We start from the raw sequence: 131,505 nt of genomic DNA on the forward strand, positions 1-131,505 counted from the left end.
TGTGGGTGTGTGCGTGCGTGCGTGTGTGTGTGCGTGCGTGTGTATGACGGAGAGGGTGTGGGATGGGGTAGGCCTAGGGTGGGGTGGTGGCGGTGGGGTACTGATAGGCCTTTCTGATCAGTAGGTAATACTGTTCATACTTATTGTAATTGAAATTACATTGTAATTTAAATAACTGACCTTAGGTACACTTCTTATATATAACACGCAAGGAGAGACTGCTTATTGCAATAAAACACAGACAGGTGTGTTCACACAGACATGAACCGGTAGGTCATACTCATGATCATAGCTGCACAAATTTCATTATTTATACTTTCAAAAAAGATGTTACAATGTATACTACCCATCAAAAGTTTAGACTCACTTAAAACACTCACTATATGTTATGTATACTCTCCCAAAAAAAGAAACGCATCATAAAAATAGCAATTTCATGTAGCAATGAATTAAAACGTGATTCATTTTACAAAAGGTGTTTACAAAAGTCCTATGGTGTTTATGTTTTGAAACATCACAACAAAACGCACCATCCGTAAAATACCCGTATTTAACAGCATGATTTTCAATTTCGGCGTGTAGTGTCACAGAATACACAATTTCCATGCAATGCACGTGAAAGTTGGGGATCAGATAGTCTCAATGATGGGTATAAAACGTTGATCGCTGTCTGTCGATTATTCACTGTATTTGGAATATTGTTGACGAACGCAAAAAGCCAACCGTCATATCGCCATTGGTTTGCTTGAAGCTGGCCAGTCTCAACGTGCAGTTACCCGACGCATGAATGTTCACCAAAGCACCATTTCACGGCTCTGGGAGTGATATCGCCGGCAGATCTGGGTAGCAGATGCCCCTCGTAGTGGGCGACCTCGAGCGACCACTGCGGCGCAGGATCGCTACATCCGGGTACATCACCTGCGTCGTGGAACAGCTACGGCGACCAGTACCGCTCGACAAATACCCGGATTGAGGAGGCTTTCTGCACAGACCGTCAGGAACAGGTTGAGAGAGGCTGGTTTACGTGCCAGAAGACCTTATTTTGGCCCTGTGCTTCGACAACAAGATAGTCGACATCGAGTTCAATGGTGCACCAACGTTCAGGACTGGAACCTACCGAATTGGCGTAGAATCTGGTTCAGTGATGAATCACGATTTCTATTGGAAAGACGCGATGGAAGAATGCGAGTGTACATACGTCGACGTAAACGTTTCGCCGACGCTTGCGTTCCCCAGGTGGACAGATTCGGCCGGAACAGTGTTATGATGTGGGGAGCGATCACCTGCCGTAGGAGAAGTGATTTGGTGATGACCCAGGGCAACCTGACAGCTCAACAGTACTGTGACGAAATCCTATGCCCACACCTCCTTCCAATCATTGATCGCCAGAGGGAGTTGTTTCAACAGGACAATGCCAGGCCCCACACAGCACGTCACACTAGAGCCTTCCTCCAGAACCACAACATCAATGTGCTCCCCTGGCCCTCAAGATCACCGGACTTAAACCCGATCGAACATCTGTGGGATGCCCTGGAGAGACGGGTGCGACACCGTAACCCTCAACCCCAGACACTTCAGCAACTCGCACAGGCACTACAGGCAGAGTGGGCTGCGATTAGGCAACACGAGATTCTGAGACTTATTCGTTCGATGCCGAGGCGATGCCGTGCAGTTCTGGATGCCGACGGTGGTCACACGAGGTATTGACTTCAATGCCACCACACGTCTCCATGTGACACTCAAACTGACTTTCCTCGAGTTGGTGCCAAAGGCGGATAAGTCTGCATTCCCAATGTGCAATTTCATTGACAAGTTCATTGACTCACAAAGCCTACAAGATGTTTCAAAATAAACACAGAAATACAGTTGAAATTCCTATATGCGTTTCTTTTTTGGGAGAGTATATATACATATGGTTACATCGAAATGAATTTCTCCACTAATTTGGGGGAGCCAACTGCAAACCTTATGGAGATGAATTGAACGAGGATCATGCATCAAACTGCTGAAAAGAATGTGCAAATATCGTGCATGTGATCTGATGCCTTTTGGTCTAAAGTTTTGTTAAGAATTCGCCAATTTTCACTGAGTTTCATCATTTATTGAACTCATGACAATAATCTTTTCAACGTTACGAATTTGTTTTCCAGTACATCAGTTCATGTGTAAACAGTGCCTTGAAAAAGTATGGAATATTTTACAGTTGACTGAAGTAAGTGGCTACATTTACACTAGTGAGTCTAAACTTTTGATGGGTAGTATATTAATGATGTCAATTACTGTTGTAAATGTGTAAATATGCACATACTTGGTATTAGAGCTGTGTTTCGTAGCCTGAGTGGAGAGACGATATATCCTGATAACAGTTTGATGAGGCAAGACGATATATGATGAGTGAGTGAGTGAGCGAGTTAAAGTTTATAGTCACAGTGGCAGTATTTCAGCCATATCGTGACTTAAAATAGTTATCAATTCATTAAAACCTGTATTACATTCACACACACATTTAAAGAGCTGTTGATCTAATAAAATTTCAGCATTTCATGTTGAAGAAGGTACAGTTAAACATATTCAGCACGCCTCAAAATAAATTTGGAGGAAACTGGAGTTTCTTTCACAAACAATTCAATGTAATTTATGTCAGAATTCAGAATCGCTGAAAAAAAGCGCTCAAGTCTGCTGTCTAAATTGTATCTTATCCTTGTTCTCTTTCTTAACAAAGCTAACACATCATTCATAGTTGTGAATAAATGTCAAACAACTAAACCATATTTCAGTTACTTGAAGACAAGTATTGTACAGTTCACAGAGTTTGAAAAATGTTCACACTCTATCACTTCTACACCAACTCCTTTGTTCATGTAACAGATACAAACAAATTCCTACAAGGTTCAATTTGTTTTTAAATTTCAGAAGAATTTCAAAGAGACTCCCTTCCTATTCCTAATGCAATACTCCTTACAACTTTAAGTAGTATTCAAGTAGTATCGGGATATATCGTCTCTTGTGGCGATACATCGATGTATCACGGACCCTCACGTGATATCCTGATGTATTGCCTATATGTGTTTTGTATTGATGCATTCGTATCGCATAGTTGACTATGCAGACATCGATACTATCGATGAATCGTTACACCACTACTTGGGATGGCCTCTTTTTGATTCGGATGGCCTCTTTTTTGATTCGGAATACAGATGTTGTCCAATACGGACATACGAAGCGTCCTCGTACTTTAACCATAATAGTTCAGGGCGAAAGTGTGTTTTATTACACTATACATGGTGGTAGAGCGAACTGTATTTCTTATCTCTTGTGATTGCAATTAGTTCATAAAGTTAGATAACTAAGCAGTTTCTGTAATTATTGAAAGCTTACTACCTGCCATCATTTATGTTGCTCATGCGTTTTTAATTTTTGCTTTTTGCTGTCTGATTTGTTATACATTATATAATAATGTTAATCATTTTAGCATCCCATTATCACGGAATATAATGTGAACTTATTAATATATCAAAGTACCGAAACGTATTATCTGTATGCTTTACTGTTATTGGGTGAAACTGTTAAATGTACCTCCCTACAAAGTTTCCAGAAAATAATAGAAACTGAAAATTGCTAAATAAATGGAAAACTAAACTGGGTATAGATTGCAAACAGTTATTATTTATATACCTGTTTTAAATTATCAGTGTGCACATCATGTCACAAACATAAAAACTGAAGGATGGGTGTGGAAAGAGTGGGGGAAAACACGTGCAAAGTCTCTGAATCAACTGAGATTATCCTTCAAAAACATCATATGTACCTCCAAAGCAAGTGCAACCAAAGCATTACAAAAACGCCATATTTCCAGACATCATAACATCACCTTTGGCCGGAGTTCACTCAAAGGAAATAATCCTTGTGTTTTACAGTGATGGCTTAATCATAGTCACAATGAATTATAGGCTACTATGTGTTTTCCAATGTGATTGAGTCAGTGAAATACTAATATTTACCAAATTAAATTCTAAAGGAGCCTTTCTTCAAGCAGTGGCTTAACGCCATACATAGCTAGACTTGCTTAAATTATAGATATAGATATTTCACAAACATGGTACAGGACCCTTAGCCTCATTAGCTTATTGCCTCACCACTTACGAATTAAGCGTTGGCAGAAGTAAATGTTACTGAAGATGTTGGTCCGCGCCAGCCATGGGTGTTTGGTATGTTTAGTCTGTAACCCGAACCCTGCAGTGAGTTTTCCTGCAGATTATAACAGACGCTGAACCTGGGAATATCTAGTTATGCTTCATTTAGGGCGTAAGCATTACAGTAAGGGCTGGCCATGGGCGGAAGGGGAAATAATATCGTTCTGTGACTGTGATACAACGGAGACCATATAATAGACTATTGTATGGTCTCTGGGTACAGATTTGGGCAAGATATGGAAAACAAAATATTTGGTCAACAGACCATTGTTTGGGTCTTTTCATTGTAAATATAATTCAAATAGCTTAACCTACATTTCGATATCCTTCGAATGTACATTTGGTTGAAACTGGAAAGTATACATTTATCCCGTGACAAGTACGAATGTTTACTTATGATTCAAAAGTATAACAGCACGAGTATCCATTTTGTCTTGTGTCTTCTACCCGTCCCTACATACGCTCAATCACATGTGTCTCCAGGTCACGGAGCATCAGTGGTATAGGGGCCCGTATTGCAATGATCGTGCGTTTCCATGTGTTATTGACGCGGCATGGACGCCTTGTAACATCACTATTTGATTATGGTTCACAAACACTTGCACATGATATGTTTGGAATCGTGATACGGATTAGCAGATATTTATCATGAAGGTTTTTTATGTAGGTGGCTTGAAATGCGCTTTTACAAAGGCCTATAGGTTCGATCACATTAATATTCATTTTACAGCTTCTATTCTCTTAACATGCTCACGTCAAAACTGATTTAAATTCTAATCGCGGATAAAAGAATAAGACAATAAATAGTATGCCAAATTATCGTTACCATGTCAACCCTGTGATATTTCACCTTATGTAAGAGAGTAATAAATACGAAGCTAGGTATGGCAGTACTACTGCAGATGATAGTGTATGTCGTAAATTTCAATAAGTTGCTGCAGCGCTATTCCCTAATCACTGGGTATCTATGCAATTATATGTGAATAATAATCTGAATACATGTATTGTAGCGTGAAAGCGGCAGATACCTATAGAAGAAAGTGTTTGCCCTACCTGTAACAACCATGTCCCGTGTCTATAAAGGGGATATAATGTGGGAATGAATGACATGTACTTTTATCTGGGGCCTTTTATGATGATATATTGCAATCTTTCACAATAATCTCCCTGGCTATCAGATAGAGGGTACTTTTCAAACATAGCCGGTATTTCTATTATTGTATTTATACAGCAACATTCTTCGAACTTTCTCCATATACGTCTGCCAGATACATGACACAATACCCCTTTCTCTCTTGATCTTCTCAAACGACGGTTGCAAGTACGAAGAATCCTGGTCAAAGTAGAAAAGTCTTAAGACTATTCCCTACAAATCTGTAACATACACATTGTACCGTAAATGGGTAGAGCTTCTGTTCGGGGGAATATCAGAAGGACAACGATACCATTATCTCCAATGTTGTAGAAAGCACTCCACTTACTTAGGAAAACAATAACCCACTGAGTTATTTTATTCTTGTCGGAATCAATATTTTCGGCACCTGTCAGATCTGAACTTGAACATGCGAGGTCTGCGTCTATGTCAGGTTAAAGGTCTGCAAGATGTTTAGCAACACTGGGGCGTAATAGTCATAGGCCTGCTCCAAACAACAAATATAATCTTGTGAGAACGACTTCTCTGACGGGGAAAATTACAGCAATGCAACATCACATTTACTTGTGTGACATTTGCTTTCGGAATCGGGGTTTATGGATCGTCAATTTAAACAGGACAATCAAGACGAATTTCACAAAAGGCACGGATGTCCAACATGCCTATGGTATACTCAGAGAACGCACCCGCCTGTGTTATCCGGTCATAATCGCTACACGATAAAAACTATTTTTCATTTCATGTCTCACAGAATATATAATTTGATATGGGATTGTTTGTTATCGTATACGTTTGTGTTAATGCAACAAATGTGGACAACTTTAAGTTCATGTGTGGCGTTATTACAGCAAAGGCTGAGCGGAAGGAGAAATACCATGGTTCAGGCACTGTGACTATTGCTGAAGGGGTCGTTGTCGGCACAGGTACTACAGATATGTACTCCAGGTACGTTTCTGTATACAGTAATGTACCCTAAACAAGATCTACATACAGAAACGTACCCGGCACCTTACACGGACGATGAGTCCATATTTCGCAACCTAAAATCGAAACCGTATGTAGTAATTCCCGTTCAACTGGTCGTATCTTATAGAACGCAATCAAATGCATCTAATACCACTGTATGACAGTTCCAATCAAGAAAACAACACACTGCGGAATGGAATCGTCCAAGGGTACGTTTCTGTATTCCGATTTTGGCTAGGGTACATTTCTGTATACAGAAACGTACCTTGGGTACACATCTGTACTACCCGTGCCGACAACGACCCCTTCAGCGTGACAATTAAGAAAGGTACATTGCAGTGCAATAATATTCCAATTATGTACTGCTACAAAATATTTTACAGTACTGATGCGCGAGCTGAAGAGACTTAAGAAAATACGAGTTGGTTCGTGTAGTGTATTTGGCCTTGCTCCAAGAGAGATAACGTGGTATTCCGTTGGGACAACTAGGGACACTTGCAAGGACAAAGGGGTAGCTCATCGCCCTTTTGTTCACCACTCACAAGATTTGCCAACACCGCAGACAAAGCGTAACTGATACTGGTAGCAAGAGCGGGTGCAGCTTATTAAGCCACGTTAGCTTGCGTAATACTGCATTCTTAGTCAGGCTCTTTTGATGATAAGAATAATGAGGTCACGTGAACGTTGATTTCAAACGTACTAAAATGTGTGAAAATGAAATTACATGAACCAAGTAATTCATATGATGGAAACAAATGATCATCTTGCTTGAGCACAGGTAACATGAAGCTGTATGAACCGTTCATATACATAACCCTGAAATCCGGTATGATACATATATATCTAAGGTGTGTAAACATTTGCAGATTTGAACATTTACATGTGTTTCCCCACCTAAGTAAAGTTACATGTTTCCAACCTGAGTAAACTTAGAACGAAATCAGAAATTTCACCCACTGAAATTCGAAGGAATGCATCGGAAATACTGTATGATCATGTATTTACTGGGATATCTGTTTTGCAATTCATGTTTGGAAATACCTGACAATCCGGTTATTGCATACGTGAACGAGCTACTTGTGCATACGAAAAGTTATTACCCACGTGGTCAACGTATGGGTAGTTGCATACTAATCTCGTACGTCACACGAGTGTCGTATCGCGTTGACTCGTGACCTTCCTATGGTTTCTGACCTCGCTTTCGCTCGGTCAGATACCATAGGAAGGGCACTCGTTTCGTATAATTCGTATGTAATGAGACCTCGTGTAGTATTCTCTATGTACGATGAGCATATGTTTCAAAGGTATAAATTTGTATGAAATGTATGCCCGAAGTTAGGAAATATCTGGAAACATACGTAAATCCGGTCATGGCATGTATTTCCTACTGTATTTACGTTTATTGCAATGGTTTACTATCCAGCTTTTGGTCCTGTGATACATTTAAATGGACGCTTTACTATTAGCATGTGTGTCCACTCCTTTTAAAGGGAACAGTACCCACTGTGGCTCTTTCATAACGTGTAAATAGGTACATTATGATGACTTAACTTTTACGACTTCGGGGACATTGTGGCATTGCATTCTTTACAAAACCAAAGAACCAAAGAAACTGCGTCAACGTGACATTTTGACCAATTGCCATGTCAGGTAGACTTTTATCAATTCTTGATAGGGTACCGCGCCACAATGGGACATATTTAGCTTGTTCCTAGTGGCGATGAGACCAATAGTAAAATCACAAGTCATTATGACATTTTACATTGTTTCGGGGAGGTCTTATACTTATTCTTTATCCTTGTTTTAATAAACCCGTGCAGATCTTGTTAGAGTTGGTCTTGGTTCAATACAAGAACATTGAAGAACATATACTACCCATCAAAAGTTTAGATTCACTTTAAGCACTCACTATATGTTATGTATATATAAGTGATTACATTGAAGATGAATTTCTCCACTTACTTGGGGGAACCAACACCAAACCTTATGCAGATGAATTGCATGAGGATCATGCATCAAATTACTGAAAAGAATGTGCAGATATCGTGCATGTGAACAGCTGCGTTTTGGTGTAAAGTTTTGTTAAGAATTCGCCAATTTTCACTGAGTTTCATCATTTATTGAACTCATGACAATAATTTTTTCAACGTTATGGATTTGTTTTACAATACATGTGTTCATGTGTAAACAGTACCCTTAAACAGTATGGAATATTTAGCAAAATCTAGTTTTAAACAGTTGATTGAAGTAAGTGGCTACATTTACACTAGTGAGTCTAAACTTTTGAAGGGAAGTATATTACACTTTCATGGGCTGAATGTCTTGTGAATAAAGACTCAGTGAGAACAAGAGACTTACCGTGTCATGTCAGCTGGGTGAGTGACGAATGCAATCGGTAGGCAGGACATGCAAACAAATTCCGCGAACGCCTGATGTCATCACCAGTTTTCAAAGCCCTCCTCGCGTACTTTCACCGCTATTTTGTCTTTACAACCCAGTGGAATGTGTTTCGTTGAATAATCGAGACTGGTTATTCTCTGGAATTAACCATTTACAGTATACGTGTATAATGAACACCCTTCAAACGAACTGACGGATATACAGTTTTCTTGGTCCCACTTGCTGCATTTTAGTCGAAAATACTGCAAATATAACGTGTCTCGTTATAACAGTTACTCTATAGGATATATTTGGGGTAGGAGTGAGTGATTGATGTTAGTGTTACGCCACTTTTAGCAATATTCCAGCAATAACACGGTGTGCTTCACACATTGTACGTATGTGGGGAATCGAACCCGGGTCTATGGCGTGAGGAGCGAACGCTTTAACCACAAGGTTACCCCACCCCCTTTAATTTGGGGTGTGATTATATGCAATCATCCAATTCACTAAGCTTGACAAAGTGGTCTAATTTAGTCACCCCTTACAACAAGCAATAGAAAGCAGCTAATCTAGGCTACATCTGACGTATCACCTACATGAAACTAACCAACACACACAATATTAGAGTGTCACTAAGCTATGCGATATGGTTTTTGTTTTGCTACAAATGTATAGTTCGTGATACATATTTTGACTAAAATATCCAACAAGCAGTCACAAGCGTAACGAGAGAACGCTTTAACCATTAGGCTACCCCACAGCCCACAATTTGGGTAGTAAAGTTGGTTGGTAAGTTCAAGCATGCCGATATATGTACAAAACAACATTAATCGACAGTATCATTTCTATTCAATAAGGTGTGTGCTAATAATAATTTTACAAATATCCCGTGATATCCCCTCAGCCCACCACTGACCCTGCATGTCAAGGTCAACGTTTGTACTAGCGAAACATGCTGTGTGGTACCAGGTTTTCTAGACGTTCAAAGTATACTAGATCGTATTTTTCAAGTAATCATAGAATATCCCGTGAACCTGCCAAAACATAAGATTTGTTCTGATAAGCAAAGACATCAACAGAAAGTTTTCAAATAAGCATGTTCCAAACAGCTTCAAAACTCAAGGATTTCAATTTCACAATTTGTCATGGCGTACTTATCACTCAGCAGCCTATTTCTAGCAGTGCTTCAGAACGTCGACTTTCAAATTAAGATTAGAACTCATATTAATGATAAGAGTGATAACTGTAGAGGTAAAACCCTTGTAGCTGGAGCGTTTATTACGTATTTGTTACGTAATGATTTAGGTGCCGAAAATTCATTTTATTTCAGAAAATGTGTGGAACAGAGAATATACACCTACCGTACCAACGTCAGAACGAGAGACACACACACATAAGGTGCCAGCAAATGTTTTATATTCAGGATGTAAGGACCACTGTGTAAAGACCAGAACGTTGTATAAACATTACGTAAAGGCCAGAACGTTGTATAACCACTACGTAAAGGCCAGAACGTTGTATAACCACTACGTAAAGGCCAGAACGTTTTATGACCACTATGTAAACACCAGCACGTTGTATTACCACTATGTAAACACCAGAAAGTTGTATAACCACTATGTAAAGGCCAGAACGTTGTATAACCACTATGTAAACACCAGCACGTTGTATAACCACTATGTAAACACCAGCACGTTGTATAACCACTATGTAAAGGCCAGAACGTTGTATAACCACTACGTAAACACCAGCACGCTGTATAACCACTATGTAAAGGCCAGAACGTTGTATAACCACTATGTAAAGGCCAGAACGTTGTATAACCACTATGTAAACACCAGCACGTTGTATAACCACTACGTAAACACCAGAACGTTGTATAACCACTACGTAAACACCAGCACGTTGTATAACCACTATGTAAACACCAGAACGTTGTATAACCACTATGTAAACACCAGAACGTTGTATAACCACTATGTAAACACCAGAACGTTTTATTACCACTATGTGAACACCAGCACGTTGTATAACCACTATGTAAACACCAGCACGTTGTATAACCACTACGTAAACACCAACACGTTGTATAACCCATATGTAAACACCAGAACGTTGTATAACCACTATGTAAACACCAGCACGTTGTTTAACCACTATGTAAACACCAGAACGTTGTATAACCACTATGTAAACACCAGAACGTTGTATAACCACTATGTAAACACCAGCACGTTGTATAACCACTACGTAAACACCAGCACGTTGTATAACCACTATGTAAACACCATTACGTTGTATAACCACTACGTAAACACCAGCACGTTTTATAACCACTATGTAAACACCAGCACGTTGTATAACCACTACGTAAACACCAGAACGTTGTATAACCACTATGTAAACACCAGAACGTTGTATAACCACTATGTAAACACCAGCACGTTGTATAACCACTACGTAAACACCAGAACGTTGTATAACCACTACGTAAACACCAGCACGTTGTATAACCACTATGTAAACACCAGAACGTTGTATAACCACTATGTAAACACCAGAACGTTGTATAACCACTATGTAAACACCAGAACGTTTTATTACCACTATGTGAACACCAGCACGTTGTATAACCACTATGTAAACACCAGCACGTTGTATAACCACTACGTAAACACCAACACGTTGTATAACCCATATGTAAACACCAGAACGTTGTATAACCACTATGTAAACACCAGCACGTTGTTTAACCACTATGTAAACACCAGAACGTTGTATAACCACTATGTAAACACCAGAACGTTGTATAACCACTATGTAAACACCAGCACGTTGTATAACCACTACGTAAACACCAGCACGTTGTATAACCACTATGTAAACACCATTACGTTGTATAACCACTACGTAAACACCAGCACGTTTTATAACCACTATGTAAACACCAGCACGTTGTATAACCACTACGTAAACACCAGAACGTTGTATAACCACTATGTAAACACCAGAACGTTGTATAACCACTATGTAAACACCAGAACGTTTTATTACCACTATGTGAACACCAGCACGTTGTATAACCACTATGTAAACACCAGCACGTTGTATAACCACTACGTAAACACCAACACGTTGTATAACCCATATGTAAACACCAGAACGTTGTATAACCACTATGTAAACACCAGAACGTTGTATAACCACTATGTAAACACCAGAACGTTGTATAACCACCACCACCACGTAAACACCACGCACGTTGTATAACCACTATGTAAACACCATTACGTTGTATAACCACTACGTAAACACCAGCACGTTTTATAACCACTATGTAAACACCAGCACGTTGTATAACCACTACGTAAACACCAGAACGTTGTATAACCACTATGTAAACACCAGAACGTTGTATAACCACTACGTAAAGGCCAGCACGTTGTATAACCACTATGTAAACACCAGAACGTTGTATAACCACTATGTAAACACCAGAACGTTGTATAATCACTATGTAAAGGCCAGAACGTTGTATAACCACTATGTAAACACCAGAAAGTTGTATAACCACTATGTAGACACCAGAACGTTGTATAACCACTATGTAAACACCAGCACGTTGTATAACCACTACGTAAAGGCCAGAACGTCGTATAACCCCTATGTAAACACCAGCACGTTGTATAACCACCATGTAAACACCAGCACGTTGTATAACCACTTCCGAAAGGCCAGAACGTTGTATAACCACTATGTAAACACCAGAACGTTTTATTACCACTATGTAAACACCAGCACGTTGTATAACCACTATGTAAACACCAGAACGTTGTATAACCACTACGTAAACACCAGCACGTTGTATAACCACTATGTAAACACCAGAACGTTGTATAACCACTATGTAAAGACCAGAACGTTGTATAACCACTACGTAAACACCAGCACGTTGTATAACCACTACGTAAACACCAGCACGTTGTATAACCACTATGTAAACACCAGCACGTTGTATAACCACTATGTAAACACCAGAACGTTGTATAACCACTATGTAAACACCAGCACGTTGTATAACCACTATGTAAACACCATTACGTTGTATAACCACTACGTAAACACCAGCACGTTGTATAACCACTATGTAAACACCAGCACGTTGTATAACCACTACGTAAACACCAGAACGTTTTATTACCACTATGTGAACACCAGCACGTTGTATAACCACTATGTAAACACCAGCACGTTGTATAACCACTATGTAAACACCAGCAAGTTGTATAACCACTATGTAAACACCAGAACGTTTTATTACCACTATGTAAACACCAGAACGTTGTATAATCACTATGTAAACACCAGCACGTTGTATAATCACTACGTAAACACCAGCACGTTGTATAACCACTATGTAAACACCAGCACGTTGTATAATCACTACGTAAACACCAGCACGTTGTATAACCACTATGTAAGCACCAGCACGTTGTATAATCACTATGTGAACACCAGCACGTTGTATAACCACTATGTATAGGCCAGAACGTTTTATAACCACTACGTATAGGCCAGAACGTTGTATAACCACTATGTAAACACCAGAACGTTGTATAACCACTACGTAAAGGCCAGAACGTTGTATAACCACTACGTAAAGGCCAGAACGTTTTATACTGTTTTAACGGTGTAAAGACACGATTGCTTATAACTACAGAGTAAGAACCAGCAGGTTTACTTACCACTACGAAAATACCGCTACGTAAAATAAAACGCCTCTCATAATCTTCCCTGAAGCCTAGCACACATTTTATTGTGAGGGCATGAGGTTAGGACATGCTTTATATTCAGTACGTAAGGGATATTATAACTAAAATATTACAGTACGTAAATACAGGACGATTTATGACCAGAACGTAAGAGCAAGCACCTGTTTTATACCCCCTCCCCAACTTTGGTGTGAGCGCATGTATAACAGCAATACGTAAGGACCTGGGTGCGCTAAGGTGCGCTTAGCGCTAAGGTGACAGTAACTCCCATACCTTAACATAGGCTTAAGGTAGCCTTAGCGCTAAGGTTGTTTTGTACAACGGCACCCAGGGCCTCCTTTCACAAAGCACTAAGGTGATCGTAAGTCGCTAAGGTAACCTCAGTGCAATCTTAGAGAATGGGAGTTAAGGTTAATCTTAGTAAAGGTTGCTTCATGAAAGGAGCCCCTGAACATTTTATTGCAGTACATTAATTACAGAACGTATTGCCGCAACACGTTCTTATTACCAATTCGTAAGGGCTAGTACTATAATAGTGAGGCCAATTGCCACCCAGAATTTTATTACCAAGTAAATCCATACACATATCAGTTATAAATTAGGTTCTATTCAACACACCGTCATGTATATTTTGGATACGCGTGTGCCCTACTCGTGTATCCAAGGCAAAAGTTATAAAACATGCTAGATTAGTACATTTGAAAGGAGTAAGGATATACCTACCCTGTGTTCCAGTTTGCCTAACGGTACTTTACATACATAGCACTTCTACATACATAGTACACAAAGCATTCTATGTAACGGTAACGCCCTTTGCACGAATGCGATCTATTGTCAGTTCAGAAGGAAATGTTATTCGACGTCTTCAATGCATTCTATGTCCACACAACATTGCTAAATTATAAATAATTGGTCTCAAAGTTGGAAATGTTGAAGTCTAAGCATTCAATCTAACATTAATTGTAGAGTACATTATGCCGACCATGAATTTGAAATTTCAAGCAATTGAAAACCAAACTTACTGGCGCCACTATGTCTAATATGTATTACTATACTTTGGTGTCGGACAACCAAAGTGATAAAACTGTAACCACAAGAGGTATTTGCTTAGAGCAGAGACCATTTTATGACATGACTATGAATGACTGTCTAACTGAGGAACCAGTGCCTACCGCCTGTTTTGTCGGGCCGTTGAACGTGTCATTCACAACAGGTGTTGCTCGAATTCCAGATCTCAAAATGAGGTTATTTTTTAGTAGTACCCGGAGATCAGGTAATGGGGCCATCGCTAAAAAACAAGCAACAGACTAGAAAAAAGCAGGCTGAGGGTTAATTTTAAAGACATTTTATTGACATTGAAAGGTCTAATGGATGAAGCAGAAGCTGTCCAACTTAATACTTATACAATCTGTTATTAACTGGTGATTATTGCATCAGTGAGCTATAAATAGTCGACATTACACCTGCGCGCGCTTGTTTGCACAAAACGCGGACAATTTATGCCCTTCGCTGCTCAAAGGACAGGTCAGGTCCGCACAACAGTGTTCGCTCATTGGAGCTAAACATAACTGAAAGGGGTTTTCAAAATTGGCGGCAGTATTATCGGCTCGCCAGAAGACACCTTACACCAAAGACGCTCAAGCAGGTGTCAATATCGAGATTATCAGTATCAAGAATTTAGACGCGTCAACTTTTACTAACTGCGTTGAAAGTCCACCTAGTGTGACCTCCTATGGAGAATGTAATCAGATCAGAGCAGAAGTGTACTTTATCTTACCTCATACATAAATGTCGTTTTCTGATTGGCTGAGCGTTCTGGTATTATTCTCAATGTACCCCGCTTACAAGCGAGTAACATTTTCTATGTTATCCTCTGGGAATGCCGAACTGTGGGAATTCATTTGGTACTTCGTGCTAGTAATCCTTTACCTCGAATAATTGAGTCACGAATGATGTACGGAAATTATGTTTTGCGACATTCCATTCGTCACCACTCGCCCCTTTCCGTAACCTCCAAGAATCGACATTCGTGACCAACTCGTGTTATTCGGGGACAAGCCAAATAGCGAGGTTACGGAAAGGGGCGAGTGGTGACGAATGGTTTTGCGAATGCAAATCGACGGAAAGGAGATAGCTTTAAATTTGTTTTTCTTGTCTGTCGTTGTCGGTATTAGTTAATTGTCTAACTCTGGTACTCCATATTATGATCCGATACCCGTGCTTCTAACAGTTCAAAATTGACCTTGAGGTGTTCGGTAAGATAAATACGTTGTTCACTGATCCCTCGGTGCCCATGGGTTTATTTCCATCTCGTAACCAGTGAACAACTTATATTGTGTACTGCTGGGTCCGGTCATGCGTCTTCACGTTCATCCCTCTTGTCGTAGAGTCTTGTGAAGAGATATCGCACCTAAGTCGGTGAAATCATAAATGTAAATTGTAATAAAAACTGACGTAAATTGTAATACGCAAATTGTAATAAAAATTGACGTAAATTGTAATAATTTTAGTTGCGGTAAAATGTAATAAATATTTACGTAAATTGTAATAACAGTTTTAATCATTCGTAAATACGCGTGTGTTCGTTTTTCGTTGACATTTCATACATCATATAAACTTGTTAGGGCGATAACTCCAGAAAGAAACGATGGATTTTGTTCAAATTTGGTACCAAGGTGTCGTGGCGAGATTCACCGACACCAGTTGAATTTAGTGACCTTGAGATAACTTGCAAGGTCACAGCAAAAATCTGAAGGTTTTGCCAATGTAAAAAATTGTTAGCGCGATAACTCAAGAAAGAACTGAGAATTTTTGCTTAAAAGTGGTACCCAGGTGCGTTTGAACGATGTGCGGACGCCAGATGAATTGGGCGACCTTCAGATTGATAAATACTTATGGAAAATATAATAACCGTAGTATCAAGGGTGCTCTTAGCTAAATGACGAAAAATGATATTCGTCCTGATATATAATCGATATAAAATCTCCAAATGTCCTCTATCATGTTTTTTGGGCAAATATCTGTTCAGGTTTTAATATGTAAACATATACAGAGGGGGGGGGGGGTGTGTGTGTGTCTAACGGGTATATCTAACACACTGATGCATGTAGAGATGGGGGTGGTGTAGTGTTCTAACGGGTATATCTACGAGGGGCGTCCAAAAAGTAGTCAGACTCACCTAGAATATGATACAGATGCAGCTGTTCTTAGGTTTTATTTTTCTACATATTATCTGTCAACCACAAGCAAATTTGTTTTTGCTATGTTTCAGCCTCACGATCCCAATTTTGTTTCACTATTTATCTTGGTAATCGCACAAAACGCAAAATCTGCAATAAATGCATCACAAACTTCAGGAAACAAAATGTGCAAGTGAGTGAGTTAAAATTTTACGTCACATCGGCAATATTTCAGCCATATCGCGACGACAAAAAAGGTATGTACTAAGAATAAATATATATAGACTATTATATACTTTTTAATAAACTGTCAGCGAAGGACAGTATAACGACAATATTATCACACATTAATAAAAACTAGTTTGAGTTCAGTGTAAAATGCTAAATCATTTCAAAACAACACAATATAAAATCGGGCTATAGATCGCCAGCAACTGAAGGTAGATCACCATACTGGGGACCATGGGGACGTACGTTACTTTTGCTATCTGCATGGCCCCTATCTATATATCTGGATTTGACGAATTTTGGCGTCAACCCCCTCCGAGTGTACAGCCACTAACCATCATAGTGATGTATTCATTCGACCAAATGTATAAAGAACGTATTAATTACAGTACATGATCAATCAGAGTTGAGAGAGAATGGTTGTTGCATGAAGTCACTAGCCGTTGTCGCTCTTTGCTGTTTCCTCTGATGACTTATCCACACGTATTATTATATCAGCTACATATTTAAAAAATGTTCATATAAAGGGAATATATATCTGCTCTCTTTGACCGTAATATGGTATTTTATAACTTTCCAAGGTTCATGTTCAAGCTCGTGCTTTGTTTATGTACAGTAAATTTACAGTTTGCACCATTCTCCTGCAGTTTATACTGTTAATGTCAATCTGAATACTTGTGACCAGCATCCTCATATCTTAGACGTGGACTGTGTGAGACAAGCAGCTGGGGTAAACCTTGCTTGTTGTCAGTAACCTGGACATTTTGTGCCTAGTTCCAAGGCGACAAGATTTTCTGGAGGGTTGAAGATGTCGTACTGATTTTGTGGCTGACATTTCTACTGCTGCTGAGAGATTCCACACGATAGGCCCTGTTATTACTTTGGACAAGGACGGAGTTTGTTGCGTGTCCCACTGGTGGGGCTGGGTCACCTCGACTTTGTTAACTGCTGAACATTAAAGATAAATAGACTGCATTTCTGAACAGATCTATTGTGATGATCCATTACGGTTCAGCTTAATGAGCCACAAAGCATTACACAAGCATTACACAAATTGTATGTCGGATGTTTTCGATTTACATAAACTAGCTCACATGATAAATAACAAAATGTTGAGAGGTTGTCGTTTAATATAAGATAGCCATTGTGTAGGTATGTTTACGATACGTTTCATGTTAACCTAGCCAGTGGTAAGTTCAACCAAATGAACAGTGGTCTTTTCAAAGAAGCCGTCTTCAGACGTCATAAATGACGAGATAAATATATTGCACTTCTAACCGCAACTATTGTGGCGATCCATTACGGTTCAACAACAAAAGCGACACAAACATTACCCAAATGTTATGTCTCTCATGTCTGACGTTTACGATTACATAAACTTGCATATATATTTTTAAGTTAGGATAATATATTTAAAGTAAGTGTTTTCTGTCTATTCGCCGTCCTCGGTGATTAACTAGGAGTGAGTGAATGAGCTATAATTTAAAGCCACAACGGCAGTATTTCAGCCATATAGTGACTAAGAAAGTTGTAAATTTATAAATGAATAAGAAAACAAATTTAGAGAATATATAGTATTCCAAAAGAGAAACGCATAACCCGGAAATCTGTTGCGAAAATGTATTTTCAAACATGTATAACTCGTCCACAAATAGATTTTAAGAAATGACTTTTTACATCAGTTTAGAAGAAGGTAATGTCTTTACAACCAAGTGGATAATTTTACATAACGGAGACGTTGAGCGCGATAGTGACCACGTAACTTGGTCCCGACACCGGGTCTCCTGGCTCTCAGTCCATTCTCATTCAACCTGTTCCGTACAGTTTGACCGGATTTCCTCCGGAGTCCAGCCACCCTGGCTGCTGTGCTCTCACACGTAGCAGTACAATCACTCAAATGTAGTACCCGGCTGTACCGATCTTGGGCTGCAGTGGTGACTCGAGGTCTGCTTGTACGGGGACGGTCATTTGTTATACCTGTTTGGTTGTAACGAGCTGCAAACCGTGATATCATGCTCAGACTAACATTCAGACGCCTGGCAACAGAAAATTGGTAATCTCCAGCGTGCATTCTTTCAATGGCGATGTTTCGTGTCGCAGCTTCAAGACCTAGCGTAGTGATTTGACCTAGAAACTCCTTCAAAACGGATGCCGATTTCCGAAAGTAATCTGTTTTTTATAGCCAGACAGCGCATGCTCTTTGCTCCACAATTTCAACTGGAAGGTGATTTTTGTTGCGTTGTGGCGATGTTTTTTTAATCTTGTAAGAAATCTCATCAAAATCAACATTTTCAGGCAAAGTCGACTCTTCACTTGTGCAATTGTGTAAAATCATGTTATCAACACTTTTTTTTACATAGTTTGACGATTGTTTGAACACAATAGGTAATTAATAGATTATTAAAAATATAAAATGCCTAAAGAATGCATTTCTTTGTTGGGATAGTATACTTACTTGTCTGCAAAGGACAGTAAAACAATTACATTATCACAGATATAAATTTAAAACTAGTAATTAAATGTAAAATATTTTAACTATAAATGACAATACAATATAAAAACAGGCTACCTTGAGATAATTTGCAAGGTCACAGCAAAAATCTGAGGGTTTTGCCAATATAAAGATTGTTAGCGCGATAACCCAAAAAAGAATTGACAAATCTTAGCTAAATGACGAAAATGATATTCGTCCTGATATAATCTGTATCATGTCTTTTCGCAAATATCTGTTGAAGTTTTTATATGGATACATATAAAGTGGGGGTGGGTGTTCTAACGGGTATATCTACGAGGGACGTTCAAAAAGTAGTCAGCCTCACCTAGAATATGATACAAATGCAGCTGTTTTATTATGTTTTATGTTTTATTTTTCTACATCTTATCTGCCAGCCTCAAGCAAATTGGTTTTGCTATGTTGCAGCCTCACGATCCCCATTTTGTGTGACTTTGTATCTTGGCTTGGTACTCCCCCCAAAACGTAAAATCTGCAATAAAATGCATCATAAACTTCAGGAAACAAAATATGCTATGTTTGAGATTGGTAGAAGTCGGCTAGAATCAAACTTAGATATTAAACTGCACAAAAAAGCAATTTGAAACTACAATCGCTTGTTCAAATGGCTCCTCCTTCTGTTTACTGAATGAACTCGAGAAAGAAATGATGGATTTTGTTCAAATTTGGTACCAAGGTTTATTGACGAGATTTACCGACACCTCTTGAATTTAGTGACCTTGAGGTCAGTTTAAAGGTCACAGCGAAGGTGTAACAGTTTTGCACATGCCAAGCTTGGTAGCCGCGAACTCAGGAAAGAATTAATAGATTTTGATCCAATTTTATATAAATGTGTATTGGCGGGATTTCCCCAACACTAATTGACTGGGGAACTTGTGCTCATTTTAAGTTCACAGTGATAATTGTTTTCCACATGTCTAACTTTTTAGTGTGAAAATACAAGACAGAATTAATATATTCTGCTTAAAAGTAGTACCAGGATGTGTTGGGAGTATGATTTAACGCCAGTCGAATTCAGTGACCTTCGGATTATTTTCAAGGTCACAGCGAGTATTCTTGCGATATCTCCAAACCCAAAGGATGGAATTTGTTCGCATTTTGTATCAAGGCATCAGATGACAGTTTCGGTAACGTTTACATAATTTTCAGGGTCAGGCAGAGGGTTATTGCGACATTCAGATATCGACATGTGGCGGGGGTAATAGCTATGTTTGTCACGAACGCTTTTTCATTACTAATTTTCAAATTTGTGTTAGCACATGGTTTCTATAATTTCATGTAAATTCTACCAGCTGTGAAATTATTCGTGACACGTCTTAAAAAAGCCAGAGATTATTTGTGTATGTTTCGAATATTAAAGTTAATTGGTTTTCCTTATGGAGTTATTTTCGATGTTGACGCAAGGACATATTTTACGAGCAATAGCTTTCAATAATTTAATGTTATTTCTTTTATATTTTGAAGTTCTTCATAGCATATCCCAAAGTAACAGGATATTGTTTGTTTACGCTTTGAAATGTACGTTTCTTCTTCATTTTCGAATTATTTTCAATGTTGACGCAATGACATATTTGAAGTTAATTTTATGTTTTGATCATATGTGATTTATTATGATTTATGTTTCGATCATACATTCATATATTACGTTGTCATAGTTTAATCTGGTTCGTATTATTTTCTTCATCATATTGCTACATATTATTGTATTTTTATGAGTTGGAATTTTATGTTACATTTGCTAAGGATATCATGAATCGCTGGCGCCTGGCTATTCCTTGCCACATAGCAGTCAATCTGTCTACTCATTTGTTGTATTTGATTGATGCATTTAAATAAAATGTAGAAATGCTATTGGATTGTATCATTTGCTTCAAGGAATCGATCATATGTGCTCGTTATCAAAGTAAAGTCAAAACTTCTATCTGTAAGGTATACAATGTAAGTTGACACCTTAATTGTTATGGGCAGACTAAAGAAATCATTTATTTAGTTTCACCGCCCAAAATACAACAAAGGAATCAACGGGTGGCATTAACCTCAAACAATGATCATAACAGTGCTTATAACATACGAGGGCAAACATATCGGGGATAATTTGTTTTCATGCGATATGAACCGGGTAAAATATCACTTTGTCATGGTGACATGACATCATGAACGATGTTATGACGTCACGTTGCTTCCAAGAAGCCGCCTTCTAAATACAACGATGACGGGGAGCCTGCCTTTGTTGTAAAGTAGATTATCGCGTAATTTCCTCAATAAAAGACTTCGGTAATAAATAGAAAAGTATATTCGTGACCATATCATGCTATGTTAACGACCTAAATATCGGCATATACCTTCTCTGGTTCCGAAAATACCAAGATTTAGGCAGTTGTGTTGTAAACTCATATTTATCTTATTTAAGACTTGCCGCCATCATTAACATTTGAAACAGATACAAAATATTCATTTAATGTTTGAGCTTTATCTAAATCTGTAAAAACTGAAGGTATCCCAGAATCATCAGTGACAAGAAGGGGAATGGGTCCCGATGAAGTAGTAACAACCTGATTGAGTAGACTGAGGTGATAAATAGTTATCAAAAATAGATTAAAAGTTTCCCTGGGATATTCTTTTCAGATTATTTACTTTATCCCTTTGCTTTTTGTATTTAAATACCTCAGAAGTATTCAGAGATCGAAATGCTTTTTTCCTTAGACGTTCTCTTTTCTTTTAAGTATGTTACGAGGGGCGTTGAAAAAGTAGTAAAACTAACTACATGTATATTCTCGATGTCCAATGTTTGACAAAAGCTTCCATTTTATTTTGAAGGAATCATTAGCAAAGTCATATCCAAAGTTTCATGTGGGTAATGTGGTTAACGAGATATTAGTCATCACAACATTGGGGTATAATGTTTCTTGCAAATTTGCAGAAAATGGAAAACGATCTGCCATTTGGTATCTAGTAATAGTAATAGTCCGCTTATATGGCGCTCACATCCAGGCACATTGCCTGCTCACGGCGCTGCGTACATTACTATCCCCGATCATAGGACACTAATGTAGTTTCCGATACTTTTTCAACTCCCTTGGGAATGTACAGCCATGCTGCTTGTTAAGCGCAATGAACTAAACACTCACATTGCCAGCACATACTCACGGGTACCCATTTTACAGCTGGGTGAACTGAGACAGTGTAGATCTAAAGTATCTTTAAATGTGCCCATCTCGGGACCCGAACCTCGGTGCCTCCTCGAAACCGGGCCTTCAGCGTGATAGGCAGACGCCTTACCACTGCACTATTGCGCTATCTCCTGGATAATGGTTTGCCCTCAGATAATATCAGATAAAATATGTTCAGCATTCCCGTCATCATCAACATTCAAAGATTTGGATTGCTTGATTTATATTTAGACGGGGACTGGTTTTTGTAGGGCACCCTCATTTTAATTTTTCAAAAACATTGTGTCCAGATATACAATATATTGAGAGCTTACACTTGTGTGACTATTCAGTATTTTGTTTGAACCCTTGACATCATGAAAACTTTAAGATGAGTTATATCCTTATGATGACGTCAACTGAAAGGGGGTGGGTAGTGTCTCCAATACAAGCTCTTTCAGTAAACATGAAGGGGGAGTCATTTGAACAAGCGATTGTAGTTTCAAATTGCTGTTTTGTGCAGTTTAATAGCCGATTCTAGCCGACTTCTACCAATCTCAAACATACAAAAATGTTTCTTGCATATTTTGTTTCCTGAAGTTTATGATGCATTTTATTGCAGAAATTACGTTTTTGGGGAGTACCAAGCCAAGATACAAAGTCACACAAAATGGGGATCGTGAGGCTGAAACATAGCAAAACCAATTTGCTTGAGGCTGACAGATAAGATGTAGAAAAATAAAACATAAAAACAGCTGCATTTGTATCATATTCTAGGTGAGGCTGACTACTTTTTGAACGTCCCCGTACATATACCCGTTAGAACACCCATCCACCCCTCCGACTCTACATGTATGTTAGTGTGTTAGATATACCCATTCCACTCTCTTGGAAACTCTACAGTTACGTCTTGGAGTCACTGGCGATGCGTTATCATGGTTTCAATCGTATCTCACAGGACGCAAGCAATCAGTTATCATTGATGGGGTAAGGTCTGAGAGCAGAGAATTAAGGTTTGGAGTGCCACAAGTCTCAGTCCTAGGCCCAATCCTGTTCACTGTATATACCATACCCGTTGGTGATATAGCGCGAGCCCACAATCTTAGTTATCATATCTATGCTGATGACACTCAGCTATATCTCGGATTCAAGCCAAAAACTGAATCTTCTGTACAGAATACCCTGCAGGCAATAACAAATTGCATAGCTGAGATCAAATGTTGGATGAACAGTAATTTTCGGAAACTGAACGATGACAAAACTGAGATTCTCATCATCCCTGGAGTTCAAATTGGAGAAACGTTTGCTCAACCAGAAAGCCATGCTCGAAATCTAGGTGTCATCTTGGACGCAACATTAAGCATGGAAAATCACGTCAGTAACATCTGCAAATCTGCTTATTACCACCTAAGGAACACCGGACACATAGCAGGTACATGGACACACCATCAGTAAAATGCCTAACCCATGCATTTGTGACATCACGTCTGGACTACTGCAACAGTCTACTCTATGGAATACAGAAGCAGTACATGGACAAGTTATGTACAGCGTGTTCAAAACACAGCTGCCATGCTCGTAACACGCACACATATGTATGTGCACATAACACCTTGTTCTTGTGTTTGTTTACAAGCCCATTAAAGGGCTTGCTCCATTCTATCTCCAGGAACTAGTCAACCTCCACAAGCCTGGAAGCTCACTCTGATCAGCTAGTCAGCAAAGCTTAGATATTCCATTTGTCCGAACCACAACATACGGGGACAGATCATTTAGCAGAGCGGGTGCTGTACTCTGGAATTGATTACCTGAAAATGTCAGAAAATCGGAAAATATCAACAGTTTCCGATCTTGTCTCAAAACCATCCTCTTCAGCCGAGCATTCGACTAAGCGCACATGAGCAGGACTCTGGATATGTAGCGCTATACAAATGTCTAATTTGATTTGATTTGATTTGGTTAAAAACCCAACCCCACCCCACCACCACTTTATATGTATACATATCAAATTTATATTTTGTGAACGTCTACAGTTTGCCCTACAACACCAAAACTGGCGATACAGGCAATGGAGAGCTGTTCTGTTCACAGATGAGAGTCGGCACTGCGTATCAACTGCAGATGGCAGAACAAGAATATGGCTACGACGTGGCCAGCGTTGCTCAGACCAATGTGTTATGGAAAGAGACTCATGGGGAAGTGCAAGCATCATGGTGCATTAACATTGCCTTATCAATAAATATAATTGTATTTTGAAATTAAAAATACACCTTCACATACTCATGAAGCCATGTCATCGACCTTAAGGCCATATTCACAATCTGCACGTGCATTTACGTTTCCATTGGCATCATGATACACACTCACTCATGTGCTTTTGTAATGAGAGCAGCACACACATTCGTGACCAACTCGTGTTATACCGGGACAAGCCGAATAGCGAAAGAAGAGTTACGGAAAGGGGTGAGTGGTGACGAATGCAGCGCACACTGATTGTGTAGCTTTCAGGTTTCATAAATCTTCGCTTTTGTATGCTGTAAATAACGTTTTGGCAGGGCCGCTTCTTGCTTATAATCAGCGTCAACGCTCCATAGGCATGCTGTAAACATGAAAGGTGCAAAAAAAGATGCCAGTCATTTTAATCTTCATCGAAACACGCCCCGTGAAGATCCGGGATGGAATTGAATTTCAGTAACCCATGCTTGTCGTAAGAGGCGACTTACGGGATCGGGTGGTAAGGTTCGCTGACATGACTGACACATGTAATTGTTTCCCAGTTGCGTGGATCGATGCGCATGCTGTTGATGACTGGATTGTCTGGTCCAGACTCGATTATTTACAGACCGCCGCCATATAGCTGGAATATTGCTGGGAGGGGCGTACTCATCACGCACTCATCGAAACACCATATTATCTACAGCTGGACCGCAATATTTACTTGTTACAGAGTTATTGATGTTTAAAATAACGTATATATTCGGTTGGTGCATCTGACGGTTGGGGGGTTGCACACTATTGAGAAAAGGAGGGGTGCACACCGAGTTTCAATTGTCATTTAACAAGCATTCGGGGGTTGTAGGTGTAGGTGCGCACCCTGCACACCCCACCTTTGGATCCGCCTATGAACACACGTTGGTATTTTGTATCTGAGTGAGTGAATATGTTATACCCCGCATTTAGTAATATTCTAGCAATATCAGGGCGGGGGACCCCTGAAATAAGTTTCACACATTTTACCCATGTGGAGAATCAAATCCCGGGTTTTCCCCTGATGAGCGAACGCTTTAACCACTTGGCTTTCCCAACCGGCCTCGTGTGAATCTCATCAGGGTAGAGGGTGAACTTATGGTAAGGCCATTGTCCGTCGTCTTTCTGGATATCAACCTTTAACGACGAGTAATCTAACCAAAATAGGCTGAAATGGTGTAAGTTTGTTATGTAAACCAAAGAGAAATTGAAAATATGCAGGTGTTCTCATATATACTGACCAAATAAAATTTGGCATCATGAATATTTTGGGAATATTTTTTTTAATAAAATTACTAAATCAACATTCCCCAAAATACTCACAATCTTCAACTTTTAACTTGGATAACTTTTGTTCAGCTTGTGTTTTTCTTTAATGCCTACACCTTATGATTATGGATTCCAACAGCAAGCCAACCATAAACTTACTGGAAATGATCACCTTGTTTATTGTGATTATAATTCATTAATACTATTACATTACATTACATTATTACATTTACACAAATATACTCGTACCACTGCAAGGAAGGGATAACAGGGCGGCCAGAGTTACTTCCCTTCACTAGGTCAACGGATGGGTGTCCGAGTGGGGTAGTAGCTAATACCCGTCCATCAACAAAGATGGCTACTGTACCCGAGGAGTGTAAACTTTCCTACAACTTCTTGGGAAGGTCTGGCCTGAACGCCGCCAACATGTGTCTCGGCACGGGGACGTTTGGGAATCCTGGGGTGAGTCGTGGAGTCGCACGTGTTTTCCTGTCGGAGCCGATTTGTCATGACATTTGCCCAAAGCTCTCGTGAGGGTCTTGATAGGGGTGACACAAGTCAGTAGTCAATGTAACTTAATTAGAAGGTATAGTATAAATGCCTCGAACCGATTTTGTCGGTCATTTTTGTGGTCAGATTATTTGAAAGGTGTGTGTCTTAAATAGATGGTATTTTGTAAGTGACAACTTACAAGCAGTGTATAATCGACATTCATGTTACCCTTTTACGATTAATATACATCTGAAGAATGACAAGATTACGATAGTTTATTGTAGCTGTTTCTGCTAGTATATCACATAAAGAACCTCTGTACATAGATGTACATAGATCTATAGTCAGGTTAAAGTCAAGACAGGTGAAACTGAAAAGGAAAATTTTATAATGATGTACATTAATTAGCAAACCGTGTGCTATATAAGTCATTAGGGACAGTTCATAATTTATGGCTGGGGGGGGGGGGATTTTTATGGAGAAACATGTACAATGTGAATGACCCCCCCTAAAATTTAAGTACAAAGTAAGTGACCCCACTGCATGTCATGTACAAAGGCAATGACCCCCATTCCCCCTTTCCGTTTTTAAGGCATAATTCTTGAATATTTCTTGAATATTTGCCGACCTAGATACATGTGTAAAAAATTGATGACCACCCTACCTCCCCAGCTTAAAATCTTCAACATCTCTCTCTCTCTCTCTCTCTCTCTCTCTCTCTCTCTCTCTCTCTCTCTCTCTCTCTCTCTCTCTCTCTCTCTCTCTCTCTCTCTCTCTCTCTCTCTCTCTCTCTCTCTCTCTCTCTCTCTCACACACACACACATAACCATAAATTACTGTGTATAATCATTTGTCATGCGCAACATCTCAGCACAGAATCTAGTGATTTTAGATTTAAATAAAACAACATGTGTTGTGCGTGCGTGCGTATGTATATATATGTGTGTACGTGCGTGCGTGCGTGCGTGCGTGCGTGCGTGTGTACATATATAAGAGAGAGGGAGAGAGATAGATAGAGACAGACAGAGAGAGAGTGCATTAGATATAATAAATGCTGAGTCCGGAATCTGCTCCATGGGATAAGCGAGTTATTTTCTGGCGTTAGCCATTTTTAACAATTACGGAAACGAGTTCATCGCTTGCATGTATTTTTATGTAGCTGAGTGAGTATGATTTCTCGCCGCTTTTAGCAATGTTCCAGTAGTTTCACGGGAGGGGACACCAGAAATTATCTTCACAAATTGTACCCATGTGTGGAATCGAACCTGTGTCTTCAGCGTGACGAGCGAACGCTTTAGCTACTAGGCTACGCCACAGCCTCTCATCTGACAAAACCTTCTGTGGGGATGTCTTCATACCTTCATCTCCGAGTCCATGTTTAATTTGATTTAATGAGATATGTTCAGAATATATATAGTTGCCTGACTGTAAACCTTCAAGACTGTGTGTGACCCGTGAAGATATGAGTTAGAATTAATCTTCCGTAACCCATTCTTGTAGTAAGAGGCGACTAACGGGATCGGGTGGTTAGGCTCGCTGACTTGGCTGACTGACACATGTTATCGTATCCCAATTGCGATCGATGCTCATGATGTTAATCACTGGGTTGTCTGGTCCAGGCTAGATTATTATATACCGCTGCCATATAGGTGGAATATTCAAAACTGTGACACATTCAATTTTGTAAACCTAACACAAACCACCACTCACGCACACAATGCTGTTATTCAGGGTAGCAGACCCAGTCAGGCCTCAGAGGAATACTCCCACCAGCTACTTGACCGCTACGTCCAGTGGGGAGGGAACTTCATCGACACTGCGGACGTTTACTCGCAAGGATTGTCAGAGAAGTTCCTCGGATCCTGGTTAACAAAGTATGTTATGCATCTTCATATTACCAATCATATCAGACTCTAGTATAACTTGAAAGGATTATCTGTGCGAGAGTAAAAAATGAATCCAGCTACGTAGAGGCCTTTCTGAGACCGGTAGTATTATTCGTCCATAGGAATGCCTCAACGTAGAGGACCTTTTTTGATCGGTAGTATATAATATTATTCGTCAAAAGGAATGCCTCAACGTAGAGGACCTTCTTGCATCGGTAGTATTATTTGTCCATAGGAAAGTTTCAGCGTAAAGGACCTTCTTGGATCGGTAGTATATAATTATATTTGTCTATACGAATGCCTCAACGTAGAGGACCTTCATAGCTCGGTAGTATATAAAATCATTTGTCCATAGGAATGCCTGCACGTAGAGGACCTTCGTGGGTCGGTAGTATATAATATCATTTGTCCATAGGTTATGCCTCGACATAGAGGACCTTCTTAGATCGTTAGTATATGATATCATTTGTCCACAGGTTATGCCTCCAAGTAGAGGACCTTCTTAGATCGGTAGTTTTATTCGTCCAGAGAAATGCCTCGATGCAGAGGACCTTTATGGATCGGTAGTATATAATATTATTCGTCCATAGGAATGCCTCAACGCAGAGAACCTTAATGGATCGGTAGTATTATTATAGAAATGTCTGAATGCAGAGGACCTTCACTGACCAGTATTACTATTCATCTATAGGCATGCCTCAATGTAGAGGACTTTCATTGACCAGTAGTACTATGCATCTATAGGAATGCCTTAATGTAGAGGACTTTCACTGACCAGTAGTACTATTCATCTATAGGAATGCCTCAATGTAGAGGACTTTCATTGACCAGTTGTACTATTCATCTATAGGAATGCCTCAATGTAGAGGACCTTCATTGACCAGTAGTACTACTCATCTATAGGAATGCCTCAATGTAGAGGACCTTCATTGACCAGTAGTACTACTCATCTATAGGCATGCCTCAATGTAGAGGACTTTCATTGACCAGTAGTACTACTCATCTATAGGCATGCCTCAATGTAGAGGACTTTCATTGACCAGTAGTACTACTCATCTATAGGAATGCCTCAATGTAGAGGACCTTCATTGACCAGTAGTTCTACTCATCTATAGGAATGCCTCAATGTAGAGGACGTTCATTGACCAGTAGTACTACTCATCTATAGGCATGCCTCAATGTAGAGGACTTTCATTGACCAGTAGTACTACTCATCTATAGGAATGCCTCAATGTAGAGGACCTTCATTGACCAGTAGTACTACTCATCTATAGGAATGCCTCAATGTAGAGGACTTTCATTGACCAGTAGTACTACTCATCTATAGGAATGCCTCAATGTAGAGGACCTTCATTGACCAGTAGTACTATTCATCTATAGGAATGCCTCAATGTAGAGGACCTTCATTGACCAGTAGTACTACTCATCTATAGGAATGCCTCAATGTAGAGGACCTTCATTGACCAGTAGTACTACTCATCTATAGGGACCTTCATGCCTCAATGTAATGAGGGACCTTCATTGACCAGTAGTACTACTCATCTATAGGAATGCCTCAACGTAGAGGACCTTCATTGACCAGTAGTACTACTCATCTATAGGAATGCCTCAATGTAGAGGACCTTCATTGACCAGTAGTACTATTCATCAATAGGAATGCCTCAATGTAGAGGACCTTCATTGACCAGTAGTACTACTCATCTATAGGAATGCCTCAATGTAGAGGACCTTCATTGACCAGTTTTACTACTCATCTATAGGAATGGCTCAATGTAGAGGACCTTCATTGACCAGTAGTACTACTCATCTATAGGAATGCCTCAATGTAGAGGACTTTCACTGACCAGTAGTACTACTCATCTATAGGAATGCCTCAATGCAGATGACCTTCACTGACCAGTAGTACTATTCATCTATAGAAATGCGTAGAGGACTTTCGTGGACCTGTTGTATTATGCACAGGTAGGAATGCCTTGATGTACAGGAGCCTCATCGACTAGTAGTTTCGTACACAGGTATAATTGCTGTAATTGCTTCATCGATAATATTTATTGACACTCTGGCCACTGTCGTTGTTTCAGACAATCACGTGACCAGTTTGTTATTGCAACAAAGGTTAGAGGAATCGTGCCAAGTGGGGTTGGTCTCAGTCGTCGCCATATTGTCCAGAATATTCAGAACAGTCTCGAGAGACTCCAGACAAACTATGTGGATCTGTACCAGGTTGGTAATTAATGCAAAGCGTGTCTCTGTACCAGGTCAGTGTAAAATGCCGATCGTGGATCTGTTCCAAGTAAATGTAAAATGCAGAACGTGAATTTATACCTGATGAACGCAAGATTTTTAATGCCACACTCACAAATATTCCTGTATAACTATATACCGTTCTGTAAATAATCGAGTCCAAACAATCCAGTGATTGATATCGTGAGCATTTATGTACACAGTTGGGATACCATGACCCCCTGGCCCCCTGTCCCGTTAGTCGTCTCAAGTTGTGGTTGCTGAGGACCAATTGTAGCAGAGGTGTGGCAACAGTTGCAGATACTCTGATAAAAAGGTTTGTTGCAAAACATGTAATTGTTTCAGATGCATTGTTGGGATGATGGAACTCCCATCGAAGAAACACTCCGTACGTTCCATGACCTTGTTCGGTGTGGGAAGGTGCTCTACGTCGGTGCCAGTAACGTGGTGGGCTGGCAGCTACAGAAGATAGCATGTACCACAGACAAGCTGGGCATCAACCCCTTCATTAGCTTACAGGTAAAAGGGTTCGATTCCCCACATATGTACAATGTGGTGTCTCCCGCTTTGACATTGCTAAAATATTGCTAAACGCGGAGTCACTCACTGACTCACTTGAGACTATTGGCGACTATTTCTACTCTCTTAGGGGCGGTGGGGTAGCCTAGTGGTTAAAGCGTCACGCCGAAGACCCGGGTTCGATTCCCTACATGGGTACTATGTGTGAAGCCCATTTCTGGTTTCCCCCGATGTGATATTGCTGGAAAATTCCTAAAGGCGACGTAAAACCTTTTACTCACTCACTCTACTCTAAACATCACTGACGTCTGGCTAGAATCTGTTGATCTGTTGACGCTGGAACAACACGTGGTCAACCTTTCACTGCAGTGTCCATATCAAGAAAGGCCAGATTTACTTCTCTTTACAAGGTCAAAGGACGGGTGTCCGAGTGGGGTAGTAGCTAATACCCGTCCATCAACAAAGATGGCTACTGTACCCGAGGAGTGTAAACTTTCCTACAACTTCATGGGGAGGTCAGGGTTGAAGGTGGCCGATGTGCATTGAGTGATTGCACTGTCTACTTGCAATGGTTTGGGCTTGCTGGGTGTTAGGTTTTGGTTCGAAAAGTGTTCCTCTGTAGGCTTCGATTAACGAAGCTGTTATTTCTTCAGACGTCTGACAATAACATTATATTTCATGATCCCCTAACTTCTATGTTCACAATGTGCAACTTATGATGTTCCAGCAACAGTACAATCTGGCGTGTCGGGAGTCGGAGTTCGAACCTTTCCAAGTGTGCAAGATGGAGGGACTAGGTGTGCTGCCCTGGGGCCCCCTGAAGGGGTGAGTACCATTTACTAAGGCGTTGTTTGGTGTTGCGCCTACTGCCCCCACTACACACTACACACGCACACACATCACTCCAAAGCCCATCCTCACCCCCACCCCCAATACCAAACCCCAACCCCATCTCGAAACCATACTTCCACGAGTGGTGAACAGGCAAATAGTGCTGCCCTGAATCCAAGCGGAAATTATACTTCCGCTTTTGTAGCATAAATTGTGTTTTAATAGAAATATCTCGTGGCTTCAATTATTTTCTCGTTATTTTAATTATTTTCACGAACTTTCGAATGTACTCTAGTTAGTTTCTTTAAAAAAACAGAAAAAAATAATAGAAGCGACGAGGAAATACCCGAAATATTAACCAAAAACATTTAAGGAAATTTGAAGTAACGAGTAAAAATGTCGAAGTGGTGAATACCTAATCCAAATTTCGAGAAAATAGTTGGAATAGTGAGATAAGAATCAAAGGGACGAGACATTTTACCTAATAAGCATTCTGTGTGATGCAAGTAATCAATTGTGGTTCTAAACGCTAAAGCTATTAAACAAACACTGTTTCTCACGGAAAACGTAATATTGTGCATGTTTATGATAGTAAAATGCCAGCGATTCCTTGATCAGAGGTCTGCTGTCTGGAAAGTACACTCGGGACTCTCCCCCGACTACAGGACGCCATGCCTGGAAGAAAGAAAAGTACCCTGGGTCCTGGGAGTTGATACAGGACAACGAACAGATCTGGGCCATCGTAGATGCAGTGCGGGACATCGCCAACACACATGGTAGTAACAAGGGCCATTCAACGTGGTGGCCACATCATAGGCATAGGGCATTAACGATGAGTTGGTTTAGTACCCAGAAAAGGGCAAAAGTCTTAGAGTAAACGCCTTTGTAATGTTAATTTAGATTTTATAACATATTGTGTCTTCGCTCAGGCAAGTCCATGGCGCAGGTGTCGCTGCGGTGGCTGCTACAGAAGGATGTTGTGCCATCAGTGATCATTGGAGCCACGACCCTGGCTCAGCTGGATGACAACCTTGGAGCTGGTAGTGGATGGACCCTGTCTGCAGAGGAGGTGAGTTTGTAAAAGATGATGACAACCTTGGAGCTGGTAGTGGATGGACTCTGTCTCCAGAGGAGGTGAGTCTGTTAAATATGATGACAACCTTGGAGCTGGTAGGATGGATCTTGTCTCCAGAGGAGGCGAGTCTGTTTAAGATGATGGCAAATGGAGCTGGTAGTGGATGGACCCTTTCTGAGGTGAGTCTGTTAAAGATGATGACAACCTTGGAGCTGGTAGTAGATGGGCCCTTTCTGCAGAGGAGGTGAGTCTGTTAAAGATGATGACAAATGGAGCTGGTAGTGGATGCAGAGGAGGTGAGTCTGTAGAAGATGACCAACGGGCAGCAGGCGGTTGGATCCTCTCCTGAATCTCTTGCAATTAGATGATGGTCAAGTGATGGACGATGCGCTTGTATTTCAGATGGCACGCCTGGACAAAGTGTCTCAACCCAAGATACCCTACCCATATGAGATGGTGTGGCGCCAGAACAACAACAGGTGTAATCTGTTCCAGTCATCATACCTCGTCTCGAACTGGTCAAACTGACCACAACACAATCGCTCATGCATGACGATACTGCATACACTGTTAATTATCAAAACATCAACCACGGCCCATGCATCAAAACACAAAAAACATCAGCGTCACAGAAAAAAAACAGTCTCGCGTATTGGCCAACATAGATTCCGTTAGTCGTAAAAGCCAAAATAGCGGTGGAAACTATATACATGTAACACCAAAAGCGTTGACGATACCAGGTGTTCGCAAAAAGGGAAGTAAGCCCGCCACTTGAACATTTTTGCGTTAAAAAAATACATGTTTGTTTGTATCTAATGCCACGTTCCTGTAAACGAACAAGAAAAACAAACTCGACAGCGCATTTAGTTTTTCTTCTTGAAAATGAAAACGATATGTTAATTTTGAATAAAAGTCTATTATGTACAAGTGCAGAGACAGCACTACCCAATAAATGTTGTTCTGAATAGAACAATAAAAACTTCTATGCCGCTGGTTTTGATATATTTACTTATTCAACCTGTGTATCTTGGTTACATTCGTGCTCTTAAATATCACATCCCCAAAACACAGGGATCCCCATTTTGGCTTCATCTGACGGTAGACGATGCCAGGATGGTTGAGGTGGGTGGTTGACAGTGAAGGTAGACGATGCCAGGATGATTAAGGTAGGTGGTTGACAGTGAAGGTAGACGATGCCAGGATGGTTAAGGTGGGTGGTTGACAGTGAAGGTAGACGATGCCAGGATGGTTAAGGTAGGTGGTTGATGCTGAAGGTAGACGATGCCAGGATGGTTAAAGTAGGTGGTTGACAGTGAAAGTAGACGATGCCAGGATGGTTAAAGTGGGTAGTTGATGCTGAAGGTAGACGATGCCAGGATGATTAAGGTGGGTGGTTGACAGTGAAGGTAGACGATGCCAGGATGGTTAAGGTAGGTGGTTGACACTGAAGGTAGACGATGCCAGGATGGTTAAGGTGGGTGGTTGATGCTGAAGGTAGACGATGCCAGGATGGTTAAGGTGGGTGGTTGATGCTGAAGGTAATCGATGCCAGGATGATTAAGGTAGGTGGTTGACAGTGAAGGTAGACGATGCCAGGATGGTTAAGGTGGGTGGTTGACAGTGAAGGTAGACGATGCCAGGATGGTTAAGGTAGGTGGTTGATGCTGAAGGTAGACGATGCCAGGATGGTTAAGGTAGGTGGTTGACAGTGAAGGTAGACGACGCCAGGGTGGTTAAGGTAGGTGGTTGACAATGAAGGTAGACGATGCCAGGATGGTTAAAGTAGGTGGTTGACAGTGAAAGTAGACGATGCCAGGATGGTTAAGGTGGGTAGTTGATGCTGAAGGTAGACGATGCCAGGATGATTAAGGTGGGTGGTTGACAGTGAAGGTAGACGATGCCAGGATGGTTAAGGTAGGTGGTTGACAGTGAAGGTAGACGATGCCAGGATGGTTAAGGTGGGTGGTTGATGCTGAAGGTAGACGATGCCAGGATGGTTAAGCTAGGTGGTTGACAATGAAGGAAGTCGATGCCAGGATGGTTAAGGTAGGTGGTTGATGCTGAAGGTAGACGATGCCAGGATGGTTAAGGTGGGTGGTTGACAGTGAAGGTAGACGATGCCAGGATGGTTATGGTAGGTGGTTGACAGTGAAGGTAGACGATGCCAGGATGGTTAAGGTGGGTGGTTGATGCTGAAGGTAGACGATGCCAGGATGGTTAAGGTGGGTGGTTGATGCTGAAGGTAGACGATGCCAGGATGGTTAAGGCAGGTGGTTGATGCTGCCAGGATGAGATGGCTCCAATGTGTGGCCTGGTAGAAGGGTCCCCGATCACAGACGGCAATGGTGGATGCTCATGCTCTCAATCACAGGTTTGTCTGGACTATAACTGTTTCTTTACAGGCCATCGTATATTGCTGAAATGTTGCCATCTCTGACATAATTCAGCATTCCAATTTCCAGTAGCACCCCAGCTCTATGGCGTCTGTCAGTAAATTATCGAGTCTGGGCCAGACAATCTAGTGATCAACTGCATGCGCACCGATCATCACACGTGTGATATTCAGTGAATCACCCTTAGTTCGCGAAGTATTGTTTTAGAAATAGAGGAGAAATGTGCTTTTACCCAAATGAAGAATCAAACCGAGTTTTCATCTTGACAAGGGAACACTTTACCCTCTGAACTACCCCATCTCCACAGCCCTTTAGTTTGAACTGAATCATAGTATAGGCCTTGGTGTGTAAATCTGCAACGGTAATTGGATGTTACATTAACATCATTCTTTACTCAAACAACGGATGCCTCGAAATGGTTAAGTTGCGTTTTCGTAATGTACCTGTTTCAGTCCGCCTAAACTCTAACTCAATAAAATTTAAGCATATATTTTTAAACAAAACACAAACACCAGCTATCGAGACCAGTGCCGTTTATTTCAGTGGAACAACTGAAGTTTACAATCAGAAACTCAACACATCATCAGGGCACGGGACTCGTGGGGTGAAATATACAAACATCGTGACACTTCCTTGTATTATACTGAAGTACTATGTGATATACAAGGATGACGTCATGCATTGCAGCCATTTTGTTCTCTCTGGGATTGACTCACATAAGTCATGTGACTGAACAAGCGTACAGCTCAGATATTCTTGCCAAATAGCTTACAATGGTAATTAAGTTCGAGAAATTCACAGGGTAATTGTATCACTGGGTCTTAATTATGTTGTAGTGTTTCACAATATCAAAGGTTTGACTGGTATGTACGATATCGATTTGTTATACGAATAAGAAGAAAGATTAACAGGACCGAGTTGTTATTCAATAGGTACGATTTTAGAATATTAATTTATGACGTTTCGGACACATTTGAATCTATTTCCATGGTCAATTTAATGCGGTCAGTGACAAGCGAGTGCTGGACACGTCATATGCTTTGACCATGCTGAAGAACAGACCTATTAATCACTAACAGGTTACCGTGTGTTTACTGCATACTGGTATGCTATTAATGTGTGTGTTCAATGTTTGTATAGGTCAGCCCGGTTTGTCATACGGTTAAAGGAATGATAGGGGAGAAATAACATAGAAACATCACCTTAAAGTATTAAGATATTAGTATTAAGATATTAGTATTAAGATATAAGTATTAAGATATAAGTATTAAGATATAAGTATTAAGATATAAGTATTAAGATATAAGTATTAAGATATAAGATAGCATATGATAGATTCTGCTGAGTGTGCAGACTTTAAGAACAACTAGCGAAGATGGGCGACATTGTCGACTTCACACACGACGGGTTGAGGTCACTACAGAAACACAGTGGCCAACAGCGAGAGCACCAGTGACGTCATCACAAAGGTCACGTGGTCTGCAGCACCTGAAAAGAGAATGTCCAAATTTGGATTAGATCATCATCTGATATTAAGGACAAGCAAATTACTGTATGTTTCATCAATGTCCGAGTTATGACATAAAATTGAAAGTGAGTGAGTAAGGTTTTACTGCGCTTTGAGCAATATTCCAGCAACATTACGACGGACAATTCGCCACCACTCGCCCCTTTCCGTAACCCGGAATAACACGAGTTGATCACGAATGCACGGCGGACGACACGAGTATCGAACTTGGGTCTTTAGTCGTAACGAGCGAGCGCTTCAACCACTGGACTACCCCACCGCCCCATAAAAATCAAAGATAACACTGACACTGAGCGGACGTGTACTTGGTGCCTGTGCTGGTGACTAGTGCGGCATGGGTTACAGCGGTACATCCGGGCTCTGTGGTGTTTGTGATGAGGGACAGGCAAGTTCTCAGGGTTGTCAGGACACTGTATCACAAAGACGATATTCAGAAATAACAACGAACGATAACATGGAGATTAGAACATTAAAGTTATTTCGATACATTAGACCTTCACTACATGGGTGTCATTTGAGCCACCCCAACCCTTTGCCCCCTCCCCCGCAACAATATTTACCGTTCGAAATCAATGTCGGTCTCTAGGCCCGAAGCCGACTGAAAACCACTCGGAGCCACAGCTTTCGTTTTCTGCAGGTCCTTATGGCAGGCCTTCTGCTGGCCGACAGCATTTTTATCCCCAATAAGTGACATATCCCTGTATGTACATTCTGATTCCGACTTTTCAGAAGACTTGGATATTGACATGGACGTTGATTTGGTGTTAATGAAGACAAGTCAGGGAGTAAAATTTATCTTTTTAACTCAGTTTGTTAGTTGTCACATTTTGTGTTTGCTGGGAATTACTTATATTGTAGCTAAAATATAGAGCCTACACATTCTGATCAGAATCCATAACTTTTTATGGTTCTAGGTCCTTAGGGCCTGCAGCGTTTCAAAGTTCGAATACACAGACAACTTCCGATTGTGTCCAAGCTTGGTCCCTTCGTATTCATATACTTTTCGGTTGAGTTGAACCTCGGATAACTCGAAGTATTTCCGTAGGTCTCTCCAACTTCGAAACAGTGGTGTTTGACTGTAGCAGATTATAAACTTAAAAAGTAGCTTTTAAATTCTACATAGGACATAACGGTTCTTTAAAGTCGTGCTTACTTGCAGTATTTGGTACTGTCGCTGTTGTCGCCCTTGGCAGCGTCAATCTCACACTGGCAAGTACTGGTCGGAGCTGGAGTGGAAAGCAACATAAAAGTATAAATGTGGCATGGTTTTAAGCAGTCCTTCAGCTTTATCGGGCCGGCTTAAGGCAGTCCGTATTTTCCAGCGTTTCTCCCGTCTGCTCTGAATTTTCATACCGAAGTGAAATAATGAAAGTTTTCATAAGTATTCTTATCTCAATTCCCCACCGCTGTGGACATTAATGCCCTAGTATGGAAACATCAGATATTCTTACCCTTGCACACAAATACACAACCTGGTCAGCCTGATTTTTCTTTGTCAGTCTCTACATTTGTAAAGAAAAATGTTTCCGAAGCAACGCGACTGGACTATTATAAATTTTGAAATTTTATGGAATAGTAAAAAATGTTTTTTGTTTATATTTTTTCCACCAGCCTGCTCCCTTGCTAAAGAGTTTTGAGATGAATAACACACTACGGATGTCCCACGGATGGCAAGTCTACATGGCCTGTTTAACATTGTCCAGCGTGTAATAAGTGCTACGTCTGGTTCTGAGAAGGGTCTGAGTAATATGAGTCTTCCTGACCATTCACTATAAGAGGTAAACATTATCCGATTTTTAAGAGAAGACAAACGAAATTGTTGTTAATTAGTTCAATCAATCTTTCTCGGACTATCACGAGAGACCCAGTCCAACTAAGACGAGTGCATGAATGGTGCAGGCAAACCAAGAGCCATATTATGAATTAACCTGGGATTTGAGTGAACTATCTTTGTACGACTGACTGACTGAGTTTGATTTTACGCCGCTATTAGCAATATTCCAGCAACATCACAGCGAAGGACACCAGAAATGGGCTTCACACATTGTACCCATGTGGGGATTCGAACCCGGGTCTTCGGTGTGACGAGCCAACGCTTTAGCCACTAGGCTACCCCACCGCCCCATCTTTGTACGACAACGGGACACAAAACCGTACATATAATTAAGAGTGAGTGAGTTGAGTTTTACGCCACCTTTAGTAATACCCCTGCAATATCACGGCGGGGAACACCAGAAATGGGTTTCACACATTATACCCATGCGGGGGCTCGAACCCGGGTGTTCAGTGTGACGAGCGACCGCTTTAACCACTCGGCTACCCCACCTCCCCACATATAATTAAGAAGCAACTGCGGATCCTGTTGACCCTGAAACCAGATCAAAACCCTCCAGTGTTGTCTGTTTTCCAAACACATGATTGGAATGTCGTCACTTGACTTGTGCGACTGTGATTGTAAGAGGTTTTCTTTCTTTCTTTTTTTTTTTTTTTGTTTAACACCGCACTCAACAATATCACAGCTATATGGTGGCGGTCACCAAATAATCAAATCTGGACCAGACAATCCAGTGATCAACAGCATGAGCATCGATCTAAGCAATTGGGATACGATGACATGTGTCAACCAAGTCAGCGAGCCTGACCGACCGATCCCGTTAGTCACCTCTTACGACAAGCATGGGCTACTGAAGATCAATTCTAACCCTTAATGGCTACCAAGACATGTGGAAATATCTGTGAATGATCTGTGTCTGTGACCGGGAACAGTTGGTGATGATGGCAAGGGTGGAAACTGCAGTTTTATAGTCTGGGAACTTCTTTGCATCATGAAGATGATTCGGTTTCAATGTGGATTAAATTTATTATACCTTCTTAAGACAACGTGACCGCCTCCGTGGTGTAGTGGTTAGAGCGTCCGCCCGGAGAGCGGAAGGTCGCGGGTTCGATCCCCGACCGCGTCATACCAAAAGACGGTAAAATATGGTACTTGTTGGTCCCTTGCTGGCGCTCGGCATTAATGGGCACAACAAGGACTGGTCGGCTCGGAGTCAGTATAATGTGTCTGAGTGGGGTATTCATGCTTAACTGCGGTATGGTATCTCAGTGAGCTAGCACTATAAAACCAGCTTAAGTCTGGGCTAGTACAAGCAGCCGCACATACACATACACACGCATGCACGTCGTCATATGAGCGAAATATTCTCAAGCACGACGTAAAACCCAATTTCACCTCACCTCACCTAATGCAACGTCCATTGTCCTGTTACAGCGACCTCGTTCACTGACACCTGCGGTCGCTGCTTCTTGCACGTGCGTATGCCAATACACCTTCACATCAGAACAAAATGTGGAAGATGAGCGACAAGCATGGGATGTTGAAGACCAATTCTAACCCGGATCTTTACGAGTGAATGCAAGAGGTGATTTACCTGGACACATATCGGCTGAAGCATTGGTCAGAGAGGCGCGTGCTGTCTCGGCTGTCGTGGCGATAGCGCTTTTCGTAGTTGTACCGTCGCAGCCAGTAGGTGTCTTTGCTGAGCTGAGGCAGTTGAGTTCTGCCTTGTACGCCCTGCACGAAATATATCTAGGTGTAAGTACAGTACATAGATACAGATAACGACGTTTATAATGATCACTCTTCTTAAGAAACAACGGATATAACGCCATGGGATGTTGGCTTCATAGTTTACAAGAAATGTATACAACGAACTACAAAGTTGCTGTCAAAATGAGCTCGGATAAACGAAAGCTATGATGCTTCATCCTCACAATGGAACACATGTTTTGTCATAATCATATTGTTATTTCAATAAGAAAGCAGATATGACATAATTCAGTATCTCTTGTGAGCGTATATTTAGGTGTAAAGGTTCTATACAAAGCAGAACTATTTATCAGAATGGTTCGATTCTGACAATTTAACTCATTATGGCGAATCAAATTCTCCTGACCGTTGATGGTACATTGACCTGTCCCAGTGTTCAAATATTAATCACTGGATCGCCCTGTCCAGATGTAATTGTTTACACCAGGCGGAGTCTTGGGCAACAAACAAACACCTAAATGCAAATATAGTTTGAGTAGTGGATGCTACCAGCAACGAAGAACATGCTTATCCATTCCATGGAGTCTGATTTAGCAGACATTCGAATCTCATAAATTTCAGTTGGTTGAATTTTACATACACACCCGACCCACCCTGACAACCCACCCCCACCATTAACCATCAAAAAGAAGCTCACAATATTTTCTTTTCTGTCCCATCAAATCTGCATGCACGTACCATTTACGTGGTACGCTCTAACGAATTTGTTTTTCTAAGATGCTTCGGTGAAAGATCAAAGGCGCCGACAGTACTTTATCAGACGATAAGAAGCACTTTTTGCATTACGTCACAATGTATTGGCATCACTGCGCCACAATAAACTACTCCGTTGCATCCCGTTTCTTGGTTTGCAGTTGCTTCACGCAGCTAACATCACTGGTGGAAACGTTACGTTTATGTTTTCTAACGTTTAAAATTAGGGCTTCAACGAGTCCATTTTTTTGGACTCGAGTACTCGAGGGGTGAGACTCGACTCGGACCCGAGTACTCGAAATTCATACCTTTCAAGCAAACGATAGCGTAACCGACATGACATGTGTTCCAATCACACAAGTGAACACTTACTTCATTCCGACTTCATATCGTCGTGTGACTAACATTTCCTATTGGTCAGAATCCGTATTTGGATGTTTACTTGCCAAATGTTTTGTTTTTTCATCGTACTGGTTGTACTGCCTGCATAGCGCAGTAATATTTTTCTCTTTTCACTATCCAGATCAAGACACTTCCATACATTTGATTTTTTATCGTTCTCCTTATCGTTACCTAATCATTTTAAGAAGTGAAATCTCAAACGATGTATAATAATTACTCTCATCTGCAGACTTGTAACAACTACAGCCATACAGCCACACCGTGTGAGGAGTAAACTATTTAATCTAGGCCTTAATAAAAACATTATCAGATGGGTTAAAGAATTCAGGGTACATAGAACTCAGTATGTCAGTGTCAATGGCTATCAATCTTCTTTGCTCTCAACCTCTACTGGAGATCCACATGGCTGTGTTCCTTCATCCGTTGCTTGTCAATATATGACTTGTTCACTGTGAAATTTGGAGATGATGCCACTGTTACTGGCCTAATTTCTGATTCTGAACATTATTATCGTCAAGGCATTGACAAAACCGTAATGACAGTTTTTTATCAAACCTTTATTCAAAGTGTGTTGACCTACAATTTTCTATGTTGGTATGGGGATCTGTCTCATCGCAACAAAAACAAACTTTTCAAAATTGTTAATACTGCTTGCAAAATTTCTGGAGTGTCTTTCGAGTATACTCCCTTTATCTATGAGCGCCAGATTGTAAAAAATGGAGCTAAAATTAGATTTGATAGTTGATATATTTGATCTCACCATTTTGAACTACTTCCTTCTGGACGCTGCTGACGATTACCTTCCCTCTAAACAAACAGAGCTAGACAGTCTTTCATACCATCAAGTATTCGTGAATGCAACAAATATTTTGAATCACCATCATGTGATTAGAACTAGAATTATTCAGCCTCTTTTCCTATGTGGTTAATTGAATTATATCATGTCAGTTTTATTTATAAATAGCATCTCGATTTGAGCATGTAATTATTGTGTGTATTTTTGTGAACTGTGTATATATTCATTTTGAGACAGTTTGATGTATAAGAATTTCCTACGGGATAATAAAGTTATATCTTATCTTAATATTTGACGTTAACGGCCGCTCATGCTTAGCACATGGCAGACAGTCTTTCAACGTCAAATAATCCGAGTTATCTTCCTTTTCGAGTCCTCGAGTCCATGAAAATAGACTCGAGTCCAGCTAGACCCGATTCGTCCACGGGTACTCGAGTACCCGTGGAAGCCCTATTTAAAATATCTCAATTCGACTCACAAGTTTTCAGCGACACGATAACGTTCGCAATGTTTACATTCCCACAATGCAATCGTGGAATGTGGCTTGACTACTCAGCTTCATCTGGATGAACTGATCTAAACTTACGTTGGTAGTAGAAATGCGACGTTCATATTGCCCCATATGGTTTACGTTCATCACAGATGTAATTAAAATAATTTAGAGAAGATTCTTAATCCGAACGTAAACCGTCATCAAACTGTTTATCATTTGTATTTTCTGGTAACGTTCGGGGAGGAAAGACACATCAATAGAACAGCGCGCCAGTTAGCCCTGTGCGAGGATTATTAATTTAGATCACCGACACCGTTGTGTGTTTTCTGCCTTAGATTAATCGTAATTACCCTCAGAAAGTATTAAATTTGGCATCTTAGAAAAGAAATACTGTTCGCTCTAGTCTATTGGTCTCCTCACATGCAGGTAGCAGCGTCATCGGCTTGAGCAGTCGCCCAGAACGTCTTCTGACAGACACAGGTGTCAGTGGACGCTGTAACAGGAAAATGGACGTGGTCTTAGGAAACTATTCATTCCATACAGAAGCTGAATCATCCCAAGACTGTAAAACTACATATTCCACCCTTGCCATCGCCATCATCAGATATTTTCACATGTCTTGGGAGACATTAAGCGTTAGAAGCAACCCATGCTTGTCGTAAGAGGCGACTAAGGGGATATGGTGGTCAGACTCGCTGACCTGATAAATAAATGTCAACAGAACCCAATTGCGTAGATCGATGCTCATGACGTCAATCACTGGATTGACTAGACCAGACCCGATTATTCACAGGGTGCCATAATAATACTGAAATATTGCTGAGTGCAGCGTTAAACAACAAACAAACAAACATGGCTTGGAACTTACAGCAACTGGCGTTCGTGTAATCTGTTTCGATTGCGGCTGCGTCATCAGTTGGTAGTGGACAACCGGCATCACCTTTAGCTGAGGTCCCGAGACAAGTCAGGTAGGAGCTGAGGACACTAGAACACAAGGTACAACTACTGGTCATTTACTAAGATATGCAATTCGAATATTGCAAAGACCAGCTGTATGACGGCGATATGTAAGTAATCGATTGTGGGCCACAGACTGACCACAGGGGCTTGTAACGCTAAAAACCGCCATCAAGGTGTGTACTAGCGCTAGTACACACTTAGCGCTATATAAAAGGATCCACGTTAGTGCCAGTACATACCTTGATGGCAGTTTTAACGTTACAAGCCTCTGTGAGACTGACATCAAGAGCATCAATCGTAGTAATGGAATTACGATTATCACGATAGTAGCAACATGCACGAACATTGCTGAAGACCAAGTGTTTGTAACCCGGATGTAAAGATCAACCCTTTTTCCGAGCTTGACCCAACCCCATTTAACCGCCTCTATCGACAAGCATAGTCAGATTGTTCCTTTGTGTGTTTATACCGCCTGAATGACTCTGATGTTTTCATAATTTCGAAACCTCATGAGGGTGATCGTTACAACATTGTTTTCTCTGCACGATAGAAGTCGTTGCGGGCGAAGCAGCTTGCAGGTGACCCTAAACATTGTTCCTTCGTCATAAACACCAGCGAGCTACAGTGGGTGAGTGAGTATGGTTTTACGACGCTTTTAGTAATTTTCAAGCAATATAAAAAATTCAGCTGTTTCAAATTGTCAAACTCAGTTTGAATAAAAAACTTAAAATTGTTTCGAAAAACCGGGGCCTGGCTCCGATTTCTCGAAACAAACTTAAGTTTTTACTCAAATTTCAAACTGAATTTGACAATTTGAAACAGCTGAATTTTAAACTCAACTGCATTTTTTAAATAAAAGAGCCCAAACATCTTAAGTAATCTATCCACCAAACTCAAATTGTCCACTGTTTGAGTTTATTATCGATTTTAGTTCATTCTGGGAAATGCATTTTCTCAAATTTGAGTAAAAACTCTAACTTAAGTCAAAACTCCGACTTAAGTTTGTCGAGAAATCGGGACCAGGTCTTCGGCGTGACGAGCAAATGCTTTAACCACTAGGCTACCCCTTCGCCCCAAAGACAGCAACAATAAACAAGACTAAGCAGAGGCTGACAAATCACACCGCTCCCACAAACAGAAAAGAAACAAATCATCTGATTGATACAGCAAGTCATATAAGAATGATCAGTCCAACGTGATGAGAGTAGTCCTGTCGAATTGTCCGCATACAACCTTGGTACTGAGCTACCAAGAGAATACCGATTAATTAGGATGTAATTTGTTGTCATGGATTTTCTTCCTAACTAGCAAAGGGTACAAGATGACTACCTATTCTTTGTTCAAGAAAAGTGTTATAAAAGAATACGTGTTAGTTGCGGCGATAAGGTCAAAAATCCAACTATTACCATGAAAAAGCATAAATAAAATTTCCTCTTTAGCGAAAGGCAGCAGTTGACAACCTGGCCTTTGCGTGAGCAAAGTTTCATAAAAACTACCTATTAGTTATTGACTAAAACTAAAACTGATCCGTGACAGACAAGCTAATTACTATACATGTATATCTCTCCTTGTATCAACACATATACCAACCCGTGAAGATCCGGGTTAGAATTGGTTATCAGTAACCCATGCTTGTCATAAGAGGCGACTAACGGGGTCGGGTGGTCAGGCTCGCTGACGTGGTTTACACTTGTCATCGTATCCCAATTGCGTAGATCGATGCTCATGCTGTTGATCCCTGGATTGTCTGGTCCAGACTCGATTATTTACAGATCGCCGCCATATAGCTGGACTATTGTTGAGTGCGGCGTTAACCAACCAACCAACAAATATACAAGCTCCATGAAATATACACAATATGCGACAACGACTTCACTCACGTGCATTTTACAGTGTTGTCTGAGCTCGCATTAGTCTTGGCTGTGCCATACTCTGTCTTGCAGTCAGTGCAAGTCGTGGACCAGGCCACTGGAAGGAACACTGGAAACAGAGAGAGAACGAATGCGTTTGGTAGAATAAATGACGTGAGCCTGTTCTTCCCAAATATACTGGGCAAAAAAAGAAACACATAGCTAAAAGTAGGATGTTTTTAAGATGAAGGCTTGAAATCAATATAAATGTCATTGCTAACTGTGAATACAGCCCTTACACTAATTCATTGCACACGAACGCAACATTTGGTGAACTGTCGCTAAAATACAGCACCTTGAATTAAAACTGGGAGAAATCGCATGTAGTAAAAGCTGTTAGCATGTTACACGTGTAAATACGGGTACTAAAGCTTCATACCGGTGGGTATAAAAATCTGACAGTCCCGTTGCGAATCACTCTAAGCTGTTCCGTATAAGCGACCTTCAAGATGCCAAGACTGAAAGCAGACTGTAGAAACAGAGCCATTGGACGTCTGGAAGCTGGAGAATGTCAGTCATCAGTAGCCAAGCACTTCGACGTGAGTACCATATCCCGTCTGTGGCAGCGCTACAGACTCCACAACTCTACAAGAGATCGACCGAGAACTGGTCGACCAAAGGTCACAACTCCGGCCCAGGACCGCTTCATCCGGGTGTTGCATCTGCGCAACTACAGTGTGGCATACACAGCTTCGTGGGCTTCGTGGGCGGTGGGGTAGCCTAATGGTTAAAGCGTTGGCTTGTCACGCCGAAGACCCGGGTTCGAATCCCCACATGGGTACAATGTGTGAAGCCCATTTCTGGTGTCCCCCGCCGTGATGTTGCTGGAATATTGCTAAAAGCGGCGTAAAACCAAACTCAGTCAGTCAGTCAGTCGTGGGCTTCGTGGAGTATCAGCGCAAACCATCAGAAATCGCCTACGACAGCATGGGATACGACCAATGCGACCATAGCGCCTGTTCTGCGGCATCATCATCGTCTCCAATGGAGCAGAAACGTTCGACCATGGACCCTAGTGCACTGGAGGAGGATCTGGTTTAGTGATGAGTCGCGGTTCTTGCTGTATCGCCATGAACGTAGGATGCGTGTCTACCGACGGAGAAATGAACGCTACACTCGACACTGTATTCGTGCAGTTGATAGATACGGCGGTGAAAGTGCCATGATGGGGGCAGAAAAATGATACACCATTATGGACCAGATAGGCATCAGACATACGCTCAAACCGTTTTAGACATATTATCAAGAACTTTAATTGGCGCCGTCTAGTGGTGAAGTGGTAAAGGGGGGATAACTAAGGAATGTTGCCAATTCTTGATGTGGATGGGCATGTTGAGGGACGCTCGGCGCCCTGGGCCTCGCTTAGCACTGCTACTTTTATAGACAGACAGACAGACAGACAGATTTATTTTCAGTATACAAGGCCATGGCCCACATTACAGAATATTTTTACATTTTGGTTTGATGCTGGTAAAACCAGTAATGGTCATACATTATTGCCTCTGAAAGCTGTGAAAACATTTGTGTAATATACCCTACTAAGGAAAAAGTAGCAACACTTATCAAAACATCATCCTTAGATGACAAGTCTAACGAGACTATCTTTACACGGGTTACCAATATATAGGTAAGGGGAAAACATTCTATCTGATGCATTTTTTTAAACATTGACAATTTAAATGGTATTCATCTTCAACTACTGGTATAGCAATATAGCAGTATTATGCCTCCCTGTTACAGTTGGAGGTTGGAAGCTATTATATCTGGACTGGCTTAAAACATGTTTATAATACTGTAGAATATATCTTTCAATTTACACAAGTGTCATAAAGTGACAGTATGTTGTAATTTGCTTTATAAAGTGTCTGACATATTTGCATAGTGTATAGGCATAACATATCTAAGAAATAACATATAGATCTTAATGTGTAGAATATTGACTGAGATTTATGCATTTCTAATTTTGCCTCTGAAAGCTATGAAAACATTTTAGCACAATGTACAGGCATAATATACCCTTCTAAAGAAAAAAGTAGCAACACTTATCAAAACATCATCCTTAGATGACACAAGCCTAACAAGACTATCTTACACAGGTTACCAATATATAGGTAAGGTGGAAAACATTCTATCTTATGCATTTTTTAAACATTGACAGTTTAAATGGTATTCCTCTTCAACTACTGGTATAGCAATATAAACAGAGTCTATTACAGTACAGTGTATTATGCCTCCCTGTTACAGCATGAGGTTGGAAGCTATTATATCTGGACTAGCTTAAAACATGTTTATAATACTGTAGAATACTATCATAAGCCAATGCTGATCATGAGGAATGGGAGCTACAATCATCTTAGCACTAAGATCGATGTGTTGGTTTAGCATATAGCGTTGCATCGTACCTAACGACTTAAATACTGTTTTGCTATTTTTTTGCTGAAGAGTGGACAAGGTGAGTCAGCGATTACATTGTTGAAATATTGCTGAAGAGTGGACAAGGTGAGTCAGCAGTTACATTGTTGAAATATTGCTGAAGAGCGGACAAGGTGAGTCAGCAGTTACATTGTTGAAATATTGCTGAAGAGTGGACAAGGTGAGTCAGCAGTTACATTGTTGACATATTGCTGAAGAGCGGACAAGGTGAGTCAGCGGTTACATTGTTGAAATATTTCTGAAGAGCGGACAAGGTGAGTCAGCAGTTACATTGTTGACATATTGCTGAAGAGCGGACAAGGTGAGTCAGCGGTTACATTGTTGAAAAATAGCTGAAGAGTGGACAAGGTGAGTCAGCGGTTACATTGTTGAAATATTGCTGAAGAGCGGACAAGGTGAGTCAGCGATTACATTGTTGAAATATTGCTGAAGAGTGGACAAGGTGAGTCAGCAGTTACATTGTTGAAATATTTCTGAAGAGTGGACAAGGTGAGTCAGCAGTTACATTGTTGAAATATTGCTGAAGAGTGGACAAGGTGAGTCAGCAGTTACATTGTTGAAATATTGCTGAAGAGCGGACAAGGTGAGTCAGCAGTTACATTGTTGAAATATTGCTGAAGAGTGGACAAGGTGAGTCAGCAGTTACATTGTTGACATATTGCTGAAGAGAGGACAAGGTGAGTCAGCGGTTACATTGTTGAAATATTGCTGAAGAGCGGACAAGGTGAGTCAGCGCTACATTGTTGAAATATTGCTGAAGAGTGGACAAGGTGAGTCAGCGGTTACATTGTTGAAATATTGCTGAAGAGCGGACAAGTTGAGTCAGCAGTTACATTGTTGACATATTGCTGAAGAGTGGACAAGGTGAGTCAGCGGTTACATTGTTGAAATATTGCTGAAGAGTGGGCAAGGTGAGTCAGCGGTTACATTGTTGAAATATTGCTGAAGAGTGGACAAGGTTACATTGTTACATTTACGAAAAACCTATAAAACATAACTTCTTCTGAAGCGAAACTTATAAACCAGTTGAATAGAAAGAACAATAACAGCCTCTGGAACAGGTCCGGATCCACAAAGCGATTGTAGCATTACCAGATATCGTAAATTAATCACAAGATTAAGTGAATGAGTTTAGTTTTACGGCGCTTTCAGGACTATTCCAGAAATATCACGGCGGGGAAGACCAGAATGCGCTTCACACATTGTACCCATGTGGGGTCTTCGGCGTGACGAGCAACCGCTGTAATCACTAGGCTACCCCACCGTCCCCACAGGATTACGAATGTCGTAGTACTACGAACGCTTTGTGGATCCGGCCCCACGACGTTTACACAGTGTTGGTTATCTAATGGCTTATATTCGAATCAGCTAGTGATATCGCAACTTGGACTATTCATATAGACATTTTCATCGTGTTTATTGTTTCAGAGGTGAAATTGTCGCCGCGTTTCGTTCACGAAATACCAAGTACAACAATGGATAATAAAGTTATGTATAGGCTTGGTATTTCAACCATTATAGACACTCACATAAAGTCATTCATATAGAAGGCCTGGTGTTTTAACATTCTCATACACCATAAGATTGTGACTGTGGTTCGATAGAAGCAGTACAAATGGACGTAATATCCGTGTACCTGTATTTTAGGAGAGTTTGAGCCGATGTCGGCCTATTAAGAAAAATTAGCATTTAAATACGAATTTATCAGAATAGGCTTGGTATTTCAACCGTTATAGAACCTTATAAAGTCATTGATATAGAAAGTCTAGTTTGGTAACTGATGTGGGCGTATAAAGAAGAATCAGCACTTAAATACGAATTTATCAGAATAGGCTTGGTATTTCAACCGTTATAGACCCTTATAGGCATTGATATAGAAGGCCTAATTTGGTAACATTCTCACACACCACAAGATTGACTGGTAAGCAGGGTAAGTATAGTGGATTGTTGTTTTTCGTTCGTTTGTTGGTTTCTTGGTTCTTTGTGGAAGGGTCACAAAAGCCTAGTTTCGTATTTACAATAACATTCTCACACTCCATAAGAGTGTAACTTTTATGATCGAACCCGCGGGATCGAACCCGCGACCTTCCGCTCTCCGGGCGGACGCTCTAACCACTACACCACGTAGACGGTCGATGAATAACTGAAGCATGGGGGACTGCATTTTATAGCGGGCCACTTATGATAAATATCTGAAGCATAGTTTTAAAGAAATCGATTTCAGTTTTCAAGACAGTTGGTTGCTATGTTAGCATATTCATTCCAGCATGAGAACACAATAATGCGGACTTCCTGTGATCCAGGGGTTTGTGAGCAGGGCAAACATCATTTAATGTTACTTGAAATATTGTTGTTTATTGAATTAACAAATCATTGTGTCACAAAGACGAACCAAGGCAATACACGTAGCGTAGATAATGAGCGTGTGATAATGTTTTAAAGGTATTTCAGTCTCATCCTGGCGTCGTAGATCAATACCGAATAAATAGAACGCGGCAATACAGGTCTTAGACGTATAGATATGTGAAGATCCGGGTGGATCTTCAGTAACCCCTGTTTGTCATAAGAGACGACTAACGGGATCGGGTGGTCAGGCTTGCTAACTTGGTTGACACATGTCATCGTATCCCAATTGCGTAGATCGATGCTCATGCTGATGGTCACTGGATTGTCTGGTCCAGACTCGATTATTTACAACCCGCTGGAATATTGCCGAGTGCGGCGTACTAAACTTATTCACCCACTCACTCACTCACTAACGTAGATGTATAGCAGTTTAGTGAAACAAAGTAGACACATGACTTCGGGATGCGAATCCAAGTTCAAATGTCTCTCTGGCTTGCGATGAAATGAGTATCTATATCACCTCTATCTCGCCACTCTTACGATACAACCGCGTCGCTATCACGTGACACGGGACGTTTGTAATCACAAGTAGTGTATGCATATGGTAAACGCAACCATTAAAGTTATTATACTTCAAATCTATTAATCTTCCGTTTTTGCTAAGAACAATAGCATTGGTGACTTACATCCCAGTCATACATATACCATCTGCCTTGCTTAATTGGATCGTTGATACATAGCCCAATCCACAAAGCTGGTATCGGAAATTCCCATTCACGGATGATTCAGCAATTTATTATCCAGCTGTGTATCGTCTCACAAGACGTTAGGGACGGTGGGTTATCTCCCAATTGACAGACACCCATTTGACAGACAGCCAGTTGACAGACACTAAACTAGAAGGTTAATTAGGGTAATACCTACGAGTACAATGGAACAGTCCGCTGTCTAGTGAGTAGAGCAGGGTGAGCCTGAAACAGGTTCGCTACTGACAAGTTTGATTGTGAGTAAATAGAACTTTGTTGTGATTAAATGATAAATGATTTCTCTCCTCAAATTTTAGTTTACTATCAATTACTATCGAATTTAAAAACAGGTTTGTCACTGAGATGTTTGATTGTGTTTATTGATAGAAAAGCCCCCTCCCAATAATAGCATATGTACAAACAGAAGTTACGTTTTGTTGGAGAGATATAGATATGAACATTTTTGAAAACATTCTGATTTGCAGTAAATGAGACACCTGCATTGCCATGTAAGATACGAATAATACCAATCAGTGTTCTAATTTTAACGATACTTTCTAAAGATTGTAACAGTTTATGTCTTTGAGTAGTATACAATGGTCATTCAAGGAAGTAATGGCCACATTGTCATGATGCGTCATATTTTGAATATTTATTCTAAATAAATCGTAATTAAGTGCACTCGTCATATATCTTAACATTGTGTGCAAAACATATAACTTCTTTATTCCATATGAATAATATTTAGGTTCACATTTGACTTTATTTGATTTATATGATAGAACAGTGTCGCAATTCCTAATAGCTAAGCTAATGTTTTCAATATGATGATGCCGACTCCCGTTAGACTAGAAGGTTAAACAGGAATGTTTATGAAAACAAACTGTTTTTTATATTGCAGCAATGAAAATTCAAATTAGTGTCTTTTCGTCCATCTTTCAAAATAAATAATATAGCTTCAGTTTGTTCCTGTGTTTTTATTTAGACTATTCCATTATAATGTGTAGGTAACAGGTAGTAGATAATCTGTTCACTGAACCGTAAATGTTGTTGTTTTAAGGTGTCTGCGAACTGGCTGTCTGCGTAATGGGGTAGCCTCGTGGTTAAAGCCAGCGTTCGAAATACCTGCCTGCCCAACCGCCCGGGACGGGTTATTTTCAACACGGACTGCCAGATGCTCAAATTCACCTGCCCGACGGTCGGGTTAAAATTTAGAATTTGAGACATGTATATGAAGATATATATCATATTTCAGGATAATAAATCGTTATTAATTCACTCGTAAAAGTAAATGATGAATTCCAATTGGATGATAAGCTTAATTGGATGTGAAACCTAATTTATTTGAGGGCAGGTAAGATTGGTCAGGGCTGGCAAGTTTTACATGTAACCAGCCCTGTGGTCGGCTGAATTGTTTGGGAGTTTCATACCCTGTTAAAGCGTTCGCTCATCACACCGAAGACCCGGGATCGATTCCCCACATGGGTACAGTGTATGACGCCAATTACTGGTGTCCCCCGCCGTGATATTGCGAGAGTATAGCTGAAATAGGCGTAATCACTCACAAGACCTTACTTCAGAATGGATGAGACATAACACATTACATTTCATTGTAGTGAGTGAGTGAGGGCTTTTTTACGCCGCACTCAACAATATTCCAGCTATATGTCTGTAAATAATCGAGTCTGGACCAGAGAATCCAGCATGAGCATCGATCCGATGTTTGCCCGGAAAGGATGTCTCTCATTAAACATTGAATGTAGAGACAGTTAATGTTTTCTAATATGGATTAGGATGGATAGCTTGAGGTTATGTTTTACTTGCTGTTTAACACCGCACTCCTCAATATCATAGCTATAAGGACTGCTGTCTTTAATAATCGACTCTGAACCTGACAATCCAGTGATCAACATCATGATCTTCGATCTACGCAACTGGGATACGATGACATGTGTCAACCAAGTCAGCGAGCCTGTCCACCCGATCCCGTAAGTCGCCTCTTACGACAAGCATGGGTTACTGAAGATCAATTTAACCCGGATCTTCACGGGTCTCATTTCACTGTAGCCTGTTACACGCTGCCGTGTCTTTCCAAATAATAATCCTTACGAAAGAGCAATAGAGAGTGTGCGCACGCGCACAAACGCACATATGCACAGTCGAAAAACTGTGCTCATCTCAACGTTAAAAATAACAGCATTTAATCAACAATATTGGTGACAACAGTTCAAAGCTGGTTGAAAGTAAAACCCTGTGAATTTTATTTAGACAAATGTAAATTGTGAAATGAGAATTTGTAAAATATGATCGATTGATAAAATTGTTATTAAAAATAATCGGCAGCAATAAACTGCAAATAATCTGTAAATTGTCAGAACGGTTTTATTATTCATGCAGATCTATTTAAAACAATTATAGTTTACAATTTTAAGAAAGAAAGAGCTATTTTTCTCAAGTTCGTGATTATATAAATATTCTGAATAGGTTCCAACTGAACTCACCCAGGAGAGACGCTACGATCAGCTTCAGCATCATTGATCATTCAAACGGAAAACACTGATGCAGAATGTTATGCAGGAACTGCACCTCGGAATAGCATGCACGCCTTTAAATAACACCCGTTACCATGACGCAGCCACGTCACGTCACGTGGTCTGGCATCATTACGTTATTACCTGTTAACAATTGGACATTATATCAGGAATCGATGTGATGAATATTTCAACGTTGGAGGACCAATACCTTTCAGCTGTCCGGGTGCAACTGTATGGCACATGTTACGTCATCTTACGAAACCTGTTTAAACCTGCCTTTTCCTGCAACCATGCATGCAAGCAACAGAAACGTTTTATGTCGAAATCCATAGTTGTACAATTGGTGCGAAGGTGATCAATGCAAACATATGCTTGAAACGTTGACATAGTCACGTAGTCGTTCCTCGCGTATTCAATTCGATATTTTGTGGTTCACTTTAGGTAATACAAAATCAGGAGTACAATGCACGGGTCCTATCGTCATCAACAAAAGCTTCATTTCGATGTTATTTCGTGGTGTTAGAGAGAGATATGGTGCATATTTCTTTTGTCAAAGTGAGTGAGTAGATCGTTGGTCACGTGCCTAGGGGTTCCTGTCCCTGAAGACATTAAGGCTGCTGTCACATGGTTTGCCAACTGCTGGTTACGACGTAAGAGAACACTTATTCATTTTATCTCAACTTGTGAAGATCCGTGTTAGAATTGGTCTTCAGCAACCCAGCAACAGACAAACTATTAATTTCTAGGATGCCTGTCATCAAAATTTCAGTGGATGAGGATAGGTCGTGAGTCCAGCGAGTCTGACCACCCGATCCCGTTAGTCGCCTTGTTACGACGTAAATTGTAATAAAAACGTAATTGTAATACTTGCAGCAAATTGTAATAAACTTGACGTAAATTGTAATAAAAACGTAAATTGTAATAAAAATTGACGTAAATTGTAATACGCAAATTGTAATAAAAATTGACGTAAATTGTAATAATTTTCGTTGCGGTAAAATGTAATAAATGTTTACGTAAATTGTAATAACAGTTTTAATCACTCGTAAATACGCGGGTGTTTGTCTTTCGTTGCATTTCATACATCAAATAAGCTTGTTAGGGCGATAACTCAAGAAAGAAATGATGGATTTTGTTCAAATTTGGTACCAAGGTATATAAATTGCGAGATTCACCGACACAAGTAAAATGGAGTGACCTTGAGATGATTTTGCCAATATAAAGATTGTTAGAGCGATAACCCAAGAATGAATTGACAAATATTAGCTAAATGACGAAAATGATATTCGTCCTGATATATAATGGATATAAACTGTCCTCTGTATCATGTCTTTTCGCAAATATCTTTTGAGGTTTTGATATGTATACATATAAAGTGTGTGGGGGGATGGGGGTCTAACGGGTATATCTAACACACTTGCATGCATGTAGAGTCGGAGAGGTGGGTGGGTGTTCTAACGGGTATAACTACGAGGGACGTTCAAATAGTAGTCAGCCTCACCTAGAATATGATACAAATGCAGCTGTTTTTATGTTTTATTTTTCTACATCTTATCTGTCGGCCTCAAGCAAATTGGTTTTGCTATGTTGCAGCCTCACGATCCCCATTTTGTGAGACTTTGTATCTTGGCTTGGTACTCCAAAAAAACGTAAAATCTGCAATAAAATGCATCACAAACTTCAGGAAACAAAATATGTTATGTTTGAGATTGGTAGAAGTCGGCTAGAATCAAACTTAGATATTAAACTGCACAAAAAAGCAATTTCAAAACTACAATCGCTTGTTCAAATGACTCCCCATTCTGTTTACTGAAAGAACTCGAGAAAGAAATGATGGATTTTGTTCAAATTTGGTACCAAGGTTTATTGACTGGAGATTGGAGATTTACCGACACCACTTGAATTTAGTGACCTTGAGGTCATTTTAAAGGTCACAGCGAAGGTGTAACAGTTTTGCACATGCCAAGCTTAGTAGCCGCGAATTCAGGAAAGTATCAATAGATTTTGATCCAATTTTATATCAAGGTGTATTGGCGGGAATTCCCCAACACCAATTGATTGGGAAGCTTGTGCTCATTTTAAGTTCACAGTGAAAAGTGTTTTGCACATGTCTAACTTTTTAGTGCGAAAATACAAGACAGAAATAATATGTTTTGCTTAAAGGTAGTACCAAGATGCGTTGGGAGTATCGTCTAACGCCAGTCGAATTCAGTGACCTTCGAAAAAATTTCAAGGTCACAGCGAGTATTCTTGCGAAATCTCCAAACCTAATGGATGGAATTTGTTCGCATTTTGTATCAAGGCATCAGATGACAGTTTCGGTAACGTTTTACATAATTTTCAGGGTCAGACAGGGGATAATTGCGACATTCAGATATCGACATGTGGCGGGGGTAATAGCTATGTTTGTGACAAACGCTTTGTCATTACTAATTTTCAAATTCTTGTTAGCATATGGTTTCTATAATTTTATGTTAATTCTACCAGCTGTGAAATTATTCGTGACACGTCTTAAAAAAGCCAGAGATTATTTGTGTATGTTTCGAAAATTAAAGTTAATTGTTTTTTATTATGGAGTTATTTTCAGACAGACAGACAGAAGTTTATTCGTAATATCGGCCTCATGGCCTATAATACAGTCACAAACTTTGGCAGTTTCGTGAAACAGTGGTCATAATTAGTATTGGGATCTTACTTTAAAAACATAATGTAAAAATAGTGCTGTGCAGTATATAACTTGGGGGTTTTTGGATTGCAAAATTGACTGCAGAGTGAGTGGGCCTTTGTAGACATTTTGTAATTGTTTGAAGTAACTGTCTCAGTACCGCTGATATTTGACACATCGGAAGAATACGTGATTCTCAGTTATTTTCGATGTTGACGCAAGGACGTATTTTACGAGCAATAGCTTTCAATAATTTAATGTTATTTCTTTTATATTTTGAAGTTCTTCATAGCATATCCCAAAATAACAGGATATTGTTTGTTTACGCTTTGAAATGTACGTTTCTTCTTCATTTTCGAATTATTTTCAATGTTGACGCAAGGATATATTTGAAGTCAATTTTATGTTTTGATCATATGTGATTTATTATGATTTATGTTTCGATAATACATTCATATATTGCGTTGTCATAGTTTAACCTGGTTCGTATTATTTTCTTCATCATATTACTACATATTATTGTATTTTTATGAGAGGGAATTTTAAGTTCCATTTGCTAAGGATATCATAAATCGCTGGCGCCTGGTTATTTCTTGCCACATAGCAGTCAGTCTGTCTACTCATTTCTTGTATTTGATTGATGCTTTAAAATAAAATGTAGAAATGATACTGAATTGCATCATTTGCTTCAAGGAATCGATCAGATGTGCTCGTTATCAAGGTAAAGTCAAAACTTCTTTCTGTACGGTATACAGTGGAAGTTGACACCTTAATTGTTATGGGTAGACTAAAGAAATCATTTATTTAGTTTCACCGCTCAAAATACAACAAAGAATTCAACGGGTGGCATTAACCTCAAAGAATGATAATAACAATGCTTATAACATACGAGGACAAACATATCGGGAATAATTTGTTTTCATGCGATATGCACCGGGTAAAATATCACTTTGTCATGGTGACATGACATCATGAACAATGTTATGACGTCACGCTGCTTCTAAGAAGCCGCCTTCTAAATACAACGATGACGGGGAGCCTGCCGTTGTTGGGAAGTAGATTATCGCTTAATTTCCGCAATTAAAGACTTCGGTAAGAAATAGAAAATTATATTCGTGACCATAATATGCTAGGTTAACGACCTAAATATCGGCATATCGCTTCTCTGGTTCCGAAAATACCAAGATTAAGGCACTTGTGTTGTAAACTGATATTTATCTTCTATAAAGTTGGCTATATTCGAACCATGAGAAATGTCGTCAAATAATGGCTGATGACAGTTACCAACGTCCCAATAGTGTCCATATATTTTATAAATCTATAACAATAAAGCACAACCTCACTACTTTTTTTGATAAATGACAAAGGATTAATCAACCATATTAAAAGGTTTTCAGGCTTGAAGGACGAAGCTCATTAAAATCTAACATCGGCCAACATTATTGCGATATTTTGTAAATTTCCAGGTAAATCATTGATATATTCAAGGAACACAAATTAACCAAGGGCAGATCCTTGAGGAACCCCTGCAGTAACATTTAGTTTTTCATAATGTTCCATTAACAGAGACACACTGTCGTCTATCAGGGCCCGGTTGTTCAAAACTCGGTTATCTTTTAACCAGCCGTTAAGTACATTTAACCGACTGTTACCTAATAACAGAGGGTTATCTTGTTGTTCAAAACTCTGTTAACTTTTAACAGGCTGTTAACGTGACGTTAAGTTAACACACCTAAGGACCGCCTCTAACTTTTTAACAGTGTGGTTAACTCGCAAATGGACTTCGATATTGGAAATTATTCTGACTGAAGAGTTACATACGAAACTGTATCTATGCACATCATAGGAACTAAAATACATGTTGTACAAGTACATGATGCCTACGTTTCATCTTTTAACACTTGTGGAAAGGTTTATATATGCTTTACTACACTAAATGTGTGAATTTCTTCTGTAAATATTATTCAACAAACACTTACAAAGAATATAACACGTACACCCAATACCCACGTATGATATGATATTGAACAAGGCTTCATGTAGATAATTAAATTAGTTTCATGAAAAAATATCCAAACGATTACATTATGATACTGAAAGTGTAATCGGCGGGATATGGTGATTGTGTATACCCTTATTCTACCGACCGTCACCTCAGAGAAATTGCCAAATACACTCCCATTTTAAGAAAGAGAAGAAGCCAGAAATGCCGATTATTACCGTTGTCGTTCTGCGTGATTTTGCGTCAGTCATGGCGTCACGCAGCACAGAAACTTGACAGTTTCGTGTAAACACATCACATTCCTGTATTGTATCTATTTTTAATTTCCTATTTCTTGCTACTATGCTCTTTCCATGCAAATGGGTGTCTGAAAATTTGAGAAAATGCTACACAGTGTAAAGTCTGAAATTTTCTTTGTTTACATTTCAAACAGGTGTTGTCTTTCGAGCACAGCAGTCGTTTCCACCCCCAATATCTTTCGTTTCACTTTATCTAGACACTTGGTATTGGTGCCAAAAAGACCAGTTGTAATTAGATGCTAAAATGTATGAGGAATTCAGTAGGGCTGGGACGAGTAGGAAACAATGGAATCGAGTACCCGCATGTACGTACCCGAATCGGAATCGAGTACCCGGAAATGTAAGAAATACATTCGGGTCAACTTTCTGAATATTCAATCACGATTTGACAGAGATTATTGCAGAAAACTTAAACAGTTGGTAATAAGACATTAAAACTGACCTCAAGCTATTTAATTTACGTCTGTTTAACCAACATAGAGAGTAACACCATTACTTACATTCCTCGTTATAACAACGAACGTTTTGTTCCTGCTGCTACTGTAACTTAACTACTCACTGCTCATGCACAGATAAATTACAGTCATTAACACTATGCTCCATTTATCGGACAATACCAATGATGTAAAAACCCGAGAATTTTCGGGTTAGAATATGGATCTTCAGTAACCCATGCTTGTCGTAAGAGGCGACTAACGGGATCGGGTGGTCAGACTCGCTGACTTGGTTGACATATGTCATCGGTTCCCAATTGCGCACATCGATGCTCATGTTGTTGATCACCGGATTGTCTGGTCCAGACTCGATTATTTACAGACCGCCGCCATATAGCTGGAATATTGCTGAGTGCGGCGTAAAACTAAACTCACTCACTCACTCACTCAATGATGTAAATGTGTGTTACGTCAAAAATGAAAAAGACAAGCTATTGTCTGCCCTTGTCATTACAGAGCTCTCTCCCTTTCCGGATACTCGATTCCTAGAAATAGGAATCGATTCCAGCTGTACCCGACCCGGATTCGAGTAACCGAGTACCCGTCCCAGCCTTAGAATGCAGTGATTCATTTGTCGTCGCTGAATATGAAATACAAGTGATGTAATTGGCGTTTCAATACCGGCCTTCGCGAAACGTGATTTTGTAAACACTATCCAATAGGGAGCAAAGTGCACTTGGGGCGTTCGTGTGAGTGTATTTATGAAAACATCTGAACACGATTCCAGGTTTATCGGCAACGTTTCAGAATTATTAGTGATTTTATTAAAAAGTGATATCATTGTTAATTAATATGCTATTTTTGAAAGTCTATACTCCAAGTAATTATCCGATTTTGTTTTGATATGTCCGTCTGGCATCCCTTCCCATAGACGGATTTTAATTATAGTTTTACTAATCATTTCAGCAATAGGCCTAATTTCTTTTTCATTCTTCGAATGTTTTAATTGAAGCAAATCATCTTTTAAAAATGATGTATTAATTGATGAAAACTTAGTAAGCATAAACATTGCTCTCGCAACTGATGTGTAGGAAAATAAACATAACAATATTATGTGTCTATTTCTGTTGTGAGTGATATGCAGGCCTACTTCGTAATCACTTTGATTAAATGTTATATTTGAATATCGAAACCTTTTTGTCACAGCGAACACAACACTATCTCTTGTCATATTACACGATAATATTTGGAATTTTTAACTTATTTTATAACAATATCTGAATGCTAATGTTATACACTGATAGGTTCATGTACTATGGCAGAATAGTATTTCTCTGCCGAATCGTAGCAGCGTTCTATAGTACACTTATGAAATATAATACATGTTTTCCGTCCTTGAAGACATTGAAAAGAACTATCTATGCATTAAATGGAGGTTCACCTGATTAATGAGTATCGAGGAAATTATGTTTATCTACTACAGCGTTCTGTAATACACTTATGAAATATGATATATGTTTTCCGACCGTGAAGTCATTAACAAAAATTATGTATTTTCTGCAGTCACTTGTGAATTGAACTAAATGAAGGTTCATCTGATTAATGAGTATCGAGGAAATTATGTTCATCTATAAATTAGACGCAGCTTCATGTTTTTCAAGACATCTTTCCGGAATATGCGTCTGTGAAGGCGTTCAGATAATGACGATATTGCACAGTACTATTCATGAGATTCTTGTCAAAAGTAAGGTCGGATAATAGATCGATTTTATTCAGCAGTGTTGGCCCTGGGGCCTATAGTACGATTACAGTTTGGTTACTTGCACGTGGTGCTAGTAACATATTACGTTTCTATTGGTATTGAATGCATATTTCAGATAAAAGCTATGGTATTAATTACACAACATCTATATTGTTTGATGTTAAAAGATTTGGCAATGTGTGTTCATACATTACAATTTTTGACAGACTTGGCAAATAAATAATAAATGATATTGATAGCATCTCCACGACTTGGCCATACAGTCATGACAATTTAAGGAGTGAAAAGTGAGCGATAGGTCTTGTGGGAATTCAAAGATTCATTACAGGCCTGTTCTATTATTGCAAAACTGGTTTTGGTTTTTTAAACTGGTTTCTCCTGTTATAAACGAGTGTCTAGTTTCGGATACATGGTTTCAAAGCGAAACTAGTGTCTAGTTTTATAAACGAGTGGATGGTTTCACCATCCGGTTTCAAAATGGATACCAAAAACAATATCTCAGCTACTGTATATGTGGAACGAATTGGATGACAGCATATGTTTTTTCATTTTATCAGTGAATTAACACGTAATTAAGAGATGAGATGCTTTTGGAGGTAAATAATTGCGTATATGTAATTATACTGTTACAAGTAATTATATATATACAAGTTACATAAAATAGCAATGTTCAATAGACGGGGGTTTTAAATAATAATTTCCTATTTTCTCAATTGATTTTTATCATTATTTCGGTTCCAAAAACTGCTGCTCTATTTTGCCACCAAGATCAACTGAACTTGGCGCTCGGAGATGGTTTCGAAGTTTCAGAACCCAGTTTTAGGTTTCGACATAATCGAGGGCATGGTTTTCCCGAAACCAAAACCGGTTTAGCATAATCGAATAGGCCCTAAGACTGTAGCCGTCTAAGCTTAACTCTGTGTGTAACATTTATACATTTTCTATCCACGGACAACATGCTTCTAATATTAATATTATTTTCATGGATTTATCATATTTTATCTATAGCTGTGCTATAGTTTTTCATTAAAATGTCTTTTCTGTGGCTGGAATTGAAGTAAGTCCCACACAGAGCTGGGATCATATGTCTTTGAAATATAAATTATGCAAACGGCTGGAAGCTTGTGTTCCAATACAAAACGTTCGTAACGCTACGACATTCGCATGCCTATGATAAACTATAGAGTTGGCCTCAACCATTGACTGGATTACATTCTCTTCGTCAGCAGAGAACTTTCGACTTCTCTTTTTCCTTGGGGTGCAGGCGACAGTATGCGTTTCCATTATTGGTAAACCAGAAGTAAACAGAAAACGGAACTTTTGGATATATGGAAGCTAACCAGTGACGTTAACCACACTGTTAAACTTTGACGGCGACGTTAGCTAACGGCATGACTAACCATGTTTTGAACAACGCATATTTAACGTTCGGTTACCTAACGGCCGGTTAAGGATTTAACCGGCCGTTAGGAGTTAACCGGCGGTTAAGATAACCGAGTATTGAACAACCGGGCCCAGATAGATAGTTAGTTAACCAACTAAGTACGTTTCCACGAACACCATCATTTTCTAATTTGTGCAATAAACCTTTATGCCCTGCCCTGTAAAAGCTTTTGAAATATCACAAAACAGCATACAGTAAAGGTGGTGATTATCTAGGACTGAGCATATATTATTATCATAGTTCTAAAATACGTCATATTTTCCTCAATCTTATATAAATAATTGTGACTTTATAAAATAGGACTAAACAGCACATTTTGTATATTTTATTCAATAAAGAGAATACTAAACGCTGTCTCAGTTAGTGTTGATCTTCGTTATCCAAGATGTAAGATAATTAACATTATGTGTTAAGCTTTAAGACTACATGCATGGTCCGTCCTACGTCCAACGAGGCTGGCGGTGAGAGGACGTGAAATTTGAAAGCTCTGACCCCGTGGTGAATATCGATAGTTAACTAAGTTAATTACGCTCTGATCGCCTTTAAATCTTCATATATTGCATCTGTATGAATTGTAAATACTATCTGTACACAAAAAGTGAAGTTTGAACGTTCTGATCACTTACTATGATGGCACTCACAACAGACGAGGATTTCGTCTCATCTGTAATGGCGTCTCAAGTCCAAGCTTCCAGTGTGGACATGGAGACTGGTGATAGTGGCCGCAAACGACGCCTTCAACAACATGAAGACGGCAACATGGGCATTGCGAATAAGAAAAGCAAAGGTGAGAGCAATGTGATCATTGATGAAGCCAAATCTGAACTTTATCTTGATGGTGATGCACGACTCAGTGACGTAGTAAAAGCAATGAATCTTCTTACAACAACGCTAACCTCACGTATGGATAGTTTTGAGGATTGTATGCTGAAGAAGATAGAACGTTCTTTTGATAGGAAACTAAATGAGATCAGAGAAAACATGGCTGTGAGAGTGAAAGAGGCTAGGTTCATGATAGAATCGACCGTATAGAGCAGACGACGTGTGACACAGACGACAGTGTACGTCAAGAGCTCAGTGACATACGGAAGAAGATTGATGACACCCCAGAAAACTCTATCAAACTGAATATCGTGCTGAAAAACATTCCTGAAACAGAAAATGAAAATGTCAGCAATAAGGTGAACTCTGTTATCAAGGATGGGTTGAAAATAAGAAACATTACAGTCAACAGAGCTGTGAGAAAGGTGTCAACAAATCCACGCTACCCTGGTGTTGTTGTCGCTACACTCAAATCAACGGCAGACAAGATTCAAATCCTGAAAGCAAAAGTTATGCTCAAGGATACAAGAAACTTTAGAGACATATTCATATCTTCTGATAAAACGAAACAACAGAGAATATATGAATCTAATCTGAGATCCATCGCTGCAGCGGTAGGCGAGGATAGACTCACAGTGAGAGGTACCCGTCTGGAGGTATCAAGGTCGCGTGATGACAACACACACCGTGGCGACAGAGAGAGAGCACGGAGCTACGATGTAGGTGAGCATGACATTGACAACTCCGAGCGGTCCGACACAGCACGTGCAGATGGTGAGTGGCAGACTCAGAGAAAGTATGTCAGGAGTGATCGACAACAGCACGGGGGGCGGGGACGGCGAGTATATGGTAACCAGTCTGAACAGGAATCTTCGTCTGCCTGGGGTAGACCCGGGGGTAGGAGATAGGCCCACTGCGGGTTTTGGAATGTCGCCGGCTGGTCTTGTGATGTACATAGCAGTAACTATGCATTACGACGTGATCTTTTAGCCGCGCGTGGCTTGGACACAGTTGGGATAGCTGAAACACACTTGCGTAACGATGAAGAATTGATTTTAGAAGGTTATGAATGGTTCGGCCATAACAGAAGATTACTTCACAAACGTGCTAAAAATGGTTCTGGTGGGGTTGGTTTTTTCATCAAAACATCTTTTATGTGTCATTTTAAAGATATCTGTACAGTCGATATTACAACAGAAGGTATTATGTGGTTACGCTTAACAGATAATTGTAATGCCAAGTTTTACTTGGCTGTGTGTTACCTCCCCCCAGATAACTCGACGAGAAACATTTGTGCTTCTGACTTCCTAGACACTTTGCTGTCGCAAATCTTGGAATACCAGTCACGAGGTACTATCCTGTATATATGTGGTGACCTGAACAGTAGAGTCTCAGACCTGAGTGACTATATAGAGGGTGTGGATGTGATCCCTGAAAGGCAGGTCATAGACTATGTGAATAACTCTCATGGCAGAAGACTTATTGACTTCCTTATTGACTGTAACTTTTGCATTCTAAATGGAAGGAATACATCAGTCAACGACTATACATATGTATCCACGAGAGGCGCTTCTGTCGTAGATTACTGCCTGATCCCGTATGAGACTTTGTGTGACTTTAGTTGTTTCCAGGTCCTCAGACCCACAGCTCTTGTAGGGGATACTGGGGCTGAGAACATTGACTCCGACTTACTGAGTAAGCTTGATCACTCACTACTACAGTGGATGATGTCAGTTGACAATGTGAACATAGACTCTCAGCTTTTAGAGAACCGCCAAGAGTCGGTATGTGTGACACACTTTGACACATCGAATGTGCCAACAACTTTTTTAGAATCAGTTGAATGTAAAAATGAATTAAATGCTATTATTTCACAGCTTGAGGGACCGGCTGGTGACCTTGACCAGTGCGCAGAGAGATTGACGAACCTGGTGCAGAGAGAGATGCGCACTAAGTTAATATCTCGCACCTATGTTGTCTTTGGTGGTAAAAGTAATAAAAAGCGTCGCGTAAGAAAGCCTTGGTGGAATGATGGTTTACGTGTGTTGTGGAATGATATGTGTGAGGCAGAGAGAAAGTGGTGTAAGTGTAGAAGTCGGGGGAACGAGAGAGAGTATCTAAAGCACTGTTTTGTGAGAAAGCGTAAGCTGTTTGACAAAGGGGTGCAAGCTGCAAAACGTGCGTACGTACGAGAGGAAAGTAAACGTTTGGATGAGATGTGTGATAATAATGACAGAGAGTTTTGGAAGAAGATTGGTAAGGTTGGTGTTGGTGGTGAAAGGAGAAAGCAGATCCCCATGAAAGTGTACATGGAAGTGTGTCTGAAAATTGTGCAAATGTTTTAAATAAATGGCGGAATGACTACTGTGAATTGCTGAATGGGAATACTGGTGTGCAGAAATGTGCCCCGAGGTGTGAAAATGATGAATCTCACGAGAGGCATGTCTTGTTTGACGCTAAGATTACTCTGTTTGAGGTTACGGCAGCAGTGGATAGAAGCCACAACAACAAGGCGCCTGGTGTTGATGGTATCCCTAGTGAGTGCCTTAAGTCACAAAGTGTTATCAATGCATTACATCATATTTTCAATGTGTGTTTTAATACAGGGAAAATTCCTGCTACCTGGGCTACAGGCATCATTAATCCAATACCCAAGTGTTCAACTTTAGATCCTATGGATCCTATGTCATATCGGGGTTTGACCCTTACCAACTCTATGTACAAACTGTATTGTAATGTTCTGAATAGTCGTTTACAGTCCTGGGCTGACTCTACTGGCGTTTTGAGTGATATGCAAAACGGATTTCGGAAGAAGAGAGCCACTACTGATCATATTCACAGTGTTTGTTCGTTTATTGAAAATAGAAAATGTAATAAAAAGGATACTTTTGCTGCTTTTATTGATTTTAAGAAAGCGTATGACTGTATTTATAGAAGAGTGTTGTGGGAGAAAGTAAGTGATATTGGCGTGAAAGGGAAAATGTTTTTAGCTCTTCAATCAATATATGATAAGGTAAAATGTAGTGTCCGTATTAATGGTATGTTAACATCGTGGTTTAATGTTAATCAAGGCTTAAAGCAAGGCTGTCTACTTTCTCCAATACTGTTTAATTTTTTCATTAATGACTTGCTTAACACACTGGAAGAGAGTGGTATTGGTATTTCTGTTAATGGTACTACTATTGCCGCCTTGGCCTATGCTGATGATCTTATCCTGCTTGCAGAATCATCAGAGGACTTAAATAATATGTTGTACATTTTAAACAAGTGGTGTGTGGATAATGGTATATGCATTAATAATGATAAATCTAAGATTGTACATTTTAGACATATTAGTGCACAAAGAACAAGTGCGGTTTTTACTGTTGGTAACTCCGTTTTAGAAATTGTTAATAGTTATAGCTGTTTAGGCCTACTGCTCACAGAACATCTTGACTATAATGCTATGGCTAAAGCAGCAGCAAAGTCTGCTAACAGAGCTTTAGGCCTTCTTAGTTGTAAATATAAGGCACTTGGAGGAATGGAATCCACAACTTATACAAAGTTATATGATACGATGGTGTGGTCAGTTTTAAGTTATGGGGCATCTATATGGGGACATCGAGAGGTATCCGCAGTAAATGCTGTCCACCATCGTGCTTTGAGATTTTTTTGGGGGGTGGGTAAATATGCTCCTAACGTTGCAGTGAATGGAGACATGGGATGGATACCTCCAATTGTTAGACAATGGATATGTATTGTTAGACAATACTGTCGTTTTAGAAAAATGTCTTTTAGAACAAATAAGTATGTATTTATATGGTCGGAGAGTTGTGCGAGTGGATGTGTGAGAAATTGGAATTTCCGAGTAAAAGCAAGGTTAAATGAATGGGGCCTTAGTGTGGAAGCTGATGTTAATGTTAAACGGGTATGCGAGAAGGTGCGAGATATTTGTATGCAGAAGTATGTGAATGATTGGTATGATTTATTACACAAGCCAAGCGGTAGAACGGGAGGTAATAAATTACGAACGTATCGAATGTTTAAGGATGTGTATGGCTGTGAAAGTTATGTGAGTATGAGTATGCCCCGTTCTTACCGCTCTGCCTTCTCCAAATTCAGATCAGGTACTGCTCCTCTGCATTTGGAAACCGGCAGATATACAAATGTGAATGTGAATGAGAGGGTGTGTTTTCAGTGCAGTGAGAGTGTTGAGGATGAAAGACACGTTCTGTTGTATTGCCCTATGTATGATGATTTGCGTGAAAGTTTATATGAAAATGTCTGTTTTAGCTATCCCAACTTCTTAGATCTTTGTGATGATGATAAGTTAGTTTTACTTTTTAAACACCATGTATATTTCAGTGCCAAAACCTGCTTTTATATCTTGCAAAGAAGAAAACATATTTTATACGGATAGATTTTACACTGTATGTACCTATATAATTATTTATTATTTAGTATTTATAATGTTTTTAATACATTAGTCTCTCATAACCCTTAAAGGGTGGCTCACTTATATGCTATATTTTATAAATATATTTATATATGTATTTTATGTGAGGTGAGACTGAAATAAAATATCTGTCTGTCTGTCTGTCTGTCTGTCTGTCTGTCTGTCTATAATCTGTCAGTATCGATATACGCTCGTTTTCATTCTTGATAAGCTTCATGTACTAATTGTTAAGACGACATGTCCGGAGAGAGAAGTAAACATTACTCTATGATAACACGCTCTCCGAGAAAACTGTTAGATAATTTTGGTCATTTCTGCACTCTCAAGTCTTTCAAAGCTACGAGGTAATCTTAAGATTTAGATAGTCAGCAGTGTAGATTAGCAGCATTTGTAAGTATTGTTTAAAGAAGTGACCACTGAACGCGCGACCATATCACAAACTCTGAGAGCATCAGTGGTATATATAACGGCCTTTATTCGGGGTATTTCACTCATGAAATGCACCGAATAAAGACTGGCCACTAATCGATGCTTCTCTTGGTTATTTGAAGGTAAGCCATGTTCAGTTCATTCATTGTATGTTCTTAAATTATGTTCATATTTTCTCTGTTTTCTATTATGTTCCATATTGTTAGTTTATGCCAATATCATCATTTAAACTATGCAGTATTGAATAAGTACAACAAGGAATGTCTGTATCATAGTTGTGTCAGACCATGTAGAACCAATCTAACAATCTTACATCAAAATAGTTTACAGTATAATGTAGTAACGTTAAGACATAATATAGGTTCAGTAAATCACAATTACATATGATCGGGCTCGTGGAAGCAAAGCAATTCTTGCGCATGTGTTGTATATTTGATTGCGTGTTTGCAATGAAAGTGAATGTCAGTGAATGTATATCTAAATGATTATTATATGTGTTTAACTCAAATGTTCAATGCTACCTTTCATCAACCAATGTTTAAACAATGTACATAATATGTGAGGTTACAATACGGTACACGCAAAACTACTGAGCACACATAAACCTTGTTGTTTCATTCTGTTGCTCTTATATTGCTACGTTCTCAGTACTGTAAAGCTTTAAGTATGTATATGTGTACTTATTCAATAACATGCCGTTCGGCATATGATCTTTAGTAATTCGCGACAGTCTAGATATTCAGATGTGGTCATATGATTCAACTAGCAGACTGAACATTTATATTATTTGTGTATTCTTATTATTCTGCTTAGGTTGTATTCTGTTGGGATGTAGCAAACTATATAAAGCCTATCATTTACGACTTCCATAGAAGAATATTTTAGCAATTGATAGCACATGTACTAAGTGTCTTACTGAACAGTTACCTCATCATTCTCTACGCATATTTCTCAGCTGCGCTACATCATGTGTATTATGTTTCCAATATAATATGAGGTGTCCTCACTTCCGTGTAATCTTGGCAATTGTTTATTGTAAGTTATATTGTCAGTAAGGTTTATCTAATTATTAATTCACATGATTTTCATATTATGTATTAATTGTCCAAGTTTGAAATAATGCTGATGTTTTATATAATCACTCATGAAATGCACCGAATAAAGACTGGCCACTAATCGATGCTTCTCTTGGTTATTTGAAGGTGTTGCGGTCCCAAGCTCATTCCCCGACAACAAATTCTAGGTATTATAATTATCCTAGACCAAATATAAACCCTAAAAAGGTTACTATAAGGTCAAGGTTATTATATTATGATAAATGTCTATGTTGAGATGTAGTAGAATGACTAGCAGTAAAACCTGACTGGAATTTACTTAAAACGTTATGTTCATGGAAATGGTCATGCACATGCTTTACCATTATTCTTTCAAGGATTTTCCAAGGGATAGGTATTAAACTAATAGGTCTGTAATTAGTTGGGAGGGATGCATTTCCTTCTTTCAAAATAAGAGTAACATTACCCGTTTTCCACAATGTAGGAAATACAGTACTAGTCACTCAGTACTATATTATACAACAAACAACGAGGTTCAGCTATAGATGTACAAATTCGTTTTAACACTCTCATGTTAATGCCATCAGGTCCACTAGATTTGTTTGCTGGTAAGGTCTTATCAGATACCTCCTTTTTTGTTGTCGCATACTTTTGCGTTATTGAAACAAATGTGGACAACTTAAAGCTGATGTATGGCATTATTACAGCAAAGGCTGAGCGGAAGGAGAAATAACATGGTTCCGGCACTGTGAGACTATTAAGGAAGGTCACATGCAGCGCAATAATATTCCAATTATGTACTGCCAAAAAATATTTTACAGTAGTGAGCTGAATAGACTTAAGAATTACGAGTTGGTACGTGTGGCATATTTGGCTGTGCTCTAAGAGAGACATCCTCGATCATCTCCAGGGTATACGTTACGATAACTGTCCACTATACCCTGGATGCATCCACGGCTTAGGGCGATGATTTTATTACCTCCCTTGGCTGGCTCCTCATTCTCACAGTAGCCAATCAGCTAAGCCGCCGTTACAACCGAGCTTGTCAGTGTCAACAAGGATAGCGGTCGCAGTCGCGAAGGTTTGTTCGCAGTGCCACTCAGATTTTTGGGGAAATAATAAAGACAAATTGACAGATCTGAAACCTTAAAAAATATATGACAGAACTCCTTCTACTTCTTTCAGAGTACCTCTGCATCAATTGTGTTGCCAAGTTTTAACGGTTAGATAATTTAAGAAGCGAAAGTGAGTTGTGATTGGTACGCTCAACTTCCCAGCGTAGGCACCTGATTGGATAAAAAGCCAGCCAATTGAGGTAATAAAATCATCGCCCTAAGCCGTGGATGCATCCAGGGCATAGTGGAGAGTGATCGTAACGTATACCCTGGAGATTATCGAGGATGTAAGAAAGATAAAGTGCTATTCTATTGGGACAGCTAGGGACACTTGAGAGGACAAAGAGTCACCTCATCGCCCTTTGTTCACCACTGAACCTTTTAATCCCTCGAAACAAGCACCTCACAAGATCTGCCAACACCGCAGACAAGACGTAACTGATACTGGTAGCAAGAGCGAGTGCAGCTTAATAAGGCCTGTTAGCTTGCGTAATACTGCTATCTTTGTCAGGCTCTTTTGGTGATAAGAATAATGAGTTCACGTGGACGTGCAGCACTTTGAATACTCGTATGATATACTCCAGTAGAAAATTCATATAACTATATATATATATATATAACTATATATATATATATATATCTGCGGATATATATATATATATACATATATATATGTCTGCGGATCTAAGTCGACCATATCAGATTAATGTCTATTAATATATCGCTCATCTCCTACGTATATACGAGATACAATGTATTAAGTACTACGTAGGGGATAATTTGTCCTACGTAGGAGAAAATATGCCTTACGTAGGAGATATTAAGTCCTACGTAGGAGATAGTGAGACCAAACATTTTTTTCAGCGTGGCCCTACTACGCTTCCGTAGTACTAAACCCTAACTTGAAACTCTACATATTACTGTAAGAGACAGTTATCATGAACATAGAACCGTTCATAGAGAACCGTTCTCTGTCAATTTTGTACAAGAGGTGGTGCGTGGTAAACGTATGAAGTAATATCCGTTACATGTTCAACACGAATGGCGTTATGAATTAGCTTCACAATATCATCTGCGACTGAATATCTTCGATATTCACTGCGAGATCAAAGGTAACAAGAGTTTTTAAAACTCCCAGCGTTGTTGAGTGAGTGACTCAACATGGATTTATGCATAAACACCATACAGGGCATTGATTAGATTCATGTTTCCAAAGGAAAGACCAGCACGAACAAACACAGGCGTTCACTACACGCTCTCGCTTTATGACATATACGACGACAGATGGTTGTTGTCACAACATGTACTCAGTGAGTTTTCAATAGCAAAAAACAGTCAGTAGTTTACAAACTAAATTAAAAAAGCAAGGTTTCTTTTTATCCACTATTATGTATCATTTAGCATGTGTTAAGTTGTAGAAACGCTACACTTCAAAGAGTAAATAAGCACAAGAACTTCTATTTGTTTTCCGTTGTCAGATCACATAATGCCAATGTCATCGCTGGGCGTGGGACGGAAAGTGACTGAAAGCAAATCAGCTCGGAAAACTTTCTGCGTTTCAAAGACAGCTATTTAACATTAATGGCTGGTGTAAATCACATAATGCCAATGTCATCGCTGGGCGTGGGACAGGAAGTGACTGAAAAGCAAATCAGCTCGGAATAGAAGCTGTGTTTCAAAGACAGGTATTTAACATGAAAGACTAGTGTAAATTTTCCAGTAATGACTTTTAAATAACGATCGAAATGGGTTGACCAATATGAATAATCTCTCCATATATGCCTATGAGTATGAAGTCAAGTACATGTAATGCCTTGCAAATGGTATTATTGATAATTATAACATGGCAAACGTTCAGCCATTATTTGGGCGGTGGGGGTAGCCAAGTGGCTAAAGCGTTCACTCGTCACGCCGAAGACCCGGGTTCGATTCCCCAAATGGTTACTATGTGTGAAGCCCATTTTAGGTGTCCCCCGCCGTGATATTGCCGGAATATTGCTAAAAGCGGGTAAAACTAAAGTTGACACGATTTATCATCAATGAAGATCTTACCGGACCCGAGCAGCGCAAGCTCGAAGGGCCCGCCAACTGGTCTTGTATAAGAAAGTTGAGGCGTCATGGATGACCAGCGGGGTCATGCATCCTCATTAAGATGGGGGACGGGCCTGCGAGAAAGGTGGCCAACAGCACTTCGATGAAGTGTGCGAGTCTACTAAACTCAAGGTGGTGATTAATCTGAGTCAAGACAAATGAATACTATTACAGTCATGAGATAACTTGTTTGAAATACCCATAATGCCCTTGCACGATCTCATGAACAGTTACTGTCGATAGTCATCATGACTCCATGCTTTACATATGTTAACATCAGTATAACTGTGCATAAAACTGTGTTGTTTACAGTAACATTGCGCTTTTGCAGAGATTCACATGTGATGTAAATGAACAATTTATATGATTTAGATGAATATGACAATATGCGCTCATGAAGTTGTCAATGCCCCATTCACGTCGTCAGTCAGTGACACTCACCGCCAGATGTTAACGGTGAACGCGCTGCGAATGTTGTGAAGCACGTGCACGTGAGTGTGTGGGATGCACGAGCAGTGTATCCGTGCTCTACATGCTATGTAACGGTTCTGTCTACTACAGACAGACAACACGTACTTATAATAGATAGTCTATACAAGTAAACTGTGAGCTTCCTCCGATGATAACGAGTCCCAGTGTACCAACTTGATTTTTATGAATACTATGATTTTGCTTGCTTGATTCCTCATTTCATTAAAATGCACATACGAATACACATTTGTTTGCATCTCTAACCAGGTGTTATCTTGAATACGAGTGGACGTTGCTATTCATAGCATTGACTACATGCATAATACGTTGTGTAGTATATGTGCAACATATACAGTATTGCAGTATACATATTACAGTAAGGGCTGGACAAAAGGGCAAATGATATCGGTCTGTGACTGTGATACAGACTGGGACAAGGTATGGACAACCAACAATTTGGACAACAGACCATTGTTTGGGTCTTTTAATTGTAAATATGATTCAAATAGCTTAACCTAGATTTCGATATCCTTCGAATGTACATTTGGTTGAAACTGGAAAATATACATTTACCCCGAGACAAGAACGAATGTTTACATATAATTCAAAAGTATGACAGCACGAGTATCCATTTTGTCTTTTGTCTTCTACCGGTCCCTACTAGACGAACAACTGGTCTCTGAAATGAACATATTTTACAGAAAAAAAGTTCATAGTAAAAAAGAGAAATATAATAAAAAGGAGCCCTGAGACATTCTCCTGAATCTGTGGAAATCTAAACTTGCCACATTTTCTAGACTTGCGTGGACTTGGATATATGTGGTTAAGGGTCTGTATGACAAACTACGTCCCTACATACGCTCAATCACAAGTGTCTCCAGGTCACGGAGAATCATTGCTGTAGGGGCTCGTATTGCAATTCTCGTGCGTTTGCATGTGTTGTTGACGCGGCATGGACGCCTTGTAACGTCACTATTTGATTATGATTCACAAAAACATGCTCATGATATGGTCGGAATCATGCCACGGATTAGCAGATATTTATCATGAAAACAAGTTTTTATGTAAGTGGCTTGAAACTTGCTTTTACAAAGGCCAATAGATTCGATCACAATACTTTTCATTTTACAACTTCTTTTCTCTTAACATGCTGACCTCAAAACTGATTTAAATTCTAATCGCTGATTAAAGAGTAAGACAATAAATAGTATGCCAAATTATCGTTACCATGAAACTGTTGGATAAAATGTCTAATCTACCAGATATATACTTGCTTTGTGGGGGTGATTTTAATGCTCGGACAGCTACGCTTCCCGACTTTGTTGATGATGACATAATATATCATACGGAAAGTAAAGATCATTCCATGTGGGATTTCATATTGGATCATTTTAACCTGGAACGGTTCTCCTGTGACAAAGTCGTCAACCATTTCGGTAGATGCCTCTTAGATTTATGTAGCATTTTAAATATACATATTGTGAATCGCAGATGTGGTAAAGATTTTAAATTAGGGGATTTTACATTTATAGGTTCAAATGGCACAAGCGTCATAGACTATGTCTTAGCTTCTGCACATTTATTTGACAAAGTGCTAGATTTTGCTATACCTACTAAAGCAGAGTCCTCTCACCTCCCGTTAACCTTAGATTTACGTGCGCATCACCCACCAGTACAGCCAAAGACTATGAGTGGTAAATATAAATCTGATCATGAAGCATACAAATTTGTTTGGAATAGCAAGATGTTGTCGCAATTCAGAAATAATCTACTATCGGATGATATACAAGACTTATTTGATAAATCTGTTGGTGTAGCATTCACTGATATAAGTCAATGTGTAGATTATGTCGTAGAAGCATTGTGTCTAGAAAAGACGGATACGCCCCTTTTCAGACAAAACATAATACGAATATCTGGTATGATGAAGAATGTAATCAATTAAAAAAAGAACGGTGTAAATTTCTTAACTCCTTCCGAAAAGATAAAACCTTGCAATCCCTGGAGAGATATCACAAAGCTAGAAACAGATATAATACAACCTGCAAGGAAAAGAGAAAGGCATTTATGGAACAGAAAAGAAAAAACCTAGAAAATAATATAAATGATGCCAAAAAATTCTGGTATGAACTTAAAACACTAAATCCTAAGAAAAGCCAAAATAATAACATTGAAATCGACGAATGGTTCAATTACTTTCAGTCATTATTCTCTCCCTGTGATAACAACCCAGATCCAAATAGACAAGACTATGTGAACGATACTGAGTCTACTCATATTACAGGTGTAGCCCCCGACATATTGGATGCCCCAATAAGTAGAGATGAAATACTTAACAGTATACAACATCTAAAGTGTAATAAGTCACCAGGATTAGACAACATCCTCCCGGAATTTTTCAAATATTCATCTGATCTTTTACTTCCATATCTTGAGCTTATTTTCAATATTATCCTCGACATTGGGAACTTTCCTGAATCTTGGTCAGTTGGCATTCTTGTTCCAGTCTATAAACAGGGTGACCCTAATGATACCAATAACTACCGTGGAATAACTGTACTTAGTATATTTGGCAAGTTATTTACTTACATTATCAACAAAAGATTAGTTAAATGGACTGACGTCATGGATCAGATATACGAGGGTCAAGCGGGCTTTAGGGTGGGATATACAACAACAGATAATATCTTTATACTGTATAGCCTAATACAAAGATACCTCAGCTCAAAAGGTGGAAAGTTCTACGCACTATTCGTTGATTTTGCAAAGGCTTTCGATTCTGTGCAGCGGGATAAACTATGGAGACTTCTACAATCGCACGGTCTTAGTAGTAAAATGAATAAAATGTTGAAGAGTATATACGAAAATGTTAAAGTGTGTGTAAGGAATCAGTATGAATTATCTGAACCTTTCATTAATGAACTAGGTGTTAGACAAGGCTGTATTTTAAGCCCTTTCCTTTTTACGTTTTTCATTAATGAATTAGCGATACAAATATGTGACACATGTACTAATGGGATTCAACTACACCCAGATACAATACTTTGCCGATGATATTGTACTATTCTCTAGTACTGTTAGCGGTTTACAGAAACAAATAGATGAATTAGACAAATTTTCTGACCAATATAAATTGTGTGTAAACAGAGACAAAACCAAAATTATCGTCTTTAAGAAAGGTGGAAAGCTCTCTAAATTAGAAAAATGATATTATAAAGGGCAACTACTCAAAACTACCAGTGTTATAAGTATCTTGGTGTATATTTTTGTAATAGCCTTTCCTGGTCCAAACACACAAAACAAGCGTCAGCACAAGCCTTGAAAATCCTAATCGGTGTTGGGTGAAATGTCCTTTAACACATTCTTTAAAATATTCGATATGAAGATAAGTCCAATACTTCTATATGGCTCTGAAATATGGGGATTACAACAATATGACAGTATTGAAAGAGTTCATTTATATGCATGCAAAAAGTTTCTTGGTGTAAAACCGAACACATGTAATAGGATGGTTTACGGAGAATTAGGTAGATTCCCCTTGTTTATATACTCTTCCATTAAAGCCATAATGTATTGGGTAAGATTACTGCATATGCCACGCCATAGGTTTCCGAAAAAATGTTATGATATGATGAAATTGTATGACGAAAATGGGAAAAGGAATTGGGTGAGTGATATTAGGGAGTTGTTGTACAAAACTGGTTATGGTTATGTGTGGTGTGATCACAATGTTCAGTTGCATACCAATTTTATCATATCATTTACACAAAGAATGAAAGATATCTATTTCCAGTCTTGGTCGGAATCACTACTTCTATCCACAAAATGTTTATACTATAATCAATGGAAATCGGTCATACGTTTTGAAGACTATTTAGCAAAAATCGGCGTAAAGAAGTTCCGTATAGCTCTCTCTCGTTTTCGTTGCTCTTCCCATGAATTATTTATTGAAACTGGCAGGTATGCAGGTATACAAAGAGAAAACAGAATATGTCAGTTATGTAATATGAGTACTGTTGAGGATGAACTACATTTTCTTCTAATCTGTCCTGTTTATACGACTCTACGAACAAAATACCTAAAGCCATACTATTATAAGCATCCAAATGTAAGAACATTAATTTCACTATTAACAGATACTACCACATCAATATTACAGAATCTGGCAATGTACATCTATTTCGCTATGAGATTAAGAACAAGTATTGTTGCAGAAAAGAATTTATAAATGACTTCTATCTACTCATGTAAACTCTAAATGTACTACAGGCCAGTGGCCTTTTGAAGTACTGAAATAAAGATTGACAAATTGACAACCCTGTGATATTTCACCTTATGTAAGAGAGTAATAAATACGATGCTAGGTATGGCAGTACTACTGCAGCTGATAGTGTATGTCGTAAATTTTAATAAGTTGCTTCAACGCTATCACTAATCACTAGGTATGTATACAATTATATGTGTGATGGAGGAGATCTTGCGTCGCTAGTTTTCTCAATAATCTGAATACGTGTATGTAGCGTGAAACCGGCGGACACCTATAGAAGAAAGTGTTTGCCCTACCTGTAACAACGATGTCCCTTGTATATAGAAGGGATATAATATGGGGATGAATGGCATGTACTTTTATCTTGGCCCGTTTATGAAGATAAATACTGCGATCTTTCACAATAATCTCACTGGCTATCAGATTGAGGGTACTTTTTAAACATAACTGGTATTTCAATTATTGTATTTATACAGTAACATTCTTCAAACGTTCTCCACATACGTCCGTCAGATACATCGCGCACTACCCCTTTCTCTTTTGATCTCTCAAGCGACTGTTACAAGTTCGGAGAATCCTGGTCAAAGTTGAAACGTCTTAAGACTATTCCCTACTATTCTATAACATGCACATTGTGCCTAAAATGGGTAGAGCTTCCGTTCGGGGGAATATCAGAAGGACAGCGAAACACTTGTCTCCAATGTTGTAGAAGACTCTCCACTTACTTAGGAAAACAATAACCCAATGAGATATTGCATTCATGTCGGATTCAATTTTTTCGGCCCCTATCAGATGTGAACTTGAACATGCAAGGTCTGCGTCTATGTCAGACTAAAGGTCTACGAGTTGTTTAGCAGCACTGGGGCGTAATAGTCATATAGGCCTGCTCCAAACAACGGAATATATATCTTTTGAGAAGGACTTCTCCGACGGGTAAAGGTACAGCAATGCAACATTACGAAAAATCTGTTTTTTTCACTATTTTTCATTTCATGTCTCACAGAATATATAATTTGATGGTCGAGAGTTTTTAATATCGCTCTAACTTAGTCGAATTAAGTCAAAATGAGCTGAAATTTGTGTCATGATGCTTATAAACATATACACTCATTCATTTACAACCCCAAACCATGAATTCTGAGCGAAATTAAACATTCTCGCCCATGGGCCAACATATTTTTCGCCCATGGGCGAGGTTTTTTAATATCGCCCTAAGTTAGTCGAATTAAGTCAAAATGAGTTGAAGTTTGTGTCATGATGCTTATAAACATACACTCATTCATTTACAACCTCCAAAACATGAATTCTGAGCAAAATTAAACATTCTCGCCAATGGGCCACTGTTCGCCCATGGGCCGGCCGATGGGCGAGCGAGTTTATATCTAAAGTTTTCGCAATTTTTTTTTTTTTTCATTTTTTCATCCTTGGCATATATTCAAAACAACTGCATGTTTAATTTGATCAAATCACTTGTCAGAAAGTACCCACAGTGCGGAGAGTTTCTGGACTTTTGTGAGTCCAGAATTAAATTGTGACGTGTTAATGACATTTGTTATACTGTTCACACAGCGATGGCTAACAGATGGCAAAGTCTTGCCGCCATCAGTAACATTTGAAACATATACAAAATATTCATTTAATGTTTGAGCTTTATCCAAATCTGTAAAAACTGAAGGTATCCCAGAATCATCAGTGACAAGAAGGGGAGTGAGCCCCGATGAAGTACTAACCACCTGATTGAGTAGACTGAGGTGATAAATAGTTATCAAAATTAGAATAAAAGTTTCCCTTGGCTATTCTTTTCAGATAATTTACTTTATTCCTTTGCTTTTTGTATTTAAATAGCTCAGAAGTATTCAGAGATCGAAATGCTTTTTTCCTTAGACGTACTCATTTCTTTAAGTATGTTACGAGGGGCGTTGAAAAAGTAGTAAAACTAACTATATTCTCGATGTCCAATGTTTGAAAAGAAGCTTCCATTTTATTTTGAAGGAATCATTAGCAAAGTCATATCCAAAATTTCATGTGGGTAATGTGGTTAACGAGATATTAGTCATTACATCATTGGGGTATTATGTTTCTTGCAAATTTGCAGAAAATGGAAAACGATCTCCCATTTGGTATCTAGTAATAGTAATAGTCCGCTTATATGGCGCTCACATCCAGGCACATTGCCTGCTCACGGCGCTACGTACATTACTATCCCCGATCATAGGACACTATCGTAGTTTCCGATACTTTTTCAACTCCCTGGGGACTGTACAGCCATGCTGCCTGTTAGGCGCAATGAACTAAACACTCACATTGCCAGCACATACTCACGGGTACCCATTTTACAGCTGGGTGAACTGAGACAGTGTAGATCTAAGTATCTTGTCCAAGGATACTACGCAATGTGCCCATCTCGGGAACCGAACCTCGGTGCCTCCTCGAAACAGGGCCTTCAGCGTGATAGGCAGACGCCTTACAACTGCACTATTGCGCTATCTCTTGGGATAATGGTATACCCTCAGATAGTATCATATAAAATATGTTCAGCATAGTATTGGATGACTTCCCGTCATCATCAACATTCAAAGATTTGGATTGCTTGATTTACATTTAGACGGGGACTGTTTTTTTTTAGGACACCCTCACTTTAAATTTTCAAAAACATTGTGTCCAGATATACAACATATTGAGAGCTGACACTTGTGTGACCATTCAGTATTTAGTTTGAACCCTTGACACCATGTATGAATAAGTGAAAACTTTAGGATGAGTTATATCCTTATGATGACGTCAACTGAAAGGGGGTGGGTAGTGTCTCCAAAACAAGCCCTTTCAGTAAACACGAAGGGGGAGTCACTTGAACAAGCGATTATAGTTTAATTTTTTTTTTTTTTGTGCAGTTTAATATCTAAGTTTGACTTTTACCAACATACAACATGTCTTTTGCATACATGTATTTTGTTTCAATTGGTGTAGGGGGATTCCCGCCAATACACCTTGATATAATAGTGGATCAAAATCTATTAATTCTTTCCTAAGTTCGCGGCTACCAAGCTTGGCATGTGCAAAACTGTTACACCTTCGCTGTGACCTTTAAAATGACCTCAAGGTCACTAAATTCAAGTGGTGTCGGTAAATCTCGTAAAAAATAAACCTTGGTACCAAATTTGAACAAAATCCATCATTTCTGTCTCGAGTTCCTTCAATAAACCGAAGGGGGAGTCATTTGAACAAGCGATTGTAGTTTCAAATTGCCTTTTTGTGCAGTTTAATATCTAAGTTTGATTCTAGCCGACCTCTACCAATCTCAAACATACAAAAATGTTTATTGCATATTTTGTTTCCTGAAGTTTAATTTGTGATGCATTTCATTGCTAGTCAGCTAGGCTATTCCATTTGTCCGAACCACAACATACGGAGACAGATCATTTAGCAGACCGGGCGCTGTACTCTGGAATTGATTACCTGAAAATGTCAGAAAATCGGAAAATATCAACAGTTTCCGATCTTGTCGCAAAACCATCCTCTTCAAACGAGCATTCGACTAAGCGCACATGAGCAGGACTCTGGATATGTAGCGCTATACAAATGTCTAATTTGATTTGATTTGATATACCCATTAAAAACCCACCCCCACCCCACCCCACTTTATATTTATACATATACAAGATATTTGCGAAAAGACATGATACAGGGGACAGTCAGAGATTTTATATCGATTATATATCAGGACGAATATCATTTTCGTCATTTGGCTAACATTTGTCAATTCTTTCTTGGGTTATCGCGCTAACAATCTTTATATTGGCAAAACCCTCAGATTTTTGCTGTGACTCCTGAAAATTATTATTTCACTTGTGTCGGTGAATCTCGCCAATATACCTTGGTACCAAGTTTGAACAAAATCCATCAATTCTTTCTTGAGTTATCGCCCTAACAAGCTTATTTGATGTATGAAATGCAACGAAAAACAAACACCCGCGTATTTACGAGTGATTAAAACTGTTATTACAATTTACGTAAATATTTATTACATTTTACCGCAACGAAAATTATTACAATTTACGTCAATTTTTATTACAATTTGCGTATTACAATTTACGTCAATATTTATTACTATTTACGTTTTTATTACAATTTACGTCAAGTTTATTACAATTTGCTGCAAGTATTACAATTTGCGTTTTTATTACAATTTATGTCGTAACACGCCTCTTACGACAAGCATAGGTGGTTACTGAAGACCAATTCCAACCCGGATCTTCGCGGGTTCACACGGAAACGTCGCATGTATTGCAATCAAGAAGTTGTCCTCTACCCGGGTCGGGTGGGTAATGAGTTGGACCCGGGTACCCGTCTCAGTACCCGGACCCGTTATGATCATGTGACTAATAGATTAAACAATGTATTATGTTATTTTTCCATGATTAAATGGTTATATTGTCTTTGAAGTTTTAGACATTTACAGTTTTGAATGTAATACATGCTTAAGATATTGAAAGAAAAAATTAGCCTCCGAGCTGAAGAATATATTGCCATTTCTTACAAATTTGGCGTCAGGAATTAACATATCGGGTATCCGGGTAGGATAGGGTAATAGGGGGTGGGATGCCCGTGTAGAACATTTGGACCCGTCCCAGCCCTACAATCATTTAAACCTTAGGTGTATATGTACTTTGACTATTCCATTAGAACATAGCACTTTTCGCCATCTTTGTGGGCATGTAAACATATTGCTTTAAAACATGTATGGGATAATCTAGCTATTTAGCACAGACTTCTGGAAAGATCTTAAATTGCGTCCTTAGCCAGAACAAATTTTCAAATTTCGAATTTATGTTTTGCCATACAGCTTCTCTGGAAGCTCGTCTTTGTGTTTTCCTAACGCAATGGTAAACGACTTTTCAAAATTATATGACGTCACATTGTTGTCACGTTAAGGGGTTGGTGTAGAAAAGTGGTTAAGGCGTTAGATCGTCGTAGTTAGTTCCGAGTTCGATTCCCCACATGAGGATTATGAGGTGAGGGGTAATAGAGTTTAACGTCTCACTTAAGAATACTTCGCTCATATAACGATGTGCATGCGTGTGTGTGTGCGTGTATGTGTGGCTGCTTGTACTAGCCCAGACTTCAGCTGGTTTTATAGTGCTAGCCCACTGAGATACCATGCCACAGTTAAGCATGAATGCCTCACTCAGACACATTATACTGACTCTGAGCCGACCAGTCCTTGTTGTACCCATTATTGCCGAGCGTCAGGCAGGGACCACCAAAGTAGTGTACAGTGTCACCCTGGCGTCTTTTCCAAGATGGCGGCACTTCCGGTCCCCGTGGGTGTCGCCATCTTGGATCCGATCACTTCCGGTCAGGGGGAGATCACTCGGGTTCCGGTTCCGGTGGTTCCGGTTCCGGTGTGTGCGTACGCATGGCGATGACGTCACGTCCGGTTCGGGGGTGGGGGTGGGGGTGCGCGCATGACGATGACGTCATCTCCGGGTCAAGATGGCGGACGCGTTTCAAGATGGCGTCCCCTGCGGTGGGATCTCGTGGCCTCTCGCGTAGGCGCGGGATGGCGGAACGGAGAGGAAGGGAAGGAGAGGGGGGAAGGGGAGGGAGGGAGGGTGGTGAGGGGGGACGATGGCGTGGCTAGAGAAGTGTGTGTGTGTGTGTGTGTGGTTAAAGCTTTTTTTGTCACTCAGGTTTTCTTTCGAGCGAGGTGGGTGGCCCTGAAAAGGGCCGTTGGCAGGAGCGGCACCATAGCATTTATGGTCGGGGTGGTGATGGTGGTGCACTGGAGACGATGCTGCTGGAATCGTCCATGGGTTCGACAAACTCCAAGATGCGTTGAAGAACAGAGTGCATGGTGTCTATGCGGTCTTGAACGAGGATGACCTTGTCATGGAGTAGAGTCAGTAGACGGCTGGTTTCAAGTTTAGACACTTTCTTTGGCGGTTGACTTGGATGGTTGACAGGAGCGGCACGTTTCTGGGGCTTGTTGGTGCAGTTCATACTCTTATGGTCCTCTTTACCACAGTGACGACAGGGATGTGGACAGTCGTAACTGAGATGACCTTCGTATTTTCCATAGTTGTAACAGGTGTTGTTACCGTGCTTGTTGTTGCTGTTGTCCTTCTTGGGGCATACGTGATGGCGATGGCCTTGAGCACCACACTCGGTACAGGTCACCTTGGGGCAGTGCAGATAACTGTGGTCATCTGTTTCGCACAGGCGGCAACGGAAGGAGGCGGAGGCGGGAGACGACTGCATGCTTCCAGTTTCAGTGAGCAACTGATGGGGAGAGCTGGAAAACCTCGAGTTTTTATAGCTGACGTGGATGACGTCACTTTGACGCATCAGGTTCGCACCGGTTGCACCCGGTTCGCACTGGTTGCATCAGGTTCGCACCAATCCCATCCTGACTCATCAGGTCAATAGGGTGTGTGTGACGTCATGGGCAAAACCCATGGGCATGCCCATGGTAAATACCCAATGGAAACAACCTGTGACGTCCTTCATCCTGCCACGCTTAGGGCGACCTATTGTGACGTCATAGGGTGACGTGGGCTATATAAACCAGGCTCAGCGTGGGTCTTGCCAGTTCTCACCATGCCGTCACCACGAATGAATGAGGCAGAGAAGGAAGAAGAAGAACTTGAAGAGGCGCCCGTGCCCTACCAGTTGGAGCCGACGACCCAAATCACACGCAAGAAGTTCCGGGGCACACAACATCGCTATAAGCTGAAGTTCAATCCAGCTTGGTTGCAGCGTCAACAGCCTGAAGACCTCCCCGTCGTTCTCAAAGAACAGTTTGATGCAATGTTAGCAGATTTGAGAAACCATGTGAACGGCCAGGATGGTGATCGCGTGGGGTTGATCCTGGATCATCCAGCCCTGGATTCACCCACCCCCATCACGTTACAGCGCATGGAGGACCTCCAGGGGGAACACATGCATATCGATGAGACCATGGATATAGGCTTACTGCATTTAGTCGATCCTGAGTGTATAGGCCAGGGACACGGCCAGCCAAGGCACCTCGTCGGCTAAAACACTTTCCTGGAAAAGAAACAATGCATCGTTCAAATCAAGAATGAGGATATGCTCTGCTTTGCCCGTGCCCTGGTCGTGGCCAGTCACCATGAACACAAACCCGATCCTGTGTCTAAAGAATGGACGAAGGAATGGAAATACCTATGCGACCATCGTAGACCAGCACAGTTGAAGGCTGCCAAGGGCTTATTTCGCCAACTCAAGATCCCGGAAGGTCCTTGTACAGGGAGTGCCACGTGGGAGTTGTTCAGTCAACGTTTGGCACCTTACTATCAGCTCAAAGTCTACTCCCAAGATGTCATGAATCGGCTCCTGTACAAGAGTGAAGTGGCTCGACCCACCAAGATCCTTCACCTGTATCACCACCATCAGCATTACGATGTCATTACATCCATGCCAGCTTTTACAGGTTATCCCTACTACTGTGAAATTTGTGACCAAGGATACAGCACCCCTGAAAATCATCGCTGCACCCGAGAATTTCGATGTTACTGGTGCCAATGTCCTGGATACTGTGGCGACGTGGTCAGTGAAGGACGCTCCTGTCTCCAAAGTGGCGGATGGTTCCGAAACCCGTACTGCTTTCAATGGCATTGGGCGGCCTCCGCCAAACAACCGAGCACCTGCTCCACCATCCACACGTGTCATCGATGCATGGCCAAAGTCAATGTGAGAAAAATCCAGGGCATGGCCAACCACCAATCGTGACTGCAAGATCTGCAAGGAACCCTTGAAACCCAACCACCAGTCCTACATGACCGTCATCCAACCACCGAAACAAAATGAAGACGGTGAAAAAAAGGAGGAAGACAAAGAACGACAACAACGTCAGTTCATCTTCTACGATTTTGAATGTACCCAAGATCAAGGGACTCATGTTCCGCCAACTTGTGCGTGGTGCATCTGGGATGTGGAAAATGTATTTCCGAGGCCTCGGATCAACTGTGCGAAAAGTGTCCCTGGCGTAAAGCAGGAGAAGGACCTAGCTGCATCAAAGTGTTTCGGGAATCTACGACCTTGAAGGACATGGGCGACTGGCTGATGCGTCTGGCGGAAAAGAAACAGAAGAAGAAGAAACGTAAGGCACCCCACCAACAGTCGTCAGGGCGCGCCTCCAAACAATCCAAACCGCCATCGCCAGAACCCGATGATGATGATGATGTAGAACTAGAACAAGAGGACGACGAGGAACAAGACAAAGGCGAAGACGACATTTCCCCTACCATTGATGATGACGACGTGTTGGGCATTGCACACAACTACCGTGGCTATGATGGACACTTGCTCCTACAGTACTTCCATCAACATCTCGTGAAACCACCTCAGGTCACACTTCGAGGGAATCTCATCTGTCACATGACCGTGGGGTGCCTCGTCTTCAAAGATTCACTCAATTTCCTCACGATGGCTCTGAAGCAGTTTCCAAAAAACGTTTGCGTTGACGGAACTCAAGAAAGGTTACTTCCCTCACTTCTTCAACACCGAAGCTCACCAAGGCTATGTGGGCCCTTATCCTCCCGTGTCTACCTACGATCCTGATGGTATGTTTTCTGCCGAACGCAAAGCTTTACAATTTACGTTTTTATTACAATTTACGTCAAGTTTATTACAATTTGCCTCAAGTATTACAAATTGCGTTTTTATTACAATTTACGTCGTAACAGGCGAGAATTCGAACCTATAAGTGTTTTGAATGGAATACACTCTCCCTGAAACTAAGCAGCAAAATAAACGTCAGTTTGGATTTTCCTTCGCAGAAACGGATTCTTGTAAACTCATTTAATGTTTTGATTGTATATTTTTGACATCTCCAACTTTACCTGAACAAAGGCACTCCTTCCCAAACTCAGAATTGAACCCAGGAAATGGTCTCAAAAACGCAACCTGATCTCGGAGATGGTACGGTGTTCTCCATGTTTTTCATGCAACTCATGCTGCACGTGCTGTTCACAAGGCCCAGCCCTATAAAATGCACCCCCAAACCTGGTTGAAACATTCACATTACAACGTCAGCAGGATGTCCCTTTTCACGACAGCTCAGAGGAACCAGGCGCTAGGAAGACTTGAAGCTGGCCACACTGCACAAGCCGTTGCCAATCACTTCCAGGTCAACGTTCGGACTATCTACAGGCTGCAGCAACGTTTCCGGGCCACCACAAATGATCACCCCCGTACTGGCAGACCAAGGTTGACGACAAGACCGCCATGTTGTGCGACAGCATGTACAGAATCCCTCCACGCAGGCATCCGAAACAGCACACCAGACAGTGGGAACACACGGAAGACCAATCAGTACTGATACAGTATGCCGACGTCATAACAGCGGGAACCTGCATTGCCGTAGACATTACCGTGGACCTATCCTCACCCCTTGTCATCGGCGTGAACGTCTACAGTTTGCCCTACAACACCAAAACGGGCGATACAGGCAATGGAGAGCTGTTCTGTTCACAGATGAGAGTCGGCACTGCGTATCAACTGCAGATGGCAGAACAAGAATATGGCGACGACGTGGCCAGCGTTGCTCAGACCAATGTGTTATGGAAAGAGACTCATGGGGAGGTGCAAGCATCATTGTGCATTAACATTGCCGTATCAATAAATATAATTGTATTTTGAAATTAAAAATACACCTTCACATACTCATGAAGCCATGTCATCGACCTTAAGGCCATATTCACAATCTGCACGTGCATTTACGTTTCAATTGGCATCATGATACTCACTCACTCAAGGTTTTGTAATGAGAACAGCACACACATTCGTGACCAACTCGTGTTATTCCGGGACAAGCCGAATAGCGAAAGAAGAGTTACGGAAAGGGGCGAGTGGTGACGAATGCAGCACACACTGATTGTGTAGCTTTCAGGTTTCATAAACCTTCGCTTTTGTGTGCTGTAACTAACGTTTTGGCAGGGCCGCTTCTTTCTTAGAATAAACGTCAACGCTCCATAGGCATGCTGTAAACATTGAAGGTGCAAAACAAAGATGCCAGTCATTTTAATCTTCATCGAAACACGCCCCGTGAAGATCCGGGATGGAACTGATTTTCAGTAACCCATGCTTGTCGTAAGAGGCGACTTACGGGATCGGGTGGTAAGGTTCGCTGACATGACTGACACATGTAATTGTTTCCCAGTTGCGTGGATCGATGCTCATGCTGTTGATCACTGGATTGTCTGGTCCAGACTCAATTAATTACAGACCGCCGCCATATAGCTGGAATATTGCTGAGTGCGGCGTAAAACTAAACTCACGCACTCATCGAAACACAATATTATCTACAGCTGGACCGCAATATTGACATGTTACAGAGTTATGGATGTTTAAAATAACGTATATATTCGGTTGATGCATCTGAGGGATCGATACCAAATTCCTTAGGCAATTTGGATTAATCAACTAAATTCGGACCAATTAATGGCAGAACCGTAAGTATCCAGCTGAAGAAGCACAACATGCAATCACAGTACGGAAAACTGCGACACTGCATTGACGGTAACATCACTACATTGTTTGATTGGGTCTGGACATGACGTGAGTGAGTTTAGTTTTACGCTGCTTCAAGCAATGTTCCAGCAGAATCACGGCAGAGGACACCAGAAATGGGCTTCACACATTGTTCTGATGTGGGGAATCGATCCCGGGCCTTTAACCACTTGGCTACCCCACCGCCCCGTCTGGGCATGATTTGAGGGTGATCGTGATCAGCTCCTACACCATTGCACCCGCAGCCAGTGATATCACTAATGCTAGCATAACAGAGGCTTGGGATGAACCAGAGTCTGCATTGCCTGAAAATATCAGAAAAGGTGTGTTGTTAAAACACACAGGGGCGGATACGGCTTTTTGAGAAGGGGGGGGGTGGGGGTGTGCACACTATTGAGAAAAGGAGGGGTGCACACTTCATTTACACCCGAGTTTCAATTGTCATTTAACAAGCATTCAGCACGGGTGGGGGTGGGGGTGGTGGGTGGGGGTGGGTGGTTGTAGGTGTGTAGGTTCGCACCCTGCACACCCCACCTCTGGATCCGCCTATGAACACACGTTGGTATTTTGTATCTGAGTGAGTGAGTATGTTATACGCCGCATTTAGTAATATTCTAGCAATATCAGGGCGGGGGACCCCTGAAATAAGTTTCACACATTTTACCCATGTGGAGAATCAAATCCCGGGTCTTCCCCTGATGAGCGAACGCTTTAACCACTTGGCTACCCCAACCGGCCTCGTGTGAATCTCATCAGGATAGAGGGTGAGCTTATGGTAAGGCCGTTGTCCGTCGTCTTTCTGTTCTGACAAGGAAACCATCAGGATATCAACCTTTAACGACGAGTAATCTAACCAAAATAGGCTGAAATGGTGTAAGTTTGTTATGTAAACCAAAGAGAAATTGAAAATATGCAGGTGTTCTCATATATACTGACCAAATAAAATTTGGCATCATGAATATTTTGGGAATATTTTTTTTAATAAAATTAATAAATCAATATTCCCCAAAATACTCACAATCTTCAACTTTTAACTTGGATAACTTTTGTTCAGCTTGTGTTTTTCTTTAATGCCTACACCTTATGATTATGGATTCCAACAGCAAGCCAACCATAAACTTACTGGAAATGATTACCTTGTTTATTGTGATTATAATTCATTAATATTATTACATTACATTACATTATTACATTTACACAAATATACTCGTACCACTGTAAGGAAGGGATAACAGGGCGGCCAGAGTTACTTCCCTTCACTAGGTCAACGGATGGGTGTCCGAGTGGGGTAGTAGCTAATACCCGTCCATCAACAAAGATGGCTACTGTACCCGAGGAGTGTAAACTTTCCTACAACTTCTTGGGAAGGTCTGGCCTGAACGTCGCCAACATGTGTCTCGGCACGGGGACGTTTGGGAATCCTGGGGTGAGTCGTGGAGTCGCACGTGTTTTCCTGTCGGAGCCGATTTGTCATGACATTTGCCCAAAGCTCTCGTGAGGGTCTTGATAGGGGTGACACAAGTCAGTAGTCAATGTAACTTAATTAGAAGGTATAGTATAAATGCCTCGAACCGATTTTGTCGGTCATTTTTGTGGTCAGATTATTTGAAAGGTGTGTGTCTTAAATAGATGGTATTTTGTAAGTGACAACTTACTCTAAGCAGTGTATAATCGACATTCATGTTACCCATTTACGATTAATATACATCTGAAGAATGACAAGATTACGATAGTTTATTGTAGCTGTTTCTGCTAGTATATCACATAAAGAACCTCTGCACATAGATGTACATAGATCTATAGTCAGGTTAAAGTCAAGACAGGTGAAACTGAAAAGGAAAATTTTATAATGATGTACATTAATTAGCAAACCGTGTGCTATATAAGTCATTAGGGACAGTTCATAATTTATGGCGGGGGGGGAGATTTTTATGGAGAAACATGTACAATGTGAATGACCCCCCCAAAAATTTATGTACAAAGTAAGTGACCCCCCTGCATGTCATGTACAAAGGCAATGACCCCCATTCCCCCTTTCCGTTTTTAAGGCATAATTCTTGAATATTTGTCTTTACAAAATTGCTGACCCGACCTAGATACATGTGTAAAAAATTGATGACCACCCTACCTCCCCAGAGGTAACCCCCCATTACCCCTACATGCCACTACCCCTACAGCTTATAACAACATAGTTTACGGTCTGTTGCACTGTTAATCCACTGCCTGTTACCTATTCCACACAATGGACTAATCCACTTAAGAGACATAACAACACACAACTAAAAGGTTGAGAGAATGATTTTAATGAAAAGTGATCATCATTTGTCATCATCAAGATTTTAATAACAATTAACAATAATTCGTCATCATGATTCTTTGATGGACATTAACAATTAACTGTTAACATTCAATGTTAACATAGTCATTTGTGTCAAGTGTTTCAGTCTATGAACATTCAGTGTTTCAATCTATCCCAGCTTAAGCAGATAGCCGACGGCGTCCAAGAACTGAAGAGGTGATTACTGTCCAAGCTCAAGCTGCTCCTTGAGTCTACACAGGCGATTGTCAATCTCCCTGAAGACTCGCTTTCTGCTTCTTGTCGCAGCACCAAAGTCTATTTGTGAAATCTTCACCCTCTCAGCATGTTCAATTCTCCTAATGACTTCTACAAATCTGTATATGTTCGGATGCCTGTGTGGAATTGCACGGTTCAGTCGGTTGTGAAAACCTTCTAGATTGTTGTTTGTCCTCGGCCCAGTTGTCAGGTTGTGGTTCCACAGGGGAAGTAGAAATCTCTCTTTGGGTCAGTTCATTATGCCAGACAGGTAAATGCCGTGTGTTGTTTTAACTAATTGTAGGGGTACTGGGCTGTAGGGGTAGTGGCATGTAGGGGTTATGGGATACAACCTCCCCAGAGTAAAATGGGTGACCCCCCTTAAAATCTTCAACATCTCCCTCCCTCTCTTTCTCTCTCTCTCTCTCTCTCTCTCTCTCTCTCTCTCTCTCTCTCTCTCTCTCTCTCTCTCTCTCTCTCTCTCTCTCTCTCTCTCTCACACACACATAGCCATAAATTACTGTGTATAATCATTTGTCATGCGCAACATCTCAGCACAGAATCTAGTGATTTTAGATTTAAATAAAACAACATGTGTTGTGCGTGCGTGCGTATATACATGTATATATATGTGTGCGTGCGTGCGTGCGTGCGTGCGTGCGTGCGTACGTAATAAAGAGAGAGAGAGAGATAGATAGGGACAGAGAGAGAGAGAGTGCATTAGATATAATGAATGCTGAGTCCGGAATCTGCTCCATGGGATAAGCGAGTTATTTTCTGGCGTTAACCATTTTTAACAATTATGGAAACGAGTTCATCGCTTGCATGTATTTTTATGTATCTGAGTGAGTATGATTTCTCGCCGCTTTTAGCAATGTTCCAGTAGTTTCACGGGAGGGGACACCAGAAATTATCTTCACAAATTGTACCCATGTGTGGAATCGAACCTGTGTCTTCAGCGTGACGAGCGAACGCTTTAGCTACTAGGCTACGCCACAGCCTCTCATCTGACAAAACCTTCTGTGGGGATGTCTTCATACCTTCATCTCCGAGTCAATGTTTAATTTGATTTAATGAGATATGTTCAGAATATATATAGTTGCCTGACTGTAAACCTTCAAGACTGTGTGTGACCCGTGAAGATCTGAGTTAGAATTAATCTTCAGTAACCCATTCTTGTAGTAAGAGGCGACTAACGGGATCGGGTGGTTAGGCTCGCTGACTTGGCTGACTGACACATGTTATCGTATCCCAATTGCGTCGATCGATGCTCATGATGTTAATCACTGGGTTGTCTGGTCCAGGCTAGATTATTTATATACCGCTGCCATATAGGTGGAATATTGCTGAGTGCGGCGTAAAACTAAATTCACTCACTCACTCATTCAAAACTGTGACACATTCAATTTTGTAAACCTAACACAAACCACCACTCACGCACACAATGCTGTTATTCAGGGTAGCAGACCCAGTCAGGCCTCAGAGGAATACTCCCACCAGCTACTTGAGCGCTACGTCCAGTGGGGAGGGAACTTCATCGACACTGCGGACGTTTACTCGCAAGGATTGTCAGAGAAGTTCCTCGGATCCTGGTTAACAAAGTATGTTATGCATCTTCATAATATCAATCATACCAGTCTCTAGTATAACTTGAAAGGATTATCTGTGCGAGAGTAAAAAATGAATCCAGCTACGTAGAGGCCTTTCTGAGACCGGTAGTATTATTCGTCCACAGGAATGCCTCAACGTAGAGGACCTTTTTTGATCGGTAGTATATAATATTATTCGTCCAAAGGAATGCCTCAACGTAGAGGACCTTCTTGCATCGGTAGTATTATTTGTCCATAGGAAAGTTTCAACGTAAAGGACCTTCTTGGATCGGTAGTATATAATTATATTTGTCTATACGAATGCCTCAACGTAGAGGACCTTCATAGCTCGGTAGTATATAAAATCATTTGTCCATAGGAATGCCTGCACGTAGAGGACCTTCGTGGGTCGGTAGTATATAATATCATTTGTCCATAGGTTATGCCTCGACATAGAGGACCTTCTTAGATCGTTAGTATATGATATCATTTGTCCACAGGTTATGCCTCCAAGTAGAGGACCTTCTTAGATCGGTAATTTTATTCGTCCAGAGAAATGCCTCGATGCAGAGGACCTTTATGGATCGGTAGTATATAATATTATTCGTCCATAGGAATGCCTCAACGCAGAGAACCTTAATGGATCGGTAGTATTATTATAGAAATGTCTGAATGCAGAGGACCTTCACTGACCAGTATTACTATTCATCTATAGGCATGCCTCAATGTAGAGGACTTTCATTGACCAGTAGTACTATTCATCTATAGGAATGCCTTAATGTAGAGGACTTTCACTGACCAGTAGTACTATTCATCTATAGGAATGCCTCAATGTAGAGGACTTTCATTGACCAGTTGTACTATTCATCTATAGGAATGCCTCAATGTAGAGGACCTTCATTGACCAGTAGTACTACTCATCTATAGGAATGCCTCAATGTAGAGGACCTTCATTGACCAGTAGTACTATTCATCTATAGGAATGCCTCAATGTAGAGGACTTTCATTGACCAGTCGTACTACTCATCTATAGGAATGCCTCAATGTAGAGGACTTTCATTGACCAGTAGTACTACTCATCTATAGGAATGCCTCAATGTAGAGGACTTTCATTGACCAGTTGTACTATTCATCTATAGGAATGCCTCAATGTAGAGGACCTTCATTGACCAGTAGTACTACTCATCTATAGGAATGCCTCAATGTAGAGGACTTTCATTGACCAGTAGTACTACTCATCTATAGGAATGCCTCAATGTAGAGGACCTTCATTGACCAGTAGTACTACTCATCTATAGGAATGCCTCAATGTAGAGGACCTTCATTGACCAGTAGTACTATTCATCTATAGGAATGCCTCAATGTAGAGGACCTTCATTGACCAGTAGTACTATTCATCTATAGGAATGCCTCAATGTAGAGGACCTTCATTGACCAGTAGTACTATTCATCTATAGGAATGCCTCAATGTAGAGGACCTTCATTGACCAGTAGTACTATTCATCTATAGGAATGCCTCAATGTAGAGGACCTTCATTGACCAGTAGTACTACTCATCTATAGGAATGCCTCAATGTAGAGGACTTTCACTGACCAGTAGTACTACTCATCTATAGGAATGCCTCAATGCAGATGACCTTCACTGACCAGTAGTACTATTCATCTATAGAAATGCGTAGAGGACTTTCGTGGACCTGTTGTATTATGCACAGGTAGGAATGCCTTGATGTACAGGAGCCTCATCGACTAGTAGTTTCGTACACAGGTATAATTGCTGTAATTGCTTCATCGATAATATTTATTGACACTCTGGCCACTGTCGTTGTTTCAGACAATCACGTGACCAGTTTGTTATTGCAACAAAGGTTAGAGGAATCGTGCCAAGTGGGGTTGGTCTCAGTCGTCGCCATATTGTCCAGAATATTCAGAACAGTCTCGAGAGACTCCAGACAAACTATGTGGATCTGTACCAGGTTGGTAATTAATGCAAAGCGTGTCTCTGTACCAGGTCAGTGTAAAATGCCGATCGTGGATCTGTTCCAAGTGAATGTAAAATGCAATACGTGAATTTATACCTGATGAACGCAAGATTTTTAATGCCACACTCACAAATATTCCTGTATAACTATATACCGTTCTGTAAATAATCGAGTCCAAACAATCCAGTGATTGATATCGTGAGCATTTATGTACACAGTTGGGATACCATGACACGGCCTGGCCCCCTGTCCCGTTAGTCGTCTCAAGTTGTGGTTGCTGAGGACCAATTGTAGCAGAGGTGTGGCAACAGTTGCAGATACTCTGATAAAAAGGTTTGTTGCAAAACATGTAATTGTTTCAGATGCATTGTTGGGATGATGGAACTCCCATCGAAGAAACACTCCGTACGTTCCATGACCTTGTTCGGTGTGGGAAGGTGCTCTACGTCGGTGCCAGTAACGTGGTGGGCTGGCAGCTACAGAAGATAGCATGTACCACAGACAAGCTGGGCATCAACCCCTTCATTAGCTTACAGGTAAAAGGGTTCGATTCCCCACATATGTACAATGCGGTGTCTCCCGCTTTGACATTGCAAACAATATTGCTAAACGCGGCGTAAAACTAAACTCACTCACTGACTCACTTGAGACTGTTGGCGACTATTTCTACTCTCTTAGGGGCGGTGGGGTAGCCTAGTAATGGTTAAAGCGTTCGCTCGTCACGCCGAAGACCCGGGTCCGATTCCCTACATGGGTACTATGTGTGAAGCCCATTTCTGGTTTCCCCCGATGTGATATTGCTGGAAAATTCCTAAAGGCGGCGTAAAACCTTTTACTCACTCACTCTACTCTAAACATCACTGACGTCTGGCTAGAATGTGTCGATCTGTTGACGCTGGAACAACACGTGGTCAACCTTTCACTGCAGTGTCCATATCAAGAAGGCCAGAGTTACTTCCCTTCACTAGGTCAACGGACGGGTGTCCGAGTGGGGTAGTAGCTAATACCCGTCCATCAACAAAGATGGCTACTGTACCCGAGGAGTGTAAACTTTCCTACAACTTCATGGGGAGGTCAGGGTTGAAGGTGGCCGATGTGCATGGAGTGATTGCACTGTCTACAGTGTAGGTAGACGATGCCAGGATGGTTAAGGTGGGTGGTTGACAGTGAAGGTAGACGATGCCAGTATGGTTAAGGTAGGTGGTTGATGCTGAAGGTAAACGATGCCAGGATGGTTAAGGTAGGTGGTTGACAGTGAAGGTAGACGACGCCAGGGTGGTTAAGGTAGGTGGTTGACAATGAAGGTAGACGATGCCAGGATGGTTAAAGTAGGTGGTTGACAGTGAAGGTAGACGATGCCAGGATGGTTAAGGTGGGTAGTTGATGCTGAAGGTAGACGATGCCAGGATGATTAAGGTGGGTGGTTGACAGTGAAGGTAGACGATGCCAGGATGGTTAAGGTAGGCGGTTGACAGTGAAGGTAGACGATGCCAGGATGGTTAAGGTGGGTGGTTGATGCTGAAGGTAGACGATGCCAGGATGGTTAAGCTAGGGGGTTGACAGTGAAGGAAGTCGATGCCAGGATGGTTAAGGTAGGTGGTTGATGCTGAAGGTAGACGATGCCAGGATGGTTAAGGTGGGTGGTTGACAGTGAAGGTAGACGATGCCAGGATGATTAAGGTAGGTGGTTGACAGTGAAGGTAGACGATGCCAGGATGGTTAAGGTAGGTGGCTGACAGTGAAGGTAGACGATGCCAGGATGGTTAAGGCAGGTGGTTGATGCTGAAGGTAGACGATGCCAGGATGAGATGGCTCCAATGTGTGGCCTGGTAGAAGGGTCCCCGATCACAGACGGCAATGGTGGATGCTCATGCTTTCAATCACAGGTTTGTCTGGACTATAACTGTTTCTTTACAGGCCATCGTATATTACTGAAATGTTGCCATCCCTGACATTATTCAGCATTCCAATTTCCAGTAGCACCCCAGCTCTATGGCGTCTGTCAGTAAATTATCGAGTCTGGGCCAGACAATCTAGTGATCAACTGCATGCGCACCGATCATCACACGTGTGATATTCAGTGAATCACCCTTAGTTCCATTCTCTTCCCACAGAGGTTACTCCTGTCATATCTTCCTACGTAACCTCTCTTCTAATACGGCCATATTTCCCGGTTCTCGTAAAATCCCTTAGCGGCAAAAGATCGCAACACGAATTATCTCCCTTCTTTCTATCCAATCAGAACACGTGTTACATCGACTTAGATATCAACTTGACTAACACAAGCAAATGTGGGGCCACAAATATCCCCCATCTGCCGGGGACTTGTGTTGATGTTACACACAAGACGTTTAATGGCTAGCTTGTCCGTTGTCAACGACGGCGATGGAGATGCCACTGATCCGCCATAACATGACTGAGTTCTGTCTAGAAGAAACGTTTGCGCATCGCGCAGGGGAAGAGGTTTAGTTTTCTCGAAGTATACGGAAATTACCGAGGCCTTGCGAATGATCACTTTTGAAACAACGTCGCTGATTGCACAACTAAATCTGATTGCCTCCAATCACGAGTCTTGAACGCTCACACCATGAAAGGGCCGTATTAGAACAGAGGTTACGTAGGAAGATATGACAGGAGTCACCTCTGTGGGAAGAGAATGCCTTAGTTCGTGTAAGTATTGTTTTAGAAATAGAGGAGAAATGTGCTTTTACCCAAATGAAGAATCAAACCGAGTTTTCATCTTGACAAGGGAACACTTTACCCTCTGAACTACCCCATCTCCACAGCCCTTTTGTTCGAACTGAATCATAGTATAAGCCTTGGTGTGTAAATCTGCAACGGTAATTGGATGTTACATAAACATCATTCTCTACTCAAACAACGGATGCCTCGAAATGGTTAAGTTGCGTTTTCGTAATGTACCTGTTTCAGTCCGCCTAAACTCTAACTCAATAAAATTCAAGTATATATTTTTAAACAAAACACAAACACCAGCTATCGAGACCAGTGCCGTTTATTTCAGTGGAACAACTGAAGTTTACAATCAGAAACTCAACACATCATCAGGGCACGGGACTCGTGGGGTGAAATATACAAACATCGTGACACTTCCTTGTATTATACTGAAGTACTATGTGATATACAAGGATGACGTCATGCATTGCAGCCATTTTGTTCTCTCTGGGATTGACTCACATAAGTCATGTGACTGAACAAGCGTACAGCTCAGATATTCTTGCCAAATAGCTTACAATGGTAATTAAGTTCGAGAAATTCACAGGGTAATTGTATCACTGGGTCTTAATTATGTTGTAGTGTTTCACAATATCAAAGGTTTGACTGGTATGTACGATATCGATTTGTTATACGAATAAGAAGAAAGATTAAATTAACAGGACCGAGTTGTTATTCAATAGGTACGATTTTAGAATATTAGTTTATGACGTTTCGGACACGTTTGAATCTATTTCCATGATCAATTTAATGCGGTCAGTGACAAGCGAGTGCTGGACACGTCATATGCTTTGACCATGCTGTGGAACAGACCTATTAATCACTAACAGGTTACCGTGTGTTTACTGCATACTGGTATGCTATTAATGTGTGTGTTCAATGTTTGTATAGGTCAGCCCGGTTTTTCATACGGTTAAAGGAATGATAGGGGAGAAATAACATAGAAACATCACCTTAAAGTATTCAGATATAAGTATTAAGATATAAGTATTAAGATATAAGTATTAAGATATAAGTATTAAGATATAAGTATTCAGATATAAGTATTAAGATATAAGTATTAAGATATTAGTATTAAGATATAAGTATTAAGATATAAGATTGCATATGATAGATTCTGCTGAGTGTGCAGACCTTTAAGAACAACTAGCGAAGATGGGCGACATTGTCGACTTCACACACGACGGGTTGAGGTCACTACAGAAACACAGTGGCCAACAGCGAGAGCACCAGTGACGTCATCACAAAGGTCACGTGGTCTGCAGCACCTGAAAAGAGAATGTCCAAATTTGGATTAGATCATCATCTAATATTAAGGACAAGCAAATTACTGTATGTTTCATCAATGTCCGAGTTATGACATAAAATTGAAAGTGAGTGAGTAAGGTTTTACTGCGCTTTGAGCAATATTCCAGCAACATTACGACGGACAATTCGCCACCACTCGCCCCTTTCCGTAACCCGGAATAACACGAGTTGATCACGAATGCACGGCGGACGACACGAGTATCGAACTTGGTCTTTAGTCGTAACGAGCGAGCGCTTCAACCACTGGACTACCCCACCGCCCCATAAAAATCAAAGATAACACTGACACTGAGCGGACGTGTACTTGGTGCCTGTGCTGGTGACTAGTGCGGCATGGGTTACAGCGGTACATCCGGGCTCTGTGGTGTTTGTGATGAGGGACAGGCAAGTTCTCAGGGTTGTCAGGACACTGTATCACAAAGACGATATTCAGAAATAACAACGAACGATAACATGGAGATTAGAACATTAAAGTTATTTCGATACATTAGACCTTCACTACATGGGTGTCATTTGAGCCACCCCAACCCTTTGCCCCTCCCCCAAATCAACAATATTTACCGTTCGAAATCAATGTCGGTCTCTAGGCCCGAAGCCGACTGAAAACCACTCGGAGCCACAGCTTTCGTTTTCTGCAGGTCCTTATGGCAGGCCTTCTGCTGGCCGACAGCATTTTATCCCCAATAAGTGACATATCCCTGTATGTACATTCTGATTCCGACTTTTCAGAAGACTTGGATCTTGACATGGACGTTGATTTGGTGTTAATGAAGACAAGTCAGGGAGTAAAATTTATCTTTTTAACTCAGTTTGTTAGTTGTCACATTTTGTGTTTGCTGGGAATTACTTATATTGTAGCTAAAATATAGAGCCTACACATTCTGATCAGAATCCATAACTTTTTATGGTTCTAGGTCCTTAGGGCCTGCAGCGTTTCAAAGTTCGAATACACAGACAACTTCCGATTGTGTCCAAGCTTGGTCCCTTCGTATTCATATACTTTTCGGTTGAGTTGAACCTCGGATAACTCGAAGTATTTCCGTAGGTCTCTCCAACTTCGAAACAGTGGTGTTTGACTGTAGCAGATTATAAACTTAAAAAGTAGCTTTTAAATTCTACATAGGACATAACGGTACTTTAAAGTCGTGCTTACTTGCAGTATTTGGTACTGTCGCTGTTGTCGCCCTTGGCAGCGTCAATCTCACACTGGCAAGTACTGGTCGGAGCTGGAGTGGAAAGCAACATAAAAGTATAAATGTGGCATGGTTTTAAGCAGTCCTTCAGCTTTATCGGGCCGGCTTAAGGCAGTCCGTATTTTCCAGCGTTTCTCCCGTCTGCTCTGAATTTTCATACCGAAGTGAAATAATGAAAGTTTTCATAAGTATTCTTATCTCAATTCCCCACCGCTGTGGACATTAATGCCCTAGTATGGAAACATCAGATATTCTTACCCTTGCACACAAATACACAACCTGGTCAGCCTGATCTTTCTTTGTCAGTCTCTACATTTGTAAAGAAAAATGTTTCCGAAGCAACGCGACTGGACTATTATAAATTTTGAAATTTTATGGAATAGTAAAAAATGTTTTTTGTTTATATTTTTTTCCACCAGCCTGCTCCCTTGCTAAAGAGTTTTGAGATGAATAACACACTACGGATGTCCCACGGATGGCAAGTCTACATGGCCTGTTTAACATTGTCCAGCGTGTAATAAGTGCTACGTCTGGTTCTGAGAAGGGTCTGAGTAATATGAGTCTTCCTGACCATTCACTATAAGAGGTAAACATTATCCGATTTTTAAGAGAAGACAAACGAAATTGTTGTTAATTAGTTCAATCAATCTTTCTCGGACTATCACGAGAGACCCAGTCCAACTAAGACGAGTGCATGAATGGTGCAGGCAAACCAAGAGCCATATTATGAATTAACCTGGGATTTGAGTGAACTATCTTTGTACGACTGACTGACTGAGTTTGATTTTACGCCGCTATTAGCAATATTCCAGCAACATCACAGCGAAGGACACCAGAAATGGGCTTCACACATTGTACCCATGTGGGGATTCGAACCCGGGTCTTCGGTGTGACGAGCCAACGCTTTAGCCACTAGGCTACCCCACCGCCCCATCTTTGTACGACAACGGGACACAAAACCGTACATATAATTAAGAGTGAGTGAGTTGAGTTTTACGCCACCTTTAGTAATACCCCTGCAATATCACGGCGGGGAACACCAGAAATGGGTTTCACACATTATACCCATGCGGGGGCTCGAACCCGGGTGTTCAGTGTGACGAGCGACCGCTTTAACCACTCGGCTACCCCACCTCCCCCACATATAATTAAGAAGCAACTGCGGATCCTGTTGACCCTGAAACCAGATCAAAACCCTCCAGTGTTGTCTGTTTTCCAAACACATGATTGGAATGTCGTCACTTGACTTGTGCGACTGTGATTGTAAGAGGTTTTCTTTCTTTCTTTTTTTTTGTTTAACACCGCACTCAACAATATCACAGCTATATGGTGGCAGTCACCAAATAATCAAATCTGGACCAGACAATCCAGTGATCAACAGCATGAGCATCGATCTAAGCAATTGGGATACGATGACATGTGTCAACCAAGTCAGCGAGCCTGACCGACCGATCCCGTTAGTCACCTCTTACGACAAGCATGGGGCTACTGAAGATCAATTCTAACCCTTAATGGCTACCAAGACATGTGGAAATATCTGTGAATGATCTGTGTCTGTGACCGGGAACAGTTGGTGATGATGGCAAGGGTGGAAACTGCAGTTTTATAGTCTGGGAACTTCTTTGCATCATGAAGATGATTCGGTTTCAATGTGGATTAAATTTATTATACCTTCTTAAGACAACGTGACCGCCTCCGTGGTGTAGTGGTTAGAGCGTCCGCCCGGAGAGCGGAAGGTCGCGGGTTCGATCCCCGACCGCGTCATACCAAAAGACGGTAAAATATGGTACTTGTTGGTCCCTTGCTGGCGCTCGGCATTAATGGGCACAACAAGGACTGGTCGGCTCGGAGTCAGTATAATGTGTCTGAGTGGGGTATTCATGCTTAACTGCGGTATGGTATCTCAGTGAGCTAGCACTATAAAACCAGCTTAAGTCTGGGCTAGTACAAGCAGCCGCACATTACACATACACGCATGCACGTCGTCATATGAGCGAAATATTCTCAAGCACGACGTAAAACCCAATTTCACCTCACCTCACCTAATGCAACGTCCATTGTCCTGTTACAGCGACCTCGTTCACTGACACCTGCGGTCGCTGCTTCTTGCACGTGCGTATGCCAATACACCTTCACATCAGAACAAAATGTGGAAGATGAGCGACAAGCATGGGATGTTGAAGACCAATTCTAACCCGGATCTTTACGAGTGAATGCAAGAGGTGATTTACCTGGACACATATCGGCTGAAGCATTGGTCAGAGAGGCGCGTGCTGTCTCGGCTGTCGTGGCGATAGCGCTTTTCGTAGTTGTACCGTTGCAGCCAGTAGGTGTCTTTGCTGAGCTGAGGCAGTTGAGTTCTGCCTTGTACGCCCTGCACGAAATATATCTAGGTGTAAGTACAGTACATAGATACAGATAACGACGTTTATAATGATCACTCTTCTTAAGAAACAACGGATATAACGCCATGGGATGTTGGCTTCATAGTTTACAAGAAATGTATACAACGAACTACAAAGTTGCTGTCAAAATGAGCTCGGATAAACGAAAGCTATGATGCTTCATCCTCACAATGGAACACATGTTTTGTCATAATCATATTGTTATTTCAATAAGAAAGCAGATATGACATAATTCAGTATCTCTTGTGAGCGTATATTTAGGTGTAAGGTTCTATACAAAGCAGAACTATTTATCAGAATGGTTCGATTCTGACAATTTAACTCATTATGGCGAATCAAATTCTCCTGACCGTTGATGGTACATTGACCTGTCCCAGTGTTCAAATATTAATCACTGGATCGCCCTGTCAGATGTAATTGTTTACACCAGGCGGAGTCTTGGGCAACAAACAAACACCTAAATGCAAATATAGTTTGAGTAGTGGATGCTACCAGCAACGAAGAACATGCTTATCCATTCCATGGAGTCTGATTTAGCAGACATTCGAATCTCATAAATTTCAGTTGGTTGAATTTTACATACACACCCGACCCACCCTGACAACCCACCCCCACCATTAACCATCAAAGAAGCTCACAATATTTTCTTTTCTGTCCCATCAAATCTGCATGCACGTACCATTTACGTGGTACGCTCTAACAATTTGTTTTTCTAAGATGCTTCGGTGAAAGATCAAAGGCGCCGACAGTACTTTATCAGACGATAAGAAGCACTTTTGCATTACGTCACAATGTATTGGCATCACTGCGCCACAATAAACTACTCCGTTGCATCCCGTTTCTTGGTTTGCAGTTGCTTCACGCAGCTAACATCACTGGTGGAAACGTTACGTTTATGTTTTCTAACGTTTAAAATTAGGGCTTCAACGAGTCCATTTTTTTGGACTCGAGTACTCGAGGGGTGAGACTCGACTCGGACCCGAGTACTCGAAATTCATACCTTTCAAGCAAACGATAGCGTAACCGACATGACATGTGTTCCAATCACACAAGTGAACACTTACTTCATTCCGACTTCATATCGTCGTGTGACTAACATTTCCTATTGGTCAGAATCCGTATTTGGATGTTTACTTGCCAAATGTTTTGTTTTTTCATCGTACTGGTTGTACTGCCTGCATAGCGCAGTAATATTTTTCTCTTTTCACTATCCAGATCAAGACACTTCCATACATTTGATTTTTTATCGTTCTCCTTATCGTTACCTAATCATTTTAAGAAGTGAAATCTCAAACGATGTATAATAATTACTCTCATCTGCAGACTTGTAACAACTACAGCCATACAGCCACACCGTGTGAGGAGTAAACTATTTAATCTAGGCCTTAATAAAAACATTATCAGATGGGTTAAAGAATTCAGGGTACATAGAACTCAGTATGTCAGTGTCAATGGCTATCAATCTTCTTTGCTCTCAACCTCTACTGGAGATCCACATGGCTGTGTTCCTTCATCCGTTGCTTGTCAATATATGACTTGTTCACTGTGAAATTTGGAGATGATGCCACTGTTACTGGCCTAATTTCTGATTCTGAACATTATTATCGTCAAGGCATTGACAAAACCGTAATGACAGTTTTTTATCAAACCTTTATTCAAAGTGTGTTGACCTACAATTTTCTATGTTGGTATGGGGATCTGTCTCATCGCAACAAAAACAAACTTTTCAAAATTGTTAATACTGCTTGCAAAATTTCTGGAGTGTCTTTCGAGTATACTCCCTTTATCTATGAGCGCCAGATTGTAAAAAATGGAGCTAAAATTAGATTTGATAGTTGATATATTTGATCTCACCATTTTGAACTACTTCCTTCTGGACGCTGCTGACGATTACCTTCCCTCAAAACAAACAGAGCTAGACAGTCTTTCATACCATCAAGTATTCGTGAATGCAACAAATATTTTGAATCACCATCATGTGATTAGAACTAGAATTATTCAGCCTCTTTTCCTATGTGGTTAATTGAATTATATCATGTCAGTTTTATTTATAAATAGCATTCGATTTGAGCATGTAATTATTGTGTGTATTTTTGTGAACTGTGTATATATTCATTTTGAGACAGTTTGGATGTATAAGAATTTCCTACGGGATAATAAAGTTATATCTTATCTTAATATTTGACGTTAACGGCCGCTCATGCTTAGCACATGGCAGACAGTCTTTCAACGTCAAATAATCCGAGTTATCTTCCCTTTTCGAGTCCTCGAGTCCATGAAAATAGACTCGAGTCCAGCTAGACCCGACTCGTCCACGGGTACTCGAGTACCCGTGGAAGCCCTATTTAAAATATCTCAATTCGACTCACAAGTTTTCAGCGACACGATAACGTTCGCAATGTTTACATTCCCACAATGCAATCGTGGAATGTGGCTTGACTACTCAGCTTCATCTGGATGAACTGATCTAAACTTACGTTGGTAGTAGAAATGCGACGTTCATATTGCCCCATATGGTTTACGTTCATCACAGATGTAATTAAAATAATTTAGAGAAGATTCTTAATCCGAACGTAAACCGTCATCAAACTGTTTATCATTTGTATTTTCTGGTAACGTTCGGGGGGGAAAGACACATCAATAGAACAGCGCGCCAGTTAGCCCTGTGCGAGGATTATTAATTTAGATCACCGACACCGTTGTGTGTTTTCTGCCTTAGATTAATCGTAATTACCCTCAGAAAGTATTAAATTTGGCATCTTAGAAAGAAATACTGTTCGCTCTAGTCTATTGGTCTCCTCACATGCAGGTAGCAGCGTCATCGGCTTGAGCAGTCGCCCAGAACGTCTTCTGACAGACACAGGTGTCAGTGGACGCTGTAACAGGAAAATGGACGTGGTCTTAGGAAACTATTCATTCCATACAGAAGCTGAATCATCCCAAGACTGTAAAACTACATATTCCACCCTTGCCATCGCCATCATCAGATATTTTCACATGTCTTGGGAGACATTAAGCGTTAGAAGCAACCCATGCTTGTCGTAAGAGGCGACTAAGGGGATATGGTGGTCAGACTCGCTGACCTGATAAATAAATGTCAACAGAACCCAATTGCGTAGATCGATGCTCATGACGTCAATCACTGGATTGACTAGACCAGACCCGATTATTCACAGGGTGCCATAATAATACTGAAATATTGCTGAGTGCAGCGTTAAACAACAAACAAACAAACATGGCTTGGAACTTACAGCAACTGGCGTTCGTGTAATCTGTTTCGATTGCGGCTGCGTCATCAGTTGGTAGTGGACAACCGGCATCACCTTTAGCTGAGGTCCCGAGACAAGTCAGGTAGGAGCTGAGGACACTAGAACACAAGGTACAACTACTGGTCATTTACTAAGATATGCAATTCGAATATTGCAAAGACCAGCTGTATGACGGCGATATGTAAGTAATCGATTGTGGGCCACAGACTGACCACACTTAGCGCTATATAAAAGGATCCACGTTAGTGCCAGTACATACCTTGATGGCAGTTTTAACGTTACAAGCCTCTGTGAGACTGACATCAAGAGCATCAATCGTAGTAATGGAATTACGATTATCACGATAGTAGCAACATGCACGAACATTGCTGAAGACCAAGTGTTTGTAACCCGGATGTAAAGATCAACCCTTTTTCCGAGCTTGACCCAACCCCATTTAACCGCCTCTATCGACAAGCATAGTCAGATTGTTCCTTTGTGTGTTTATACCGCCTGAATGACTCTGATGTTTTCATAATTTCGAAACCTCATGAGGGTGATCGTTACAACATTGTTTTCTCTGCACGACAGAAGTCGTTGCGGGCGAAGCAGCTTGCAGGTGACCCTAAACATTGTTCCTTCGTCATAAACACCAGCGAGCTACAGTGGGTGAGTGAGTATGGTTTTACGACGCTTTTAGTAATTTTCAAGCAATATAAAAAATTCAGCTGTTTCAAATTGTCAAACTCAGTTTGAATAAAAAACTTAAAATTGTTTCGAAAAACCGGGGCCTGGCTCCGATTTCTCGAAACAAACTTAAGTTTTTACTCAAATTTCAAACTGAATTTGACAATTTGAAACAGCTGAATTTTAAACTCAACTGCATTTTTTAAATAAAAGAGCCCAAACATCTTAAGTAATCTATCCACCAAACTCAAATTGTCCACTATGTTTGAGTTTATTATCGATTTTAGTTCATTCTGGGAAATGCATTTTCTCAAATTTGAGTAAAAACTCTAACTTAAGTCAAAACTCCGACTTAAGTTTGTCGAGAAATCGGGACCAGGTCTTCGGCGTGACGAGCAAATGCTTTAACCACTAGGCTACCCCTTCGCCCCAAAGACAGCAACAATAAACAAGACTAAGCAGAGGCTGACAAATCACACCGCTCCCACAAACAGAAAAGAAACAAATCATCTGATTGATACAGCAAGTCATATAAGAATGATCAGTCCAACGTGATGAGAGTAGTCCTGTCGAATTGTCCGCATACAACCTTGGTACTGAGCTACCAAGAGAATACCGATTAATTAGGATGTAATTTGTTGTCATGGATTTTCTTCCTAACTAGCAAAGGGTACAAGATGACTACCTATTCTTTGTTCAAGAAAAGTGTTATAAAAGAATACGTGTTAGTTGCGGCGATAAGGTCAAAAATCCAACTATTACCATGAAAAAGCATAAATAAAATTTCCTCTTTAGCGAAAGGCAGCAGTTGACAACCTGGCCTTTGCGTGAGCAAAGTTTCATAAAAACTACCTATTAGTTATTGACTAAAACTAAAACTGATCCGTGACAGACAAGCTAATTACTATACATGTATATCTCTCCTTGTATCAACACATATACCAACCCGTGAAGATCCGGGTTAGAATTGGTTATCAGTAACCCATGCTTGTCATAAGAGGCGACTAACGGGGTCGGGTGGTCAGGCTCGCTGACGTGGTTTACACTTGTCATCGTATCCCAATTGCGTAGATCGATGCTCATGCTGTTGATCCCTGGATTGTCTGGTCCAGACTCGATTATTTACAGATCGCCGCCATATAGCTGGACTATTGTTGAGTGCGGCGTTAACCAACCAACCAACAAATATACAAGCTCCATGAAATATACACAATATGCGACAACGACTTCACTCACGTGCATTTTACAGTGTTGTCTGAGCTCGCATTAGTCTTGGCTGTGCCATACTCTGTCTTGCAGTCAGTGCAAGTCGTGGACCAGGCCACTGGAAGGAACACTGGAAACAGAGAGAAGAACGAATGCGTTTGGTAGAATAAATGACGTGAGCCTGTTCTTCCCAAATATACTGGGCAAAAAAAGAAACACATAGCTAAAAGTAGGATGTTTTTAAGATGAAGGCTTGAAATCAATATAAATGTCATTGCTAACTGTGAATACAGCCCTTACACTAATTCATTGCACACGAACGCAACATTTGGTGAACTGTCGCTAAAATACAGCACCTTGAATTAAAACTGGGAGAAATCGCATGTAGTAAAAGCTGTTAGCATGTTACACGTGTAAATACGGGTACTAAAGCTTCATACCGGTGGGTATAAAAATCTGACAGTCCCGTTGCGAATCACTCTAAGCTGTTCCGTATAAGCGACCTTCAAGATGCCAAGACTGAAAGCAGACTGTAGAAACAGAGCCATTGGACGTCTGGAAGCTGGAGAATGTCAGTCATCAGTAGCCAAGCACTTCGACGTGAGTACCATATCCCGTCTGTGGCAGCGCTACAGACTCCACAACTCTACAAGAGATCGACCGAGAACTGGTCGACCAAAGGTCACAACTCCGGCCCAGGACCGCTTCATCCGGGGTGTTGCATCTGCGCAACTACAGTGTGGCATACACAGCTTCGTGGGCTTCGTGGGCGGTGGGGTAGCCTAATGGTTAAAGCGTTGGCTTGTCACGCCGAAGACCCGGGTTCGAATCCCCACATGGGTACAATGTGTGAAGCCCATTTCTGGTGTCCCCCGCCGTGATGTTGCTGGAATATTGCTAAAAGCGGCGTAAAACCAAACTCAGTCAGTCAGTCAGTCGTGGGCTTCGTGGAGTATCAGCGCAAACCATCAGAAATCGCCTACGACAGCATGGGATACGACCAATGCGACCATAGCGCCTGTTCTGCGGCATCATCATCGTCTCCAATGGAGCAGAAACGTTCGACCATGGACCCTAGTGCACTGGAGGAGGATCTGGTTTAGTGATGAGTCGCGGTTCTTGCTGTATCGCCATGAACGTAGGATGCGTGTCTACCGACGGAGAAATGAACGCTACACTCGACACTGTATTCGTGCAGTTAATAGATACGGCGGTGAAAGTGCCATGATGGGGGCAGAAAAATGATACACCATTATGGACCAGATAGGCATCAGACATACGCTCAAACCGTTTTAGACATATTATCAAGAACTTTAATTGGCGCCGTCTAGTGGTGAAGTGGTAAAGGGGGATAACTAAGGAATGTTGCCAATTCTTGATGTGGATGGGCATGTTGAGGGACGCTCGGCGCCCTGGGCCTCGCTTAGCACTGCTACTTTTATAGACAGACAGACAGACAGACAGATTTATTTTCAGTATACAAGGCCATGGCCCACATTACAGAATATTTTTACATTTTGGTTTGATGCTGGTAAAACCAGTAATGGTCATACATTATTGCCTCTGAAAGCTGTGAAAACATTTGTGTAATATACCCTACTAAGGAAAAAGTAGCAACACTTATCAAAACATCATCCTTAGATGACAAGTCTAACGAGACTATCTTTACACGGGTTACCAATATATAGGTAAGAGGAAAACATTCTATCTGATGCATTTTTTAAACATTGACAATTTAAATGGTATTCATCTTCAACTACTGGTATAGCAATATAGCAGTATTATGCCTCCCTGTTACAGTTGGAGGTTGGAAGCTATTATATCTGGACTGGCTTAAAACATGTTTATAATACTGTAGAATATATCTTTCAATTTACACAAGTGTCATAAAGTGACAGTATGTTGTAATTTGCTTTATAAAGTGTCTGACATATTTGCATAGTGTATAGGCATAACATATCTAAGAAATAACATATAGATCTTAATGTGTAGAATATTGACTGAGATTTATGCATTTCTAATTTTGCCTCTGAAAGCTCTGAAAACATTTTAGCACAATGTACAGGCATAATATACCCTTCTAAAGAAAAAAGTAGCAACACTTATCAAAACATCATCCTTAGATGACACAAGTCTAACAAGACTATCTTACACAGGTTACCAATATATAGGTAAGGTGGAAAACATTCTATCTTATGCATTTTTTAAACATTGACAGTTTAAATGGTATTCCTCTTCAACTACTGGTATAGCAATATAAACAGAGTCTATTACAGTACAGTGTATTATGCCTCCCTGTTGCAGCATGAGGTTGGAAGCTATTATATCTGGACTAGCTTAAAACATGTTTATAATACTGTAGAATACTATCATAAGCCAATGCTGATCATGAGGAATGGGAGCTACAATCATCTTAGCACTAAGATCGATGTGTTGGTTTAGCATATAGCGTTGCATCGTACCTAACGACTTAAATACTGTTTTGCTATTTTTTTGCTGAAGAGTGGACAAGGTGAGTCAGCGATTACATTGTTGAAATATTGCTGAAGAGTGGACAAGGTGAGTCAGCGATTACATTGTTGAAATATTGCTGAAGAGCGGACAAGGTGAGTCAGCAGTTACATTGTTGACATATTGCTGAAGAGCGGACAAGGTGAGTCAGTGGTTACATTGTTGACATATTGCTGAAGAGAGGACAAGGTGAGTCAGCAGTTACATTGTTGACATATTGCTGAAGAGAGGACAAGGTGAGTCAGCGGTTACATTGTTGACATATTGCTGAAGAGTGGACAAGGTGAGTCAGCGGTTACATTGTTGAAATATTGCTGAAGAGTGGACAAGGTGAGTCAGCAGTTACATTGTTGACATATTGCTGAAGAGCGGACAAGGTGAGTCAGCAGTTACATTGTTGAAATATTGCTGAAGAGCAAACAAGGTGAGTCAGTGGTTACATTGTTGACATATTGCTGAAGAGAGGACAAGGTGAGTCAGCAGTTACATTGTTGACATATTGCTGAAGAGAGGACAAAGGTGAGTCAGCGGTTACATTGTTGACATATTGCTGAAGAGTGGACAAGGTGAGTCAGCGGTTACATTGTTGAAATATTGCTGAAGAGTGGACAAGGTGAGTCAGCAGTTACATTGTTGACATATTGCTGAAGAGCGGACAAGGTGAGTCAGCGGTTACATTGTTGAAATATTGCTGAAGAGTGGACAAGGTGAGTCAGCAGTTACATTGTTGAAATATTGCTGAAGAGCAAACAAGGTGAGTCAGTGGTTACATTGTTGACATATTGCTAAAGAGCGGACAAGGTGAGTCGGCGGTTACATTGTTGAAATATAGCTGAAGAGTGGACCAGGTGAGTCAGCAGTTACATTGTTGAAATATTGCTGAAGAGTGGACAAGGTGAGTCAGCAGTTACATTGTTGACATATTGCTGAAGAGTGGAGAAGGTGAGTCAGCGGTTACATTGTTGAAATATTGCTGAAGAGCGGTCAAGGTGAGTCAGCAGTTACATTGTTGAAATATTGCTGAAGAGTGGACAAGGTGAGTCAGCGGTTACATTGTTGACATATTGCTAAAGAGCGGACAAGGTGAGTCGGCGGTTACATTGTTGAAATATAGCTGAAGAGTGGACCAGGTGAGTCAGCAGTTACATTGTTGAAATATTGCTGAAGAGTGGACAAGGTGAGTCAGCAGTTACATTGTTGACATATTGCTGAAGAGCGGACAAGGTGAGTCAGCAGTTACATTGTTGAAATATTGCTGAAGAGCAAACAAGGTGAGTCAGTGGTTACATTGTTGACATATTGCTGAAGAGAGGACAAGGTGAGTCAGCAGTTACATTGTTGACATATTGCTGAAGAGAGGACAAGGTGAGTCAGCGGTTACATTGTTGACATATTGCTGAAGAGTGGACAAGGTGAGTCAGCGGTTACATTGTTGAAATATTGCTGAAGAGTGGACAAGGTGAGTCAGCAGTTACATTGTTGACATATTGCTGAAGAGCGGACAAGGTGAGTCAGCGGTTACATTGTTGAAATATTGCTGAAGAGTGGACAAGGTGAGTCAGCAGTTACATTGTTGACATATTGCTGAAGAGCAAACAAGGTGAGTCAGTGGTTACATTGTTGACATATTGCTAAAGAGCGGACAAGGTGAGTCGGCGGTTACATTGTTGAAATATAGCTGAAGAGTGGACCAGGTGAGTCAGCAGTTACATTGTTGAAATATTGCTGAAGAGTGGACAAGGTGAGTCAGCAGTTACATTGTTGACATATTGCTGAAGAGTGGAGAAGGTGAGTCAGCGGTTACATTGTTGAAATATTGCTGAAGAGCGGTCAAGGTGAGTCAGCAGTTACATTGTTGAAATATTGCTGAAGAGTGGACAAGGTGAGTCAGCGGTTACATTGTTGAAATATTGCTGAAGAGTGGACAAGGTGAGTCAGCAGTTACATTGTTGAGATATTGCTGAAGAGCGGACAAGGTGAGTCAGCAGTTACATTGTTGAAATATTGCTGAAGAGCGGACAAGGTGAGTCAGCAGTTACATTGTTGACATATTGCTGAAGAGCGGACAAGGTGAGTCAGCGGTTACATTGTTGAAATATTTCTGAAGAGCGGACAAGGTGAGTCAGCAGTTACATTGTTGACATATTGCTGAAGAGCGGACAAGGTGAGTCAGCGGTTACATTGTTGAAAAATAGCTGAAGAGTGGACCAGGTGAGTCAGCAGTTACATTGTTGAAATATTGCTGAAGAGTGGACAAGGTGAGTCAGCGGTTACATTGTTGAAATATTGCTGAAGAGCGGACAAGGTGAGTCAGCGATTACATTGTTGAAATATTGCTGAAGAGTGGACAAGGTGAGTCAGCAGTTACATTGTTGAAATATTTCTGAAGAGCGGACAAGGTGAGTCAGCAGTTACATTGTTGAAATATTGCTGAAGAGTGGACAAGGTGAGTCAGCAGTTACATTGTTGAAATATTGCTGAAGAGCGGACAAGGTGAGTCAGCAGTTACATTGTTGAAATATTGCTGAAGAGTGGACAAGGTGAGTCAGCAGTTACATTGTTGACATATTGCTGAAGAGAGGACAAGGTGAGTCAGCGGTTACATTGTTGAAATATTGCTGAAGAGCGGACAAGGTGAGTCAGCGCTACATTGTTGAAATATTGCTGAAGAGTGGACAAGGTGAGTCAGCGGTTACATTGTTGAAATATTGCTGAAGAGCGGACAAGTTGAGTCAGCAGTTACATTGTTGACATATTGCTGAAGAGTGGACAAGGTGAGTCAGCGGTTACATTGTTGAAATATTGCTGAAGAGTGGGCAAGGTGAGTCAGCGGTTACATTGTTGAAATATTGCTGAAGAGTGGACAAGGTTACATTGTTACATTTACGAAAAACCTATAAAACATAACTTCTTCTGAAGCGAAACTTATAAACCAGTTGAATAGAAAGAACAATAACAGCCTCTGGAACAGGTCCGGATCCACAAAGCGATTGTAGCATTACCAGATATCGTAAATTAATCACAAGATTAAGTGAATGAGTTTAGTTTTACGGCGCTTTCAGGACTATTCCAGAAATATCACGGCGGGGAAGACCAGAATGCGCTTCACACATTGTACCCATGTGGGGTCTTCGGCGTGACGAGCAACCGCTGTAATCACTAGGCTACCCCACCGTCCCCACATGATTACGAATGTCGTAGTACTACGAACGCTTTGTGGATCCGGCCCCACGACGTTTACACTGTGTTGGTTATCTAATGGCTTATATTCGAATCAGCTAGTGATATCGCAACTTGGACTATTCATATAGACATTTTCATCGTGTTTATTGTTTCAGAGGTGAAATTGTCGCCGCGTTTCGTTCACGAAATACCAAGTACAACAATGGATAATAAAGTTATGTATAGGCTTGGTATTTCAACCATTATAGACACTCACATAAAGTCATTCATATAGAAGGCCTGGTGTTTTAACATTCTCATACACCATAAGATTGTGACTGTGGTTCGACAGAAGCAGTACAAATGGACGTAATATCCGTGTACCTGTATTTTAGGAGAGTTTGAGCCGATGTCGGCCTATTAAGAAAAATTAGCATTTAAATACGAATTTATCAGAATAGGCTTGGTATTTCAACCGTTATAGAACCTTATAAAGTCATTGATATAGAAAGTCTAGTTTGGTAACTGATGTGGGCGTATAAAGAAGAATCAGCACTTAAATACGAATTTATCAGAATAGGCTTGGTATTTCAACCGTTATAGACCCTTATAGGCATTGATATAGAAGGCCTAATTTGGTAACATTCTCACACACCACAAGATTGACTGGTAAGCAGGGTAAGTATAGTGGATTGTTGTTTTTCGTTCGTTTGTTGGTTTCTTGGTTCTTTGTGGAAGGGTCACAAAAGCCTAGTTTCGTATTTACAATAACATTCTCACACTCCATAAGAGTGTAACTTTGGTTCGACAGAAGTAGAACTAATGGAAAAAATATGAACAATATAGTCATGTATGGGGTTGATATTTTAAACCATATAAACCTGTTGAAGAAGCGGTTTTATTTGTTTGTTGGATGACCTTATTAGAAATGAGACAGATTGTGACTCTGGTTCGACAGAAACAGAACTAATGGGTGTAATATGTCTGTACTTACTAGTATTTGAGGATAAGAAGAAGCCGATGTGGGCCTATTCAGACTAATAAACATAAATTTATCTGAATTCGGCACTACAAGAATGCATGGGTGGTGATTGAAGGTATTGAACATAACCGGCATGGTCTTTGTTATGTTAAAAAACTGAATTCAGTCATTTACGTTCAGTCCGCGTTGGGTTCAGCCCTCATACAAAATGCAGATTAAGCCTGAATAATCAATACATATTGCAATGAACAATCGAATGCTTAAATCGATTAGAAGTAATAGTTCCTCCCCGTTCTATCAGACTGCAGTTAGTGCATTCGCTGAAGCATGGGGGACTGCATTTAATAGGGGCCACTTATGATGAATATCTGAGGTGAGGTGAAATTGGGTTTTACGTCGTGCTTGAGAATATTTCGCTCATATGACGACGTGCATGCGTGTGTATGTGTATGTGTGGCCGCTTGTACTAGCCCAGACTTAAGCTGGTTTAATAGTGCTAGCCCACCATACCGCAGTTAAGTATGAATGCGCTCACTCAGATACATTATACTGACTCCGAGCCGACCAGTCCTTGTTGTACCCATTAATGCCGAGCGCCAGGCAGGGACCAACAAGTACCATATTTTAACGTCTTTTGGTATGATGCGGTCGGGGATCGAACCCGCGACCTTCCGCTCTCCGGGCGGACGCTCTAACCACTACACCACGTAGACGGTCGATGAATAACTGAAGCATGGGGGACTGCATTTTATAGCGGGCCACTTATGATGAATATCTGAAGCATAGTTTTAAAGAAATCGATTTCAGTTTTCAAGACAGTTGGTTGCTATGTTAGCATATTCATTCCAGTATGAGAACACAATAATGCGGACTTCCTGTGATCCAGGGGTTTGTGAGCAGGGCAAACATCATTTAATGTTACTTGAAATATTGTTGTTTATTGAATTAACAAATCATTGTGTCACAATGACGAACCAAGGCAATACACGTAGCGTAGATAATGAGCGTGTGATAATGTTTTAAAGGTATTTCAGTCTCATCCTGGCGTCGTAGATCAATACCGAATAAATAGAACGCGGCAATACAGGTCTTAGACGTATAGATATGTGAAGATCCGGGTGGATCTTCAGTAACCCCTGTTTGTCATAAGAGACGACTAACGGGATCGGGTGGTCAGGCTTGCTAACTTGGTTGACACATGTCATCGTATCCCAATTGCGTAGATCGATGCTCATGCTGATGGTCACTGGATTGTCTGGTCCAGACTCGATTATTTACAACCCGCTGGAATATTGCCGAGTGCGGCGTACTAAACTTATTCACCCACTCACTCACTCACTAACGTAGATGTATAGCAGTTTAGTGAAACAAAGTAGACACATGACTTCGGGATGCGAATCCAAGTTCAAATGTCTCTCTGGCTTGCGATGAAATGAGTATCTATATCACCTCTATCTCGCCACTCTTACGATACAACCGCGTCGCTATCACGTGACACGGGACGTTTGTAATCACAAGTAGTGTATGCATATGGTAAACGCAACCATTAAAGTTATTATACTTCAAATCTATTAATCTTCCGTTTTTGCTAAGAACAATAGCATTGGTGACTTACATCCCAGTCATACATATACCATCTGCCTTGCTTAATTGGATCGTTGATACATAGCCCAATCCACAAAGCTGGTATCGGAAATTCCCATTCACGGATGATTCAGCAATTTATTACCCAGCTGTGTATCGTCTCACAAGACGTTAGGGACGGTGGGTTATCTCCCAATTGACAGACACCCATTTGACAGACAGCCAGTTGACAGACACTAAACTAGAAGGTTAATTAGGGTAATACCTACGAGTACAATTGAACAGTCCGCTGTCTAGTGAGTAGAGCAGGGTGAGCCTGAAACAGGTTCGCTACTGAGAAGTTTGATTGTGAGTAAATAGAACTTTGTTGTGATTAAATGATAAATGATTTCTCTTCTCAAATTTTAGTTTACTATCAATTACTATCGAATTTAAAAACAGGTTTGTCACTGAGATGTTTGATTGTGTTTATTGATAGAAAAGCCCCCTCCCAATAATAGCATATGTACAAACAGAAGTTACGTTTTGTTGGAGAGATATAGATATGAACATTTTTGAAAACATTCTGATTTGCAGTAAATGAGACACCTGCATTGCCATGTAAGATACGAATAATACCAATCAGTGTTCTAATTTTAACGATACTTTCTAAAGATTGTAACAGTTTATGTCTTTGAGTAGTATACAATGGTCATTCAAGGAAGTAATGGCCACATTGTCATGATGCGTCATATTTTGAATATTTATTCTAAATAAATCGTAATTAAGTGCACTCGTCATATATCTTAACATTGTGTGCAAAACATATAACTTCTTTATTCCATATGAATAATATTTAGGTTCACATTTGACTTTATTTGATTTATATGATAGAACAGTGTCGCAATTCCTAATAGCTAAGCTAATGTTTTCAATATGATGATGCCGACTCCCGTTAGACTAGAAGGTTAAACAGGAATGTTTATGAAAACAAACTGTTTTTTATATTGCAGCAATGAAAATTCAAATTAGTGTCTTTTCGTCCATCTTTCAAAATAAATAATATAGCTTCAGTTTGTTCCTGTGTTTTTATTTAGACTATTCCATTATAATGTGAAGGTAACAGGTAGTAGATAATCTGTTCACTGAACCGTAAATGTTGTTGTTTTAAGGTGTCTGCGAACTGGCTGTCTGCGTAATGGGGTAGCCTCGTGGTTAAAGCCAGCGTTCGAAATACCTGCCTGCCCAACCGCCCGGGACGGGTTATTTTCAACACGGACTGCCAGATGCTCAAATTCACCTGCCCGACGGTCGGGTTAAAATTTAGAATTTGAGACATGTATATGAAGATATATATCATATTTCAGGATAATAAATCGTTATTAATTCACTCGTAAAAGTAAATGATGAATTCCAATTGGATGATAAGCTAAATTGGATGTGAAACCTAATTTATTTGCGGGCAGGTAAGATTGGTCAGGGCTGGCAAGTTTTACATGTAACCAGCCCTGTGGTCGGCTGAATTGTTTGGGAGTTTCATACCCTGTTAAAGCGTTCGCTCATCACACCGAAGACCCGGGATCGATTCCCCACATGGGTACAGTGTATGACGCCAATTACTGGTGTCCCCCGCCGTGATATTGCGAGAGTATAGCTGAAATAGGCGTAATCACTCACAAGACCTTACTTCAGAATGGATGAGACATAACACATTACATTTCATTGTAGTGAGTGAGTGAGGGTTTTTTTACGCCGCACTCAACAATATTCCAGCTATATGTCTGTAAATAATCGAGTCTGGACCAGAGAATCCAGCATGAGCATCGATCCGATGTTTGCCCGGAAAGGATGTCTCTCATTAAACATTGAATGTAGAGACAGTTAATGTTTTCTAATATGGATTAGGATGGATAACTTGAGGTTATGTTTTACTTGCTGTTTAACACCGCACTCCTCAATATCATAGCTATAAGGACTGCTGTCTTTAATAATCGACTCTGAACCTGACAATCCAGTGATCAACATCATGATCTTCGATCTACGCAACTGGGATACGATGACATGTGTCAACCAAGTCAGCGAGCCTGTCCACCCGATCCCGTAAGTCGCCTCTTACGACAAGCATGGGTTACTGAAGATCAATTTAACCCGGATCTTCACGGGTCTCATTTCACTGTAGCCTGTTACACGCTGCCGTGTCTTTCCAAATAATAATCCTTACGAAAGAGCAATAGAGAGTGTGCGCACGCGCACAAACGCACATATGCACAGTCGAAAAACTGTGCTCATCTCAACGTTAAAAATAACAGCATTTAATCAACAATATTGGTGACAACAGCTGGTTGAAATTAAAACCCTGTGAATTTTATTTAGACAAATGTAAATTGTGAAATGAGAATTTGTAAAATATGATCGATTGATAAAATTGTTATTAAAAATAATCGGCAGCAATAAACTGCAAATAATCTGTAAATTGTCAGAACGGTTTTATTATTCATGCAGATCTATTTAAAACAATTATAGTTTACAATTTTAAGAAAGAAAGAGCTATTTTTCTCAAGTTCGTGATTATAATAAATATTCTGAATAGGTTCCAACTGAACTCACCCAGGAGAGACGCAACGATCAGCTTCAGCATCATTGATCATTCAAACGGAAAACACTGATGCAGAATGTTATGCAGGAACTGCACCTCGGAATAGCACGCACGCCTTTAAATAACACCCGTTACCATGACACAGCCACGTCACGTGGTCTGGCATCATTACGTTATTATCTGTTAACAATTGGACATTATATCAGGAATCGATGTGATGAATATTTCAACGTTGGAGGACCAATACCTTTCAGCTGTCCGGGTGCAACTGTAAGGCACATGTTACGTCATCTTACGAAACGTTTGTTTAAACCTGCCTTTTCCTGCAACCATGCATGCAAGCAACAGAAACGTTTTATGTCGAAATCCATAGTTGTACAATTGGTGCGAAGGTGATCAATGCAAACATATGCTTGAAACGTTGACATAGTCACGTAGTCGTTCCTGGCGTATTCAATCGATATTTTGTGGTTCACTTTAGGGAATACAAAATCAGGAGTACAATGCACGGGTCCTATCGTCATCAACAAAAGTTTCATTTCGATGTTATTTCGTGGTGTTAGAGAGAGATATGGTGCATATTTCTTTTGTCAAAGTGAGTGAGTAGATCGTTGGTCACGTGACTAGGGTTTCCTGTCCCTGAAGACATTAAGGCTGCTGTCACATGATTTGCCAACTGCTGGTTACGACGTAAGAGAACACTTATTCATTTTATCTCAACTTGTGAAGATCCGTGTTAGAATTGGTCTTCAGCAACCCATGCTGTGCAAACAGACAAACTATTAATTTCTAGGATGCCTGTCATCAAAATTTCAGTGGATAGGTTGTTACGACGTAAATTGAAATAAAAACGCAAATTGTAATACTTGCAGCAAATTGTAATAAACTTGACGTAAATTGTAATAAAAATTGACGTAAATTGTAATACGCAAATTGTAATAAAAATTGACGTAAATTGTAATAATTTTCGTTGCGGTAAAATGTAATAAATATTTACGTAAATTGTAATAACAGTTTTAATCACTCCTAAATACGCGGGTGTTTGTTTTTCGTTGCATTTCATACATCAAATAAGCTTGTTAGGGCGATAACTCAAGAAAGAAATTATGGATTTTGTTCAAATTTGGTACCAAGGTATATTGGCGAGATTCACCGACACAAGTGAAATGGAGTGACCTTGAGATCATTTTCAAGGTCACAGCAAAAATCTGAGGGTTTTGCCAATATAAAGATTTGATAGCTCGATAACCCAAGAATGAATTGACAAATCTTAACCAAATGACGAAAATAATATTCGTCCTGATATATAATCGATATAAACTGTCCTCTGTATCATGTCTTTTCGCAAATATCTTTTGAGGTTTTGATATGTATAAATATAAAGTAGGGTGGGGTGGGGATGGGTTTCTAACGGGTATATCAAATCAAATAAAATCAAATTAGACATTTGTATAGCGCTACATATCCAGAGTCCCGCTCAAGTGCGCTTAGTTGAATGCTCGTTTGAAGAGGATGGTTTTGAGACACGATCGGAAACTGTTGATATTTTCCGATTTTCTGACATTTTCAGGTAATCACACAGGAGTACAGCACCCGGTCTGCTAAATGATCTGTCTCCGTATGTTGTGGTTCGGACAAATGGAATAGCCTAGCTGACTAGCAATGAAATGCATCACAAATTAAACTTACAGGAAACAAAATATGCAAGAAACATTTTTGTATGTTTGAGATTGGTAGAGGTCGGCTAGAATCAAACTTAGATATTAAACTGCACAAAAAGGCAATTTGAAACTACAATCGCTTTTTCAAATGACTCCCCCTTCGGTTTACTGAAAGAACTCGAGAAAGAAATGATGGATTTTGTTCAAATTTGGTACCAAGGTTTATTGACAAGATATACCGACACCACTTGAATTTTGTGACCTTGAGGTCATTTTAAAGGTCACAGCGAAGGTGTAACAGTTTTGCACATGCCAAGCTTGGTAGCCGCGAACTCAGGAAAGAATTAATAGATTTTGATCCAATTTTATATCAAGGTGTATTGGCGGGAATCCCCCTACACCAATTGAAACAAAATATGCAAAAAACATGTTGTATGTTGGTAAAAGTCAAACTTAGATATTAAACTGCACAAAAAAGCAATTTTAAACTATAATCGCTTGTTCAAGTGACTCCCCCTTCATGTTTACTAAAAGGGCTTGTTTTGGAGACACTACCCACCCCCTTTCAGTTGACGTCATCATAAGGATTTAACTCATCCTAAAGTTTTCACTCATTCATACATGGTGTCAAGGGTTCAAACTAAATACTGAATGGTCACACAAGTGTCAGCTCTCAATATGTTGTATATCTGGACACAATGTTTTTGAAAATTTAAAATGAGGGTGTCCTCAGTCCCCGTCTAAATGTAAATCAAGCAATCCAAATCTTTGAATGTTGATGATGACGGGAAGTCATCCAATATTATGCTGAACATATTTTAAATGATACTATCTGAGGGTATACCATTATCCAAGAGATAGCGCAATAGTGCAGTTGTAAGGCGTCTGCCTATCACGCTGAAGGGCCTGTTTCGAGGAGGCACCTAGGTTCGGGTCCCGAGATGGGGCACATTTGCGTAGTATCCTTGGACAAGATACTTAGATCTACACTAACTACACTAAGTTCACCCAGCTGTAAAATGGGTACCCGTGAGTATGTGCTGGCAATGTGAGTGTTTAGTTCATTGCGCCTAACAGGCAGCATGGCTGTACAGTCCCCAGGTAGTTGAAAAAGTATCGGAAACTACGATAGTGTCCTATGATCGGTGATAGTAATGTACGTAGCGCTGTGAGCAGGCAATGTGCCTGGATGTGAGCGCCATATAAGCGGACTATTACTATTACTAGATACCAAATGGGAGATCGTTTTCCATTTTCTGCAAATTTGCAAGAAACATAATACCCCAATGTTGTGATGACTAATATCTCGTTAACCACATTACCCACATGAAATTTTGGATATGACTTTGCTAATGATTCCTTCAAAATAAAATGGAAGCTGTTTTTCAAATATTCGACATCGAGAATATAATTAGTTTGACTACTTCTTCAACGCCCCTCGTAACATACTTAAAAGAAATGAGAACGTCTAAGGAAAAAAAACATTTCGATCTCTGAATACTTCTGAGCTATTTAAATACAAAAAGCAAAGGAATAAGTAAATAATCTGAAAAGAATAGCCAAGGGAAACTTTTAATCTATTTTTGATAACTATTTATCACTTCAGTCTACTCAATCAGGTGGTTACTACTTCATCGGGACCCATTCCCCTTCTTGTCACTGATGATTCTGGGATACCTTCAGGTTTTACAGATTTGGATAAAGCTCAAACATTAAATGAATATTTTGTATATATAATGTATAACAAATGTCATCGTAACCGAAAAGGAGGTATCTGATAAGACCTTACCAGCAAACAAATCTAGTAGACCTGATGATATTAACATGAGAGTGTTAAAACGAATTTGTACATCTATAGCTGAACCTCTTTGTTTGTTGCATAATATATCACTGAGTGACTGTATTTCCTACATTGTAAAAAACGGGTAATGTTACTCCTATTTTGAAAGAAGGAAATGCATCCCTCCCAACTAATTACAGACCTATTAGTTTAATATTACCTATCCTTTGGAAAATCCTTGCAATAATAATGGTAAAGCATGTGCACGACCATTTCCATGATCATAACATTTTAAGTAAATTCCAGTCAGGTTTTACTGCTAGTCATTCTACTACATCTCAACATAGACATTTATCATAATATATTTTCAGTCCTAGATAATCACCACCTTTACTGTATGCTGTTTTGTGATATTTCAAAAGCTTTTTACAGGGCATGGCATAAAGGTTTATTGCACAAATTAGAAAATGATGGTGTTCGTGGAAACGTACTTAGTTGGTTAACTAACTATCTATCTGGTCCCGGTTGTTCAATACTCGGTTACCTTAACCGCCGGTTAACTCCTAACGGCCGGTTAAATCCTTAACCGGCCGTTAGGTAACCGAACGTTAAATATGCGTTGTTCAGAACATGGTTAGTCATGCCGTTAGCTAACGTCGCCGTCAAAGTTTAACAGTGTGGTTAACGTCACTGGTTAGCTTCCATATATCCCATAGTTCCGTTTTCTGTTTACTTCCGGTTTACCAAAAATGGAAACGCATACTGTCGCCTGCACCCCAAGGAAAAAGAGAAGTCGAAATTTCTCTGCTGACGAAAAGAATGTAATCCAGTCAATGGTTGAGGCCAACTCTATAGTTTATCATATCATGCGAATGTCGTAGCGTTACGAACGTTTTGTATTGGAACACAAGGTTCTAGCCGTTTGCATAATTTATATTTCAAAGACATATGATCCCTGCTCTGTGTGGGACTTACTTCAATTCCAGCAACAGAAAAGACATTTTAATGAAAAACTATAGCACAGCTTTAGATAAAATATGATGAATCCATGAAAATAATATTAATATTAGAAGCATGTTGTCAGTGGATAGAAAATGTATAAATATTACACACAGAGTTACGCTTAGAAGGCTACAGTCTTAATGAATCCTTGAATTCCCACAAGACCCATCGCTCACTTTTCACTCCTTAAATTGTCATGACTGTATGGCCAAGTCGTGAAGATGCTATCAATATCATTTATTAATTATTTGCCAAGTCTGTCAAAAATTGTAATGTATGAACGCACATTGCCAAATCTTGTAACATCAAACAATATACATGTTGTGTAATTAATACCATAGCTTTTATCTGAAATATGCATTCAATACCTATAGAAACTTAATATGTTACTAGCACCACGTGCAATTAATCAAACTGTAATCGTACTATAGGCCCCAGGGCCAACACTGCTGAATAAAATCGATCTATTATCCGACCTTACTTTTGACAAGAATCTCATGAATAAAACTGTGCAAAATCGTCATTATCTGAACGCCTTCACAGACGCATATTCCGGAAGATGTCTTGAAAACATGAAGCTGCGTCTAATTTATAGATGAACATAATTTCCTCGATACTCATTAATCAGATGAACCTTCATTTAGTTCAATTCACAAGTGACTGCAGAAAATGCATAATTCTTGTTAATGACTTCACGGTCGGAAAACATATATTATATTTCATAAGTGTATTATAGAACGCTGCAACGATTCGGCACAGAAAAACTATTGTGCCATAGTATTCCTTATATGAACCTATCAGTGTATAACATTAGCATTCAGATATTGTTATAAAATAAGTTAAAAATTCCAAATATTATCGTGTAATATGACAAGGGATAGTGTTGTGTTCGCTGTGACAAAAAGGTTTCGATATTCAAATATAACATTTAATCAAAGTGACTACGAAGTAGGCCTGCATATCACTCACAACAGAAATAGATACATAATAATGTTATGTTTATTTTCCTACACATCAGTTGCGAGAGCAATGTTTATGCTAACTAAGTTTTCATCAATTAATACAGCATTTTTAAAAGATGATTTGCTTCAATTAAAACATTCGAAGAATGAAAAAGAAATTAAGCCTATTGCTGAAATTATTAGTAAAAATATAATTAAAATCCATCTATGGGAAGGGATGCCAGACGGACATATTGAAACAAAATCGGATAATTACTTGGAGTATAGACTTTCAAAAATAGCATATTAATTAACAATGATATCAGTTTTTAATAAAATCACTAATAATTCTGAAACGTTGCCGATAAACCTGGAATCGTGTTCAGATGATTTCATAAATACACTCACACGAACGCCCAAGTGCACTTTGCGCCCTATTGGCTAGTGTTTACAAAATCACGTTTCGCGAAGGCCGGTATTGAAACGCCAGTTACATCACTTGTATTTCATATTCACGAATCACTGCATTCTAAGGCTGGGACGGGTACTCGGGTACTCGAATCCGGGTCGGGTACAGCTGGAATCGAGTCCTATTTCTAGGAATCGAGTATCCGGAAAGGGAGAGAGCTCTGTAATGACAAGGGCAGACAGTAGCTTGTCTTTTTCATTTTTGACGTAACACACATTTACATCATTGAGTGAGTGAGTGAGTTTAGTTTTACGCCGCACTCAGCAATATTCCAGCTATATCGCGGCGGTCTGTAAATAATCGAGTCTGGACCAGACAATCCAGTGATCAACAACATGAGCATCGATGTGCGCAATCGATGAACCGATGACATATGTCAACCAAGTCAGCGAGCCTGACCACCCGATCCCTTTAGTCGCCTCATACGACAAGCATGGGTTACTGACGATCCATATTCTAACCAGGAAATTCACGGGTTTGTACATCATTGGTATTGTCCAATTAATGGAGCATAGTTTTAATGACTGTAATTTATCTGTGCATGAGCAGTGAGTAGTTAAGTTACAGTAGCAGCAGGAACAAAACGTTCGTTGTTATAACGAGGAGTGTAGGTAATGGTGTTACTCTCTATATTGGTTAAACAGACGTAAATTAAATAGCTTGAGGTCAGTTTTAATGTCTTATTACCAACTGTTCAAGTTTTCTACAATAATCTCTGTCAAATCGTGATTGAATATTCAGAAAGTTGACCCGAATGTATTTCTTACATTTCCGGGTACTCAATTCCGATTCGGGTACGTACATGCGGGTACTCGAATCCATTGTTTCCTACTCGTCCCAGCCCTACTGAATTCCTCATCCATTTTAGAATCTAATTACAACTGGTCTTTTTGGCACCAAAACCAAGTGTCTAGATAAAGAGAAACGAAAGATATTGGGGGTGGAAACAACTGCTGTGCTCGAAAGACAACACCTGTTTCAAATGTAAACAAAGAAAATTTCAGACTTTACACTGTGTAGCATTTTCTCAAATTTTCTGACACCCATTTGCATGGAAAGAGCATAGTAGCAAGAAATAGGAAATTAAAAAAAGATACAATACAGGAATGTGATGTGTTTACACGAAACTGTCAAGTTTCTGTGCTGCGTGACGCCATGACTGACGCAAAATCACGCAGAACGACAACGGTAATAATCGGCATTTCTGGCTTCTTCTCTATCTTAAAGTGGGAGTGTATTTGGCAATTTCTCTGAGGTGAAGGTCGGTAGAATAAGAGTATACACAATCACCATATCCCGCCGATTACACGTTCAGTATCATAATGTAATCGTTCGGATATTCTTTCATGAAACTAATTTAATTATCTACATGTAGCCTTGTTCAATATCATATCATACGTGGGTATAGGGTGTACGTGTTATATTCTTTGAAAGTGTTTGTTTGAATAATATTTACAGAAGAAATTCACACATTTAGTGTAGTAAAGCATATATAAACCTTTCCAAAAGTTTTAAAAGATGAAACGTAGGCATCATGTACTTGTACAACATGTATTTTAGTTCCTATGATGTGCATAGATACAGTTTCGTTTGTAACTCTTCGTCAGAATAATTTCCAATATCGAAGTCCAGTCCACGATACACCCTATCCTTTCTTTGCTGAACTGGCATCATGAAAGCAGTGTTAGCCATGAACGCCATTTGCGAGTTAACCACACTGTTAAAAAGTTAACGGCGGTCCTTAGGTGTGTTAACTTAACGTCACGTTAACAGCCTGTTAAAAGTTAACAGAGTTTTGAACAACAAGATAACCCTCTGTTATTAGGTAACAGTCGGTTAAATGTACTTAACGGCTGGTTAAAAGATAACCGAGTTTTGAACAACCGGGCCCTCATAGACGACAGTGTGTCTCTGTTAATGGAACATTATGAAAACTAAATGTTACTGCAGGGGTTCCTCAAGGATCGGCCCTTGGTTAATTTGTGTTCCTTGTATATATCAATGATTTACCTGGAAATTTACAAAATATCACAATAATGTTGGCCGATGACACATCAATCGGTGTTGCGGGAAAATATGTTAAATCCATAGAAGCAACTCTAAACTATGATTTAGCCCAATTGAATAAATGGGCAGAAAAGTGGTGTGGTGTGTTCTTACGGTATATCTAGCATACTTTAAGACATAGAGGGGGTGGTGGTGGTTCTAACGGTTATTTCTCAAATACATGTAGAGGCGGGAGGCCTAACGGGTATGAACAACAATAAAAACTTTCATGCATTTATGACCCACATTTTCGAACCTTTTATCAGCCTCTAAAAGGGAGCTGGCAATAGATTTGCTCTATTGTTATAGATTTCTAAAATATATGGACACTATTGGGACGTTGGTTACTGTCATCAGACATTATTTGACGACATTTCTCATGGTTTGAATATAGCCGACTTTATAGAAGATAAATATCAGTTTACAACACAACTGCCTAAATCTTGGTATTTTCGAAATCAGAGAAGGGATATGCCGATATTTAGCTCGTTAACCTAGCATATTATAGTCACGAATATAATTTTCTATTTATTAACAAAGTCTTTAATTGCGGAAATTACGCGATAATCTATTTTCCAACAAAGGCAGGCTCCCCGTCATCGTTGTATTTAGAAGGCGGCTTCTTAGAAGCAACGTGACGTCATAATATTGTTCATGATGTCATGTCACCATGACAAAGCGATATTTTACCCGGTGCATATCGCATGAAAACATATTATCCCCGATAAATTTGCCCTCGTATGTTATAAGCATTTTATTATCATTCTTTGAGGTTAAGTCCACCCGTTGAATTCTTTGTTGTATTTTGAGCGGTGAAACTAAATAAATGATTTCTTTGGTCTACCCATAACAATTAAGGTGTCAACTTCCACTGTATACCTTACAGAAAGAAGTTTTGACTTTACTTTGATAACGAGCACATCTGATCGATTCCTTGAAGCAAATGATGTAATTCAATATCATTTCTACATTTTATTTTAAATGCATCAATCAAATACAACAAATGAGGAGACAGATTGACTGCTATGTGGCAAGGAATAACCAGGCGCCAGCGATTTATGATATCCTTAGCAAATGTAACTTAAAATTCCCTCTCATAAAAATACAATAATATGTAGTAATATGATGAAGAAAATAATACGAAGCAGGTTAAACTATGACAACGCAATATATGAATGTATGATCGAAACATAAATCATTATAAATCACATATGATTTAAACATTAAATTAACTTCAAATATGTCATTGCGTCAGCATTGAAAATAATTCGAAAATGAAGAAAAAGAAACGTACATTTCAAAGCGTAAACAAATAATATGCTGTTATTTTGGGATATGCTATGAAGAACTTCAAAATGTAATAGAAATAAAATTAAATTATTGAAAGCTATTGCTCGTAAAATATGTCCTTGCGTCAACATCGAAAATAACTCCATAAGGAAAAACAATTAACTTTAATTTTCGAAACATACACAAATAATCTCTGGCTTTTTTAAGACGTGTCACGAATAATTTCACAGCTGGTAGAATTAACATGAAATTATAGAAACCATATCCTAACAAACATTTGAAAATTAGTAATGACAAAGCGTTTGTCACAAACATATAGCTATTACTTTATATTTATACATATCAAAACCTCAAAAGATATTTGCGAAAAGACATGATACAGAGGACAGTTTATATCGATTATATATCAGGACGAATATTATTTTCGTCATTTGGTTAAGATTTGTCAATTCATTCTTGGGTTATCGCGCTAACAATCTTTATATTGGCAAAACCCTCAGATTTTTGCTGTGACCTTGAAAATTATCTCAAGGTCACTCCATTTCACTTGTGTCGGTGAATCTCGCCAATATACCTTGGTACCAAATTTGAACAAAATCCATAATTTCTTTCTTGAGTTATCGCCCTAACAAGCTTATTTGATGTATGAAATGCAACGAAAAAACACACACCCGCGTATTTACGAGTGATTAAAACTGTTATTACAATTTACGTAAATATTTATTACATTTTACCGCAACGAAAATTATTACAATTTACGTCAATTTTTATTACAATTTGCGTATTACAATTTACGTCAATTTTTATTACAATTTACGTCAAGTTTATTACAATTTGCTGCAAGTACGTATTACAATTTGCGTTTTTATTGCAATTTACGTCGTAACAGGAGTCATTTGAACAAGTGATTGTAGTTTCAAATTGCCTTTTTGTGCAGTTTAATATCTAAGTTTGATTCTAGCCGACCTCTACCAATCTCAAACATACAAAAATGTTTCTTGCATATTTTGTTTCCTGAAGTTTAATTTGTGATGCATTTCATTGCTAGTCAGCTAGGCTATTCCATTTGTCCGAACCACAACATACGGAGACAGATCATTTAGCAGACCGGGTGCTGTACTCTGGAATTGATTACCTGAAAATGCCAGAAAATCGGAAAATATCAACAGTTTCCGATCGTGTCTCAAAACCATCCTCTTCAAACGAGCATTCGACTAAGCGCACATGAGCAGGACTCTGGTTATGTAGCGCTATACAAATGTCTAATTTGATTTGATTTGATATACCCGTTAGAAACCCACCCCCACCCCACCCCATTTTATATTTATACATATCAAAACCTCAAAAGATATTTGCGAAAAGACATGATACAGGGGACAGTCAGAGATTTTATATCGATTATATATCAGGACGAATATCATTTTCGTCATTTGGCTAACATTTGTCAATTCTTTCTTGGGTTATCGCGCTAACAATCTTTATATTGGCAAAACCCTCAGATTTTCGCTATGACCTTGAAAATTATCTCAAGGTCACTCCATTTCACTTGTGTCGGTGAATCTCGCCAATATACCTTGGTACCAAATTTGAACAAAATCCATAATTTCTTTCTTGAGTTATCGCCCCAACAAGCTTATTTGATGTATGAAATGCAACGAAAAACAAACACCCGCGTATTTAGGAGTGATTAAAACTGTTATTACAATTTACGTAAATATTTATTACATTTTACCGCAACGAAAATTATTACAATTTACGTCAATTTTTATTACAATTTGCGTATTACAATTTACGTCAATTTTTATTACAATTTACGTTTTTATTACAATTTACGTCAAGTTTATTACAATTTGCTGCAAGTATTACAATTTGCGTTTTTATTACAATTTACGTCGTAACACGCCTCTTACGACAAGCATAGGTGGTTACTGAAGACCAATTCCAACCCGGATCTTCGCGGGTTCACACGGAAACGTCGCATGTATTGCAATCAAGAAGTTGTCCTCTACCCGGGTCGGGTGGGTAATGAGTTGGACCCGGGTACCCGTCTCAGTACCCGGACCCGTTATGATCATGTGACTAATAGATTAAACAATGTATTATGTTATTTTTCCATGATTAAATGGTTATATTGTCTTTGAAGTTTTAGACATTTACAGTTTTGAATGTAATACATGCTTAAGATATTGAAAGAAAAAATTAGCCTCCAAGCTGAAGAATATATTGCCATTTCTTACAAATTTGGCGTCAGGAATTAACATATCGGGTATCCGGGTAGGGTAGGGTAATAGGGGGTGGGGTGCCCGGGTAGAACATTTGGACCCGTCCCAGCCCTACAATCTTTTAAACTTCAGGTGTATATGTACTTTGACTATTCCATTAGAACATAGCACTTTCCGCCATCTTTGTGGGCATGTAAAAATATTGCTTTAAAACATGTATGGGATAATCTAGCTATTTAGCACAGACTTCTGGAAAGATCTTAAATTGCGTCCTTAGCCAGAACAAATTTTCAAATTTCGAATTTATGTTTTGCCAGACAGCTTCTCAGGAAGCTCGTCTTTGTGTTTTCCTAACGCAATGGTAAACGACTTTTCAAAATTATATGACGTCACATTGTTGTCACGTTAAGGGGTTGGTGTAGAAAAGTGGTTAAGGCGTTAGATCGTCGTAGTTAGTTCCGAGTTCGATTCCACACATGAGGATTATGAGGTGAGGTGTAATAGAGTTTAACGTCTCACTTAAGAATATTTCGCTCATATAACGATGTGCATGCGTGTGTGTGTGCGTGTATGTGCGGTTGCTTGTACTAGCCCAGATTTCAGCTGGTTTTATAGTGCTAGCCCACTGAGATACCATGCCACAGTTAAGCATGAATGCCTCACTCAGACACATTATACTGACTCTGAGCCGACCAGTCCTTGTTGTACCCATTATTGCCGAGCGTCAGGCAGGGACCACCAAGTACCATATTTTAACGTCTTTTGATATGACACGGCCAGGGATCGAACCCGCGACCTTCCGCTCTCCGGGCGGACGCTCTAACCACTACACCACGGAGACGGTTGAGTACATTTTGAGTGAAGCCCATTTCTTGTGTACTACGCAACGATCTTGTTGGACTGTTGCTAAAAGCGGCGTAAAACTGTAATCACTTAAGTGTTGTCCTTATGTAATATTCCCAGAAATAAGGAACAATAAATATTGTGAATCAATACTACATTGTGACGAGGACATTGATAAAATACTCTTGTTAAAATACGCTGTATAAGAAGAATCGATAAATAATTCAATACGGGTGTAATATGCAAAAGTCTTGATGCAATACAAGACCTGAAAACCCGTGATGATCTGCCAAGGAACTTGGTCTTCAGCAACCCATGCTTGTCAAAAGAGGCGACTAACGGGATCGGATGGTCAGGCCCGCTGACTTGGTTGACACCTGTCATCATATCCCAATTGTGTAGATCGAAGGTCATGATGTTGATCACTGGATTGTCATGTTCAGAGTCGATTATTAAAGACAGCAGTCATTATAGCTGTGATATTGAGGAGTGCGGCGTTAAACAGCAAGAAAAACATAACCTCAAGCTATCCATCCTAATCCATATTTGAAAACATTCTCTACACTAAATGTTTAATGAGAGACATCAGTATCAGTTCAATATTTTCATTTCTAATGCAATATGCCTCATTCGTTATCACCTAGCATAATCACTGATCGATACGTTGATCCACTTGACGTCACTATATTCTTTGATTCCACACATGGCAGCCTCGTGGCATCAATGGTTAACTGCGTAGTTTTAGAATAAACAAGAATGCGTCGTTTATTTGAGAATTATTACAGTGACAACGTAAAGACTGATAGACAACTCTTGATTTCAAGTAAGGCCTTTTATCGACGGGTATTTCTGGCAAGAATATTGGCCATTAGCGACTAAACGGATCAGGATGAGGTGGTCCAGACTCCGCGCCTTTGTTAGTTGCATGTTATTGCATTGCCGCACTCAGATCAACACATAGGGGTTCGAATCACTGTTTGGACAGCAATTTTTAAATATAACAATCTAGACTTTTGCAATCGCATATTGTTTATATATGTAATGATTAACATATATTTCAGATTTGAACGAAATCGGTGAGGACTTGAATATTATATAAAATTCTACCGCTACACTCATTACATAAAATACACAAATTATTGTCCAAACAGTGATTCGAAGCCTTGTGGATCAACAGCATGAGTACATGAGTATCAATCTGCGCAATTAAGATACGATGACATCTGTCAACCAAGTCAGCGACCCTGACCACCTGATCCCGTATTCGCCTCTTACGACAAGCATGGGTTACTGAAGATCAATTTTAACAATAGGCTGCTGCACCAATTCTTGGTTTGTTTGTTGTTGTTGTTGTTTTTTTGTGTGTGTTGTTTGTTTTTGTTTGTTTGTGTTTTGGGTGTTTTTTTGGTTGTTTTTGTTTTTGTTTTGTTTGTTGTTGTTTTTGTTTGTTGTTGTTGTCGTTTTTTGGGGGGGTTGTTGTTTTTGTTTGTTGTTTTTTGCACAATCAAGATTTCTACATTCAACAGGAATCCATCAACGTCAGTTAACTTCAGGGACTGTTATATCTGCAATTGTTCTTAAAAATTAGGAGTTGATGTCAAGATCACAAGATACAATGGTTTTCGTTATGTTGAACGGGTGATAATTTGGAATGAGGAGATGGAATCTAGGGCAGTTATACCAACTACTAAGTATTAGAACAAAGGTAAGTGTCGACGACTCATCATATGCCAAAAGGTGTATATGTGTAAACAGTACACGCACATATACGCATGT

General features: G+C 40.1%; 4 protein-coding genes across 5 annotated transcripts; 2 read left to right on the plus strand and 2 right to left on the minus strand.

Moving 5' to 3' along the window:
- Positions 1-26,360: 26,360 nt before the first annotated feature.
- LOC124281799 (1-deoxyxylulose-5-phosphate synthase YajO-like) lies at positions 26,361-34,080 on the plus strand. Its single transcript, XM_046717789.1, has 8 exons — positions 26,361-26,512; positions 28,274-28,416; positions 30,510-30,651; positions 31,018-31,191; positions 31,919-32,016; positions 32,641-32,798; positions 32,952-33,091; positions 33,500-34,080. The coding sequence occupies exons 1-8, from the start codon at positions 26,405-26,407 to the stop codon at positions 33,623-33,625; spliced, it is 1,089 nt and encodes a 362-aa protein (XP_046573745.1). The 5' UTR covers positions 26,361-26,404; the 3' UTR covers positions 33,626-34,080.
- Positions 34,081-36,850: 2,770 nt separating this feature from the next.
- On the minus strand, positions 36,851-54,004 carry LOC124281804. 2 transcript variants are annotated; one of them, XM_046717797.1, is made up of 8 exons: positions 53,906-54,004; positions 45,850-45,949; positions 43,878-43,993; positions 43,430-43,502; positions 40,447-40,589; positions 38,172-38,244; positions 37,307-37,428; positions 36,851-36,978 (listed from the first exon to the last, which is right to left on the minus strand). In XM_046717797.1, the coding sequence occupies exons 1-8, from the start codon at positions 53,937-53,939 to the stop codon at positions 36,908-36,910; spliced, it is 732 nt and encodes a 243-aa protein (XP_046573753.1). In that variant the 5' UTR covers positions 53,940-54,004; the 3' UTR covers positions 36,851-36,907. The 2 variants fall into 2 exon arrangements, with proteins under 2 accessions (XP_046573753.1, XP_046573754.1); XM_046717798.1 differs by lacking the exon at positions 45,850-45,949 and having other exon boundaries at positions 53,906-53,997.
- Positions 54,005-89,028: 35,024 nt separating this feature from the next.
- LOC124281807 (1-deoxyxylulose-5-phosphate synthase YajO-like) lies at positions 89,029-101,338 on the plus strand. The gene is made up of 5 exons (XM_046717800.1): positions 89,029-89,185; positions 91,772-91,914; positions 93,734-93,875; positions 94,244-94,417; positions 101,187-101,338. The coding sequence occupies exons 1-5, from the start codon at positions 89,078-89,080 to the stop codon at positions 101,307-101,309; spliced, it is 690 nt and encodes a 229-aa protein (XP_046573756.1). The 5' UTR covers positions 89,029-89,077; the 3' UTR covers positions 101,310-101,338.
- Positions 97,662-117,535, minus strand: LOC124281806. Its single transcript, XM_046717799.1, has 8 exons — positions 117,487-117,535; positions 106,692-106,791; positions 104,772-104,887; positions 104,324-104,396; positions 101,347-101,489; positions 99,076-99,148; positions 98,210-98,331; positions 97,662-97,882 (listed from the first exon to the last, which is right to left on the minus strand). The coding sequence occupies exons 1-8, from the start codon at positions 117,518-117,520 to the stop codon at positions 97,812-97,814; spliced, it is 732 nt and encodes a 243-aa protein (XP_046573755.1). The 5' UTR covers positions 117,521-117,535; the 3' UTR covers positions 97,662-97,811.
- Positions 117,536-131,505: the final 13,970 nt, after the last annotated feature.

This window comes from Haliotis rubra, unplaced genomic scaffold (genome assembly GCF_003918875.1).
Source record: "Haliotis rubra isolate DU_JTF1 unplaced genomic scaffold, ASM391887v1 Scf29, whole genome shotgun sequence".
In the NCBI taxonomy this organism is placed as follows: Eukaryota; Metazoa; Mollusca; class Gastropoda; order Lepetellida; family Haliotidae; genus Haliotis; species Haliotis rubra.

Excerpts from the sequence above, each read along its gene's own strand:
- LOC124281804 (XM_046717797.1), bottom strand. The coding sequence starts at position 53,939 with ATGATGCTGAAGCTGATCGTAGCGTCTCTCCTGG. Across the intron at positions 45,950-53,905 it reads GATCGTAGCGTCTCTCCTGG|TGTTCCTTCCAGTGGCCTGG; the intron begins GTGAGTTCAGTT and ends CTCTGTTTCCAG. Across the intron at positions 36,979-37,306 it reads CAAGTACACGTCCGCTCAGT|GTGCTGCAGACCACGTGACC; the intron begins GTCAGTGTTATC and ends TTCTCTTTTCAG.
- LOC124281799 (XM_046717789.1), top strand. The coding sequence starts at position 26,405 with ATGGCTACTGTACCCGAGGAGTGTAAACTTTCCTACAACTTCTTGGGA. Across the intron at positions 30,652-31,017 it reads ACTATGTGGATCTGTACCAG|ATGCATTGTTGGGATGATGG; the intron begins GTTGGTAATTAA and ends TAATTGTTTCAG. Across the intron at positions 32,017-32,640 it reads CCCTGGGGCCCCCTGAAGGG|AGGTCTGCTGTCTGGAAAGT; the intron begins GTGAGTACCATT and ends TTCCTTGATCAG.
- LOC124281807 (XM_046717800.1), top strand. The coding sequence starts at position 89,078 with ATGGCTACTGTACCCGAGGAGTGTAAACTTTCCTACAACTTCTTGGGA. Across the intron at positions 91,915-93,733 it reads CTCGGATCCTGGTTAACAAA|ACAATCACGTGACCAGTTTG; the intron begins GTATGTTATGCA and ends TCGTTGTTTCAG. Across the intron at positions 94,418-101,186 it reads ACCCCTTCATTAGCTTACAG|CGACCTCGTTCACTGACACC; the intron begins GTAAAAGGGTTC and ends GTCCTGTTACAG.
- LOC124281806 (XM_046717799.1), bottom strand. The coding sequence starts at position 117,520 with ATGATGCTGAAGCTGATCGTTGCGTCTCTCCTGG. Across the intron at positions 104,888-106,691 it reads GACAACACTGTAAAATGCAC|TGTCCTCAGCTCCTACCTGA; the intron begins GTGAGTGAAGTC and ends CTTGTGTTCTAG. Across the intron at positions 104,397-104,771 it reads TTACACGAACGCCAGTTGCT|CGTCCACTGACACCTGTGTC; the intron begins GTAAGTTCCAAG and ends TTCCTGTTACAG.